The 114459-nt window shown below is 38.5% G+C and overlaps 1 protein-coding gene across 3 annotated transcripts; it reads right to left on the minus strand.

Annotated features, from left to right (window-relative positions):
• Positions 1-427: 427 nt before the first annotated feature.
• On the minus strand, positions 428-64579 carry frmd4a (FERM domain containing 4A). Of its 3 annotated transcripts, none has more exons than XM_087797598.1 (24): positions 64350-64579; positions 35047-35112; positions 28479-28573; positions 26868-26960; positions 24040-24124; positions 21756-21812; positions 21544-21566; positions 20253-20336; positions 20102-20167; positions 19080-19137; positions 18869-18955; positions 14237-14313; positions 13641-13782; positions 13418-13559; positions 11460-11593; positions 11260-11382; positions 9055-9286; positions 8914-8970; positions 7736-7973; positions 7506-7664; positions 6321-6662; positions 5667-6238; positions 4628-4730; positions 428-2604 (listed from the first exon to the last, which is right to left on the minus strand). In XM_087797598.1, exons 1-24 carry the CDS (start codon positions 64440-64442, stop codon positions 2502-2504), a joined length of 3231 nt encoding a protein of 1076 aa, XP_087653724.1. In that variant the 5' UTR covers positions 64443-64579; the 3' UTR covers positions 428-2501. The 3 variants fall into 3 exon arrangements, with proteins under 3 accessions (XP_087653724.1, XP_087653723.1, XP_087653722.1); XM_087797597.1 differs by lacking the exon at positions 64350-64579 and adding an exon at positions 53692-53874 and having other exon boundaries at positions 13641-13779; XM_087797596.1 differs by lacking the exon at positions 64350-64579 and adding an exon at positions 53692-53874.
• Positions 64580-114459: the final 49880 nt, after the last annotated feature.

Genomic DNA, 114459 nt, shown 5'->3' on the forward strand with positions numbered 1-114459 from the left:
TTACATTTGTTTTTTGATTTATTTCTGTTTCTCCAATCGGTCCATTCTTATCTGCTGCAACTTTGTTAACAAACGTTCCCTAATCAAGTCATTGATCCGCCTTTTATTTAGTATTTTTACTACATTAAGGCATTTTATTTACTTTCTTAATTTTTCCATTCTGTTCATGATAATATATTCATAAGATTTTATATAAAATAAAGCTAGTATATTCTGTGTAAAAATAGACCGTTTTTATAACAGGATATGACATTTTTTAATGAAGATTTGTATCTAATCGTAAATTAATTGACATTTTTTTCCTTCTTTTATTTCTAATCGATTACTTTTTTATGTTTATTTTGATCCCATTTCCTTCCTAATATTTTTCTGAACGAATTCCACTCGTCCCAGAACGATCATGAAAACACAACAGCACAGTCACAGGAACATTCATTAATAATTTATTTTCCTTAATCTCAAGAACCACCACAGCGTCTCTGAAAAATGTATCATCGGTTTCCAACAACACAGTTTTGAAAAATGTAAAGTTACTATACAAATTTTTATTAGAAAACAGAATAAATTAACTGTGTGGAATTAAGTTATGTTTTTTTTTTCTTCCTCAATTCAACTCCACATTTTTTTTTAAACCTACAACACGTTATTGTATTGTTACAGTTGAACAGAACCGATAGAAATCAAGTTACATGCTCTATCTTTTTGGTCGAGGGGAGTTGAAGGAGGCGGGATCTATGTTAAATCAAACTTTATTTGCACATCTGGATGATGACAATGACGATATTCTATGTGGAAAAAAAAGCAGTCACTGGTCATTTGGTAGCACCTGGAAGGGTTTGTTACTATGGAAATACTGGTTCATATAAAAAGGAGCCTCGTTAAATGTGAATGTTGAAATACACCAAAAAACCCACAGTGGTCCTGCGAACACACAGGAGAAGGCTGATAAAAGTTCTCGGAGTAGTTATATAAAAACGGCTTCATAAACTTCTATGGAGGGAGTCTGGTGTTAGAAATGCAGGGGGGAGGGGGCGGGAGGTTTAGGGGGGTCACACTTCATCACGTTGGGGGCTCAGAGGTCTGAAGATTAAATTCTGGGATACACTAGACGTGCGACTGTGAGAAAATGCTCTGGTAATTCGTCGTCGGACATGCGTGGGAGAGAGAAGCGGTTTAATTTGGGCCGTGCAGGAAGTCGACGTCACTGTTAAAAATGAAAAAACTATTTTTGTGCGTTTTGTTTTCTAAAAAAGGTTTGATTGTGAGGCAGCGGGAAAATATCGGGTGTGCTTTTCTAACCCTCTCCTGGCTCGAGACGCGTCTCTCTTCCATGATTGTGTGGAGATGGAACTTGAATTTGTTTCCGTGGTGGACGACGTTCTTGTTGTGCTTGTTTACAGAACTTAACGAAAAATTGTACCAGAGGAATGGAAGTGAAATGAATGTTTAGTCATTTGAAAGAAATGCTAGTAATTATCTTGACATTTTAATCCCATATTGACTTCAACTTAATTGTAAAATTTGATTTAATAAACTCGCAACTTCTACTTTTAAAAGCTTTCAACTCTGTCCTTCTATAACTGAAGTGTCAGTCAGAAATTCTTAATAATTATTTATTTTGATTTTTAGCTCCTGACTCTCTGTACATTATCTGCTGCCTCTTGTTAAAGAAGACATTCTATTTTTTTTTTTACTTATTAAGTGATTATGTGGCAACATGTTGTCCAGACAGGAAGTGATTAAACTTGGAAAAAAAGGGAAGTTTTCTGTCTATTTCAAATAAGACTGTTGACAATGATCTGATCTTCAGTCGACGCTCGTGATTAAATGGGTTCAAGGTTTGTCTGTGTTTTTGCTGAACCGTTGTTGAAACCGAGAGCATTTTTAACCTCCATGAGAGTCGCAGTAAGAAGGAGAGAAATGATGTTTTAAATGACATCGACCTCTTTTTTTCTCATTTAACATGTTATTGCTTCTGTGTGGATTATTTTCTGAAACTCGTCAATCCAGTGTTTTTTGTCTTTGGTTGTGGGTTTACAGAGAAGTATTTGTTTTGAGAGGGGGGCGAGGGGAATATGTTTTTTACATTTAAATATCGAGGGGGGGATACAAAAAAAAATCAAAACAAATCTGACAACATTAACTCACAGAAGTTCGTCACAATCCAAGCGACGTTTTGAACTGGAGGCTCAAATCCAGCAGGTGTGATGATGAAGGTTGATTTTTTTTTTTTTAGTTTGAAACTCCATCTTTGACCCACGTGTGTGCGGATGTGGAGGCCGGGTTGAGAGAGGGGGCTCTGTGGTGCCACAGGGTGGGGGGGGGGCAAAGTTCAACAGCTGACTTGGCACTTTTTTTCTTTTTTTGAGTTTATACCGAGAGGCCCTCGTCAGAGAGTCCGAGTGAAGACGTTGACGGCGGAGAGTTGTGGGGGTGAGAAAGTCAGGGTGGGGTGGAGGGTGGGGGGGAAATGTTCAAGGGGCATTTCTGGGGGCCTCGTCTCAGACCAGGGTTCCTGGTTTGGCCTTGTCGTGTCCGTACCACTGCACATCTGCCAGCTCAGAGCACAAGGAGCTGCTGAGGAAGCAGCTGTCACTGAAGGACCTGCAGGAGAAAAACACGCCTTGAGTCACGAGACATCATTCAAATACTTTAATCCATCCCAGCATTTAAACATCACTGCTCCACTGGTCGCTGCACTTCCATCACAAACACCTGCTCCTCTGTCACAAATCAAGCCCTCACAGTCGTCGTCCACCTGTTCCACCCTGTCTGCACTTGCCTCTTCGCCTCCCTTCATCTATGACTGGGATTAGAATAACTTCACGGTTCATCCACGCAGAGATCAGACTCAGGAATCTGTCAAGCATTTGTCAGTTTGTGTGGATGTGGTTGTGTCTACACATGGTGAAAGCAACCTCTCATAATGCACTGCAACGGTAAATTTTTGTGAAAGAGAAATTGATTTCCAAATCAATTAAACAATCTCTTGGGCTTTGACTTCATTTTTAATTTTTGTGAGTATCTTTTTTGGACTTAAGTGTTAAGTTTGATATTTAAGTAACAAAATTGAACAAATCAAGAAAACGCTAAAGGGAAATTAGCCAGTTAGCAACACAATCGCCTCGATGAGAGATTGAACATTTTTGTTTCTGGCGCTCCCTTGTGTTAAAACAATGTAATTGCAATGTCGCGAAAAAAAAACTATGGCACAGCTGCCATGGTCCGCAACATTTGTTTGTAAAAAAGAAGTCTTCTTTTTGTAAAATCTAAAAAGTCTTTCAGTACTAGGATTGAAATATTTGAGAGAAAAATCTAGTTACTTACTTACTATTTATCTTTTTAAATTTTTTTTTTTACCAACATTGTGATTCAGTCTGCAATTCTTTTTTGGTCCACAATACACAACTAGTTGTATGGTTTATTTGTTAGAATCAATATATATATTTATTTTATTCCTGCAAATTATGATCACATTGAATAAATTGATACATAATTTAATTTGAATTAAATATCTTTATTTACCTGTTTTAAATAAAAACGTAAAATAATTGCACTGCACAAGACATGATCTAAAAAATAATTATATATATCATAAGAACTACAGCACAAGAGTCTAAATAAAACTTGCTTCACTAAAGGAATTTGTTAACATGATATTTGCACTTTTGAAAGCCCTTCGACTCTGTCCACTTTTGTTTCTGCTGCCACCTACTGTAGTGTCAGCATATTTCTTATTCTTTTTTTTAATAGCACCCTTTGATTTGAAAAATGCATTTTATTAAATAGCGACGTCAATTTTGATCTAAAAAAATGGTTCAGTCCTACTTAATACTTTAGTCAATATGGAAATGAATGCAAACGTTGTTTAGGACAAACTGCCCTGAAGCAGTGTAGTTGTGTTTAATTAAAAATAACAGCTAGAGTTTTAGTGCATGACGGGTTTTTGTTATTTAACTCATCATTACATTTGAAAAAGAATTGTCAAAAAACGATGTAGTGCTACTTAAATGCATCGTCAAAAATTCAATGTTTAAAATGAGTTCAGTTGAAGTTAATGGTGAACAGTCGGCGACCCCCCCCCCCCCCCAACGTTGACTGAGTTTATTGACACAAAGTGGAGCATTTATCTGTGGTGAGGTGCTGTGAGGCAGTGAAAACAAGAGCGAGAGAGAACATGCAGAGATAAAAGCAAACTCAAGAGAGACGATCCTTCTTTTTCTGTTTAGCTCTTTCGGTCATAGTTTAGGACACAGACAGTAGTACCTCTATACACCAGAGCCGGGCTGAACAGGAGACTGACAGACGTCCTCAGTGGGAGAGCAGTCTGCTGTGCCTCTAAACCAGGAGACAGGACACACACAGACACACACACACACACACACACGGACAGGAGGGTTAGTACAGAAAGAAAAGAGTAACGTGAAGGAAGTGACAATATATGAAGCACAAGCAAAAAAAAAAACGGTGTGAGGAGGAAACCAGACGCAGAGAGAGTGCAGTGAGTTGACAAACATTGACTCGAATCAAGTCGTGACGGTGAGTGAAATTAGTTCAGTGCCAGTCAGACGATACACTGAAGTGTGTATGTGAGTGTGTGCGGGTTTTTTTTTTGTGTGCGTCTTACCCGCTCTGCCAGTTGAGGATGTGTTGTGGGCTGCAGGGGGGAGTAGGTGTGGCTGCCTGTTCACTAGAGGGCGTCATACTCCTCTGGCTGTGTGGAGATGCAACTGAAGAAGAAGAAGAAAAACCCCATCGTGAGCATCTTTGGGTTGACTGTCATGACAGATACTGGTTTCTGAAAAGTGTGTGTTGTGTTGTGTGGGTCCCAACAAAAGAAGGGAGAAAAGCAAACCCTCCTAATATGATGCGGAAACTTTGATGTAAAAATATGGGTTCAAAATCTTTTACTGGTAAAAGTCACAGGCCAACTAAATGTGTATTTATTTATCTAAACATGAATTTTGATGTTGACTTTGTATTCTTTGTGTATCAGTTAATATGAATTATATTTGAAAGTCTTTGTATAATTGTTAATATCCATCATTTTTAAAGGTCACCATAACAACATGAACATCAATTTACTTTGATTTCTCAGTCAAACATCCGACGCCAAAAAAAACAACTTCACAGGCTGGATTTGTCACCCAGGCCGAGAGTTTGACACACATGATGTAGAAGAAAAAATTCAAAATGTTGTAAGAAAGGATGCTTTTAAGTTATTTATGGACAAAATAAATGTTAAGTGCCAATGTTAATGGGCAAAAAAAAGACAAAACAGTTATTTCATTTAAGTTAAATAAGTAAAAAGCATAGAATTGTAAGCTGTCAATCACATTTATGAATTCTTATTCTACTTCAAAAGACAACTGAGTAATTTCCCTTCATGTAAGTAAGTAAGTAATTTTTATTTATATAGCGCTTTTCCAGACCAGGGTCACAAAGCGCTTAAACAATCAAAACAATATTCAATAGAGTATAAACTTTAAAGGTCAAGATAAAACTGATAACACAACAGGAGTTCCAGAAAATCAAGGAAAAGACTGAACAAAAGGAAACATCTTAAGATGTTTCTTAAAGGAGTCAGTATGTGTTATGATTCCCACTGATGGGAAACTTCTTATATCTTTTAAGAAACTATTTGACCCTGAGAAAGTTAAACTCACCCGGCGAGCCCTTGGCGAGTGTTCCGACCCTGCTCCCCCGACCGTGCCCCAAAGTTCCTTGCTGCGACCCAGTCTCAGAAGAGGTGGACCCCGAGTGGCTCCTCTCCTTTAGGCTCCCTGAAGACCTCTGGTACCAGCACCGCAGCTCTTCGGAAACCGCCGCCCTGCCCCCGCCTCCGCCTCCCTCGCGCCCCAACGATGGAGTCCGTACGATTTGGGAGCGAGACGGCGTCAGTCGGCCGCTGCCTTCGCCTCCCTCCTCGCCGCCCCACGCCTCCTTGTAAAGTCCTCCGGCCGTGTAGGAGCTGGAGGTCTTGAACTGGGCCTTGACGCTGTAGTGTCCCTCCTGGTCGCTCTCGAGGCTCCGCACCACCACGGGGTTGGGGCTTCCCTCCACGTAGAGGGGGTACTCCTTAATGCGGTACTGGGACGACGGCTGGCTCTGGCTAGAAAGGTAAACTCCGTGGTGTCCCCCTCCTATTCCGCCTCCTCCAGAACCTCCAACGGAGCCATTTTTAGCTGCCAGATTTGGCATCGACCCCGAGTTCGATGAGCCCAAGTGACCTGCAGACCTGTGTGGGTTCAAAGATACAAGTTGTCAGTTTTTTTTAAGGTAAGTCTAATGAATTATCCGTGGCACCACTTCCGCCTCACCTGTGCCTTTGCCGCTGTCGCTGCCGAGCCTTGGAGGGCGAGTCCTCTCCCAGGGTCGAGTAGTTGTGGTTGGTGTTCCCCGGGCCCAACGTTCCGCCGGAGGGGTAGTAATGCTCCGAGCTGCTGTGGCTGGTGCAGGAGGAGCAGTCGTCCAAGGGGTCGGAGCCGTTGGAGCCACGCACCGGACCCAGGAAGAAGTCGGGGCTGCCCAGTGTGCCGAGGTTGTGCGGTTGCGTGTCCGGGTCGGACGCCAGGAGTTTGCCCTGAGACTCGAGGCTGGAGCTGCGGTTTCTAAAGTGCTGAGCGAGGCTGTGCAGACGTGTGGGACTGATGTCAACGGACCTGTGAAATGTACCAGGAGAGCGACAGGAGGTGTCAGCCGGAGAACTGGGATTGTTAACCTGTTTCCTGGATTTATTTTAACAAGCCTAACATTAACGCTATGAAACTGTTAATGTCAAACAGGTGAGAAGAGATAAAATACACGAGTATATTTAAAATACAAAGAATACATGTCTGTAGTGATGTGTTGATGAGGCTTCATGAAACAGCTGATGAGGTGTCATGATACAGTGTCAGGCCACTAGATGGCACTCTGTGCTTGATAATCTTTGGCTCTGATTTACTAATTCAATGAAACCTGAAATCGATGTTAAACTTGTAAAATGTATCACGAAACCTCAATCAGTTGTTTCATGAAGCCTCATTACCAACCCATTTTTCTTATTCAAAGAATGTACATGACAGATAATTAATATTAACTTCATATCCCAACAAGTTTTAGCTCCTAGAGACAATGGATGGATGAATATATTAAGATAATTTGTTGAAGAAATACAATGTTTTAAACACTTTAATCTCCAAAGACCTTAATGGTTGAATTATCAGGCAGATTTTTATGGTGTTAGCTCCTGATATGTTGATGAGGCTTCATAAAACAGCTGATGACGTATCATGATACAGTGACTCTATTTTTAAAGACCACTAGATGGCACTCTCTGTTTAAAAATAATACAAGGTTTTGTTGAATCAGTAGATCAGAGCCAAAGATTATAAAGCAGGGAGTCTAAATCTAGTGGTCTTTCAAAATAAAGACACTGTCATGATACCTCATCCTCTCAATGAAGCCTCATCAACTTGTGAAAATGGTCGGTCCAAATGACAGCGATGAAATGGCAGACTTGCCTGGTGGAATGCACGTAATGAGGAGTCCTCGTCCTCATATCGGGGGTCGACGGCATGCTGGACTGGGAACTCCAGTGTGGGAGGTTTCGGATGGGGCTGCTCTGCAGTGAGTTACTCCCGCCGGCGTCTGTGCTGCCGGAGCTCGGGAATCGCCGGTGACTATAACGAAAAGAGAAGTAAACTTTTTAACATCGGTAACATTAAAGATGTCCTAACAAGAGAAACCCTACCTGGAGTGAGAAGACCTCTTCTTCACTCGCTCATACGGCTCATCCAGCGACGACTCGCTCCACATTTTGGGCTTGATGGGCGATTTGTCGTATTCCGAGCGGGAGTAGTGCAGGTGTCGCAGGCCGTCGAGGGATTGTGGCGGAGGGGGGCGACTGTGAGAGGGGGGTCGAGGAGGCAGGCCTTTGTGGGGAGACGCTATTGGAGAGAAGGTTGGTGTGCCCGTATTTTGTGGATCATCTAAAACAGAGAAAAAAAAATTCTGTTTAAAGAAATGCAGGTAACTTTCAACAGCTGTCATGGCGTTTGTAGTTCATTACCGGATTTTCATTATCATTTCCAGGATTAGATTTTGATTGTGTTCTACAGTTCTAGTCTGGATCCCCATTCACGTGAATAGCTTAAGAAACTGTTGCTAATGCAGCTAGCTAGCTCTTTTAAAGCTAGCAAAATATATATATATATATATATATATATATATTCACTTAAACAAAAAAGAATGAACTTTTCTGTTTCTTTTGTTATTCAACAACAAAAATTTGAGTGGAAGTTGCTTAATTTGTAAGCTGTTTATGAAGTCATGTGTGCTCCTTGGCAGAGGTATGTACTGTCTCAGTGCTTTTTCTACCCATCAATATTTTCCCCGATATTAATATTTATTATATTTTAACTTAAGTGCTTAGTAAACCTGGTGACTAGTGATGGGTCTATGAGGCTTCATGAAAAAGCTGATAGGTAGGTATCATGATACAGTGTCTTCATTTTGAAAGGCCACTAGATGTCACACTATGCTTTAAAATAGTTGGCTTCTATGTACTAATTTAATGAAACCTGGCATTATTTTTGAAACTAGAGTGCCATCTAGTGGTCTTTCAAAATGACGACACTGTATCATGATAGCTCATTAGCTGTTCCATGAAGCCTCATCGACCCATACTGGTTATGTCAGAATCGTTTTCCTTTCCACCATTTTTTTTGGTAAACAACTTTGCGTGTCATGTTCACGCTTGAGCAGGAAAAGTATGCTAAATATCTGACTGTAAGATATTTGCTGCAGGCTATATTTGAACCCCTGAAACGGCAACTCTTTTTTTAACCCTGACTCATCATGCAACACACAGACACGGATGTAAACTGAGAAAAGTTTTTGTAAGTGTTTATAATGGATGTTCAAACTCACCATCATCCAGGACGAGTGCATCAGATAATGAACTGTCTTCAGAGCCGATGTTGGCTTCTAGTTAAGAAGAGAATAAACGGTTAATTTAAGAACAAATGAAATTGATTTGATTATATTTGCGTAATAAACCATAAAAAACACCTTCTATAATAAGCGATGCCCTCTGCGTTGGCTTCTTGCCGGAGCGGACTCTGTGTTCATTGATGGAGTTTTCAATTTCTTGGAGCTTCTTCAGGGCGTTCAGGTAGGAGGTCTTCCTCTGTTTCTTCAGCCTCTTGCTGGTGACATGTGGGTCGCTGGCAAGACGCCTGGCCGCCTCGGTTATTTGGGACTGAATGGCAAACTCTCGCTCCAAACGCTCCAGCTCTTCTTCCTAGGAAACGCATAAACATACATGAGTGCTAGCAAAAACAAACGTAGCAGGGAACCAAAAAAATAGTCATAGTTCTAGAACCAGGTTTGCCGCACGTCGTCCAAAAACAACAGTTTGTCGGACATGCGTTCACAACTCTGCGACTCCCCCCCGTAATACCTATTTCGTTAGACACATACACAAAGCCGTGCCAGAAAAAGCAGTCGGAGGAAATCGTTTATCAGTGTTGGAGGCAGAGCCAGATTCTCTCGCCACCGGCTCTCTTTCGGGACTTTTCACTGCCATCCAATAATAACAGACATTTATCAGCGTCGTCGTCGTAACGTCTATTATAAGACGGCAACGACAGTAAAACATTGTTTGAAGGCCAAAGTTGATTTGAAAACCGATAAATCACAAACAAGACCATGACTTGAAATCAAGAGCGTTGTGGGACTCTTTTACATCTGCAGGTGAGGAGGGCTTTTGTTTTGAAATCCCTGGTCGCACACATGCAGACTCACACTCCTCCTACACACACTACTATCACCACTTCCTGTGGTAACAATCCTACCAGACTAAATTTAGACGCTCCCCTGCTCTGGAAAATATAACCGTGGCACCAAAAGAAAGCAACAAAAAAAAAGGAGCTACTTTTAGAAGGTTAAACATCTTGAAGATGGTGATTTACTGGTTTTCCAATGTTTATTGAATAAATGATGAAAATGATAAATATATAGTACGTGCCGAAAGCACAAAAATAATCCTTCCAAAAAACGCTCCACTGAGTAACTGACCATTTTAGGAACATGGTAACTGTGGGAAAGTGGTGATGTGTCTCGGAGCAAATCTCTCTGATAAATTGTGAAGCTGCGCTGTGGGAAGCTTGTCTGAAAAATTTAACACTGGAAATGTCTTTGTTTATTTGAAAAACGTCTTTCAGCACAAAGTTTTGAAGCGTAATTAAAGAGGGTTCCAAGAGGACAGTTACGGCCCAGATGGGGATAAATAATAAAAAAATGTTGGAGGTACCAAGTCAAATAAACGGAGGAAGACAATAAGGCTCATGGGTTCAGTAAATGAAGACAGGAAGAGGAAATAAGTGCAGGATGTTTGAGAAACGTCTACTGGCATTTATTAAACCTTAAGTTAGAAACACCTGTTTAAATAGGAAACATCTGGTAATAAGGTGTTGCACTAATAATATATGCACAGTAAAAAACTGTATGTGGAATCAAAATCTAATAGAAAGTGTTTTTGCTTTAATAAAGAGATTTATTTAGATGTTAGGAGGTAACATGTAGGAGTGTCAACGTCTACACGTGCGACGACTAACAAGTTTTTATAATTGGTTAATTAAATATATGACAAGTAAAACAATCTTGTTTCAATTTGATACTGTAAGTGTTTATTGTACTTATAGTTTATTTTAATAAACTTGTAACTTACAAAATCAATATAGTGTGGTTTTGTTTGGAGCCTTAGAGTAATACTACAGTGACTCAATGTTGATTTTTAAGATAATTATTTTAAGTGTGCCTTATAGTCCATAGAAATGCTTTAAATTAAGTAAAGTTAAAAATCTGTTATGTTTGCTATCATTTATTACCTATTTTAAGTGGGTCTAAAAGAAAAAATAATTTGTGTCTGATTATTACTGGAAGGGTTTCGCTGAAATGGGATTTGGAGGTGTTTGAATGGAGACGGAACCCTCTTTTGGTTACATAGCGAAACCGTGTGTAACCGGTTACACAACAGTAACATTCTTAACTACATGTGTAGAAAAAAAATGTAACATTAACACCCCTAGTTATGAGGCTTTCATCAGCCATGACACAAAGTGTGTGCATTTGTTTACAAACGAGCCTTTGTAAACAGGTACTTTCATGAACAAGTTTTGTTTTCTGGAAGCCAAAATAAAGATTGCCTTTACTGCAGCCATCCTTTAGATGGCACTGACGGTGAAGGGTTATCAAAGCAGAGTCAGGCATCACCTCTCCCTTGGGAAGAATTTTCTGCTCATCCAGTTTGAAGGCAGTCCCGATCTTCCGTCTCACAGTGGGGGCTTCCTCCCCAGGGTCCAGTGGGTATTCTTTGGGGAGCTTTCCTGTTAGCTCCTAGAAATTGAACAAAAAAACATCAAAAAGGGAAAACAGAAATCATAGAATATGGTTATTTTGTTTGCTTATTTTACCGCTTCTCGGATGCAGATGCTCTTGAGTTCTTCTAGTCTCAGTCGTAGCGTTTCCTCCAGAGCTTCCTGTCGGGCCCTCAGCGCTGCCAGCATGTCCTTCTTTGCCGTTTGAGAACTGTCTGATTCCTGAGAGCCTGCAAGCAACACAAACAACTGAGTAAAAGAGTCAAGACAGATTTGAAAGAATTGACCTTTAGCGAGAGCGGGAGACAGTCGCTGCACCTGCGACTCACTCAGGAAGTTTACGGGGAAGTGAGTGGGACTTTTCGATAAGGAAGTCATTTTGGCAAACTTGTATGTATGTGAGGAAGGGCCACTTTAGGACAGAGTGACGCACGAGCTCCGCTCCTGTGAGTCGATGCCAGGCTTGTGTGTTTGACGCGTGTTTGAAAACACATTGTTTCTATTTCTGCTCAAGAACAATCAGAAACAAACACAAGTCGTATTGTTGCTATGTTGTGTAATTACACAGAAATATGTTGTAATATCCGGTAAAGTTATTTGTCAGAAGGTTAAGGGGGTCTTACTCTCCACCGATCAAGAAGGGTTATTTCTAATTTTCTATCAATTGATATACATATATTATTTGTATTAATTGATGTGGAATTATCTGCCAAGGAGGTTAGTTTGTGTTTATTTTTGCCAGCAAAATAGCTCCAGTACTGATAGGTGAGGCATTGGTTATCGGGCCGCACAGAAAGAAAACATGTTTGTTGTTTCTTCTCTATTGATTTTTGCCATATGAAATATTTTTTGTTGTGAAGTAAAGATGGCTTATGTCTCTTGACGCATCAAGATTATCGTATTAGTCAAGCTGTTAACTAGTAAAAATGAGTGAAACACAAACAAATTATTATTAATTTTTACTGTTTTGTTCTGTCTGTGAATATAATGCCGACATTAAACCAGTCCATGGTGCAAAAAGGGTTGATGCCCAGGTTTTGAAATTGTCGCTAGTGATGGTCTGATGAAGCTTCATGAAGCAGTGTCATTATTTTCAGAATCCACTAGATGGTGTCTCTGCATTCATTTTCCTTTTGCTTTGAACAACTGTTCTAATGAAGCTTCACCAGCCCATCACTAGTTATCGTCAATCACTTGTATGGCCTCTAACTGCTGCTGTTCAAATAACTAGCTCTGTTCTGAAAAGGGAAAACCTTTTATAAAGAAATATTATTTAGTTTGACAATAGATTTTATAGATTGTTTGTTGGTAGCTGGTAATGGCAGAGCTAATGCCATCTGTGGCCTAGTGGTAAAAGTTCAACAATGGTTCTACTCCTGGATAGGGAACCTTTTTAAATGACGAAAGTTAATTTGCCAAATTTGATTGCATTATGGTTTTATGAGCTCCTTTGCAGAGGTATGTGCTGTGTTAGTGCTTTTCTAGTTGACTCTCTGACTTAATCCAAGATTTTCAGGTCAGTGTATTTTATTGCGGCTGTAGATGTCGCTAAAAAAAATGGCACAACCTGACAAAAGCGTGTTGAACGAGCTGTTGTGTTGAACAAGTAGTTGAAGACAGATGTAAGGAGAACTTTATCAGACTGGTATGAGAGCCTGGAGGACGCTAAGCCAGTCGGAGAATGACATTCTTCGATGACAGTAGATGACTCAGGGAGGTGGGCGACACTCGAAATAGATGACCTCACAGCCATGTGCGCTGAATGCCTTTCAGTCAGCTCGTTCCGTCTAAACTAACATGTCTTGGTACCTCATCAACTACTTGAGTTTCTGCCCACACTGACAGTACATTTAGATTTGTCATTATGAGTTATCCGGCTAGATATAAGAGGAGTGGATTTGAGGTGGTGAATCACTGGCGTCCCTCCAGAGGCAGCTGTTTCTTTCCCTCTACACAACAGCCCACGCTGCCACGGCACAGATGCACACATCAGTCACTCTTCCTCGGTATTCTCTGCCGTCTTCTATCGCACTCCCACGAGGTTCAGGACTGACCTGAGGACAGCAGACTTCCGCTGCTGCCGCTGATGATCTTCCCTTTGCTGCCCATGTTGGCGAGTTTGGACGTCTTCAAAGTTCCCGTTTCCGTCAAGTCGATGGCGATTTCGCTCAAACTCCGTGCCGCGTGGATCTTAGACTGGATTTAAGAGATAAAAAGATACAAAAAGTTGTGAATATCTTTGTCCAAAATTAAATGTTTGAGGGACGTTTGCCTGACCTTGCTCTGCTTCCGGTCCAGATAAAACTGATGTTGGCTGATGGCCATGGCCCATATTGACTTGATGAGAGCAGGACAGGCGTACCAGGTGTGCACCGCGATGCCACTGTGACCAAACGTCCTCCTTGTCACCGACGCCCTGCTGTGAGAGCAAGAGCTCCTTCAAAACTCCTGATAATATAACCATCACAGAGACTTCCCTGTGGAAGTTAATTCCTCTTACAGTAACGATTTATCTTCCACAACCACACAGGATGTTTGACTTATCTTCATTTAAACACTCAGTAGAAGCTGACCAGACCTCTAAGAGCAGCATCTGTTTAAGATAACAAAGCTTTTTTCTTGTATTAACTATCTCTAGAAAAACACTTGTGGAGGTTAAACAAACAAAAAAAGAGGTCAGATTTCAAACAGACTTACATCCTTTCGGTGATCCACTTTCAAGAAAGTGTGTTCTCATATCAGGAGAATTCCAAACTCTTATCAAGTCTTTAATCTTCGTGTAAATCCACTTTATTCTAACAAACATCTTCCCCTAAAACAAAAGGTCCAAACCTCTTTTGTCGTAATGGAATATTCTTGTAGTGTAAATTTACCTCCTGGGGTCATGAACTTCCACGGAAAACTTCTTCTCTCTGAAGTAGAGGTTCTCCAGCTGCCGCCATTGAAACACCTGAAGTTCAGAAGAAGCACAATGTTTCTCAGAGGGTCCGACCAGCTTCCATGCAGGTCCGGTGAAAACCAGGTGATCTTAGAAAGTCCACAGCAGATCTCACGGACTTCAATTTCTTTTTTTTTGCCGGCTGATTTTCCTTCTTTCCAGCTTCTTTGTCCCACTGTTTCATATAGGAAGCTCTTATGAGTCCAAGCCCCGACTGGAGCTACAGAGTCCCCCCCCCCCCCAGCCTCAAGATTAACTCCACAGCGTGTGTGTATCTTAAATCCTCCCTGGCGAAGGGGAACAAAATGTTTTGAGCTGGTGGGTGTTCACCATCTGCAGGCATGTGTGTTGGAGAAAGTGTGTAAAGTTAGGTTTCCCCAGCTCCAGTAATTTCACTGGGAGGGCTCAGAAGGGAGGGGAGGGGGCGCTCATGTCTCCCCTCCTCCTGACCCCTCCTCCCTCCCGGGGGACTGTGTTTCCTGCTCTGTGGTTGGAAGGTGTGCGAGTAAAGAGGAGCTGGGGAGGGAGTACCGAGCGAAGGAGGGGAAAAAGGGAGGAGGCGGGAGAAGGTTTTTTTTTTTTTTTGCGGCTCTTGGAATTGAAGTGCGGCCACTTTGTTTAGCCGGATCCCGGGTCTGGTTCTTGTTACAGTAAAAGGTAGTTCCATCAGCCGGCACGCACGCACACTAATCTGCGTCCTAAAGACAAGTTCATTCAACCTTTTTGTGAACAAAAGAAACAAACAGCTCGGCCATGACAGGATATGGAAGGGAGGAAGAGGGGGGGGGAGGATAGATGGTATGGAGGGAGGAAGAAGAAGTCACAGTCCAGGAATTTTAACAGCCTGGGAAAACAATGGATTGAGGTCTGAGCAGGGAAGAAAGTGAACGTGGAGAAGTATTTGTTTATGAACTGCGGGCAGAAACTTTTTTTCTCTCCTTCGCCGCGCTGAACGTTCTGGGGCGAGTGTTAAGTGCTAATGAAGCGTGGTGCTAAATATAACAGGTGGGGGAGATATTGAGCGTGTGTGGCTGCATCAGGACCACAGCGCTGCTGATAAGAAATAAGTTTGTCAACGCACGAGACCGGTGGAGCAGCACAAGTACAGACCCGATGCTGTTTACGGGAATAATGTGACTTGGAGACTTTTAGTCCTTGTGTTAGAAGTTGATTATTCTGATGATTGACAGTTGTATCCCCCCAAAAAACATCACTATAGCTACTAAAAATATAAAAGACAGTCCTTTAACACTCGTTTGACCTGAAGTTATCTTGCAAAGTGTATTTTATCAAGCAAACAAAATAATAAAATCTGATCATTTTTACTTACTTAATTGTAAAAATCAATGAGGGTCTCTGTCATATTTTCTTGGGAGGATGAAACCTTATTTCTCTTCTCAGTTCAATGTCATATGTACTCCACCCTCTACCAGATGTCACTATTAGTTTATTAGTCATACTGGACTTTACTGGAGCAGTATTACGTATTGTTGATCTTGTCTTAGTATCATGTTCTTTCAGTCTTTGGTTGACATAATGGCCCTGATGAAGGTACTACTTATTCAAACTTGAATGTTTTAATTTTGGTAGCCATTATGACCCTATGCAAAGTATCCATAACCAGCTCTGTACTGTTCAGTTAAACCTCTTATGAAGCAAATTTTCTAAGACTCGAACAAGATATGGTTAAACCATTTTTAATTTTGGTATTTTTTGATGCTCAATAGATATGATAGTAATTTCCCTTAACCATGATCTATTTACAGTGGCAAATGTGCACTTTACAAACTATTATTCCTAGCTGCGAAACTAATTTATTGTTTACAAAAACACGTGTTTGTATTGCAACAGATCTAAGTCGACAGTTTACAATTCAAACATAGCCTTGGCTCAGTATTAAAAACAACAGCGTGTGATGTAAATAGATTTGTCCTAATGACATAATAGCAGCAGTTAAGTAATTAGTCATGAACAATCGTGTGTGTCCAACCCTCACCTGTGACATTATCCTGTCAGCTCTGCCAACAAAAAGGTCAGAATAAAAAGGTCAGATCTGATAGGGTTGCTCCTGGGTGGCCTTAAGGGATTAATACCATCGGCTATTATTCCCCATAAAAACTGGACCTTTAAGTCTCAAAGCCCATTGTTCCGCTCATTTGCGAGGCGTCCAAATCTACTTCCTCCCGCGTCGCCATGGAGACGACACACACACACGATGGGAATTCTTCTCCGTTGCTTTAGTACTTGGGAGTTAATTTAAAGCTGTTTTATTTAAACCTGACAGAGGCTGTTTAATGTTTCGCTCCCTGGACGCACAGACCACAAGATCTGGGCCTAAATGACTCATAACATACTAATGAGGCATCAGCTCGGTGTGTGTGGCTCAGCTGATAAACGCAGGTTGTGTGAGCTGCACCGGCGTCTGCATGTGGTCTGAGGTTGGCAGAGGCAGGAAAGTATTTTCACTAAATTAACGCGCAGGGTGCGGTGTACAGTCTGTATTTAGAAACAACAGGATCTCCCCTCGTCAAAACAATACTCATTAAAAGCTGCTCCACTGCACGGCGGCGTAACTTGAAGTTAGTTTGAGGACAATTAATAAATGGAGAGACTTATTACCAGGGCTCTCCTTGCACCGGAGTGAGTCAGCATAAAGAGGAAGTGGTGACCAATCTGTGATTATGTGTGAGACAAGTTCCTGGACGATTCATCACAGAATGAACGTTCTCTTAATTTTTTTTAGACCCCAAAACATAATCTTCATTACGTTATGGGCGTACGAAACAATCCATACATTTATTATTGCAACATTTTTTCAGCAATCACTTGATTTTGTAGCTTTTTATATTTCAAATGTGTCAATAAAGCGTTTTAAAATTGTATTTAGATAGATGGATAGATAGAACGTTATTGATCCCTCAGGAGGTCTCTTTAGAGAAATTATTTTTCCCAAATAGAACACAGCAATACAGACGATTATTCATTAAAAAGAAAAGAAAAAAAGTGTTTTTGTTTACAATAAGTATTAGTATTAGTATTAGTATTAGACCTTCCACCACTAGATGGCAGCAGTCATTACGTACAACGCAGCCAAATGAACATTGAAATCTAGGCAATTACTGAGGACGAGAGGATACGATTGACTCCAGTATATTTTAAATCTGTTGTTCGGACATATTTTTGTTTCAAAAACTTCGTCAGGAGTCATAGCGTCTGTAAATTCCTGCAACAAATGTATCCTTGTTCCTACATTATCGCAAAATATTGTATAGTTTTGCCTGTATTGTGATGCATATCGTATTGCAAATATAATGCATATGTCAGTTACAAGTTTCTAAGCTGCTTTATTTAAATCAGGATTCTATTTATATTTTATTTGTAATCAAAATTTAAGCAAACGTAAGGTCTAAAGTTGCATGACTTGAGTGTTGCAACAGTGTTTTATTTGTATTAATAGTTTTTGCTGAGGAAAGAAAAGACATCTGCTGTTACTTTATTCTTCTTATTGTTCTCACCGTTTTTCACCAACTGACTGTCGAGCATGTGATCTATTCCCTATCGTGGGTTTTCACTATGCGTGTGGTCTTGCGACTTTCCATCATGTGGTTGCGACACATATTTCAAACATGGAGCTAAAAATAGCCTCTTTTCATTTCTTGAATTGAAAGCTTAACATAGAAGTGCTAATGCTTGCGATGCTGTGCGAACCGAGAAGTCTCTCGCTGCTTTAGGTTGCTCTCTGTTCAAAGAAAAAAAGGGCACGACCATGGGTATTAGGTCTGGCCTGATTCTTTTTATTCCGTAATGTCAGGATGGATTTTGCAGGGAGGGGCAAGAAGGACATAAAAAGAGCATGGAAGAGGTGAAGAGTTCAACACTTGACTACCAGTGACTCACAATGACTGTTGCTATGACAACTGAATGTTTCATCAGTCACTTCTATAGTTTAGAAATGGAGAATGATTATGAACCATGACCAAAAAGTCTGTCATCTTAAAGGATGGCTAATGTTTAAGCAGCACTATGTAACATATGTTTTTTTAGTAAGTTTTTACAGATCAGAGACTGATTGAAATTTAAAATGCTAAACATTTGTTCAAATGTTGTTCTTGTCTCTGTGGAGACATGTTTCTAATATCTATATTTAATGGTCTGCACATGTGATCGTTAAAATTCTGACGATGCAAAAATAAAGGCTACAAAGAGTTCATGACTACCGAGTGTGTAACTCAAGATTAGGAACAACAGGAAAGCTGACGCCGACAGGAAGTATTAGTAAGATGGTGCCTCAAAGAGCTCAGACTTGATCCGGAGACAGTGTTGTTTATTAGTCAGTGGATACACGGGGTCGCTGTTAATACGGTTAACACCCATCGACACGAGGAAGAATGCCAGAGATCAAGACCATGAACAGTGTTATGAGAGATGGAGTGGAAAGGTTTGATGGGAAAGGAAACGGGATGATAAAATTGCACGAATGTAAAAGGAATGTATTCATTTTCAAACAAGAAACATATGTGAGGTAATAAGTGACCATAAATAGTAGAGCAAAGAAAAATCCTCTCACCTTCCTGGGCTTGACTTTGTCCTGGTGGTCGTATTGGAAAATGCCTTTGTAGCTCAGACCCAGCCACCACGGGATCCCCTGCTTGTCCTGAAACATTGAGTTCGGGAATGAAGCAGCTAAAAAACACCCTCGAACCACAGTATATTTATACATCCACGATAAATTTGTGCGTGAACACTTGAAGGAGACAGGCGGAGTAGTGAAACTTTACCTTTACAGCATAGTAATGTACTCCATATGTGGGCAGGGACTCCACGATGCTCATATAACTGTGGGAAAAGATATAAAGAACAGGGTTAAAGAAATGATAACTGTTGGTCTTAACTTCAATTTTGTTCAAACTAGCTGCTCTCTTATGATGATGATAATCTAGTATTTAAAATAGTGACCCAAGATAGGTATGCGTCTGTCATTTTAGTTTTTAATCTGAGCATGTCAGCCTTATTTTAATTAGAATTTTCATTTTTGTCTAGTTTAAGTCACTCAAAACAAGTACTCTGCATTTACTTCATGCAAGGACTTTTATTTGATGTTAGTTGAAACGGCTGATGAGGTATCAAGATACAGTGTCTTCATTTTGAAAGACCACTAGATGTCACTCTCTGCTTTGTAATCTTGGCTCTGCTCTACTAATGAAACCAGGTATCATTTCCAAACAGAGCGCCATCTAGTGGTCTTTCATAATGAAGATACTGTATCGTGATACCTCATCAGCAGTTTCATGAAGCCTCATCAACACATCATTATACTACATTATATTATACTATTTTATATTATACCACACAAAAAAGCCCGGTAGAAAAGTTATATTCGTGTCTTAAGTTTAATTATAGAATTTTAAACAGTCTCCTGTTATTAAATTGTTTGTGATTAATGTATATATTTTTTTTGTTAAATTCATTATTACTACGCTATTAAAAGAACCGAAGCCATTCCTACGTTATTCCAGTCACCACATGTTTTTAAAGATGATGCAGTAAAGTGATCACGCTTGGTTAATGTCAGTTTAACACTAGCTTCTTAGGGTTTGTAGGGGGGAAAAGTGAGTAGTTTTGGTTGTTGTCTGTATGTTTCTTGGACCGTGGATGGAAACCAGATTTCCTTTTAGAAACCCAAACCAACTAGAGGACCATACAAGAATCTCAAGAATAAGTAAATAATTGGGATTTCTGATCGACCACGGAAAACCTAACATGTCTTCTAAGACTATCAATTGCATTGAATTTGACTCACTTCACGATAGCTTGGCCCCTGGACTGCCCACTGAGCTTTTTATAATGCTCTATCACCCGATCTTCACTGCAAATGACAATGTTTGAAATGGCATTAGCAGATAACACAAGAGAAGGAGAAATAACATGTTTTAAACCTAAACACCTCTTACCAGTAGGCCAATGATGGGTGGTCTTTGAGGGCCTGGGTGGGCAGAGCTGGTAGCTTTTTGAGGTCAGATCTGGTGGCATCATTACTACAAGAGACAAAGAGCAAACTGTAAAGACTATGTTATTATCCCTCTGGATTTCAACATGACTGTCAAATTGACATTGGGTCAAGAAAGATGGGAGACATGTTAAAAATGATTAAGAAGACAGAGCGAAAATATAGGAAATAAAAAAGAAGACATGTAATCATGAGCAGACACCAAAGAGACTTGGCCCCTCATTCAGTTTTCAGACCTTCAGCAGGTTTTAATATTCAACTCTAATCCCCCCCCGAAGTGTCAGTACACCCGCTGCCAAGGCCAGAGAGGATTGGGGGGAAAGCCTTGGGACTAGGGCGGACGATGAGCTATGTTGCTGGACGAGATCCCATCTTCTCTGTCTGTCAATGTGTGAACACAGCTGTACTCCAGGATTTGGCTTTACAAGTATCCATGGGAGTTACGCTTCCTAAGAGTTCCCCTTGTTGAACTTATGCCTCGTATACTTGGTCAGGAGTCATGACTTCACTGTGACGACTGTGTCATACATTAAATATTTATACGTCTTTTTGTAAAGCGTGTAACTTCCTTTTTACGTGGGAGGTAAATAAAAACTGTATGTTTGTGTAAATATACACAACTTCAGCTATACTTTACACTTGTTTTATTAAAAGTAATATAATGCTCAAACTGAATATTCATTAGAAATATATGTTTTTAAATAATTCATCAACAAAAGCACAAACTATGGACCAAACACTTCACTATCACAACCAAATAAATTAATATAATGCAATTTAATTTTGCTTTATACACATGTATCTGATAGTTTATGGACAAAAACAAAAGGTTAAAATGTTGTTATATTAGGTCACAATTCAAAGTAAAAGTTTAATCTTATCATGAGACGGAGCAGAATAATCGTTGACTAAGAAAAGCTAATAAAGGATAAGCTCTACTGGCTTGAGTTGTTGATAAAGGAGAAAGGAAGGGAAACGAGGAGGGGGTATGTGTGAAGGGAATGTCTCTGGAGTATGTGACATTCCGTCACCACTGGTCTTATGTTTATTTGCTTCTGTCTCTGGTGGAAGCGAGAGGAGGAAGACGCTGCAGTGGTCTGTTATCTTCTTGATATATTTAAGAAAACAATTAACTGTCTTTTAAGATGTTAGTATATGGCAATTAAACTTAAGGAATGTCAGTCGGTGTAATGAAGAAATAAGGCTTGGTAACATTTCAAAAGTTGAATTCTTACCTGGTAAAGTCACCTTTGGCCTCCTGAAAACACACAAGTATATGTATTAATACAAACACAATATTTAAGTTAAGGTTAAATGGTCACTTTTATCAACAATGTCATCCTCTTTTTATTATCACATCATTAACAAAACCTCTCAAACAATACAAAAACAATTTCTTCATTCAAATCAACAGCAGCTTCGCACACCCACAGAATGAAAATCTTACTTGAAGGATAAACGACGCCAGTTCAAATACGACGTCACAGTCCACTTCAATGAGCTCCTGTGAGAGATCAACGACATCAGATAACATGGTTGACAAATATAAAATGACATGTGGTTTTAATATCGTAATCTCATGTGGCCCATTTCTACAAGACGGCCTTCTCCCCCTTTTTTTCATCTGCCCCCAATCCCCCCCTCTTATTTGCCTACTCTTATTTCATGTGACCGGAGCTCACAGACTATCACTGCATTTAGGTCTAAGAGGAATACAGCTGCAGCTCATCAACCTACATATAGTTTTTGACAAATTTTCTTTTTGTTTGAGACAAAATAAAGGCATATTTTAGCTAAGCATAAGGTTTTAGCTTCTGATTGAGTGTAATGTATGTGAAAAGGGGTACAGAGGTTTCATGAGAAGTCAGTGGTGAGTAGTGGGTCAAGAATTCCTGGAATGTTCCCCTCTCAATCCACCTCTTAATTGGTTTGCAGATCAGACGGCCGGGATGAAACACTACACTACAACAAACCCACCCTGAGTGTACCACCCACTGTGGCTGCACATTGTCGCCCACTTTTCTGCTCCGCGAACCAGGGCGTAATTGTTTTTACTATGGATCGTAAATTGTAATAACCAATAGATCAGTGTCCTTTAGCTGCTCTGGCTTTTTTTTTAAGGGTCTGTTTTACTTTAAGTATGGTCTGGTTCTGACCTTTTTCTAACACGAAGATCACTGGCAGAGCTCTATGGAACATAAATCAACCTCTAATCATCAATTATTATCGTTTAAAAATGGACCCAACACTGCATATCTTTTCTCTGTACAACACATGTGACAAAGAGCAGCGGCGGACTTTCAAGATCATTAGACCATGTTGCTTTCCACCCAGTGCCTGCTGGTCAAGGTCTGACACTTGGTTATTTAAGATATAATATGTAAGGTAACGGACCACACAACCCAGCCTTCACTCTCCGCGGACATCAATCCATCTCACATTTGCGCCTCTACCTCCAGTTCTTAATCAATGAGGATCACCGTGGAACAGGATAAACACATGTATGTTATACATGTAGATATATACAATAGATGTAACTTGAGATCTACACAGGGTTTGGCAGGAATAGTGAACTTGAATCAATCGTATTTACTTCATAAAACAAGAGGAATAGTGCGGTTTTGTAACTTGAGGATATTATTACATTATTACTGTTAATAATATGATTATTGCAATGTTTTTTTTGTTTTTTTTTGACACATATATGGAAGTAATTTACTACTCTCTTATCTATATTTTTTCACAGCTTTATTATAAAACAAATGTATTTTCTGAAAAATAAGCGAAAGATGCATCAGAAATGTTGTTCAGTAGATTCAAATTATAAGTTAAGGATTTCAGATTGATTCAATTATATATTTTCATTTAAGATCATTTTGATTGTTTTACACATTTCTTTTATTCCGAGAAAAACAAAGGACGTACTCCTTTCCAACAGGAATTAGATCGACTACTGTGTTAAAACAAAAGTTGTTCAATATTTAATTTAATTTTTTTTGTATAGTTTGTTCATGAATTTTTTTGTGTTGACTTATATAGATCTTGAGTTTAACAGAACATAACAAAGAAAATAACAGATTTAGTACAGAACACGTTTTAGTACAGAACAAGTTTGTATATTTCTGTCAAACATTTATTCCAAAATTTCAGATTTCTATTCCGATAACTAAAAATACTGTGTTCACAATAGCAGATTTAATTGAAAGTTTAGATGTTTTACATGTCTTGAGCATGAAAGCTCAAGCAGCATTTTTACTTTAGTCAAATGTACTTCTTTCACCTCTGTTTAAATTAATATAGCTTATACTTTATTGAATATTGTTTTGATTGTTTAAGCGCTTTGTGACCCTGGTCTGGAAAAGTACAAATGACTTACTTACTTATTATTTATGATTAAACTCTGCCCCCTTCTGGCAATGTGAGATAACTACACCACACACCACCTTATGTGTAGAACCCAACGAAAAACACGTGCTTAAACGTTGCAGTCTTTTATTCTGTTTTGTGTTCTCAAAACATTAATAACAAAGGTCCTAGTGTTAGTATTAGAAGTTGTTATGGAAAAATAAATCCATCCGGTTGAGATGTGCCGCAGCTAACATCGAGCATAAACCCATTACTGGTAAACAAAAAGGGCCGGGCAAAACAAATATTGACACTTTAATGGACCATATGGGAACTGGCCCCTGCGGCGTATCATAGGAAAATACATTTGTACATAAAGAACGTACCTTGTAGATGATGGACTTGGCATTCAGGAAAAACAGCTCAATTGTAGCATTGTCCTTCAGGTAGGATATACTTTCTATGTAGAATCTGAAAGCAGAAACTCAAGTTAATTTCTAAAAAACCATAACAGAACCAGGAATAACCACCAAAGAAAAAAAAGCGTTGTCATGACTCAATGGATCAGCAGGGGGCGCGCTACACCTCATTTCGCATCGCTTGGACATGATGGTGATTTGTTTGCAAGTGTGCGCACATTCCAGAGAACACACTAAACGTGCACATCATGCACTTCACACATTGTCTGCCCTCTGCAACATCAGCAGTGTCCCTGCAACGACACACACACACACACACGTGCGGCCCCTGCAACACACACACACACACTCACACACACACACTGTGGCAGCACAGTAACCCACTTCTGGCAGAGAGCTACCATTATAATGCAGACTAAATTTAGCTCTTCGATGCATGCATGGCTACAGGGGGGGGATTCAGTGGTGCGCTGAAGCGGCACTCCGATGGGGATGCACGGAGAGATGATGCATTATAGAAGAGATCCTGTTTACCGCATCGGATACACAAACTACACCACTGTACCAGTGTAATTACTTCGACTAGCTGGCGCAAGTTTTGTTTGTATGACCCGACCACGTGAACATATGTATCAATTTGTCTGCACGCCCTGCCTGTGAACAACAGGGTCTCTAGGAGGATCGATACCAGAGGGTTTACACTCGTTGAGCCGGGGAGAGAGAATGAGAGAAGGCAAGTCGATGTTCAGCGCGAACATTTAATTAATCCCAAAGTCTTGCTAAGACACCGAAACAGAGCTGGCACGCGGGGCAAAGGTCATCGTGGAATCAGCAGCGTTTAAATGTATACACATGCAATTCATCACATGATGACGGCCAGTTTCCTAAATCAATTTCGATTTTGTATCATAAGGTTCTGAAGTGATTGTTTTTTTAGATTCAGAATCTGCTCTTCAATCATGAAATTGCTTAACTGTATTACATTGGTCTTTTTTATTTTTTTTCCCACCATTTTAAACAACAGTTCTGTGTCTTAAATCGCATACTAGCGTACTCAAGGTTAGTATTTTTAGTGCGTAAGTGCGTCTCAATTCTTAGTATGCGAAATTTAGTGCGCCATGCACACTAGCTTGGCGTACTAAAACGCCCACAAAACTGTATGGTTCGATGGACACTATCTACCCTAAACATATATATATATGCGTATATATTCACAGGTGTATTTTCTGCAGCAGTAGAAGGATGAGACGTCTTCGGTGCTGATACCAGCTTTAATATCTCGCGAATATTTAGTTTCTCATATTTTTTCTTTATTTCTTTTTCCAAACTTGCAAAACGTGCTGCCAGCAGGTGTCGGCGATAGCGTTCAAACATCTGGTTGCAACCATCGTTAAATAGAAGTAGAAGAAGAAGCTGTCACATCATTTCTGGTTAGTGTGTAGCAGCAGAGTTTGATTTGAGACATACTATCTGTGGAGAATTTGCGTACTAGTTAGTATGTACACTATTCTGATGCATACTAACTTCTAGTATACTAAGAGAAGTATGCGATTTGAGACAAAGCACAGGTCTACTACATGCATGTTCTGCCCTCTACAAGCTGTCGCAATGGGTTTCCTCGAGTTCATAGAACCACGGTTAAAACTCTCACGTTCAAACATCCTGGGAATAAATGTTGAAGTCGGATGTTTGCGTTGCACAATGGCCTCGTGTAATTCATGTAAATTGAAGGTCCGTTATTCTAATATTCCACGGAGAGTCAGCTGGTAAAGTCAGTGATTCTCAGAGTTCCATTTGTTTTGTTCAAGCTGGGTTTTTGTCGAGAGCTATTGTTAAGATCTCATGATACCTTGTCATGATGCCTTTTTGTTATGCAGGCTTGTACGCTTCAACATGATATAAAGCCGCCACTGCACGACGACATGCTAATAATCCATCTCAGACTCTATTCATTGATCGTTAAAAATTTGAATTAAACCTTTTTTTTTGTATTCAGCCTTAATCAGAACACGGAGAAACCAATATACTCAGATGAGGTAGTACAATCAGATTGACATTCAAACTCATTTGCATCAATATAATATAACCGGCGAAGACGGGAATCAAATAACGGCCGATCATCTTGTTTTTTTTTCTTTTTGTCGCACAAGCATTGTTCGGACTGAATGTAAATCGTCACCATCTATATTATTGTTCACTATTTATGGCAAACAATGAGCTGATTTGTTGTGAAAATGACTCATGTGTGTTCATGGGACGCCGGTGTGCCGTAAATGTCAACCTGGAAATTACTACACTGTGACATTGTTTAGTGGAGCTTGTGTGTCAGTGTGTGTTTGTGTGTGTGCGTGTCGTATTGTTTTGTAAAGGCTGCAAATGAAAGCGCCGTCAGCGTGGGTCATGTGGGAATCTATCAACAATGCAGGGAGGGGAGTGGCACGAGAACGGGCGCGCACTTTCACCGGTGTAAGAATAAATGAGTATTGTCCCATTTTAACTACTGTGAAATGCATTCAGTCCAGAGGAAGCAGCATCAATGATATATATATACGAGACTGAATCATCCTCATGGGGTCGCAGCCAAGAATCTTCTGCATTTATTCCTCCTTCCTCTTAAATCTTCGGGTAACAAAATCACCCTTGTACATCATCATAAAACCTATTTGGAGTTCTTGTTATTATAGTTGAAATATAATTAGTTAATATAACTAAACAAACATGGTTTAAATTAATCGATACAAAATAAATAAACAAGATTTTAACTGAATTCCAGTGACTATGGAGATGTTGCTCACCTGACACAGAAGTAAAGGACGATAGGACCAGACTTCTTGGGGAATTCATGTTCTAAAACTCTGCGGTCCAGCTGCAGCCAACTGAAATGACCCCTGAAAGTCAAAGACACAGAATGAATCACGAAAGAAACGCATATGTTTTTGTTGTAAGTAGACAGGGATAGTTTGGATCTGTAAATGTCACTGAGAAAAGTCCCAACTTCCCTACTGGTAAGATAAGAAGGAAAAACAAGAATGAGGCGAAAAGGCCACAGAGATATCTCGCTGTATGTAAGGGACTCGAAACATTTGCATGGCCGGTCGCGGTGTCACTGACACGACAACGCACATTTGAATGTCACTTTTTGCATTTCAAGCAGAGGTCTCAGGGAGTGCAGGTAGACTCGATGGAAAACTCATATCCCCGAACTTCATCACAGCATTCAAAGCTTGATGTAATAGTGATGAAGTTCAGAGCAAGTTGATGAAGTGTTGGCACATAATTATGTAACTTTCTGGGAAAAAAAAATCTGCTCATGAAATACTATTGGAAACTGTCGTAATAAAAAAGGGTTATAGGGACTTTGTGTCCGACTAAAGACATGTGGGTCAAATCAGGTAAAAAACATTCATTTATGGAGCCAAAAGAAAATGTTTTTCAAAAGAAATACAGTTTAAGTAAAGAAGGTTAAAGTAGTAGTCCACCCGAAATCAAAACTTCAATTATTTTCTACTTTTCAGATTATCTGTTCCTTTTTAGAGTTATAGACACAAATGTATGTTCATTTCAAAGAAGCGTCTCATGCTCATTTGTCTCCGTCTTTATCTTTCTCCAAAATAACACACATAAAAACATCAGAATACCTCTGTGGTGGCTTCTGTAATATCTTTTTTCAGAGCGCACACACTCTACTGTCTACACTGGAAGAGCTTGCGATATTTACCTGGAGTACTTCCTGTCTATATCCCTTGTTATTCTTTAAACTTCTGCTTCAAACTTGCTTAAAAAATATAGACTTGTTCTCATTTTCCAGGAACAATTCTTCTCGTCAAGGCTTCAATACAAGACGGATGTTAAAGACGAGCACCACGGAGATATTTGGAGGTTTTTTAAGTGTGACTTTTTGGAGAAAGATAAAGAAGAAGACAACTGAGCTCCAGTCGCTTCATTTAAATGTATATATTTTGTGTCCATAACTCCAAAAAGGAACAGATTACTCTGAAAAGAATCCCAACCCTTTAGTCAACATGGGGGCGAATAAAGTTGGTTTTGTAATAAATATCCTGTTTAAAAGGTCGACATTATGTCATGATTAAACACGGATACAAGTACCCTAAAAGTAGTCGTGAAGAAAATTTTGACTCAAAACATACATCTGACTAAATCCAAAACATTAACTAAAAAGCAAAAGAGTTACCAGATCTATACTAAGCAGCTCATATGCATTTATATTGGGATTTACAATAAATGATGGTACAGGATCCAGATAATAATCTAGAACGCCATTACCATCTATTGTCTGTTCCTTGTTTCATCATTAACATCAAGTATTTTAAACATTTCTGTTATTTTTCTAAAAGACAGGGTCACTGTTTCGACCGGCACTTGAAACTACTTCAAATGAGACTTACGTTTCATCTGTGTACGCGATGCCAAAGTACTCCTTCTCCTTAAGGTTGAAATGGGAGGCCACCAAGTCCAGTAAGTCCTTAGCCATCAGCTTGGGCTGTAAACAAAGAGAAGCATTGTTATAAATGAGTCCAATTACATTATTTCCTAATCCAAGAGAATTCAAATGACCAATAGCTCTCTGTTTCAGCAAGTTAGGAAGGACGAGTTGTCCATTGAATGAAACATGTTCTGTAAATGGGTCTTCTACTTTTGCAGTGAGTAAAAAAGTCAACTATCAACCAGAAATATTTAAACTAAGTTAGAGAGGGTTTGACAGAGACCGTCAGTTTCTTACAAACAGCAAATCTGCTTCGTCTAAAAGTAAAATATTTTCAAGTTCCTTCCAAACTATACCAACAATTGGACAAGCTTTGTACTAACAATATCCGTTTATAACAGTACAGAACAGATGGTAGATCTTTAATTATTACTTAATTTTCACATTCAATAATAATCTTTTAACAGCCCAAACAAGCTTCTGTTTTGGGCAAAAGTTGTATATGGAGGTTTTCATTTGAGGACAATGGGAACAAGAAAGGGTTGCTTTTTCATTTTACCTCGGCATGGTTTTTATTATTCTATAACTGTTATTGTTATTGTTGTTGTTTATTTGTCACCACAGTGGAAGCAGTTTTTGAGGTCTTTCCAGGACAGGGTTCCCTTTGCATGAAGAGTTTATTGAACACGTGAATTGTTTATGCGTCTACATTCAATCAATGACTTGAAAGTCCATATTCACTGAAGGCGTCCAAAGCAGACGACATCTGTTGATTTACTCTTTTGGTTCAGTCCAAAACAATCGTACGTGCTGAACGGTTTCTATTGCGCTGAACACATTTTAACTATATAATGGAAGTAAAAATGAGTAATTTGGGGAAGAAGCCATCATCATTTCTATTTTTGTTTGTCTTGCTAATAGGGTTGTCTAAAGTATCCAACCTTAAAAATTATTACTATTATTATATTATACTAAATTATTGTATTTTACCATTTTTTGTATTATACTAAACTATTGTATCCTGATATGATACTCCATTTATAAAGTATGAATACAACCATTCAGTTGATTGTTATGTATGTAAAACATAGCAAATGAAGGAAAACATAAGACAATATAGCTTTTTATCAGGTCTGTCCGCCCTATATTTAGACGTGCACAACAAAAACCTTAAAAATACTGTTCTAATTATTATCGTTTATTTTTTATTATTTATTTTTTTAACTACCTCAGACCAGAAATGTTTTACCATTGGAAATAAGTCATAAATATTTAACACATGGTTCTGGTAATTTGTATGTGTTACGTTCTTTTATTCATCATTATTTGTATTGTTTATAAAAGTATTTCTTTTAAATGTGGTAACAATTATAGTATATCAAGTATCAAATATTCTCCGGAGTATTGGTATCGAGTTCAAAAACCTTTTGTATCGTGACAACCCTATGTGCTAAAATTATCGAACGTGATAAATGAGCACAAGCTAATGCTAGCCCAAACATAACAATCCAAGTTGTATAATTCTGTTTCCGAGACTAGCGACAATATGGAAACCAGTACAACTGCTCAGGTAGAATTTCATGATCTCACGCTCCACTATGCAGTAAATCGATTGCTGCTGTGACTAAGCATTCTTAGACATGCATGCTTGCAGGAGAAGAGGGGATTAATAAGGGAGTTTAAAAAAAGATGGATGAAGTGTGAGGATGTTGCTGACAGTGCATCTGGACCCTTCCCCTTCCCCTTCCCCTTCCCCTTGCTCCCTCTCTCCCTCGAGCCTCTGACCCACGGCTCCACTGCAGAGTCATGGCTCTGCAGCGATGCCACTGTGTTGCAGAGGAAAGGGCTGCAGCTAGCGCCCCGCAAACCGGGTCGACGCCGTGCTACCCTGTCTTAGAAAGCAAGGGCTTTCTGTGACAGGCTCCATTCGTCACAACGCCACGAGCCTGCGGAGCCATTTTTTTTAAGCCGAGCTACGATCGGGGACTGCTGCCATATGCTGCTGGGCTGTGACATCCAGAGGAACAGCACGCCCCACCCTGAGGTTAACCATGGGTGTGCCTCGCTGCTGCTCACCATCTCAAAACACAAATCCACTCTCCATTTTCAACAAAACGCAAGTGCAAACGGCTATTTGAGGGTGATTAAAATTCTGTTATATTTAACACGCATTCCAACAAATCCTTCACCATTTATTCTTTACCCTCGCTTCAAGCCAAGGGGAGGCTATTTAGAGACGATGATGTCATCGCCATACACGCAAACGTACACACTCGTCCTGACCCAAATCACACATAAAAGCTTGAGTAATTAGGACAGACGGAAATGTGACGTACGTCTAATTATCGCGGGCATTATGCATCGTTTCTATATATGGAACCTGTTTCTTCCTATTTCCTGAAATGCCAAATGAAGGATTAAAATTTGCTTTCACTTTTATTCCTACATAAAATAAGAGCTATTTTTCAATTTTTTTCTGCTCTACACTTGTGTCAAGACCAATTTAACGTGTTGAAATCCAGGGTAGTAGAGCGCTGTTTAGGGAATAAGTGGCCCTCTTTCCAGTTGCAGTTTTTAAGGGGATTATTAGTGTGCTTTGCGACTTTCTGCCCTTATTAAATGGTGCTTTTTGGAAATAGCTGTCACTCCATCGGCTTTATTAGCTTCAATGTTTTTCCTTACAGTTCACTTAAGTGTGAAGACATAGTTAACTTCTCAAGAAGAAATATGGTTTATCCAAGTAGTCTCTTTCTAGATTCAATAAGTTTCAATGTTTGGTTTCTGTGTAGTCTCTTGGTAAAGGTTGCAGAAATCTTTTATCAGTAAACACCATGAAAGCAACGGTTTGGAGGAACAAGAATGTTACTAACTTGAGTTCTTCAGGTCAGTGGATGACATTTCATCTGAACTATTTTGCAGTTACCCATAGAGTCAAGTAAGGCTGTGAAGTTGGTTCCCTCTTCAAAACAACATGTCTCTACGAATATCCCGGTACCTGGAGGTGAATCAGCGCTTCACTTCAGCTTTAAGAAATATGTTCTTTACCCGGTACTTCCACAAATCTGTAGTACTCCTGCTGTCTTTGCACTTCGCGTTACACATGCTGCGGCAATTGTAGTCATACTGACGTCATTACGTCTTTACTAGGCCAGTGTATTGGTAAGAATCTGGCAATACGATACTATTCACAGTGCAAGGGTAGTGACACAATATATTACAATACTGTAGGAGCAAATGTATATTTGTAGGATTGCCTAAGTACTCTCCTCTGGTGTTTCAGAATTTACAGACCACATGACTCTCGACAAAGTTGTAGCTGCTTTCATTTGATTTGAAACCAAATATGTCCAGAGTGTATCCTCTCGTCCTCAGTCATACCCGGGATTACAAGGGATTACAATGTTCTTTTACAGAACGACTGCTCCAATCTCGCGTCCGAGATGTATTTGCAACAGAAAATGAAGTGAATATTTTCATGTTAATTAAAAAAAATTACACACATTTATTGAGCCATAACAAACTACGGAGACACATACAATATGATTTTCAAGCGAGTTTGCAAGGCACCATTTGAATTTAGATTAATTGATACTTGGTAGTACCGACATGATTGGGTCAGTACCAAAATAGTACCGAGATTCAATTCTTATTCCTAAATCCATTTATCTCTTTTATTCCAAAATACTTCTGTCAAGATCAATAGCTGCCAGTTTTCCTCATCATTCAGGTTGTTGTCATTATGCCAAGATGAGTCTGATCCAGCTATCTATCATCTCACCAAAGAAGCTGGGAATATAAGACATAAGGTTTGACAATTAAAATGTATCTTGTGTAATTTAGTTTACGATCGCTGTTGTTGGTAGTTGTGAAAATTATGATGTCAGCTGTTAAAATGTAAGATCTAGAAGCAGCTACTCAACACAATTAACCCCTTAAATCATGCATGGAAAGCCAAGGGCTGTGTACCAAACCGCAGACTTCTGGACTTAAACTTATTATTTTGAGTGCAAAAGTGTGTCCCAATAAGCAGGGTGCGAAAATGTTGTGCGCAATGAGCATTCAATTGGCCAGAAAATTGAGTGTGTATGGATGGACACTTTTCACCATAACAGTCGCCATCTTAGTGACGCAGATGACGCTAAACGGACGCCTCTTCGGAGCAGATACCAGCAAATATGTCTTGAGAAAACACAAATTTTTACCACAAAACAACACAACAACAGTAATAACACAACCAAACACAACTTAATTCAAACAATGACATGGTGGAAACTGCCAGATCTGATTACATCAGGAAACTGGTAGTAGCAAATAAGAAAAGTGTTGTTCAACATGATCAATTCTCTTGTGTCTCCTGTTCCTCAAATTACGCCTGTCTTCTGTGAAGTTAACAGCAATGCATTGTTGAGATTTTTAAATATAATTACTTCCTTACTTAATAACTTGTTTGAATTGGCTCCCAAAAAGTAGTAGAAGAAGAAGCTGTCGAGTCATTTCCGACAAGTTCGTAGCAGCAGTTTGAGACTACCCTGTCGAGATTTGCGCACTGGCCAAATACGTACACTGTCTTAACATGTCCTGCAAACTAGTGCACTTGGAGAAAAAGCGCGATTTGGGACACAGCAATAGTCTCTTATTACTACAAAACCTGCTATATGCTGCTCTAATTAAAAAGAGCTCCAACTATTAGCATAACAGATAAACATAAAATGTTAAAGTAGGTTAAAAAATAACTTGTCGCTGACAAAGATGTATCTGTCAAAAAGCTTGTACCTAACCGATAAAGAACATTCTTTCATAAACTGATTTTAAGTGTGAACGACAGGTAATATAGCAGGCGATGGCGAACACGGAGACGCACACTCAACCCAGACAAGTGCGAGATACTGTCGGAGACAGTCGGGCGCTGTAGCTTAGACAGCATTACTGCCAATAGATATTTAGCCCGTGCAGAACAGGTAATCAGGAGAACAATTACAGGGAAGGCAACGGGTCGGCCGGAGAAGCACAACACGTCTCTAGCTCGCTGTCAGCGACTGAGAATTCCATCTCGGCACACGTCAGGAACTCTCTGACGCTCAGATTTATGGGACACAAAGTGATTTATTATTGGCAGTCAAGGGTGAGTCAAGAAAAAGTGTTTGCCATTATGCCATACATCAACTTTATTCATCCAATAACTGGTTTTATTAGGAACAATTCCAGCTTTTTAGGTCCCACATCTCCGTAGTTATATATAATTTATCAGATGAATACATTATAATGCTTACTTGAAGGAAATTTCTTTCCTATAGATATTAAAAATAAATGTATTTCTTGATAGTTTATTTATTTATATGTTATTTTATGTTGCCACCACAAAACATTCCAGTGTTGGGTTTACAACACTGGCAATTAAACTTTTCTGATTCTAATTCAGAAAGGGGTTTATCTAGAATTAAAAATATAAATCTATCTCCTCTGCGCCTCCAAGAGTATGTTTACTGTCTCCGAGAGGTATTTTTTAAAGAACTCAACGGCATGTCCGCCTCTTGGATCGCCGTAAAAATAAGACTGCACATCTCTGTGGTCCGGCGGGTGATTTCTTAGCCTACTAAAATATGTTCAACGGATTGCAGTGGAGGGATGGAGAGGAAGGAAAATACGATCTGTGGATTTATATAGCCTCAGTTTCTCGATGGCATACTTCCCTCGCACACAAACTGTGTCATTTATTACCGTTTAATGTAATATGGATTGTCTCCTGTTATCACTCATCGTCTCGGTGAAGAACGAATAATAGGATTTCATTATAGCAGGGGAGATGGGGGTCAATCTATTCTGTTAAACAAAGGGAAATAGCCCAGGAAGTTTAGTATAAATACACTGAAGACTTGAATATGTCGGACTACATCCGCAGCAAGGATAACGGCTTTGGTCAATCAAACAAAGGGTCCAAAGCAAAAAATAGTATATGGGACCCTTTTTCATAGGCTCGCCCCCTTTGGGTCAGAGATAGATGGGGACCTTAGCAATCCGAACCTTGGCTGCAAAAGCTAGCTCAAGGGACATGGAAGGCTGAACTGAATTAGCTTCAATCTCTTGTTCATGTTACTGAAACACCTCATAGTTTAAAGTCAATACATTCTGCAGTGGCTCTTTTGTTTCTTTGATGTTTGGCTGTCTTGTGTTCCATAAGAGCTTTACATCACAAGGCAACAGCTCAACAACAAGCTTTAAACTAAAGACAAATCTTGTCTTTGTACATGTCTTGTCAATGCCAATAATAAAGTGGTCAAAGTAAGCCACGTTACAGTCAATGGAATGACCTAACTGTCTCGATGTCAAATGAGAAGCACAAAGTTTTCAATCCAACAGCAAAGCAAAACAAATCTATGTAAATAAAAGGTTCATGTTACTGGCAGAGTAGAAAGATAAACATCACGTATCTTTGCTTGTCAAACAGACAATCTTTGAAAAAGTACAGTGGCAAGATAAAAGAAATTAAGGTAATCCAGATTGTTAAGAAGCCGCTAAAAGCATAGACTCACCTGAACAAGGAGTTCCAACTTCCTATCGTCCAGGAGATGGACCTGACATCGCCTCCCTTCCGTCATCTGAAAGAGAAGAATGGGGAACTTGAGTGTGACAGTCTGGCAGAGTTGAAAGAGTATTAGGTCACCAAAAGAATTCTAAACACATTCCAATTAACGCATGAATACATTGACACTATTTCCTTTTGACGAGTCAAATTCATTTTATTTTAATTTACACCTATGAACACTGTTTTTCCAGTGCAAGCGTGGCATCACAGTGTGACCCTTGTTCTTGCCCAACAATGCCAGTTGATGTACCTCGAAAACAATGGCGCAACAGTAAGAACTCTGTGTCTCTTCCTGATGGACGTCCAGTTGCAGGATAAATATGTCACAGAAAAGGCTTTCTTTCGTTTGTATTAACTGTTTGTGGGAGGGTTTGCAGAATGAGGCTGAAAAGAATCAACACTGAAGCAGGTGCGGTCGTGATAAAGTCAACCATGGGAAATTTCCAGATATTACACAGAGCGTCGAGAAACACACAAAAGCGGCAGAAAATAATGGGTAAGACGAGCAAATCAAACTTCATAACTATAAAAGGGAGAGAAGGAAGTGATGAACGGGACATCCTCGGTTTTCTCCCTCCAAACAAAGGTCTTGTGTAACTCGTCCTCATCTCCCAATTGAAGAGGATCAGATGAGCCACCTCGGGCTCTGAGGGGTGTGTCCGCAGCATCAGCAAAACAAACAAACTTCCCACCGTCAAAAGCCGACCGGCATTCAACTGGCCACTGTTAGCACGGGAGAGTTTCGGCGCACACCTGTGCACACATTGCATGACACCAATGTTTTCATCTCCAACTTCTCAAACAGAAATTATGTCTACTGTATACAGTATTTTATTTTACTACCTCAGACAATAATATTTAACGAGTTTAATAATGACATAAAGAGGACCTGAGAGTGGATAATTATTAATGGAGGTTTGATACAGGTGTTTTTAATGCCTTAAAGTCAAGTTAAAACAAGAAGTAACACCAGTTTTCATTCTACTTATTGAAGGTGATTTTGAATTTCCACCAAAAAGCTATATAACTAAGATGTATTGTTAGAATTATTATTACAAATTTGAAGAATCATTTTTATTTCTTATTATTTCACCTAATTCTTGTGTTTAATATATATATATATATAAAAATTATATAGATACTATTCCTACTATTTAAAATTAATGTTTCTTTAACCTATACAATCAAAACAAAAGCTCTTGCGTGACACAGAAAGTCATGTGGCAAAGCTTCGACTTTGATGCATTATCCTTAGATTAACTTAATACTGCCGAGTTTGTAACATAGCTTCAGCTCAGGATGTTAAAGAGTCTAATAATCAATTGGTTGTCAAGTCATATTAAGCATACTGCTTTCAAAACTACCAAAAGTCTTGAGCGTATGCTCTAAAATCAAAAGAAAATCGGTACTTAAGTTATTATGACTTTAATTATTTGTTCTTCATCCAAACGGCAATCAATTTAAAACCGGCTAATGCTCAACAACCCTCTTAGATGCATTTGCAGAATAAATCATCACAACGAAGACAAGCTTTCAGTTTCAAGTTGGAACAGGAGCATGAGTTCATGTTGGGTAGAGAGGTTTGTGAAGTAATCGGAAAGGATGAAGGTACTGTATTTCCTGCGATCAAAACAACACGACATATGTCTTAAAAAAAGAAAAAACAGCTATGTTTTATTACTTTAAACTGCGATGCAGACGGTACAAACGCATCAGTAAGTACGCACACTGCTGCTGGATACACCTGGGAGTTACACAAAACCTCAACATCAATGTGACAAATCACTGCCTTCAGGCTAATTTTAGGCCGGCAGAAAAAACTATTATTGGTTTAAGGATGAAAATTCACTTTGTGGTGACGTTACTATGAATAGCTTTGCGCTAGTTTTTAAAGTTCTATAAAAAGACGGAGTCACATTCATCAAAATATTGGCAGAAACCGGGCCGGATTTGTCTTAAGACACACGTCAACAGTCGTTGACATAGAATTGCAGATTAAACATAATTGTTGTGCTTGAGTTTATATTTCCATATCAAAATGTTAAAGAAAAAAATAACTTGGAATTTTTTATAGAAATCTGAGGTTTTCATTAAGTCTTGCCTATTTTTATTTTTATTTTGAGCTTTTGCAAGTGTGATAGTAACCAAACCACTGATACTACCTACAGACTCTTGTACCAAATATTTAATATATACATACAGTGAAGTTCTGATATATTGCTTGTCAGGATAAATTGGGATATGTTTTTCTTAAGCCTCAAAAATAATAGAATTATTTGGTTGTTTTTTGTCTAAAGTGTGGACCTATTTTCTGCGATATTTGGTCATGGTACAAATAATTAGTAACATTCTGAAGTGAACACTTTTTATTTAGTTGTATGTGCTTGGATCAAGACTTGAGGTAGAAACTAGAATCAAACTATAGCCAAACTATAACAAGACAAAGACAAATATACAAGATTCTGGGACTAATTCTCAAGTTTAAATTGGAATTGAAGCAAAAAAAATACATCTCAGTGATAGATTCAACAGTATCTGTTCTCTTAATCTAATATTTCCAGCCCGACCACCCCTCCCCTCATCACAAGCATCCACGATTTCATCATTATATTGTGTTTTTTCCTCTTCTGTTCTCATGAATTATCAATGTTGAGCTCTGCTCCTCTCTTTACTAATGTTGTTGACACTGACGGGTGCATAGTCATGGTGCAAGAATGACAAAACCAACCATAATAATGATGTAACACAGACTTTTGTTGCACTATTACTATTTTAAAAAAAATAGTAAATCCAGACTAGTCTGAAACTCAAAGTCAAGTGATTCATACAGAATGTTTTCATATCATGCACATGATACTAGTCATGTTCCAGTTGGCTGGTCCTCCAGGGCCATGACTCACTGACAGCAGAAGGACCAGAGAATGAATGAAGATCATCTCCATCATGAACCTATACTATGACCGTTAAAAGACTCAAAAACGTTGTTACCTCTGGACGTCTCTTCTCCCGGCGATTATTTAAAAAATATAAAAGAAAAAAAAAGAGAAAGTCATTGATGTTAATCCCAGAGAGAAAAGCGAGTAGCGATTCATTCAAAAAAGAAACCTCCTGGTTCTCGAGCGAGCCGAGGGCGGATCCATGACCGCGGGTCTAACGTCGCTGCTCACCGCCGGCGACAGCGGCTCACGGACGGCGAGCGAGATGATGTCCGGACCCGGCGTCACTCGCATCTCCAGAGCGCTTCTCATTGGGAGCTTCTTCTTCACAGAAGAACCACCTCCCACCCAACCTCCTCCTCTTCTCCTCCTCCTCCTCGCCTTCAACCACGAGCAGGTAGATCCAGAGACAGCGAGGCTGGACCGGCGTGAGAAGCGGGAAAACACCGGCGCGAGTGCGGACTGACATCCGAGTAGAAAACACGGGAATAATGGAGGCGAGATGTGGGGGCGGGGAGAGGAGGGGGGAGGAGAGAGGGGGGGGGGGGTGATTTCTGCAGCAGCCATGAGAATCTGCAGAGTGTGTGTGTGTGCGCGTGTGTGTTTAGTCTACACACACACACACGTCCAGTCAACCGTTGATACAATAACTTCCAATACAATGTTTATTAGTATCTGTGTATTTGATCTCACGTATAGTTTCAACGTACGTTTGACTATTTCACTCATATTAGCCTCGTCATTTAATCACATTCCATGTATTTATTTTATTTTATTATTTATTTATTTACCTGTACATTTATATTTTATTGACCATTTAATATTCTAATGCAATTTTATGGTAATGGTCCGGGAGACTGTAGCCTATCCCAGTATCATAGGGTGAGGGGCAAGGGACACCCTGGACAGGACGCTAGTCTGTCTCAGGGCACACGAAGACAGACAACCATTCACACACACTCTCCTACCTAAGGATCAATTCCTTAAAGTTCTCAGTCAACCTCTGTATGTTTTTTGACTGTGGGAGGAAACTGGAGTTCCCGGAGTAAACCCAAGCAAAACGGGGAAAACATACAAACTCCTCACAGAAAGGTCACAAGTTTGCTCAGCCTGGAAGCGAACCAGCAACCTTCTTGCTGTGAGGCGACCGTGCTAACCACTTTATTTTAAATTATTGTATTATATTTTATTACGTACTGTATGATGAAAAATAAATATAGACAATCATTCATTACTCCTATGCAATTGTAAGGAAATGTCTGTTATTTTATTTTAATTAATTTAATTTAATTTGATCAATCTATTTAATTCCTATTATTGCATTTTTATATATTAAAAAAGCCACCACAAGAAAATCTTAAAGTTTTATAATTATGATCATTTAAGTGGTTATTAGTTATAGTTAGTGGCCAAGGGGCGAAATATGGCCCTGACATTAATTTAAAGTGGCTTTAAAGAGGTTGATATTTCATTCAAAATGAAGGTAATTTAAAAAGGTTTTATAATGCTTGTATCGTGCCCCACAAATATATCAGTGGTTAATATGTGTCACGTAGAATAAATGCTGTTAAGTACTAACATCTTTTACAAACTGAAGAAAAAAAAAATGATTCAAAAAGAAGGGAAATTAATGTAAAAGGGAAAAGGCTGGTGTGTTTGTGCTTTAGAAGTAGGTATTCCTGAGGGACAACAACAAAGCAACTCTGACATCACAGATCAAAGCGGAATGACATCACATAACATTTAAATGTGGTCGAGTAGAGCATTGAACGAAGCCTTTACACTTGTTAAATAACCATCACCGTCATAACGTAGCTCGGCTGCACAAGAAGGTCTTTGATGAGGTCCCGGCGAGTCACTTCCTGTGTTCTGTTTAAACACAAATCTACGGAAATCATTTTTTTTGGCCCGACATCTACAGCGGCCGTTGGATGTGGACTGTTGCTCAGTGGCTTTATTTGAATTTTGACATAAACTGGGCACTTGTGTTCACCTGACGCCGTTTTAGCCGTTGAGACCGCAAAATGTTAACAAAACAAATATACAGCCAGAAACCAAAAATAGTTGCGAATGCGAGGCATGTACGCTGATCTGAGAAAGTACACATGTCTACTGTAAATAAAGACTTATTTGGCAAGAATGAAAGTATTTAAATGAATAGGTCGAGTGTTATGAAAACAAAGCGGCGCACGTGTCGTCGTACCTTTAATTAAAGGTTGTATATTAAAGCCTGGAAAAGTGGAGAAGCAAATAAAACAGTGCAGTCTCTGCTTGAATTGAAGAACATTGGCGACATGAAGAACTTGGTGTATCCTTTGCACTTTCCTGTCGGATTCTTTTTTTTTTACAGGATATTTTTGGCTTGTCCCAGACACCGGATACTGTCCTGTCCAGCTTAAACATATCCAGATGTCATGTTCCTCAGCTATAATCTATACAGCCATCTTTCATTTTTGCTCTTCAGTCAAACACATATCTGCTTTTATTGGTTGCTTCCTCAGTTTTGCTATCACAAGGATCCTGTTGTTTGAGCAGTGCAGAGGGCAAGGGGGGGGGATAAGTGGAAGGATTGTGGCTAAATCTGACGATGTCAGATGGAGGGAGCAGTAAGTATTACTGAAGGAAGATCCAGAACACTTAGGCGTCATTGTTTCGGATTCAGAAGGAATAAAAATAACTGCACAAAAGTCAAGCTGAGTCAAACCAAAAAAGACATAATTGCCCTCTACACTGCAAGAGCATGTTAACCGAGTTCTCTGCTGATTTTAGATTCGACCGTCGTCTCAGTCATCGTATACTGGACTTTAAATTGACCAGATTTTAAAAGTATACCTTGACTAAGTATTTTAAAACCATGTTGCTTAACCAACTTTTTCTCTTCAAAATAAATGTTCACATCTGCCAAGGAGGTGTCCGATCATCATGTTTCTTAAATAAAAGGGAAATCTTCGGGTTAATGTTGATGAGGAAATAAACAACAAATTTGCAGATGGAGTGCCACGAATTTCGTAAGGTCTTGAAAGTCCTGTTAACCCTACTGTATATGTTTAGCACCCTCTGCCCCATTGAGTTCATTGCTTTTAATGACTTTATATCTTGAATCCAGTTATGAGAAAAAGAAGGGAAATAATGGTATGTAAAACATAAAGTCAAAATGTAGGGGTATCCAGGAAACAGGCAGAGATTTGCACTTTCAGAGTGCTTTACAAGAAAACAAACACAACCTAAAGCTTTCTGAAAACTAAAGAATAACCTTTTACTCACGCTTATTTTTAACTGTCAGTTTTATTAAATTATTTATTTCAGACTCTATTTAAACTTAAATTATTTTTTTTTTAGAAAAGACTGACTCAAAGGGTCCTCTCTAGTGATGGGTTGATAAGGCTTCATGAAACAGCTGAAGAGGTATCATGATACAGTGTGTTTATTCTGGAAGCCCACTAGATGTCACTGTAAGTTTATAAATGATTCTAGGATTCATTGAATTAGTAGATCAGAGGCAAAGACTATAAAGCACAGAGTAAAATAAAGTGTATTTTCAAAATGAAGACACTGTATCACGATACCTCATCAGCTGTTTCATGAAGCCTCGTAAACCCATTACTAGTCACTCGACCTTACCATGAAATGAACGTGTTGTGAGGTGAAGAACATTTCACAAGAAGTGAACCGAATTTCCCCTCGCGGGACAAATAAAGGTTTCTGATTCTGATTCTGAAGAAGTCTGAGTCAGTGCCACACCTACACCCTGAGCCTGTGTGGCTCAAGGGTTGGTCATAATAAGAAGTTGTAATATTTGAAGAAGTCGACTAAATGTTGTTTTACCAGAGATGGGTGTTTGGTTGTAAGGGTGATTTGGACAACGGGGGTTGAAAGGGAGCTTGTACTCACTGCCATATAAACAGGACTGAATTATAATGGGAGCAAGCTGGAGAATCTTTTGTAACCCGGAGTCTGTGGGAGGTGCTTGAAACACACACCCACAGACACTGTCATCCTGGTGTTTATCAGCATGCCCGCTTTATTCTTGGAGACTAAACAAACACTGGCGCTGGGAATGCGGGATGACTATTGATATGGTGCGCCATGCTTAGTCACGAGAATGATGACTTCAAGATGCAATATTTGATGTCTTTCAAGATACAAGGATGACGGTCCAACCAAAGAATGATAAGCACACGATTTTAAAGGTGCATGTAGTTACGCAGAATCACTACCTGCACTATAAACAACCCTTCCCTTAAAGCAGCTCCAAAAAAAAAGTGAATCTTTTTGATTTCGACAGTAGATCTCCATAGGTATTATTTTAACATTGCTTTTCAAGAGGCAACGTTACCTACCTAACTCAAAAGTGATGGCGGTTGCATTCATTGCCATTGTAGCAGAAGTACCAAGACTACTACTAAGAGGAAAGGGGGAAACAACATTACCAGAACCATTCTCTTGTTTTGTTCACAAACCCACATGTGAACTATATCGCTTCAGATGCTCCTGTTATTTTGCAATGTTGCAACTACACTATTCAAACAGATGGGGTCGCCAGAAACGAATTTGCTCAATCCTCCATAGTGCTGCTTTTATGTCATGATATCTATTATGAATGATCCTCAGCTAAACTACAGGGGATATATGAAGTGTTTGGATCTTATCAACTTTTGAGAACTACTGCCACACAAAGTCATAATGCTATAAACATATATTAGACCTGGAGTCTCCAAAGACTGACCTAATACACAGTCCACGTTTGTAGCATGTGTGTGTGGTAAAAAATCACAAGTCGAGTTTCCTTAAAGTCTACAATTATCACCCTTTCAGTCTCTCAACACGTGAGTCATTGAGGCGGTCACTTTGGAAAATAAATGTAATTGTGGAACCACTTGTTTTGTCTTCTCCTTGAACCCCGATTAAGATTTAAGATCTGTTTGTGGGTCACAAAACTCCCCCTGCTGTTGGACATAATGACATTCTTTTGCTTCCCAAATCTGGGATGAGCTTCTCTGTGAGAAACCCTAAAGTTTTCTTTTCTACAGAAGAATCCATCTATCATTTTAACAAGCACACTATGACTTTGATAAGATGAGCGTTAAAGCGTTGAAGGAAGTCTGAAGTGTAGATTTAAGTGGCGGTGAAGTGAGAGTGAAGCAAGGGAGGGTCGTGGAAGGGAAGCCAGGAATGTCTCGAGAAACTACTGACCGGCAGAGATCCGTTATGTTTGCTCAAGTGTGTGTGAGTGTGTGTTTCCATGAGTGTCTGTGAGCTCCACCCGGGCCCGCCTGGGACGGCAATGTGGTTTCAGTTAGGGCACGCTTATTTTTTTTTTTTCTCCTCAAAATCAGAAACATACTGCCACTTCAAACAGACTGGAGATATTTTTGTAGCCGACTTTCTTTGTTCTCTTTTTTTTTTGCTTCAAAGCTGGGCTACCCAAAAAAAAACCTTTATTGTGTATTCAAGCGACAATCTCTTACAATTATCTTTAGAAATCACAGACAAAAGCTGCTTTACTTTGGAAATAAACTCTATGTCACTGAAAGGGTTGTAAAATGAATCTAAAAATACACTTAAGTAATGACAATTATGACCATCTAAATTGAATATTCTTTTCAAAGACAATGACTTTGCAGTTGCATTTTGACCTAAGGACATCATTTCATCTGTCTGTTGTGATTGATTGTTACACCTGTAGAAATAATCTTACATTTATCTCACATTTATTAATCCTTTTTTTATATGCCGGGGTCACAATCTTCGTCCCATTATTACCTCAGCCAAGGAGGTTATTTGATAATTTACAATTTCCCTTTATTTGAACTGAAAAAAAACAGATTTTTCAAGAAAAAAATGGCATAAATAGTTCTGGTTAATCTGTTTAGCTATTTTACAGTTTAAATAGTAAACAAACAAACAAAAAACTAACATACTGCTTTTGTGTAGCTGCAAATGAAAGAAAAACAATCCTTATTCAACAAGGACTGGAGTCGGAATTAGGAGATTAAATTGACGTCACATCTGCAAATAGATGATAAATGTGAACGATATAAATATCTCATATTTACCCTCGAAAAAAGGCAGCACTGGTTACACAATTAATTAAAATGGAAACAAACATTTGCTCGCAGTCGTTGCTCTTTTCTGCCTCGTTGCATTGTGTACTCTGGTTATCTGAGTCGTCACGAGTGGAGATTTTCGAATGACGGAACAAGCTAATTACTTTTACTGTTACTTCCAAGGATTCGGAAAGATTTCAAAGAGTAAATATTATTCATTTGCTGATTGCAAGACTATTCTCAATCCTAACTTTTTTCTTTTTTTAAATGATTCTAGCTTGTTTGAATCTTTGTTAAACTAAAGAGGTAGAAAGAAAATGAATAGAATTTGTAGTTTAGTTGTTGTTGTATGGTAAAATATTCCTAAATAATTGAATTAAATGTTTTAAAAACTCTGGTCTCTAGTACAGATGTTGCGTCCCGTGCTCGGGCTAACTGGGTCATGAAGATGTACAGGAATACACTCTCAGGCTGGACCTTGGAGTGAATCTATATTTACCACAAAAGCTCTTAAAAAGAGGGCACCACATGTCTTCATGACACTTGACAACAGTTTATTGACATAGCGCCACAGTGTGTCGGAATTGGAGCAAGTCATCCGCTTATATGATACGTTTTTTAACAGGCTGTTGAGGCGCCATATCTTCACCTGCGTTCAGTGTGTCTCTTTATGAGGTGACCCTTAAATGCAACAGGGATTATACCTCTTATCTTTTTTTTTTCCCCAAAGGAAACAGGCTTTCTTCTGTGTTTTCTCCACCTTCTCACATGACGACTTTCCGGGTCATTTTCGCCCTTCACTGACATTCAGCCAAATATATTTCTGCGGCCCAGAGGGTGACCATGAATTCAAAAGCCTGAAGAAAACATTTTCTTACATGTCTTTTTGTGTTTCTGAGATGTTGAGATGCTCCCGGGTATTGACAGGCGAACATTTGCTGGTTCAGGATGAATTGGAAGGTGTGATGTCACCTTTTATCTCAATGAAACACAGTCTGTGGGATCATGGGGGTTGAACTGTTGGTGTCAGTGAGCTCGTGTGAGACTCATTCACTGGGGAAGGATCTTTTACCTCAATGCCTTCGCTGGTCATTAATAATTTACAACGAGAGAAAATCACGGTGGAACTGAGTGACCCCGTGTCCAGTGATACTGCTGCCAACAGAGTAGACCGATGCCAGTAGCACGAGATAGAATATTTCTAGAGTACAATTATAGTTTTATTTGTTTAGTTAACTGTGTTGTTTTTTTTCTTTAAAAAAAAGGTCCTTGGCAGAGGTATGTGCCATCTAAGTGTTTTTTCGTGTTTGAGCCAGGAGGCTGTTATTTTGTAGCCGAGTTGACAACTGTATATCAACTCAACCTTGGCCTGTCTTAACTTCTTGAATGACCCTTTTAGCTTCATATTAGAGGATCAACAAGCACACGGAGGCCTGCGGAGAGGAGAGGCATCACGGTGTCCTGCAAGGTTGAACTTCTGCTTCCCAATGTCCTGTGACCGACTGGAATACCAAATACTTTAATCTGTCTGCAGGCTGAATATTAAGCAGTTGTCTGTGGGCTGTTGAATGTGTCATGTAACAGTCCATTGCCCTAGTTAATGTGCTGTATGCTAAACCAACAGTGAAGTCTAGACAAGGAAATAAAAAGTACACCATTTTTCGTTCAATAAATCCAATGCATTTTAAGTCTTGTTCACTTTAATAAGAACCAAATATCATTAATTTTATTAGTAATATACTGATTCACGAATATATATGTTAAAATCATGCTTTATGCCCCTTTTACAAAGAACCTTTTCCTTCAAGTCGTATCAATCAAACCCGTGCGGGAGCCAAGGCATTAAGCAGGTTTGCTTCCCGCACAGTTGGATACGGTTTATCTGCTATTTTAGGCTTAGCACTGCCATCATGTAGCAAATAGGGATATTAGGGAATTAGTGTTTTCAGCTGTAATGTAAAGTTGAGTAAACGTTAAATCAAAGTCAGGCCAGGGGGCCATTTGTGGCCCATAAGCAAATTTTATGTGGCCCGAGAGGGTAATTAAAAACTGTATTATGTAACCAGAGACATTTAAAACAATTTAAAAATTAACAACTAGTATGAAAAAAACATAGAGTCAATGCTAATTCCTAAATTTTATTTACATGGAGAATATTGGAATGTTGTGTTGAATAGGTTGATGATAGCTTTTAATTTTAATTTCAAATTTCCTGGTTCATATTCGGCCCCCGAATATCACTTCATCAAATGTGGCACTCCTCGGAAAATGTTTGGACATCCCTGAATTAAATTATACACTTGTTAGCTAGCAAGCTAGTGGGTATCATTGCTAGCCTTAGTTTCTTTGAGGTAAAACTGACGTCCTTGTTACACTTATTATTTGTTTATGTTAAGATTATTTTGTCTGAATTATGTGGATATTTAGTTTAATAACCACATTTATTAAAATTTGAGGAAAACATTGAATGTATAGATATCGGTAATGTGTAAATCTTCTACAGTATGTTAGGTGGAAATATGAAAAAATCTACTCAATGGAAAAGGACGCGAGACAATTAAAAAGGATAATAATAGCAGGTATCGGTGGTAGAATATTTTTGGCAGGTCATATGTTTCTTACATAATTTCAATGTCTCGTCCTAGATGATTTTAAAAGCGGAGTTTGTCCCTCAGGCTCTCTGGAACGTTCAAAGACTCACAGGAGCTCTGTCAGCTTCCGCCACTGTAATTCTTCCTCCGGTCCACTTAGTCCTCCAGCGGGACGGCAATGATGTCTTCCACACTGTCTCACTCGCCCCCACAACACAAATGTACATGAATGTTTGACCACTTTCAATCCCACCTCCTCGCTTTGCACGAAAGACGCAAACAACAGTAGCCATGACGACTTTCTGCGAGATCAGGCTGCGAGAAAGCCTGTCAGAAATGTAGGCCACTTATAGGAGGAGGCAGCTGAGGCATTATAACATCCAGGGAAAGATGAGCACAAAACACACATCCCAAAAAAAGGTTTCCCTCACAAAGCATGCGTAGTATGGTCGACGCCTCAATAGTGATCCCTGGATTGTAGAGACAAGAGAGCTGTTGTCTGGAAGAATCAAACCCACCTACACTCATCTGACAACCTTCCCACCTATTCAACCCCTCAGGAGATCCTGGCTTAGGTGATGCACGAGAGCTTAGAGACGAGTGTGCAGAAAATAAGGCAACAAAAACATGTTTTTAAAGAAGCAAAATGTTCTTCCAATGACTCATATTTTACCCTAGAGGTTTTCTAGCAGGGTGATGATGCTGTTTATGTAACTCGCATAAGACTTTGAGAAAATACAACTATAGTTTTGGAAGCAAATATATCAATTATTTAGTATACGGTACTTTAAAGTATTAAATATAGTTTGAAAAATATTGTGAGGTGAAAAGTGTTATAAATAAATTTCCAAAACGTATCTCCTCCAAAAAGGAATTCTTTGTCTTTTTTAACCCTTGTCTTATTTCTGGGTCAAGGTGACCCGGAGGCTCGAAAACAAATGGGTTTGTGGTATCCCTTGTGTTGTCTCTGGGTCAAGGTGAACAACCTCCATGGCTTCTAGAAAGCAGTGACTCGAGATTCAACTTCATCATACTTTTATATCTCATTGAAATCAATGTCACTGATGATTCAAAGCCAACACTTTGCTCTTGTTGTAAAGATATATATATATATATATATATATATATATGTATATGTATATATATGTGTGTGTGTCCTTGTAGCCTGGATTTATCCTTCCATAACGTTGGCTCAACGTGTCCGCCCTCCATTACGACACACTTGGTTTCTCTGAGCTGGAGTAATGAAAACTGACCCAACTCATCTGTCGAGAGAACCCTGCAGCAAAGTGTGTGTGGCCTTTGTGTGTGTAGAAGCGTGTCCTTAAGAAAGAGAATCAAATCCTGTTGAGCTGTATCTAATAGCAAAGGGTCTTATAGAATAGAATTAAATAAATACACGTTTAGATAAAGCTGAGGCATTCTGAAACCCCAGTTAAACTTTTCAAATCAATTCATTCTGATGCTGAAATGACAAGAAATAACCTCCCAAGACTCTGCATTCTCATATGAGGATTTCACATTAAGTGAAAACTGCAGGAATGTTAGCAAAAGACTTCTACAGCAGCTGCCAAATGAAAGGTTTGACAGAAAAAATAGCCTTCAAATGTAGAATTAAGTCTCTATTTTCAAATGACAGCATCATTTGAGCTCAGGAAAAAGTAGCAACAAATAAATGGCCATTCTTATTCTAAATTTCCAGTGAAAAATAAACCCAGACAAACACACGGAAACAAAGAAACGAATGCTGTTTTTGTTAAGCAGAAACATGTTCAAAATAATTGACAGTTGACCATCATAAATATGTAAATTTTGATATAATATTAAACAAAAATTGAGCATTAGCCCATGACAGATAACCTTACAAACATCTTAAATTCAATTTAATAACAAATGGATATTCACAAACTAACCACAAGCTATTCTGTTATGATGATTTTAAAGCCAAATCCAGGCTCCTTGCTCCTGGTTTTATGCGCTGCATTTATTAAATAATGTTCACACGTTTACAAAAGTAAGCCTGTGGTCTGTAAACACATGTGGACACACTGGCCGAGGATATTATAGCCACACAAACACTGGATCTAAGGGTCTCTGAGAGGGATTTCCTCAGATATTCACCAGATTCTCTTAGTAATCCTTAGGATTACCAGTCTACATCGAGACTCTAACCCTTGAACCTAAAACATTATAAGCCCTTATATCCCCGTCACTAATGCCACCGTCAGACCTATCGCTTCACTCAAAAAGCAAGACCACCTCTCGACCCCCAACATCCCAATGTTGTGGTCCTCTGAGGCCATTAGGAAGTGCTTGGGCCAGGAATCAGACTCACTTAGAGGGTTTACACGGATACACGTCTGATTTATTAGCCAGGCTGTTGAAATGGGTGCTAATGGCAGCGCCAGACATTTCTTCCTGGTTTCTTAATGACATCAGAGAACGTGTTGATATGTCGTTTCAGACTCTGAGTAGACGGGCTGTGTGTACCGAAGCAGTGGCGACCAGAACGATTATGATGTTTACACGTGTGGTTTATTGGGTCACTTGGTAATCCTTGTTAGCATGTTGTGGGACAGTTTTATCTTAATGCCTCTAAGGTTAACCAAAGGTTTGCAAATTGATACATTTACAAGCATAAGCACAATAACATTTTCAGGTGTTTAAATATTAATTATTACAAATAATGATCATTTAAATCTTTAAAATGATCCAAGTATATATTTATTTTATACTTTTCCCTTGTAAATATTCCTCTTTGTCTCAAAGCTTTCTCTTAAAAGTGATACAATTTTGCTAGAGTTCAATCTAGAGTATGATTAAGTGTTCTAAAGATTTCGCTTTTTACTTGTTTGGCTTCTCATTGCTTATGCCCAGCCTTAACCCTGTAATTGTCTTATTTTCACTACAATCATGCTTTAAAACCTGTTGTTTTATCAGTGTTTTATTTTTTGCCTTCAGGCAAACGATTCCTGATTATAGTTCTGTTTTGATTGCATAAAATCTTTTTGTGACATTATCTCCTTGGAGGTATGCACTGTTTCAGGGCTTTTCTTTTTTCCAGTCCTTTTTTTCTTCCTACGTAAAAAACGGTTTATTGTTGGCTTTATTTTCACAGACCTTCAAAAACCTACTGGTACATTAAAATACAACACTCCATATACAATACGCTACACCTTGATATAGAAGAAAAAACATCTTGAGACATTAATAATCGATACAAAATAAATTAAACAATTTATTCTCTAATAAACTCTTTGTCTACGGCCTGGTAACGAATGCCTTGTGCACCATTCTCAAGTGTTTTGAAGAGAATAACCTTTTTCTTATTCAGGTTGTGACATTTAAGCTCACGGTAACAGTGCGAACCAACTGTCAGTCAATGACAAATTCAAGTTCGATTTCCCATTAATAACCAAGAAACCATTTGAGTATCTTGGGTGGATTTTTAGCTCTTTAAATGTTGAGCCTCCTTCTCTTGTCACTCACGTGCAGAAGCACTTAACTGTGTATTTGATAAACCTGGCAACGAAGCAGTAAAAGTGTTTAGCAAGCAAACTATGCAAATAAGATAATTCCCCCGGAGAGTCCTTGTGAATTCCTTGTACCACCTAAAGTCTCCACAGAGTTTTTCTCTGTGTACCTATTCTGGAGTAACAAACCCAAACACGCCGCAGGCTTGTTGTAATAAAATAAAGGAAACAAAGCCAGTGTAAATGTGGGAATTTCGATAGTGTCCACTCTGGCATCTCTTTAACTTTGGCAGAAGGAACAAAGATTTATTTCTGACGGGAGCGTTTGGAATTCTTCAGTAGGAAGTCACAAGTTCATCTTCTATCCAATGATTACTTGGCTGCCAAACAGGCGGATCTGGGAAAAGGCCTGGGAATATGTTACGGACACTCCGGTTCCCCCTTTTTTGGAAATGTGCCTGCATGTCCTGAGAAGTATTGAAAAAAAACAAGAGGAAGTGAGAGGACGAACCGAGGATAAACAGAGACTGGACGAAACCAGGGGCTTACACGAGGTCTTGATTAACAACACCATCTGCTAAAAAGAGGAGGAAACAACTTCTAATAAATAACTTGCTTCAACTGACCATGGTCTGAGTGTGACGCTGACAAAAAACGGTCTGGTTCCTTCGACATTCAGCTGATTTAGTGACTGGATTTGAGCCTCGGTGTCTCTGTTTTATTTCTGGGATTCTAGCCGTTGATAGAATGATTATCTCAGTAAAGGAATTGGCTGAGCTCCAATTGCGAATGTTGAAGCAAAAGACATGATTTTGCTCTGAATTTATATTAAAACTATGAAATAATGACTTTCAAAGGGATCTGAGAAATAAGTTGTGCTTTTTGTTTTATTGTGAAAAATTTAGCGATAAACAACCTTATTTTGTTCGAGTTGAATTTGCTACAAAAATAAATGATAGACGAAAAGATAGTACCCTTGTGTCTAAACCAGGATATCCTGCCTTTAAGAAAAGGGTGGAGGCTAGAAGTGTTCTGAGAGGAAGAGGAGATGGCTGGTACTCAGCTGAAATCCATTTAAAAGTGGGGCGATGTGAGAAATGACGGACAATTACCCAGGGACGTCGCCCAACACGGAGCAGCAGAGCGCTGACCTCAGACGCCTGTCGTTGCTAACCTTACTTAAAGGGTCAGTCCACCCGAGGAAACATGTGACTGGAGGCTGTTGACTCAATATTACACGGAATGATGTTTGAAAGTGTAAACATGCTTTTTGGTTTCCCAGAGCGAATGAGAGACAATGCTTGCTTTCGTAAGCAATTAAAAAATGATACGCTTCCTATCATGTCGGTGGTGAGGTTATAGTGGGGGTTGATTGAGTAGATTATTATTTTTTAAATCTACAAATATAGTCTGATCCTTTTACATCTTGTGATTCCAAGTTTGCGTCTCTTGGTTCTGCTTAAGCAGGGAAAAAATGAGTAAAGGCAAATATATAAAAAGAGAAGGAAACAAAGAGGAATATCTTTGAAACTGTGATAAAAGCTGTGTTTCCTTCATTCTTGAAAAAATTCTAACAAAATATACATGATACAAAAATGTTTTTATGCTTGTATTAAGAGGGGTGTTAGAAAATATTGATACAGCAACATATTCCTTTTTTACGATATTGAATGGATATACGACAGTTCTGTACTGTTAACATAGTTCTCTAATGGTTTACAGTTCAATAAAGTATGTTGAAAATAAAACAAATAGATTTTTTTGTTAGCAATTGCCATGTTAATATTCATATCATTTGTTTCTTTTTGTCTGTTGCTATTATACCCCCGGCGATGACTGAGGATGAGAAGATACAGTCGACTACAGTAGCTGCAAATTTTAGTTTCAAAACAAACGAAAGCACTATCGACTTTGTCAAGAGTTATGTGGTCTGTAGATTCTGCAACGTCAGAGTCAAGTATTCCAACAATACTACAAATATATCCTTGCTCCAACAGAATCACAATATAACGCAATATATCGTACTGTTGTCCCTGTATTGTGATATGCATCGTTTTGGTATCATGAGTTGACTAGAAAATGTGCTATATGTGGACAAAAATATATCTTAGCATTGACTCTTGACAAATGACATATTAAACGCAAACATGTTTAGCTTTAACAAGGCTCCTGGACAAAACCACCTTCAATGGAAACGCATTGTCAGGCGATGCTTGTAGAAATAATAGAAACATCGCTTCTATTGTACAAGAAAAATAAATGGAAACCAAGCTAATGACACAAACAACGAGCTACTTCACTTTGTGCTTGTGTTGTACTTTAAAATTCAGATTAAGGCATTGAAAAGAAGTAGCAGGCAACTGACTTAAGCTTTAGAAACTTGTGTTTGAGAGAAATGGTTTGCAGTTATATTCGCTATTATTATTTGATAATCTGTAGCAACACTCTTTCAGTAGCCATCCAGAGTCAACGGCATCATTGAATATTGTCAACATTTCCTGAATATTGTATTTCAATTTGTACACAGTTTTTTTTACTTTCAAATACCTTATACTCATTTTATGCTCGTATAAATTGTCATTATTTTAGGTTAATAAATCAAAATAACTGATATTAAAACAACATACAATTACTTTTTCCATCTATATATCAACCATTTATGAAGATATTAAAAAAAACAATCAGTAATTGTTGTTCAACAATTGACCTCCATAAACCTCTATGATTAAATGTCTCTCAATAATACAGCCCAGTCAGCCAGGGATATCCCCATCTCCCCTCGCACTCCTCCACTAACTTGTTGTTTATTATTCATCACATCATGGCTCAACAGAGTTGTGGAATGTTCTCTGGCAGACGTGTGTACGTCTTAAAACCAGCAGGTGGTGTGAAAGAAATACTTGTTTTAGAAACATTCTCTCAGTTTCCTCTGATTGTGTTGTCCTTCCTCGGGGGTTCCTAAAAACAAATCCAAACACCGAGCAACAGAGAAAAAAACCATCATAGATCGGTGATTAGGGGAAGAGTAAAGCCGACGTCCGTGGAGAGATGAAGTTAGTGAAACTCCAAATAATTTATTTTAGCTTTTATGTTGGGGTTTTTTGGAGCCGCTTGGGTTTGTTCTGCCGGTGCCAACGGCGTACAGAAATGCCGGAGGAATACTAATGCCTCAGTGAAAGCCTTCAGTACAGACTCTGATGGGACGATTTGAATACTGATGAGCCATTTTGCTGAATCACAAAGACAAACACTTTCAAATGGGATCTTTTAGCAGAATAAAGAGTCCAGGAAGAGTAACCATAAAAAAAGAAATACAAGGACTGCACTTTCCATTCACTTCCAAACATGCATGCTGATATATATCCATAGCAACACTTAGCAGATAATAAGCTTAGTAACTAGGTTCTTTATGGAGCCTTAGCAACAACTCTAGACTAGCAATGACTTTATAAGCTCAGGGAAGACAAACTCCAACCAATCCATGGTCACTATTAGCGAACACAGTTTTAACTCTCAATATCTCTCAACAAAAGTTCCAAGCCTACCTGGTACACTGGTCTGGGCACACACCTGTGAGTGTGTAACAGGTGCAGTGAACCTGGGAAATTCCTGGCGTGCACACTGAGGCGTCGGAGTGCAGTGGAGGTGAGAGTCCACATGAGACCTTGTCTGGCACTGACGGCATCATCGAGAGTGAGCAAAACAGCCTCCATCACCTCACCGTCCACATCAGAATAAGTTTGATTCAGAGCCTCTTGTCCGGTCTACAGCTCAGCAGCTCAAGGTTAAAGTCCCGGTCGTGCACAGTCCCCCCCCAACACCGAACCCCCGTGACTCTCCCTCCTCACGTCCACTCGCTTTTCTGTTGACCGGGGACAGCAGCGAGTGCTCTGGTCAGTTCGCCACAAAAACAAACATTCCCTCTAAGGAAGTGGTGCATTCTCCTCGTCTCCCTTTATAGCCATTCTTTTTTTTAAAGTGACACACACTCTCATGCTGCAGCTCTCTGGTCCACGCACAGCAGATCAAAGCCCTCGACTCGGTTTTCACGGATCAATGGGTGTGCAGAGTTTAGCACACCTGGACAAACTCAAGCAGCCATGATGTCAGATTAGAATGATATACTCTCGCCAGGAAAACAATAGTCTTTTTTTGTGGTTTCTTTGTCTCTTTAAAGTGGGGTTGCATCATCAGGGCTTGTGCTATTTTCAATTATGAAGGGGAAAAACCCTTGAAGAAAGTGTTTTATAAGTCAATCCCATTGTGCAAGACTAAAAAAATATATTCTCCCGCCTTTTTATTTGATCAAGGTGTGATTTTAAATTGAGAAGAATACATTTTAACATGAGTAACTGACAATATGAACTTTCTAATTAGCCTCTTTTTCAAAAACCCATGTTTTTCTATCATAAAATAGTGAGTAAGTGAAGGTTTACAGATTTAAATAGGTGAAGTGATATGTGCTGGTGAATTTCACCTCCGAATGATGATATGGTTATCAAGTAGCTAAGCTAGCAAGTTTAGTTTGACGATTCTTTCACTTTACATCACAAAAAAACATACTTTTGGTGTTGTTATGTTCAGTTTGAGGAATCCAATCAAAAAAATAATAAACTGTGATCTATGGGCTAAACTTAAATCCACAAAATCATATATAGATAGTGCACTATCAATGGGATGATTAAAATAATTAAATCAATAAATAAAATAAAAATAATTTTCAGTGAATGCTACAGTATATGCTACGCTAATTTTATATCGTACTTCCTTGGCATGGGGGATTTGTCCATCATAAAATAAGTAGATTAAAATGAAATTGATAAATACATTTTTTTGAGCTGACAGAGCTGCCAGACCACTAACACAATTTCTTCTAACATGATTTTACTGTTAATATTATTATTTGAATCGTGTTTTTTCTTGTCTTTGCTATTCTATCCTATTTTCCTTTTTTCAAATGTGCACAATATTGTTTTTTGGGTATTTTTCCCCACTATGTCTCTCTGCAATCTCTCTGCAATAAAGTATCTATCTTTCTGGTAATGTTGAGAAGATTGTGAGAAGACAACTTATAAACTTATTGAAACCTGCTCAAAACAACTAGAACTAGTGATGGGCTGATGAAGCTTCATGAAACAGTGTCATGTTGTTTAGAGGTCAGTAGGTGGCGCCAACAGTTTAAAAATCATCTTGTGTTTCATTATAATGTTGTTCAAAAGAACAGAAAATAGTGCAGAGACTGCAATCTAGTGGGCTCTGAAAATAATGATACTACTTCATGAAGCTTCATCAAACCATCACTAACTAGAACCACAGGATTTCCTCGAGACTGCAGCAGTAGCTTCAAAACCAGTAGGATAAATAAATAATACAGAAGTAGAATCACACATGCATACTTTAAAATGTTTGCACTGCTACAATTTCATGTCTTCGTTGAATCATAATGATCGTTCCTATATGGGTCAAATAATGAAACCCTTACATTGAATAAAAAATAACTCTCGGGAGTTTCGTTAAAATCTATATTTACATGGAAAATATTTTTGGTCAAAGTAGACTATTTCAGTTCCTGTTCAATTCCCCTGAAAGCCTTGATCAATAAAGAATGAAATAACCCTGAACTGTACAATAATTCTTTCCAGTCCAACGTTCCTAATACATTCCTCGTCCTGGTCAACCGTGATTTATAACAGCACCTATCAATACTCCGGGTCCAGCTTGTACAGCTGAGTAAGTTGAAGCTTTATCATGAGAATATTTTTATGGTCTTCTAATGAACCTGCTTTAGTACCAGCTGAGATTTTCCCATTGTTTACAGGTTGTTTTGCACAGATGTCTGGACCGTAAAAGGCTCAAACATTCCCAGTTCCCCCCTTAAAAATAATTCACCAGATCGTTTGTGCGGTAATAATCTTTTAATGGGATTTATATTTACCAGCATTATTCAGTAGACATTGTTCTCAGGGCCTTGTGTGGCCTCAGAGTGCTCTCTTGAGAAACACATGTGGAATGTGCAGCATTCCTGCCTGTAAGTTTTCCAGAACGCATCTGTGAAAGTCGTGCGCTGAGAACTGTCTGAATGCCTGTAATTTAGCAGCAGAGTAAATATTTGTTGTGGTGTATCAGGGAAGTTCTCTGCACAGTCTCTCGGTTTCTCGGTGTGTGAAATGTCGTGCTTCATTCTGGGAAAGGTCAAGTAGACCCTGCGATGTAAATAGACCTCGCCGGGGCATCAGCTGGTCAACTGTAACTATGGCGATAGAGTTGTTGATGATGAAGTTTAACATAGATTGTGGCGACTTGTTTGTCACTGTGACCTTTCTTTACTAATTCTCATTTAATTTTGTATATCCACGTTCCCGTTACTTCCACCAAGTAGTTGATACTATTGTCCACGTCTGTCTCCATTTAATCAGATGAATAAAGTCAGTGATGTTCGAAATTACAATCTGGATCCATAAACAATTTGAAGAATGTGTCACTGTGTGGTGAGAGACAGAGGAGTGACAAAGTTTTAGCGTCAGCTTCCTTTTTTCCTCAAGCTTATTACTAGGAGTGTAAGAAAATAGCGATAACGAAAGTGTGTTGAATAAAATAATTTGCATAATATATATTTTTAAATTTATTATTAACGTGCACATATTGACAGTTGCAATTTAACTTCTGGTCGTTAGATGGCAGCAGTTATAATGTCCTTCGCCGGTTAAAGAAAATTGAAATCCTAGGATGACTGAGGACAAGAGGATACAGTTTTTAGAGCTGAAGTTTGGACAATTTTTTGCGATCTATAAATACTGCAAGACCAGAGGAAATTATTCGTAAAATACTAAAAATATATCCCTTTCCTACAGTACAGAAATATATCGAAATATATCCTGTATCGCTAGATTCTTGCCAAATACACACCCTTACTTACTGCTAAAAGTTCAGAAACGCCACCTGCTGTCCCATCTAGCTCATTACTATATTATTTCACATGCTAAAAAATAATAATATGATTTTAAATAATTTTATAATTGGCTGATCTTGATCTTTTATGAGTAGTTTATATCAATACATTATGAAGTAGTTTTACAGAGAGTTCATTTTATTGAACATCTTTTATTAACTTTATTGAGAAAGCTGTTTTGTTTTTTACAAACCAACATTGTATCAATGTTTTTGTCTGCTTTCTCACACATTTATCCCCCTGTATTTCTTCTCCTGACACAGATAAAGAAGAGCAAATTTGGGATTAAACGCCACATCTTCTTCGACTGCGTTCCGTTATTTTTTTCGTCAAGAGCCATTACTTCCTGTGTCTCACTCTTGCTTTCATCCCCCTTCACATTTGCATCTATCTCTCCATCTTCCTCGTGCTCTCTGATCTTCACTCAGGCGTGTGATGCTAGAGTGCAGGCAAGTTAAATAGAAAAGAGAGAGAGAGAGAGAGAGAGATGGTGGCAGAGCGATGGAGGGAAGTGGGTCACAGAGAGCAAACTCTTGATGTACACGGAGCCTCGGCAAAAGAAGTCGGTGTTTACCGTGCACAGGTGTCGTCGCTTCTTCCACCAGACAATCATCTGTAGCTTTAACATGCTGGTGGCAAGCATCTGTGTCGCCGTGACGGAGATTGCAAGTGACACGCATGTATAGACCCGGCGCCCAAATTCAATTCAGATCAGTCTGGTTTAATGTGATTGTGTTAGAGGTGCGAGCAGGAGAATCAATAACATAACGTAATGTGGCCACAGCGAGAAGAGACGGTCGGGGAACGAGTGCCGGTGCCCTGTGTCGTGAGCCCAGAATAATTAAAACTACTATAAAGCAAACATGGTGACACAGAACCTTTGAAGTAGTAGTAGGCCCTGTGTCCCCCAGGAGGACGGAAGTTGACCTAGTTCGTGGGGCTTGATGCCGTAATAAGTGAAACACAAACGTTCAGTTAGCGCGCGAAAAAATGTGCGCTCACTCGAGGAGAAAGAAACACTCCAAAGCTAATCATTCCCTCCACTTTGCCTCGCCGGATAAATATTAATGAGGATTACCGTGCTACTGCAGCACACCCACGGGAAAACAAGAGACTGGAACTGCACCTTTTCTCGTTCTCCCTCCAGCGTTTCTTTGTCGTACACTCGCACACGTGCAAACACAAGAGCTCCCACCCACCGCTGCCGCAGCCTAATTTTATTAGTCCATTAGTCATTAATTAGTCTATTAATCTGACAATAAACTGTGTTTGTCTTTTGTTGCATGTGTGTTCAGCCTCTAGCTCTTGTTTTCTACATCAGATATAGTTAAAATATATATATATATATATATATATATATATATAATAAACTATTAAATGAAACATGGATATTGATTATTATCTGAGAAATGACAGTTTGATCCAATGACGTCATAATTTCTGACAATTTTACTTATTGTTTTTTTTTTTGTCTTGAAAAAAAGAGGGGAAACCCTGAAAAGTGTAGACCGTGGGTTTCAAACTCATGGCTCAAAGGCCAAAATCTGGACCCTAAGTCATTTCATGTGGCCCGCTGGATGGTTTGCTCAAAATAGAAGTAGATTTGTGTTCACGTTGATAAAGTCACCTATAAAGACGTTGGTGATGAAGATAAGATAAGAGACAGAGATCATGGATGTCAATAATTAGAAAGAGAAAAAACGTAAAATTGATGTTGATGGGAATTTGAAACTAGCGTCTAAAGACAGTTACAATTGTTCGGCCCACGACCCCCCCCCCCCCAAAAAAAATGCATTTGGACCCTTGTCTGATTGAGTTTAACACCATCACACATTAGACTAAATAATGAATAAACCTTGTGCTGTAAACTTGTCACATTATTTAGCAGCGTAATGACGCCTTCAATATTTTAAGAGGTGTCTGGCTAATGTTTAACACCGTGCTTTAAAAATTTAAGCCACAATTTTTGTGAAAAGTCTTCTGACACGACCAATAAATCGTGACTAGAAAAGCACTCAAGGGAGCGCAGACCTCTGCCAAGCAGCTAATTCCCACACATATTGAGACAGTTTGAACAGTTTATTATTCCCCCTACATTTTATCAATTGATTTATTGTTCATAGTGAGAAGATAAATAGGAAAATTGGCAGCAAAAGCGTTCAAGAACAGTTCAAAACACTGCAAGTAAAAGAACTGACTTGTGCGTAAATATAACATGGTACTTTTTTTGAGTTTCTCTGGGAAAATAAAGACGTTGATTGTCGGTCACTAGGGAGAAACTTGTTATCCTCAAGAGTTCCCACAAGAAATACCATAAAAATATTCATAATAAGGGGAAAAATAATGATATATCTACATGTTAAAATCATAGATATGAACACCAGTCACTCAAGTACTTTTTTTCCACCCATACTGCCTTGTTCGAAGAGTAAAGCGTGGGCTGAGATACTTTAGGGATATTTCAGGGTCTCCACATCCTGTTGTGTTGAGAAGGAATGTAAGACTTCTTCCCATCAACAGCCATTGTCAAGCCCTTTTTTTTTTTTTTTTCTAAAATAATCAGGACTCTGTTCGGCGGGGGCTGAGAACGGGAGCACACAAACGCCTACATTCATCCTCTGTGGATGTTTTGGCAGCGGGACACAGAAGTGCACTTTCACCACAGCGAGACAATATCAGCCGTGGAAACGCACCAACGCTGGAGATCAAATCTTCTGTGGTGTCGTTTGATGTCGACGGTGACACTGATCTGTGCCATATGTCGAAATAACCGAGCGATGAAAGACATAAGGTGGGGATTTGGGACTGAGCGCTCTCGTTCTCTCTTCTTTTTTCTTTTTTTTTCACCAAAACATTCTTCTTCTGGAGCTGCCTTGGGGGAGAAAAGAGGGGGTGGTATCCTTTCATGCCGGTCAGGACGAGGTGTAAAAAAAAAGGGGGGAGACTCCAGTTTTCTCTTCCCCTTTTGTCTGCCTAATTGGGCCGACTGACCACAGCGTTCTCACCTACAGTCCTGGGGGCTCGATGGGAATCAATACTGTTGCAAAGAAGCCGCTCCTCCGGGCTGAGAAGAAGCTAGTTAACTGACAGTTGCTAATGTTTTTTCGCCGTCAATTTTTTTCCGAGGTAAATGAACCTCGACTTTAATGTTTGAGATAATGACATCTCCAGACGAGCGTTTGCGTCCACCTGAGTCTGGTGCTGACCTTCTCTCCGATTGGTTTTAAACCAGACTTTTTTTTAAAGGTTTGAATTGATTAGTATTCCTGTCTCGCCTGGCTTCCACGCTCGTCGTGGTAAATTACACTTAGCTATTGTCTTTTCGCTATTCAGCTCATGTGTGTGTAAAGTTCACATCGTCAAAGATCCCCCCCTCCTCTACTTGCTTCCCCACTCGCCCCCCTGCGGTGAGGCTGACAACATGTTTGTGCGGGTAAGAAAAAGCTCCGACCTTCCCCCCCCCCGACGCTGGCAGACACACTATCTCTGTTATTGTTTTTGATGCCGAGAAAGCATGATGAGATTAACCTGATGCTGAGATAACTGAACGTAATCTTAATTCAAAGCAGACACAGAGGTAATCTAAACAGAAAACATCCTTCATAAGAAGCTTCTTAAACTGTGAGCACCAACTGGGAGATTAATCCTGAAATTATACTGAAGGTTTTTTTTGTTTTCATTTTATTGATTGTCGAGGCGTCTTCGCGAAAATGTTTCTAAGGCTGTTTCATGAAGATGTTCTACTCATCCATCTGGAAAGTGCAGAAAACACAATTCATCTCTATTACATGAGCGACAAGACAAAGCGAAACAGAAGTGGTTAATCACTTCCACACGAGAACGTGGAACACAATCAATCTATAATCTGATTTGTCGCTCTCTGCAAAAGATTGAAGCTGATTTTTTGTATTTAAAGCTCAAGCGTCACGAACATGTGTTTGTAAATATGTCACAGAGATATATCTTTGATTAAAACCAACATGTGTATCGACACATGTTTGTGTGTTTCTGATTTTTTAACAAAAAAAGGATAATTTTTGCTAATATTATTAAACATTGAAATCACTAATAATCAATATATTAAACTGCTTTGTATCATTATTAGTTTTAAAATCTAAGCTTGAAGCTTTCTAAGCAAAACTAACAAGAAGGTCATTAGCTTCAATCAGTATTTTTATAAAATAACTCAAAAACAGAATGGATTTCAATGAGATTCACAGGAACCGTCACATATCTTTTGAAGATGTCTTACAACGTGGTGTAGAAGAAGGCGTTGGCGAGTGGTCTACAATGAAATTTCAAATGCTAAACAAAGCCGTCAAATGTTAGATCAACAAAATGTTGAGCAAATATATGACTTAAAGAACAAGAATCAAAGTCAGGAATATATGTTGCTAACCTTGCTTAAGGTGGTAGTGCTGACTCCTGCCTCTTAGCAAGGTTTATTTCTAGTGCAAGGCAACCTTCAGCCTTTCTGTGTAGTTTGAATGCTGACCTTTTCAAGATGTCCCCCTTAGCATCTGGGATTGACCCTGACAAGTGAATAAACACCAGGAAATAAAAGAATATGGGCATAAATAAGCTACTTTGAGGAGGTCTTTGCTCTCTTCAGTACTTTTCTAGTATTACAAATTGTTTATTATTGTTTGCTGTTTTATCAATCCTGCTTTTTTTCTGCATGTTTACCTTACTTTACTCACTTTAAAATACAGATTTCCTGGAATAAATGACATTTGTTCGCAGAATGAATTCCTATAAACCAGCTGACTTTAAAATTCTGGTCACAGTTTCGGAATAGAGACGATAACAAGTCAGAGCAGGACAAGGCTGTGCATGAAAGTATTAAAGGCCTACAGAAAATCATAAAAGAAGCCTCAAGGGAACGTTTAATTTTTTACTTTTCACCCGTGTGAAGATTGAAGTGTTAGCTTATATGCATTTATTTTTCAAGGATCTGACAAATTCTCCCTCCTCATAAGAAGACACTTCAGCAGGTTTTTGCTTAAAGCTCTCCGACGTTGCGACTCAAATCAGCTCTACTTGATGATCTGGCACACCGCCGGCTCCAGGAAGAACCGCTCACAAAGAGAAAGAAAATGCAATCAGAGGAGAGACCTCCTCCCGCTTCTGAAAGTGAAATTCAGCTTTTCTTAATTAATGAAAATGTGTGCACTTCGCGTGAAGCCAATCATCTCTCCATCAGCCGTCGCACTGAGAAATTGTCTCTCATTTTTTTTTTTGCCATTTTCCTCATCAATAACGTGGCTACTGTCCACTGCACAACACCGGTGGAAAACATACTTAGATGATCCATGAACTGCTGGAGTAATTGAAATGTTTACCAGAGGAGATGTATATCTGTCCTTGTTGTTGGTTTCTGAACCTTCATGACGGTTTCATGATGCGTTTGATTAACTTTTCATGAATCGACTGGAACAGTTTTTTTTTCCTCTATGAACGACGCAATGAGGTCAAAAACTTAGCAGGCGGTCCGCTCATGTGTCAACTCCGTGTTGATATGTAATAACCTCGGTAAATCTCAAGTCAGTTTCCGGAGAGAAGCCACCCACAAACTAGCAAAATCGACAATGAATCAATGAAGATTAGTGTAGAGGATAGACAAGATTGACTTCATAGCTTCGGTAAAGCATTTCAAGCTTAGTTAAGAGTGAGTGTTAATCCAAGGACGCTCAACACTTGCAGACCGGCTCCTTAAGTCTGACGCACCTAATGCAAGTGTCTTTAGGACTTGAAAGAGAGCTGACAATCAGGAGATTTATATAATAACCAGTAGCATCTCGCAGCTGCAAACTGGAGCGTGCCTTTCGGTTTTGTTTTCCAGTAAACGACTTTGGAAGAGAGGCAGGTATGAATCAAATGGCAGGTTTCAGCGTGTCCTGCCAACAGCATGGCAGGTGAACATTCCACGTTCAGGTTCTACTGGACAAGAATCCCACTCCTTCAGAATGATGACAAGTTACATGAAATGTATGCACTAATGTGTTGAATTAATTAAAAATAGAGGCGTGTATTACCAAGTATCGATAAGTAACACAAAAGGGATATCAATATATCGTAATATTTCGTAGCGTTGATACGATATATCATGATGTATTGGAATATTTTGCGATACTGTAAGAAGAGTATTATTTTTGTAGTATTGTCCGAGCACTTGCCTCTGGTGTGACCACATGACTATTAAAAAAGTCGTAACTTCTTTCATTTGTTTTAAAAATAAAATATGTCCAAAACATCAGTCGTAAAAGCCGAGTGGACCGTATCCTCTCGTCCACAGTATTCATTGGAATCTTGCTGGATTTCAATGTTCTTTTAGCGGAAAGTTGAATTGCTACACAAAAATGAATGTTAATATTTGCGTTGTGATTATAAAAATATTTATATATATATATATATAATTTTATTTTAGACACTGTATTGAACTAATGACCATAAAATAAATTGTATAAAATATCATTTGCAAGCCAAAAATGAAACAGAAAAACCACAAAAAGAGTGCTGTTGAATATCAATACTGTATCCTGGAGAAGAATACCACGATATATACCCCATATCGATATTATCAAACACCCCTAGTAAAAACGAGCAACTTGAAATGCTAACTAAGTTCGTCAGCATTACTTTGGTACATTTTCTTTTATATAAGCAACAAACAGATTGAAAGGTCACTATCAGACCTAGGGAAAAAGTATGGTTTGGGTGCCATTTGCGGCCCTTTGAATGTACGTAGGAGGCCCTCGTGATAAAACCAATTAAATTAATCTCGCAGCTAATTTGGACTTTGCTTTTCTCCCGTATTTTATTTTTTTTTAATTTATAGATGTATACATGTATATAAAACAAAATCCAGCATAATAAAACATTTTATTTTTTAAAGAAAAAAAAAAAGGATTTTTAAGCCGAGCGTGTGTGAGGTTTTTTTCTTCTTTCGTCTCTCTTTAATTGCGAGCGACGCTCCGGAGCCCACAGCGAGACCTCCCTCTCGCCTCGAAGGCTAAGGATGGCAGAGGAATACATTAGCAGTGACAGAGACAGACGGAGAGCCGGGAAGGACTCAGGCGGACCAACACGGTACAAAGTATTGTCCGGCGTGGAGATTAAAAGCTTTTGCCTTTGACCTCACGTCCACCAACTTTTCCAACCTAATACAGATAATCCAAGGAACGTATGCTAAATCCCCACTCACAGGAGGGGGAGAAGGTGGGTTGGGGAAAGTGAGATCCAGGAGAGTCTTACCCTCTCGCCGCTGTTCCTCCGTAGAGTCCCGACCGGCAGCTTGAGCATCATCCGGCGGGTCCTCCCGGGCGTCACAGCTTCCTGGACCACCATGGTACGATCCAAAGTGAGAGCATGTGAGGGTGTCGTGGGTGTCCCGTCCAGCCTTGCAGCTGGAAATCCACGCCAGCCCCGGGGCGTGGGTGTGTTTTTTGTGAGGAACAACAAGAAGAGTAGCTGAGTCGTCCCAACACCAGTCACTACTCTCCGTCCCTCTCAGCCCAAGAACTCTCCATTCCCGCTCGGCTCCACTCTGCCGCTCATGAGCTTGAATGAGTGTGTTAGTGGGAGTGTGCTTTGTCTCTCTCCTCTCTCTTCCTCCCTCCTCCTCCTCCTCCTCCTCCTCCTTCAGTTGGGGGCTTAACCAGGTCAGATTAAAGTGACGTCACCTCCGTTATTAGCATTCAAGCGCTTGTCACGTGACTCACAAAAATGATTGTGTGCGTTTTTCCTCACACAAATACACATCCCTTACAGGGTGTGTGTGTGTTCGGGGGGGGGGGGAGAACCTCAAAAGGAATATGGGATGTTTTTTGCCATCTGGTAGTGAGATTATCTTTAAAATCCCAGCTCTGGCTCAAGAGATGGAGAATATAGTCGCTCCCATCACGTTTTTACTTTCCTCGAAAATATCTCTTGTTAAACCGTTTATGTGTAAGAAATTGGATGGATATTATTTTTTCCTGCGTTGCAGTTCATCATCACGGAGGCGGCGGCCGGTCTTCACCATTAAAGCTAGTGGTCTCATGAGTTACAGCTGCATCCACTGACTTACTGTCATATTCACATCATCACTCAATGACGGCTCATTTTGCCCGTCGATGCTGCTGTCAGCTGATTAACTAAAGTGGATCTGCAAATTTTCGGCAGATGTGTGAGGAGGTCACGGACAGAGAGTTGGACTCAACTCACCACTGGACGTAAAACTACAACTCTGCCAATTAAAATTGGCAATTAAGTTAATTAAAAATTCAGTTTTTCTTTAAACCGGCCACAGCTTCTCAGCTGCAAGTGACGCATGTAACATCTGAAGTCCACTATAGCAGCACATAGATGGAAGAGAAAATCTTTAGTGATCCTAGCGAGCATTATTTATTCAATACGCTGGCTTGCATCCAGATATGTGGCTGTGGCCTACATCAGTACATTAAGTGTCTATTTATAGGCTTGGGGTCTAATGTTGGAGGCCAGTGTTCAATAATGTGACACGTTCGGGTGCATCAGGTCTGTTTGGGTTTCATTTTGAGAAAAGAAAACAAAGAAATAGCAAAAGTCAATGTGAAGATTTATACTTTTATATATTTAACATTCTTATTGAAGGCTTCTAAAGTAAGTGAGATATGAAAGGGTGTATTTATTCATCAATTCTGCTCCAAAAGATGCCTCATAATACTTATCTCTATTACATTAAGTGTTACTTGAATTTACAGTTTTGGTATGTAGATTAACAGTTTTGGTACTTGCATTTACGGTTTTGTACTTAAATTAATATTTTTTTGTACTTAAATTAACAGTTTTGGTTCTTAAAATGACAATTTTGATACTTAAATATACTGCTTTGGTACTTAGATTGATAGTTTTGGTACTTAAATGTACAGTTTTGTTACTTCAATGTACAGTTTTGGTACTTAAATTTATAGTTTTGGTACTTATATTTACAGTTTTGGTTCTTAAAATTACAGTTTTGGTACTTAAATGTACAGTTTTGGTACTTAAATGTAAGTTTTTGGTTCTTAAAATTACAGTTTTGGTACTTAAATGTACAGTTTTGGTTCTTAAAATTGCATTTTTGTTCTTAAAATTACAGTTTTGGTTCTTAAAATTACAGTTTTGGTACCTAAATGTACAGTTTTGGTACTTAAATTTACAGTTTTGGTTCTTAAAATTACAGTTTTGGTACCTAAATTTATAGTTTTGGTACCTATAAATACAATTTTAACATTTTTGTGAAAACATTTCACTTACAAGGCACCTGTTTTGTGGAATGACCGCTGTATTGTTTCTCAGTTGTACCTCACTAATGACTAAAACCAAAAAACACAATTATATTAATTTAAAGGTGTAAAGACTATGCTGTAAGATAAGCAACAATCTGTCAAAACCTTTGACCTTAAGATGCAGTATTTCAATAAGGTGATAGAAAAAACCTCATAGCAAGTCTCTCTATCAGTTTTTAATATAAAACAATCTTTCCAACTCAATGATGAACGGGATTTTCTTCCTCGTTTTCGCGCTGCCAAACAAACAAAATCTGCACGTTTCTACCGCCACGGGCGAGACGCACGTTGACCCATTTCAGTCAACACGAGATTTTCAGTCGGCGATAAAAACCAAACTAACAAATCCAATATACAGTAGGAGCTGAAATCATGAAATAGAAATGAGCAGCGAAGATTTGTTGTTTCCTCACACCTGGTGTTTGTCGGGATGGAACTGACGAGACACACTTCCACACAGGGATCATTACAGATGCTAATGAGGAGGATCAAAGTAAACATCTGGAGGATTTTTTTTTTTTTTTTTACTTCTCCGTGTTTTTCCCCGAGTGTTTCAAGTCAAGTTGTTGGCTTTAATTTATTGTGATAACTCGGTCCGTCTCGGCCCTCGGCTGCCTGATTCATCCTGATCCTGTTCATGCTGACGCCCTCCGGCCTGAGGGTCTCTGTGTGCGTCCACTGATGCACAAACAACAAAATCTGCTGCTTTTTTTTTATCTTAACAGGTTAGTAAAGTGATTTTAGTCGACTATCAAGTGATCTGGATGATGTCATCGTCTCTCAGGAGACATTCAGATAAGTGTGCTTCCCGCCTCAGCCAATCATGATGACTTCTCTGCAGGGGGCTGGTTCCTCGCTGCGCTGCAATAAGACCAATGGAGGAGCAGCAGATTGCTTCTGATATTAGCGCCTTTGTGTGGCTTTCTTGTGATCCACTTGTAGTTTGGGAAGTAATTGGCAGAACATATGGACGGGCTGTGCTGGTCTTACTGTGACTCTCACATGTTCAACATCTGCGAGGTGATGTGTCATACAACCTAGTATCAGCACATTCTTGTGATTAAGAAAGTATATTTTTTCCCTCCATATGCCAGTGTGTTATTTCTGACTTTAATCATTGCATATAAAACACATTTATATTTATATTCAAATAAAAGCTTTTTAAACATCACGTCTGCTGATTCAGACCTTTATCATTATCATCATCATCGTTATCATGACCTTCATCATTATCATGACCTTCATCATTATGACCATCATCATTATCATCGCCTCCAATATTAACATTATCATCATCATCATCATTATCATTATCGTTACCTTCATCCTCATCATTATCATTATCATCATTATCATCAAAATTATCATTATCACCTTCATAATTATCATCTTCATCATCATCATCATCATCATGATTGCCCCTATCATCATCATCATCATCATGATTGCCCCTATCATCATCATTACACCATCATTATCATCACCATCATCATCACCTTCAACATCATCTTTATCATCATGACCTTCATCATTTTCATTATCATTATCATCTTCATCTTCATCTTCATCATTATCATTATCAATATCATCATCATCATCATTATCATCACCTTCATCATTATCATTATCATTATTATCATCATCATCATTATCATCACCTTCATCATTATCATCACCATCATCCTATCATCTTCATCATCATCATTGTCACCATCATCATCATCACCTTAATCATTATCATCATCATCTTCATTATCATCATTATTATCATCACCTTCATCATTATCATCATCATCATTATCATCATCATCTTCATCATCACCTTCATCATTATCATCATCATCATCATTATCATTATCATCACCTTCATCATCATTATCATCACCTTCATCATTATCATCATCATCATCATTATCTTTATCATCACCTTCGTCATTATCTTTATCATCACCTTCATCATTATCATCATCATCATCATCATCATTATCTTTATCATCACCTTCATCATCATCATCATCATCCTTATCTTTATCATCACCTTCATTATTATCATTATCATCACCTTCATCATTATCATAAACATCATCACCTTCATCATTATCATCACCCTCATCATCATCATCATTATCTTTATCATCACGTTCATCATTATCATCACCTTCATCATTATAATTAACTCCATCATCATCATCAATTTTGTAATTAAATTGTTTAGTACTTAGGGTTCAGATAGAGGGTATTATTCTCTTGTTGTTTGGGGGGAGTAACGGAGAGTCAACTGCTACAGTATGTTCTACTTAAACATGAATATTTAGTACACCAGAAAGCCTCTCAACTACACTTGATAAATGAAATGTCCTACTCGTCCCCTCTTGATGTAAGATGTTGGTCCCACTCATTAAATTAAAGTAAGACTTGAAGAGACGTTTACGTCACGTCTCCAGTCACTTAATACAGCCATCCGTGCCGTAATGTAGCAAGAATACATCAGTGAAATGTGCCAATCATGGCTCTATTATGGAGCCGCGGCTGACGTGAATGGCACTAGACGAGCAATTTGACTCGCTGAATACCAAATGTGCTTTGAATTATACAATCCTGTCGACTAAAAGCTTGCCAGTGTGAGGTGGACCAGATGAAATCACAGTGTGAAAATGAAATAAAAAAGGATCATCCCATATTTCATGAACATGGACATTCAGATTTATGATAATGGCCTGCTTGAAATAGTCTTGAAATATTAAACCCAGATTACAATTCAATAGATTAACGATGAAGATGACGGAGCATGAAAAGTGCCCAGTCCTAGACCAAATAACCTGGACTGATTTGTATTGTTCAAATATTTTAATCTGGGATATTGAAACGGAAAGGAATTCCTTAAATTTCAGCGCTAAGATCTTCTAATTCCAGGATTGCCAGACTAAACCTCTCCCAGAGGGTCGACAGCTAAACGCTCTGATTGCTTCATTAACCTCTGCTGCACATGACAGCTTGAGCTGGTTTTTTTGCTCGTTGTTTCAGCTCGCTGTAGATCTGACTCTTGCTTGTAAGTATTTCCACATCACCTCTGTTAGCAGGTCATATTGTCCTTACCACTGCTTCCGGTTTATTCATTTATGAGATTTTGAAAACCCTCTTAACCTAAGTAGGATCACCATGTGCTGGAGCAAATGTTTAAAGTTGTCTGCACTGGGGTCCAGCCTACAGACGACTTGCCTGCAGCTCATTAGCAACTTTTTTCTAAATTCATTTTTCACCCAAATATTATTACCATACATTTGTTTATCAATACAGTTGGACTTGACTAGATTTTCAAATGTTGTCTAAAGCAATGAGCATAATGGAAGACAATGACAGTAGAGTTCTGTAAAACACTGTATTCTGCAATATAAAGACAAAAATGTAATCACTCATAATACAATTGTCATTGTTTTTTGAGGGGTAAATATCAGAAATTCTCAACCCCTCAACCAATCCTAACCCTAACCCTAATGATAATACTTACCATATCCTTAACCTTAACCTTAACTGACCCTTATCTATAAACTCTAGTCCTAACCCAACCCAACCCTAACCCTAACCCAAACTATAACTCTAGACCTAACCCAAACCCAAACCCTAGCCCTAGCCCTAGCCCTAACCCTAACCCTAACTCTATCCCTATCCATACCCAAACCATAACACTAATCATAACCCTAACCCTAACTCTATTCCTAACCCTAACCCTAACTCTTACTTTATCCCTAACCCTAAACATAACCCTAACACTTACCTTAACTTTAACCCTAACCCTAACTTTAACACTAACACTAATCCTTATCTCTAATCCTAACCCAACCCTAACCTAAACAATAACCCTAACCATAACTTTATCCCTATAATTATCCCTAACCCTAACCCCAACCCTAACCCTAACCCCAACCCTAACCCTAAACCCAACCCTAACCCTAACCCCAACCCTAAACCTAACCCTAATCTAAGCCTTACCCTTTCACTATCCCAAACCCTATCATTGAAAAATATTTGACAAAAACCATACAACAAAAATGTCTGAATGAAAGTGTCTTGTCATTGTGTTAAAAAAAATAAAAATAAAAGGATCTCAAAATGACATCTTTATGATTCAAATAATTTAAAAAAAAATTAAATGATGGCCTCCAAAACTCGATGAATTGCTGTATTCCTAATGCTTCATGTGACCGAAATGATGAAGTACTCTTAACCTATTTAAAAACTTTGAAGGTGTCAAGTAGATCTTTTTTTTAAACCTGTAAAAGTCTTTCTTGATTCGGAGTGATATTCTTAACAAACAGGGATCAGGACGTGACAACACGATTTGTAATTGGACATTTTGAATGATGTACTTCTTTATAACACCAACACGATCTCTGTTTTCTGCACTATCCAATATGATTGGATCGAGATAATCCATCAAGAGGTTTCAGTGGGTGTCTTCCACTCCTTCCACTGGTAATGAAAAAGGCATACGACAAAATACCCGAGCATCTTCCTTGAGAAACCCTGCAGAGACCGAATGATTGGCTAGTCCTGACAGACTGTCGGGCGTCTTCCATCATGTCAGCATCCACCTGGTGGAAGGCGAAATAGGCTGGCACAAAGATTCATTTAGATATGTAAATAGTTGTTTGCAGTCGGTGAAAGAAGCATTTTTGGAGGGAGCGTAAATTGCATAAAATAACTGTATCACCCACTAATACATTCAAGAACCTGGATCTCAGTTTGAAGCAACAGACTTTTTTATTTCCCAACAGTACACCACAGTCTTGCTCTCAGAAACCACAGAGGCTTCTGTGGTCAACCCCCCTCTCGTGATACCAGCCGTTTGGCTTCTGGGGAAAGACGGCAAAGTGCTGAAAAGGACAGTGCGAGCACATCTGTGATGGAGGCAATCACATCCAGCTGAGGCCTGAGATAGACGCCAGCGAAGACGAGGGGGTGGGATGTTTCGCTGAGGGGCTTGCATTAAGAAAGGAATGAGGATATATTGGGGGGGGGAGAAACTGGGGGAGGAGAACACTCGTGTGGTGCAGCGGGAGGAGATTCAATTAAACTACACAAGGAACGAATGCATTTTTAATCACGGCTTCGTTTCCTGATGCCACTGTCGGCCTTTGTGAGATGTTTTCAAGGCGTCTTGTGAAAAAGGAGCTGCCAGCTCTCCGTGTGTCCACCCCTCACCACGAACGCACACCGCTGGACAGCAACACAATGCACGGCGGCGTTTGCTCCAGCTGATATGTTACCATAAGCCTTTGTTTGACAAGCGAGCCAGGAAGAAAGCCAATTAGTAGATAGCCATCGTGCCCTATTTTACTCATGGTGAGAGCTCTTGTCTGTGTGCTGTGTTACTGTGTACGTTGATAGGGGAACAAGATGGGTTCGACCCAGGTGCCATAAAATGACAGATAATGAATATAATACTGTCAACATGTGTGGAATAAATCTATGCTACGATGTTGATACTTTTTGCTTAATTTATCTATTGATTTGTCTTAGTAATACAGTTCATTTTTATAGGTCTTTATGTCTCGTTTTTATGCATTTTAATTTATTGTCATGATTTATATTATACACTAAATACATTTTGTATCTTAATATATAAACCCTGTAACCCTGTTTTTTTGTGTGACATCACAGACAGCAATTGACAAATGAAATACAGGAGCCAAGGTCAAAAGCAGGCAAGGTTAATTTGATATTATGTATACTTTTGGTTTTAAGTTATGATTGGTTGGGCCTCACTTTATCACCCCGTAATGCATGATAAATCATGGAATCGTGCAAGTTGTTTTTTTACCTAAACCTTAATTAAAAATAAAGTAAATTTAAATGCTATACTTGCTAGCTTAGCTATTCAATAACGGTGCTAGCTTCCGTCATTCAGTGATGAAATTTACTACCTAGTAACAGTTTTTAAAATATATATCTTTGATTTTTAAACTTTTTTTTTAGTTAGGAATGGTTGAGCATGATTTTATCACCCCATTTCGCATAATAGATAATAAAATCATTAAACTTAAGTATTCTTTTTACCACCCTTAATTTAGAGAAAACATTTCTTTTACTGAATACTATTCTTGCCTGATTAAAAATATATATCTATGATTTTTAACCTATAATTTCTAGGACATCTTAATGAAAAGGAAAAGTGCACATTCTCTATAATGATCTATTCATGTGTTCTGTGATGAATCACACCAGGGTAACAATATAAAGCAGAATATTAATAGTTTTTTGTTTTTTTTTTGCCTGAGGCAGGAGCATAATTCTTTGCAGTCTTACGTCATGTGACTGGTTTTTTAAAAAATGGCAGGATATTTCTTCATCTTTTAATGCAGCTTAGAGTCACGTTGATTTCTACTAAATAAAAACAATTACATTTGCAACCACAAGATCCTTGTAATAATATTCATTACACACAAAAACACGGAATGTCTTAATAGTTCATATTTTGACACAGTTTAATTTGCTCCACACACATATAATTGTTTAATATTTTAAGTGTTTTACTCACTCCAGTCCAGGAGCAGCCCAGAAAACAAGTTTAGTCGCAGGGTTGAAGGCTGCTTGAAAGGTACACAATACAAGTAATTACAGCTTGTTTTCTATTGGCTCAGAGAGAGAAAAAAAAAAAAAACGCCTCTTCAGTGTCTGCTCAGCGAAAGCAACCAGGGTGAAAAGGAGTACTTGCAATTTGAATATTTCTCATTTGAGTGTACAAAATGGCCAGATAACCTTCCTTCTATCCCAGCCCCCAGCGCCGAGGAATAAATAGGCCTGGTGGCAGTAAATGAAGAGTATCCCATTTCTCCATCCCACATGCAGTGAGTAATCTAAATTGTGTTCCAGCCTAATCTTTATTGTCAGCTCCAACTCACAAATCATCTATTTAATGTATGAAAATGGATAAATGTGCAAAATAGGTCAGCAAATTCTGGTATGAAATCTCATATATTCCAGTGACACAGATGTCCTGCAGAGGAGGAAATGGGTGCTGATCGCGGCCGTTAGGAATCTCTAAGCAAGAAGAGATTACTGTTTGTACCAACAGATGCCTGAGCCGACAAACAATGTTAAAGGGAAACAGAAGCTTAATGACCAAACTCATTACAAACAAGCCTGCAGATCAAACCGATTGTTTTTTTTTCCGGTCATGTGCATGTCTGGGGATCTAGAAGGGAAAATGTGGCTTCTTAAATGTAGCGTGAGCAGATATTTTTCATCTACCAAAGCCTGCATTTGCGTCACAGCAGGATAATCTAGCACAAAACAGGCGCCGCACACCTGACAATCACATCCGTCACTTCTATTCACCGCCTTTTACCAACGTGTTCGATGCAAATGACTGCAAACCAAGGGATGTGAATTACTATTTCATAAACACATCATTAATGCAGAAGCAGTTTTGACACCAGTACGCTTGATTATATCTTTCATTTAATCACCTCGGCTATGAAATCCATTAAAAACTTCAGAGATTTGAGAGCGAAGGCTTAAGACTCAATCACAAAAGGAACCAAAATAAAAATGCAGGCTGCAAACTAGATTAAGATTCAATGAGTTTTCTGTAACTGAACATGATTAATCAAGATTGCAAAGTTTATTTCATTTAGGTTAAGATTCAATGAGTTTTCTTTAACTGAACGTGATTAAGCAAGATTGCAAAGTTTATTTCTAACCCTTGGCCCTTATTTCTTTAACTGCTTTGAGAGCTGAACTGTTGCTGCAATGGACTTGCGGTGGGATTGCGTTACACCAGCAGGCCATTGAGAATAAACATGAATTTTTATAGCCGGCTGTATAACACTCTCTGGATCCAGCCTGTGGGCCTTGATTTTGTTTTTTGTGTTTTTTTAAGTTAAATATACATTTAGCACTAACTTCGCATGGGTTCATAGCAGCTCAGTAAATAAATAAAAATACATTAATTTAAAAAATGGTTTAAAAAAAAAATATATATATATATAATAAAACAATTCATAGATTTTTTATTTTTTTTAAATATTAATAAAAAAATAAAACCCACACATCAGTCCAAAAGACTTAAAGTAAAAAACTGATCTTGGAGTAAGTGTTGTTTACTCATTTTATTCTATTTGTATTAAGGACTTCATTTCCTCTTTTCATAATTATTTGTTAACCCTTGATTTATCTCATGGTCAAGGTGTTGTCAGGCCTTTGGTTCACCTTGACCCCGAGAAAACACAAGGGTTATAATGTGCATTCATCCATTTACTCAGGAGTTAAGCGATAAAAATAATTTGATAAAACAAATATATGTATTTATTACATCAAAACTATTTTGTAAATGAATGCATTTGTACCTTACTTACAGATATTCGTCTAAAACACATCAAATATTACACTAATCTCTGTTATTCATGTAATATCGTCGCTATAATTGCATACTTTTTTTGGCATTTGAAAATTATCAATGTTTAAGCGGACTGGTGACAGTAGTGTCCGAAAATTACTTACGCAATAAACAGAGTAAGTGCCAAGGAGAAGAGACTTTTCTGCACCACAGAGAGTTGTCATGTCCGAACTATAACCATTCCTGAAATATTCCTTGAACTATTTTCATCTTTTGAGTTATTTTTCTGACAGTCAGACAAACACATTACCTTCTCAACATTCCCGTGGATATCTGAACTGGTGCTATGATGGTAAATACGATATCGTTTACATCAAAAATAGCATATATTTGTCATGAAAATGCTTTATTTAGTAAAGTCAGATGTTGTTTTTTTTTGTCATTAACTTGCAAGTTAATGAATGATAAACTGACATAGATTGACGACCAGCGACGGGAGAGGGAATCATCAATGACGTTACTAATTCATCATTTACCAGAGTAGCTTCAATGGTACACAGTGGACCGGTGGTACTCGGCAAAGGTAAGCTCAATTACTTCCCCTATCGTAACTGGTCTGTAAAGTTTACGCACACAATCCAGCACTTATTAATGAGGGAGCATCTGGAGGAGATGCGAACATATGCTGGCCTCTGTAATGATGCACTAGAGAGGTCAATTTTTCATTTTAAGAGGCAAGAAAAGTGATAAATGATCAAAATATTGAGGATTTGAATAAAGAGAGGACTTACAAAGACGTCCATGAGCATGTGTTCCAGCGACACTTCCATGTCTTCTAGGCGTGCGGCAAGCGTCATCGTTCACTCCGAGGCAGATATTCCAGCATCAACACAACGTTAAAGACGCTTTCATGTCATTCCATGAGGAGTTGTAACACAATGTATCTGCTCTGGATGAGAGTTATATAATTCCTCACTCCTCGCTGGAGAAGAGAAGGAACTGATTTATCTTTCGCATCATTTCATATTTGGATATCTTTCCAGCATTCTCAAAAGTTGTGAGGACAGGAAATCTCCTCCTCTTCCCCCCTTTTCCGTCACTGCCCTTTTAGCTACACAGTTAACGCCTTTGTATGGGGAGACACCCCGGGGCAGCCGTTGCCCAGTTCTGGGTGCTCTTGGCCGGGGTCATCCTATTTTCACTTGGCCTCTCATCAATGGGTCTTTGTCGCGGCCTCATTACACGCCAGTCTGGGACGCAGCGATGCCCTGTGTCTCCCGGATACCCGACAGGAAAACAACAACAATAAAGTGGCTGAAGTCTTACGTAACCCTGACAGAGACTTTTTTTTTTTTTTGAGCTGGCATTTTGGGGGTAGAAAAGAGGATAAAGGGAAATGATGGTAAGGGGGCGATAATTCAGTGAGAAGTGAAAAGCAGGATGCTAGTGGGACGCCACATGGAGCGGGATTGTTTTTTGTTTTGCTTGGCATTTGAGCGAGGAATGCGCCCGCAAGTTCCGCATCACTTGGTTAACAAGATTTCCTCACGTCAAATAAAGGAGTAGAGAACAAGTGAGCTGAAATACAAGAACTAAACACACTGCGAGGACACTTGCTATCATGCAATGAGGTTTCATGAGGAAAGAATATGTTTCCCGCAGGAAACCGGAGAAGCCATTGATGTGCGTAATTGCAATAATGTCATCATATCGTTGCCGGGGGCGGTTCAGTCATTCAAAGGGAAAAAAAAGAATTAATTTGATGTCGGTTGGAGAAATTCAACTCAAGGCTGTCAGTGCAACTGGAAAAAGAAAATTTGCACGTCAATGTTCACCTGCAACTTTACTGTCTGTCAATCCAACACGCCAGGTTTGTACCGGCTAATTTAGTAACTAGGGATATATCCTGTAGTAGCTAAAGTGGGCATCTACCACCTAAAAACAGTTTCATTTACTCAATATTAAGAAAATAAATAGAATTAATGTTTCGCTGCAAAGAAAAAAATCAGAAAAAGGACATTTTTAGTCAGTTCTTAACTTGTCTTTTTTCGTCCCATCATTTAAAAAAATAATTTCTTCCATTTTTTTTCTGATTCTATAAAATCAGAATAGGTTTACCTAAAAGTAATGTGATGTTAGCCTTTAGTAACTCAGAGACAAGTATAATAACACATTCTTCAAAGTTTCAGATGGTATGAAAATGTTTGTTTAGATAAAAAGTGACCACGAGAATTTTCAATTAAAACTCAAGAATCTACCCTTTAGTGCCCATGACCTTTGACCTCACTCCCATCTTAGTTTTCCGAATCATCGGTCTCTAACCTCAGAGCGCTGTCGTGTAACCGAATCCATCAAATTCTTCTGCTCTGCCAGGACACACACACACCGAGCACACACACACACCCTAAAAAGCCACAGTGGTGAGCATTAAAGACAGAGAGCCATCATGTCTGTTTTGTTCTCGGGGGGGTAATCTCTAGTGCTTCCTGCTGTGAATATGTAACATTAAAATGGGATTCTTCTAATTCTCCTCTGTGCATTATGAACAGCCCTCTTGTGTGTGGAGGTCTTACACTATTAGTACGACGGCGTGGCTGAGCAGGTGGCGTGCTGCACTTTAAGTGCAGAATAAAGTTAAGATAGCAGCAGCAGGTCGTCTCTCTTGGCCTGCATTTGTCAATTAGCCAAGAGCTTAGTGTCGAGCCGAGGAATCACAGGACAGTGTGTCCCAGTGTTCTGGAACTGAGAGGTTCAAACGTGTGACAAAGAAGGTAGAAGAAGGTGATTCAACGGAGGATAAACGAAGTATAAAAGGGACAAGGACGATATACGTTTGTTTATCTCTGTCTAATTGCCATTTAACTATATTTTAATGCATTATTTTTCATTTTATTTAGGAAGGGTTTAATGTTTCTTTATTCACTAGCATGTTTTAAAGCCACTGCTGAAACACACAACACATCCGGGTCACTGAAATAAACCAATCCTCCACTAACCCTTGTTAAGAAATATCTCATTACATTATATTATATTCTGTTTTGGTTTGGGTTAGGGTTAGTGGTTAGGGTTAGGGTTAGGGTTAGGGTTAAGTTTGTGATTGCTATTTGATATTGTTGTAGCTGGGATCGCTAAGACGCGTTTACCATGGTGGCTGCGGTTCAATAGGGTACTGTCCGTACATGATCCGGAAAATCTACGCGATCCTTGGATGCATTCACAACGGCTTTTTTCCGATCCACCATGTTTTACTGCAACTAGATTCGAGCATTAACGTACTGTAGAACACGATATGGAAAATCAGCGATCTATGAGGGTTGCATTCAACACAAATGTATTTATATCGCCGATTAGCGCCTGTTCCAATCTTAAAGCATCGATTTCATGAAAGAGGAAGAGAAACGCGATTCATGTGTTTACCATCAAGCGGTAACCAAGTGGTATCAAGGTAACTACTACTGAGATGCTCACGGGAAAGTTTATTGTTGGCACACCTTGTCTTGTTGTTTACGTTTTGAGGAAAATATGACGTAAGCTTGGCAGTTGTTTGTTCGTGTCGATGATCGTAAATAAAAGAGTATATCCCAGGTCATCAAGAATAATTGTGTCACGTTTTAATTTGTTGTACATAGTAGTAGAAGTCCTGATGTTTGGAGTAAATGTATACAGGCACCATTATACGTTTTGCTCTTCATTTTTCATGGAATCGATTTGATACCTAAAGAGACGATACATTCTCGGCTACATGAATTAATGTTTATTTTTGAATGCAACATGGTGAATTAAAACAGGTCATTGCGCTTGTAATCTTAGTGTCTTCTAGTGCAACAAAAGTCTAGGATCATTTTTTTGATAAAACATTGAGCAGCGATTTTAATACTAAGAGCCATAATTTAGTAAGCTTTGTAGTTCTACTTACTTATTAAGCTATGTTTATGGAATCTCAAGTATTTGTTCTCAGGTATTGTATGTAAAATCAGCACGATACCTTCAACCTGCTGAAGAGTTCCAACACTTCTTCTCCGATGAGAATCCCATCCTGGAAGCTGAGCGTTTTGTTAATCCAGGAATTATCCATGACCAAAGGGACCTCAGCATGTAACGCACGCTTTAAATCACATATCACGACTTTGAATACCAACAAATTCTGAGCGACAGTAAACTACTTTCTGATTCGTTCTTCGGAGGCATTTGTCGCGGCCAACCCGGTTGATCTGGATTTGGATCTACGGTAGTGTGGTAATCAAAGTCTGGGCGATTCTCCAAGCTCAAAATGGAATCTACACTAGACAGGTTGATCGAGCTTCTTAAGCTGCCATTCAGCTAAGTGTCGAAAATGGTTTAAAAAACTTCTACGCTGAACAAGAAGGAGTTAATTCCACTTATCTGCATGCAAGGTACCAGCTTACGCTTTAAAATATTTTCTTCCGTCTGACATCGCATTTCCAGCTAGACTTCATATTTTTATAAATGCAATAAATTCCCTTTTTTTCTAACACGATTCAACCTTTATTTAAAGGACAGTATGAGAGCGATACTGCCAAGTCATTCTCTGCAGCAGTTTTTGCTATCCAAATTTGGCTGTGTCATCCAGCACCCCAGTTCTGTCACTCCACATCATGTCTCTGTTATCTGACTCCAGGATGTGAATCACGAGCTGCTGTGGTGAGACATTTATTGTAGTGGCTCAAGGAAAAGAAAAGGCTTTCTTTTAAGAAGCTCCTTTTATCTGAGCTGAGATGATCTATTTTTTCCCAATGATTCCATAAATGAAGTTTAATATTAGATTAATATTGTTTATTTTTAAAACAGCTAACATTAATATAATAAATATTTTAATTAACGACAGAATTATCGATCAATTTGGACATTGCATGAAGCTGTGACTGTGTTCCGGTTAATTGAAGCGTTGCCACACAAAAAGATAGAAGCCAATAGAGACCGCTTCCTTATTCCCAAATGAATTTTGATTGCAGATTTCAGGGGAAATACTCTGATATTTAAGCATCTGTCTGCCCATATGGGGCAAGCAAATTGTATTAATGCCCATCAGAGGCTCAAACTGCAAGATTGTGACATGATTATGACAAGAAATATTTAGAATCTTCTGCCAGCTCACGACTGGGTTTGTGATTGCATTAGAATCAACTTCACAAGATCAGCCCAGAACTGCGTCACAATAGAACTACGTTATATAATGACTTCCTTTTTCAAAGTCATCTTTAGCTATTATTATAACCATGCTCAGCCCTATGTAAGTTTGTCGACCCACGAGTGTCACCACCAAATGCTTGACTTCAGTGGGTCAGAGTTACAAGTAAAGATGAAACAAGCAACTGACATAACAGAAGCCTTTTGATTTTGATTTGAATGGAAAAGCACATGCAGTTTGTGGCGACGGAGGTTCCACGACAGTAACCTGTCTGTGAGGGACTAAAAAATCTGACTTAATCACTCATCCACATCATTCAGAGCACCTGGAGATGCCAGAAATACATTAAACAAATGAAGATTATAGACAAGTAAGAAATCTGTAAAAGGTATTTAAAATCTGTTTTCGGTACCAAAAGTATAAAGCATCAAATTACAATTTTACTAAAAAGTTTAGAATCACAATAAAGCTTCATTTTTTTTTCTATGTTGCCTGTTTTTTTCTCCACCTACTCATCTTTTCTTATGAGATTTTTCCCTTGTTTTTTTAAATTTTGGCTTGTTTTTGTGCCTCTTTTTTCCCCACTTTACCACACAAGGGGTATCCTGTTTTATTTTTACATTACTGGCAATAATGCACATGATTCTGATCTGATTCTGAAGCTCCAGTTTAAGTGCTGTCCTCTATCAGGCCCCTTTCTAAGTAATGGAAAGCAGGCTGACCGCTGTCAAAATAATCACTCCCAATCCGATTAGAAACCACCATTTATAGTCCAATTTAAAGACAGATACGAAAATAGTGACTCTTAAGAAATGTGAATAATGTAGTATTAATGTAGAAAAGACAGCCTTTTGGTATTTGCTTTTTCTGTTTCCAGTCTCTGACTCACGTCCATGGTTTTAGACGACAATCGATTTCATGATGATTGGTTTCGTTCAGTTACTTTTAATTTACAATTAAATGAAGTCGTTATAGGATGAAAACAACATGAAAATATTCGAGCTTAAATTGACAGAGAAGGAAATATGGTGGCAATTGATGTTCCATTTTTAATTTCCATATTAATAAGCCAGTGTCCTTCAAATATGTTAATGACAAGTGGTTGTAGTATTCATGTAAATTTTAGGTATGTAATGGCAGACTTACATTTAAAAAAAAAAAAAATAACATGGGTTAGCTTCGTACGTCTGCAGCCAAATACTTCTACCTATTTTGGTTGAACCCTTGTCTTATCTCTGGGTCAGTGTGACCCGAAGGTCCAAAAACAAATGTGTTTGCGGTACCCCTTGTGTTGTCTCTGGGTCGAGATGAACGACCTTATGGCTTCCATAAATACATATGCAGTGGTGGAGGTCGTTCACCTTGACACAGAGACATCACAAGGGATACCTCTAACACATTTTTTTTTTTTCAGGCCACCAGGTCACCTTTACCTTAAGGGTTAAAAAACTGATAGAACGATGTCAAGTTCTACAACTTGCACATTTTCATTGCGAGCCTGATCAACTTCAGAAGCACTGAGCATACAGAATGCGACAGAGGCATATTTTCCAAGCCTGGATTGAATCCCTGTGCATTTTCTGCCCCAGTAAACTTAGCCCACTTCAACCCAGTGGCAAAGAGGTTTCCCAGCATGGCTGCACACGGAAACAGACATACAGAGACGCACATGTATTTACACAAGTCTGCGAGATATTGTTCGCCTGACACAGATTTCATTAACACTCGGGCGAGCAAATGTACGTTTGCTGTACAGAAATGAGTGGAGCAGAGAAAACACTCGTATCTACTCAGGATCAACATGGGCACGTGAGCCCACACACGATTAGGAACCTTGATTTGCAACAGTGTGAGCGTTAAATCTTTGATGATACGGCTACATATTTAACTCTTACAGGCCTGATCATGGGAGGAAATGGGTTAGACATGATTCTTCTCTCAAGGGAAAACATTTGGGTTAATACATGCATGTTACAAACCACTATCCTCTCATTACATGAACTTTTCTCCATTTATTTTTTTGACATTTTCACTCAGTGAATGATGGATTCAGTTCAAGAGCTCATGCAGGACTCAAGCTTGAAGTAGTTTCATGTCGGATGATCTGAACCTAAACAATGTTGTTTTCAACCACTAAGCTTTACATCTATTCAGGATTTGTATGTACTAGAAGTAATTAAACTTTAACTTTATTGTTGACTGGTGAGAAGACTTTTCAAGTGACAAAATCCAATTTTATATTTTATTAAGGCCTCATGGGAAATTACTTTATTAGCACTTACTATGTACCTGAAAATGTTTTAATTACCCCTGCCATGGAGGTAACATGATTGTCTGTCTTTTAGCAAAAGAAATATAATAAACTTAATATGTATTTAATGAGACAAGGATCAAATGAATACATTTTTAGTGGTGGGAGAGTAATTTATATCTCCCTCATGGTAGTAACATCTTCTAAATTGTATGAAAGTTATACTTTAAAACACATAATTTGAAAATACTTTTATTGCATTTCTTATTTCTTTATATATTTATTTTAATTCATCATTACTTGTTCAAATTATATTACCAAAACATTTTTTCATTTAAATTTTTATTTAGAAGAATCTACATAATATTTACTTGAAAAAGCGCTATTGTTTTTAATATTTCTAAATTAAAATAGATTTGAATGTATGATGTATTATACTTTAGTAGAATTTTACATTATTCACTATTATTTATATGTTTTGGCATTCCCATGGCCTTTAGCATTGTTTTTTTTATTTATTTATTTATTATGTTGTCCCTTCTTTCCTCTGGCTTGACAGCCCCTCACAACAGTCACAAAAAATAATCTTGAGGAAGTTAATCCACCCATGATTTACATGCAAAAATCAGTTTTCTCACCCTTTTTAATGGCGATCTGCAGAGCAACTCTTCTTTGCCTACTATATGTTTGAGCAAATCCAGTTAATCTACAGCCACCAACCATCTTATTGACATCACTGAAAAAAAGGTTTTGGATTTTTTTGGATTTTTTTCAAACATGCAACAAACAATGTATTTATCAAAAGTCCAGCTGACGCAAATACATTCTGTATATCTCCCCGTCATGTCAAACATGTTCCACGGGTCGAACACAGGATGCAGCTGCACCTCTTCATGGACAATGAATCATCTCTCAGTCACCAGCAGAAAATGCACACAAACACAGCAACACTGTAAAGGAGGGGGGGGGGGGGTGCACCTGTGGCCCCCACAGGATCCAACTTCCTTGTTCTCTTAATGAGCCAACACAACCTGCAGGGTTTTAGAGCCACAACATGCATGTGTCCTCCCGGGAGGATTGTAATCCCCCGGACCAGACTTTTGTACAAGCGCCGCCCCCCTGAAGCAGGCAGTGGACTGAGACCACAGATGGGCCCCGTACCTTTGACAGGTGCTTCAGCTAAAGCTTCTCGAAAAAAAATACCCAAATAACATACCAGATTGTCTTTGTTGGGGGGCCCTAAAAGCCCTCTGGGTTCAGTGAACAAGATGTAATGGGAGACCTCATGACGTCACCTGAGGCATCACGAGTAAACGAGGGATACAAGATAAAAGTGAACTCAAGGCTCGGACAACAAATCCCGCCCCTTTTGTGTCCCGTCCATTTCATTAAACGTTGTTCTAAATAACATGTTTAATAATGACTATTACAATGGCGCTGTTTCTTAAAGTGAGATCGAAGACAAACCCTTGGCAGGAATCAAGATCTCAAGTAGACAAATTTGCTTATTAAAAAAGTGTCTTTGTTTTCAGTACACACTAGATGGTGCTCACTTCTTGATTACTTTGAACTTTTTTTTTTATTGAAACCTTGAATAATTCTTTAACATAGGGCGCCACCTACTGAGTTCTAAAAAATAATAAGAGTACTTCATGAAGCTTCATCAGCCAGTCACTACGTGCAAGACTTGTCAAAAGAGAAATAGTCAAAATTATGTTTTTTTTAACTGTAATATAAAATAATAGAAGGTTGAAATAATATTCAAGTCATGATGTGTTGATGAGGCTTCATGAAACAGCTGATGAGGTATCATGATACAGCGACTTCATTTTCAAAGACCACTAGATGGCACTCTCGGCTTTATGATATTTAGCTCTGATCTACTGATTAAATGAAAATCTGGCATCATTTTCAAACTTACAGTGCCATCTAGTGGTCCTTCAAAATGAAGACACTGTATCATGATATCTCATCAGCTGGACACTGTATCATGGTACAATGTATAAAGTGTGCAATGTACTGCTCAGCTGTTTCCTGAGGCCTCATTAACTAGTGATGGGCTGATGAAGCTTCATGAAACAGTGTCATGTTGTTTAGAGGTCAGTAGGTGGCGCCATCAGTTTGAAAATGATCTGGTGTTTCATTATAATGTTGTTCGAAACAAAAGAAAACAGCGCAGAGACTGCCATCTAGTGGGCTCTGAAAATAATGACACTGCTTCATGAAGCTGCATCAGACCATCACTATCATTAACCCATCACTAGTAAATGCTATATATGCTTATCTAGTCAATCCTGAGATGAAAGCTTCCACCCCCAAAATGCTTTGTATTTTTTTATATTTATTCTGTAATTCTTGTATTTTTGTTGATTTATCCTGTAATCATTGTGTCAAATAACAAATCTAAGATATGTCAGATGAACATTAAGAGCATTTTTATGACAGGTAAACATGTTTGTTGAGATATCCTTGCTCGTTCCGGAGTGATTAGGATATATTTATCCGCTCAATAAACACTTGGGTCATAATGAGGACCTTTTGCCTGAGGTGTTTGTTGTGGGTCATCAACGCCTCAATTACTGTGATATCGAGGTATAAACTGCAGATAAACCCGTAAATTATTATTGATTGAAACTCATTTTCTGTGATAGTTTCTCTGTTTCCATCATCACCTGAAGACACAATGAGACACAAGAGGATCGTTTGAAGAAGAGGGTCTTCTGAGTAATCACCCCTCAAGCAGAAAATAGTACTAATGGGACGAACACTCAGTCACTGACATGACTCATAACTATTAATCACACAGCCTTTTTAAAATATGCTTTTGTCCCACACAGAAGCCTCCATTCCATTTCTTCTGCTTCCCCCGGTTTCACTCGTGTCACTCGTCTTTTGTCCGGGGCCCCGGTTCCCCGGCCAGCAGGAGCAGCCGGATGAGATCATTAATAATACATAGATCAGCTCCTTGGTCATCACAGACAGACTCCCCGAGGTCCCCACCTGGTCCCGTCTCTGAGAAGAATGTGATAGGGGGGCTGTTAGGAGTCCATGACAGGCCGTGTTTACCGGAGTCAAGCCGTGAGGGATCACGCTTTGGCAGGCGAGCTGCAGACCTGCGCTCATTAGACCTGAAGGTTCACGCTTACGCCCGTCATACATCAGACAGTGAAGGGAAGGAACTTTCATGCTCACTTTCTCCAACACACACTGGGAGTAGTTCCGACTCTTGCCAGCACAATGACGTGGGCAGGGAATCCCATCACAGATCGCCATCTAGTGGTCTGAGCCTGAACTTCCGCTCTAGTTTGGTGTTGAAACGTTCACGTTTGAACATGTTGTGGTTTAATAACTGTTTCTGGAGAAGAACTTACATAAGACTAGTTATTTAGATGTTCTGTTGACAGGACTGACAATAAAAGGAATGTTCTTTGCACCCCTTTAATCATACGGGTTATTAGATGAATAATGGGAAAGTTGATTTATGACTTGTTCGACAAAATTGTGTATGTGAACCAAAGAAGCAAAACTCTCGCACTGGCTTGTTCTTCAAAATGAAGGTCATTAAAGCAAGCCCACGCATTTATCCCTGACATCTCTTTCTTTAGATAGACAGCAAAAACAGTCTGTGTACATGTTTTTCAGACTTTATCAGGGTAAAAAAATAATTTTATGTATGGGAGCCCATCGTGAACCTTGATAAAATAGAATGCGGCCCTGAGATTGTCCTACGATCAATAAAAACCGAAATGTAAATATCATTTTTTAATAAAATCCCTGGTGCTGTTCAACAAACTCTATAATACAATATGTAAAATTACGTCTCACTTTTACGACAACGTCCTGTAAAAATTAAGTTCATCCAGCTAGTAAAGTAGTCATAAAGTTAGTTCAGTTTGGGTAATTAGCTTTTCTTTTACATCTAAATTAATTTTTATTTGACAATTATTCAAAATATTTTCTTTTTTATTGTTGACTTAAAAAAATACCAACCAAATATATATCTACTAATACTATAAACGGTGCCAAAGCCCAAAGAACCAGAAATTAAATCAAGCCTATTTTAACTCCAACCTTAGTGGCAATTTAAACTTAAATCTCCTTTGTATTGTTGTTAAAACTCTAGCTGTGATTGTTCATAGTCATGTGTGGACTATAGTAGATACGCTCCCATAAGTTGGAGGCCATAGTTCTCCGTTATTAAACCATTATTTTAAAGATTGTTCCTGCATTTAGAATTGAATAGTGATGGGTTAGCAGGGCTTCATGAAACAGTTGATGAGGTATCATGATACAGTGTCTTCATTTTGAAAGACCACTAGTTGTCACTTTAAGTTTGAAAACTATTCCAGGTTTTATTGAATTAGTAGATCAGAGCCAAAGATTTTAAATCAGAGTGGTCTTTCAAAATAAAGCCACTGTATCATGATACCTCATCAACTGTTTCATGAAGCCTCATCAACACATCATAACTAGCAGTCAACTTTCCTTTACAGTTTAAAAATATATATTTTTTAAACAATTTCTCTTTTTATTAAGTCAAATAACTCCCTACAAGCTATTCCAGGCCTGTCTGATTTAAAAAATATATAGATAATTCCTTTTTTTATTCAATGAATACTTAATTTAATTTAATTTTCGAAATGGTGAAAATGGAGTTGATTAAAAAAAATGAACATGAGACTTCAAACGAGCACAGTGCAGAAAACAGCAGCTGTTCCGAAAAAAAAGGCAGAAACTTCCACTCGCAAACACCTCTAGACGTGAATTAATGGTCTTATCTGCGCCGGCAGATGCTCACATCTGCTCGGAATAAAATGAACACGCATGCATGCAGACAGTTACCCGACTCCCTTTTAATTGTTTTAACAAGCAGTAAAGGCAGCGTGGAGGGTCAGAGAGACGCTCAGGATGATGTATGTATTCCACTGAGCCACCTTCGTGTTTAGAGACCCAGTGTCATCAGTCTACACGAGAGCTGTGATAATGCAATCCAGTCTGAGTCAAAGAGAGTTGGATGATTTTTAATAAATTTACTGTCGATTTTATGCACTTGTTCAACCTCAAAGGCAGTCAGACTGTCTGGTGGTCTTCTTGTATTTAGGGATCAAGCTTTAGGGCGTTCACTTAAGGGCCATGTACGTCCGTGCGGGACATATTGTGTGCACTGGTGAAGCCTTTGAGCAGCCATATGTGTGAATAATCAAATACGCATTTGTGCACTCAGGGAGCTAATTTGTTCGTCTAAAATCTGCACAGGCCATTTTAGCTGAAGACTTTTTAAAAGCCCAATACATAATATTTAATAACGCGTTCTTGAGCATGAAGTTAAATTAACACTTACATTTCCTTTTATAAAAAAAAAATCATTATTTAGAGTTTGTTTTCCTGCTGTTCCTTTGTCATCTGCTTTCAAAGCCATCACAAAATCTCTTTCTCCTACATTAAAGATATTTTTAAGACACTAAAAATGTAAACAAACAACGGCGTGCATGACGTACCATTATGACACTCCCGAAAAATGCCTTTCATTTGCTCTTTTGTGTAGTACTTCTGCATTCATGCATATATACAGTACATTGTTCTGATGCTCTAACCTGAAGCCGTGTCCTGAGCCCCCTCCTTTTCACCCTGCTGCCATATCAGTGGAATTCCATCTTCAATATTGCGAAGTTTGTCGTCAACACATCAGTAATTGGATGTGTCACTGGGCTTCGGGAACAAATCCGTCCCCATCCCTCATGAATGTAATGATAATAAAAATCTTTGAATTCAAGTCATACATACAAGAACGAGGGTCAGAAACATTTTCGATCAGGATGTCAACAGCTACCTGGAGGGTTGTGTTTAATAATATTGTTTTCATATCACATCCATGAATTAAATACTGACAGACAGACAATATGACTTTTTTGGAAAAGGGTCACACATTTACGCATGTGTACTAAAGAAGACATGAAAATGTTGTGACTTTTTATTTTCAACACAATGAATCTTGAGGTTCGAAATGATAAATGTTGCTCAACATTGATCCATTATGTGATAAGAGGGAGGGATTCGAAACACCAGCACACAGCAGTGTCTGTAAGGGTTTATATTTGTTATAATATTTTTCACCACCTAGTAAGCCAGGGTCACGGGGGTTAGAGACCGTTTTAATGAAATACCCTACAGCAAGGGGTTGTAGTTCATTTCCCTCTGGCAAATGTGATATTGCAGCTGTTATGAGGGCAAAGCCAATTCTGCAAAAACTATGTTTTGACACCAAGAAATAAGCTGATGTAGGCTCTAAGGTTTATTTCTCGCTAGTATTAATGGAAATACTGAAATGTAAAGACATTGAGAAAAGAGGAGGAACATTTCATAAAATACAATATTGTAAAATAAAAAAATAAAAACTGTATTTTTAATTTGATTTTAATGTGAATCTGCGGGAAAAACAGTTGCATTATATTAAATGCCCTAATACATAAAATCAAAGGAGTGTTTATGCCTCTAGTGTTGGGAGCATGAAACTGCAACCTCCCTTTTGAACTGTTATCACTGTTTCAAATTTTTTTTAACTTGAAAAAGTCACTCAGTAAATCAAAACACTGGCTCATGGTGGTTCTACATTAAAGTGAAAGAAGAAAATATGAGACATAATAATGTCCAAACGTTATACATATATTGTTCTTAAAGGAACAATAATTTGAAAACCCTACTCTCCTGACTCACTCACATGTTTCAAACATTGAAGTCTTTCTCTCCAAGATGCAGTAAGTCTCTCATCAGGACCATGTTTTAAAGTTATTACTTTATAAAGTGCACCCCCATCTGAATTATCAGCGAACGAGAGGTTACGAGAGCAGAATCTATTAATACAAAATAATGTCTTGATGTAATCACAACCCGCTTTGTTTATACAACGAGTCCCTTGGAGGTGGGGACTTCCGGGACTGATGACATGCAGTGACAAACCATGATGGTTGGCCAATCACAGCATAGTGGGTGTGGTTATGGTAAACCAAATTTCTTCTTCAGAAAACAAAGCGTTTTCACTGGTAATGTCTTAAGAATATTTTCTAATGTACATATTTAGATGAAAAGAGAGTTTTTTACAAACAGACACATACTGATGAGTACAATAGAGTCCAACATATATTTAAGAGACTTAAATCAACACATTATTTACATATTGAAGAAAACCAACGAGTAAAAACCGAATTGATTTGATTGAACCTATAAATTTGACTTGAATAACAAGGTAAATAAAGTATTCATCAAAAATATATGGAAAACAAAATAAAGGTAAGGGAAGCAAAAAAGGCACATTTTTAATGTTTTAATGTTTTTCAGACTTTCCCCTGAAGCCACTGTTCAAAACATCGTGACATAAATCCTTACACTAAGTTTTATTTATCAGTATATTTCATTAGAAGCTGGAATTTTCTTCAGTTGTTTCAACATGTTCTGACAAATCAAAGGCTTGCGAGATCAGCTGATTGCAGAGAGACTGAGAGCCTCGAGAGGCGATGTCGGCGCGACAAATAACAGACTGACAGCGTTTCACATCATCATCCGGCGCTGTGTCTTACTGGCGCCAGAATATATTCTAGTTTGATCCATGTTTCCTCGTCAGTGTTGTGCTATTACCCACAACCACACTCTCTCCCCCTCGGGATGTGTTGACCTCAGTCCACTTCACGGCTAGCCAATCTCGTCTCCACCATCGTCCTCCCTGCATCTGTGAGGGGGGTCATAGTTCGTCGCCTGAGGGAGGACATACGAGCGTCCGGGCGAGATGTGTTGTACGGAGGAGAAAATAGGGGCTTAATGGCCGTGGTTTGGACGTAATTGCGAAACACGTTATAGCTTCCTGTGGTTGGGAAGCTAATACGGTGTAATAACCGATGCGATGGACATCGTGAGTATCTGGCGTGAAGATCTGATGTGAGGGGTGATGTACGACACCGTTCAGCGCCGGGGGTCAGCGTTGCTAGCAGAGGTGACACCGCTAATCCTCGGCTCGTTCATCAAAGATGTCCCCGCGTAGATGTGTGTGCATGTGATTATATCGTGATACAGCCAAGAGGAATTGCTCTCCGGTTTGCCCTGAAGGGTAAAATGTTTTTGGGAAAGGACGCGGCTTTAAATGCATGGACGCGTCAGGCTAATGTACGTGTGCCGATAAGATCCGTCACTGGATGTTCAGATGCATTTCTCTGCCAGTAATCTCTTGGACTTTTTTTTTTTTTTTTTTTTTTATGTGCGTAACCCGACAGAAGCCAGTGAAGCAGGAAATCAGCTCCCTTTTGTTTCCATGACAACGTCAAACATTAGGTGCACCGCTGGTTTTTCCTTTTAAGCTTCTCAATTGATCTCATTGCTCTGCCTCTTCAGAGGGACAAGAGCACATTTGACATGGTTGACACAGTCGGACGTAATCCCGGGTGCACACCGAGCTTGTCTGACATCATCAAACAGGAAAAGTGAAGCTCAGAAGCAGACTAGGAACTGCAGAAACGTCTTAGTTTCCATGTGGATTCCACTTCAACTTCCTCCGCACAGCTCTCGAGTTGCCTTTTTGTTGTTTCTACTGTGATAAAAGTCACAAATACTAGTTTGATGCAACTCCAGATTGATGTTTTGGATGTGGTTTAAGATGAGCACGGGTCCACGCAAAGATGGTGTCCACTGAATCACTAATTCTCTTATGTCTTATCTGTGTTCGCCACGTGTTTGGACAGCGGACCTTTTAATTAAAACATTATCTTGGCAAATGTTCTATATCTTTTTAGTTTTTGAATGTTTTGAAACAGACTGGAAATGTGTGAGTTTTTATCTGCCCTTGCAGTACTGTTTAAGTTGTTAGTTTTAATTGACACAAGAAAAGATTGTCCTGAAGAAAGTGAACCTATTTGGTGCTTCTTGTACTACTAGGGACAAAAATACTAGTACTAATATCAGATTATCTTTAACTATTTTCTATGATTTGTGGCTAGTAATTCGCCAAAAGAAAAGTTACATATTTTAGTAACAATATGTAAATTATATTATACATTTAATTTGATATTTGGTTTGTAATTTAGCACTAAATAGACCATTATTGTGCAACCCCTCATTTACAAACAGACATATAAAACTTAATTTTACTATAGTTATAAATAAAAAAAAATTAAACAGGAATGACAACTTTATACGTTAAAATCCACTTAAAAATATAATTACAAAACAATATATTAAGAATAAATTAACCCTAAACCCCCAAAAATTCAAAGTTAAATAGTATCTTACTTTTTTTTATAATATTTATCTTTCTTTAACTATTTTTTGTGCAAGGAAATCTTATTTAAACCCCCAAAAATTCAAAGTTAAATAGTATCTTACTTTTTAAAATAATATTGATCTTTCTTTAACTATTTTTTGTGACAGGAAATCTTATTTAATTTAAGTTAATTTTGTTAGTTCACCTCCAGTCTATTACCTCCTTGAAATAAGCCTGTCGTGACGACTATATAGTTGTGCTCCATGCGTGACCAGATTCCAGACTCTTCTTCTCTGACATTTAAACACTGCTGGACCACCTGCTGTGCTCTGAATGTGTCTGGAGGACAGAATCATCTTCGCCCTCCCGCTTTAACTATCTTCACACTTGACCTTGTTGGAATCATGGCTAAGATTCAACCTCTTCTCCTCTTGATAAACATTCAAAAGAGGATTTTTGGTTAGTTCACATACGACATCTTTATTGGTCGAGGACAAGACAGATTACGACACTATTTGACCTGAATTACAAAAGAAACACAACCTTGACACAAACTCGGAAACTTTTTTTTGGGTTTGTTTGAACTGGCTGTTCCTCACCAAATGTTTTTTTTTTTCGTGAAAGTGTACGAGTGTTTAAGCCTTTGGCCATTTTCAGTAATGAGTCCATCTGTTACGGGCAGCTGGGCGTACAAGCATCGTGTGCACTGACGTGAGACGAGGAAGCGTAGACAAGGGAGGCGATGACTCTTTGAGAGTGAACGAGGGAGCGGGGAAGACAGTGTTGGTCCTCAGGAGAGGTCTGATGGGACTGATAGCAGGATTGACAGGGTTAATCTACTGCTCCCCGTTGATCCACTAACATGCCGGAGAGGTTGTCGTGGAAGTGATACACAGTGGAACACACCGAAATAGTGCTGGTGGTGTCTCTCCGGGTGGAACGGTGAAGTAAGAACTCTGTGTTCTACTGACCTACATGCATAAATTACTCACATCTGGGAATATCAATGGGCCACTTGGGTTTCCCATTTTTAGAGTCTCTCTGAGCTTCTGGCCTGTCCTCCAATTATTTTGATGAACTGACAAGAGATCGGTCGCACCACAGGATCTCGAACACTTTAGAAGAGCGAGGCAGAGAGGACACTTAAAAATATGGATTACCTCGTGTGCACATTTTCTTGAAGCAGAAACCTTAGGATAACCAGACACAATGAGCTATTTCTAAATGTAAGTAGTGAATAAAAGTATTTAACAGATACAAGTTGGCAATAAAACAAATATTATAACACCTCATACCAGAGAATTGTTGAGCTACTTTCTGGTATTCAACCCTTCAACTGAAACCTAATATAGTCCTGCTTTAATCTATTATTAATCAACATAATTGATGCATTAATCAAAGCATAATATTTCAGTCTTATTTTAAATAACTCAATAGAACAGCTGGTGGCAGTAGTGCTTCAAAACTCGCTGGCACAACCCAGTAGAAAGCAAGAAGTTGTTGAAAAAGCATGGTATTACTGTGAGGGGAAAAGAGAATAAAATAGTTACAAAGTAAAGAAGCAATCTGTAAATGACATAAAATTCAAATTAACAATTTCTAATGTTGTAAATATGGAGATCAAAAAGGGCGATCATGTAATTACATTATGAAATTAGATTCAATATAACTGTAAATGTATCATTATAAATCAGTTCAAAATATTATCCTTTAAAATCATACAATTTTGGATTAAAGAGTAAAAAGGTGAAATAGTTGTTTGAAAAACATTTTTCTTAGATATGTCAAATGTCTTATGATGAAACATATACAGTTTGTCGAATTAAAACTGTAAATATAAATAAAGTACTATTTTAATTTTGAAAATATAGCCAGCTTTTGGCTCGCCATTAGAATTTTATTTTTTAGCTAAGATAAAAAACAACAACTGAGCAATTAAAATAGATAATTATTAATAGCAGGCTTTTTGTTTGCTGGCAAACCTTATGCTAGTTTTTAAGTTTCTCTCTACATTCATGGTCAAATAAATAATATTATATTAGGTAAATAGGGATCACATGCGGCCTTGCCCTACTGCTGTTTACTAAAAATATTCAAAGAAAAATTGAAATTTTGTTGCCTAAAAAGTAAAATAAAATAATAACTAATTCCATGAAAAATTAGCGGAAGCTCTGGGCAGATTCTTCTGATATAAGTTCCTCAGTTTACAGGACTTTTTTCTTTTTTTAGTTCTCTAGGTTTCTATTGGAGTAAACGTGACTGAAACAAGTCAGGCATCACAGGCATATTTTACTTTGGAAAAACATCCTCTGTTTTATTTCAAAATAAAACTCCTTTAAGACAATATTAACGACAGTGATCTTTTATTGTCTCTTTTTTCTTTTTCCTTTTTACCTCTCTGTCGTCTCTGGTAACAAAAACCTCACAAACCCTTGTGTTATCTCAGGGTCAAGGTGACCCAATGGCCTGAAAACAAAGGTGTTGGTAGTATCCCTTGTGTCGTCTCTAGGTCAAGGTGAACCACCTCCCTGGCTCTCATAAATACATAAACAGTGGTGGAGGTTGTTCAACTTGACCCAGAGATAACACAATTATATGTTCCTTTTCGCAAAATGATCATTTTCTGTTTTTATTTTAATAACTTTTGAGTTATTTGACTTCCTTGGAGGAGGTAATTGTGTCTCCACACCTACTCCATCTTCTACCTCCACCGCGGGCGCTCGTGAACCGTGTGTGTCGACCTACTTCTCCGTCAACTCCAGCAGGCAAGCTGGTTCACCGATGCCTGTTTTATTTCACTTTCCTGCATCGATGCCCATTACTGTCACCCTAAATAGAGAGGCAACGATCTAAGTGGGCAGAGGGCAAAAATAGATCGTATGACGAGTCAATCCGAGTCAAGCAGAGGAAAGCGAGCTTTGAGGTGAATCAAGAACAGCTTGTGTTAAATCCACCAGGACGCCTGCAGCCATCTCAGCTCAGTGTTGTACGAAACAATGAGCTGTCCTGGTCTGTGGCTGTTCTTCGTCTGACTGCCTTACTGAAGGTCACCTTTTCAGAGGCGCACGCCTAGAAATACACATTAGCTCAGTAACAGCATTCGATTTCATGTCGTACAGCAAATAGAGCCTCACTTTTAACAGTTCATGACCAAAAGAGACATATGAGCTCAGTCATCCACCTGAGACTTGGAGCAGGTCTGTATCTCTGCGTACATGATTGAGTCGAGACTTTATTCTGGGTCGATGAGTGTGACAGGCTACTATAATGTCACATGAGTGAGGAGCTGTTGTGTAATATACATGTGTGTGATATACAGGAAATCTGTCCAGAGTGTCTCTAGCCTCTCTAACCTATGTTGGTGGTTGTGTGACGCCAAAATGGGAATTATAAGGAAACAGATATTGTGTCTTTAAAAACTATCCATACCATACGTCCCATAAAAAGCAGCTTAAGTTCCAGATTGATATACCACAGAAATCATGTATTTTAATAAAAAAATATAATCTTTTTAAATAGTTATTTTCTCCCCTTTTCTGTACTTACAGTATGTAGTGTGTGCATTAAAAATATAGTATCAGTAGTAATCATGTTATACGTATTATTATTTTATGAATTTAGCATTTTTATAATGTGTGTATTCGTTCATTTTACGTTAATATTTTTGTTTTATTTATAACTATCAATATTATTTTTGTGATTTTATTATCATATGTCTTTATTTATTTGTGTTATAATGTATAATGTAAGATTCGGATTTGAGGGACAATAACAATATCTACAATATCTAACTAAAAAATGCTTAATAAATAAAATCTAATTTTGTGGGATATTCTTCTGCCAGGTTCGGAGTCATCAGCGGTCATTACAAGACAGATTTAAATCATGATTTTTTCGAAATAAATTATATTTTAAAAAGGTATTGTAACAAAAAAACGAAACGAAATAACCATGGTAAATTTTAGATTCTATGTTTGACTTTTTTAAAACATGGTTCTATTGTCCTTTAGTTAATTACATTTTAAACACATTTGATCACAAACATTTTGACTTTTTTTCACAAGGACCCTCTAGCAAACCTACCTGTGAATAACTCAGTTTAATGTTAGGGATTTGATGACTTCGGATTCAACAAAAAATAAACCTAACTGAATCATTGATTAATGCTCAAACTTTTTAAATGAATATATTCCCACTTTAAGTCGAGTTATTTCTCAGAGGACTGACTCATAAAAGTGGAGGTGTGGATGTCGAGCGGTTGCTGTGCTGGCTCAGCATGCTGAAACCCACACTTGCAAATGAACCAAAGTGACTTTGATGAGGGAGTGAACATCTGAACCGTGGGGCATGGACTCAATGTGGCTGATGAAGATAAACTTAAAAGTCATTTAGTCAACATAAAAAAATCCGTTCCAAGCGGCTCTCGGGCAAAAACTAGCCGCTGCTGCAGCCAGCGCTCTCTTCTTTGAAGCCAAGTATCAGTCCCAACAGCCTGCAAACCTTCTTCTCTTGGACGATATCGCGTGGCTGATCGACTAAAAAAAACAACCCAATCACGGCCAAAATCCCAGCGTGAGGCAGACAGACGGACAGGTGGGCAGACAAAAGAGAAGGCATGAGGCTGATGGAAACCGGCTGGACGCGACGCGAAGTGACACAATTCAGATGAAATAAATTGGAAGATCCTTCTGGAGCCGCGGTGAAACATCAACAGCCGTGTTGAAACAGCATCGGTGCGAGTCAAGACTCGAGTGGGAGTCGCAGAACCATAATGAAGTCACTGGTCTCAGAAATGCATGCTAACTGTCAAACGCGAAGCTGCTCTTGGTCGTATGTTGGATTTATTTTGGGTACCGGTGGGTGAGTAGGAAGATAAGGGGTGGGGGAGGGAGGGAGGTAGGAATAATCTATAAGGCGCTGAAATTCATTTTCAGTCCTCGGAGGACGGCTGGTCTGGAGGATGAGTGATATCGCTAAGTACCACTGAAAGTATGTCGATGGTTAAAGGTCAGTTCGTCCTCAGCTCTTTTGATTGGAAATATCATAGGAACACAATTTGCAAATGATTTTTATCTTTTTTTCCATATTGTTGGGTCAACCTAGAGAACTAACAAAAAATGTGACGAAGAAATACCTTAAAACATTGAACTTCAACCCCTTTAAAAATGCATGTTTTCTTAAGTGACAGCTCGGCGTTTTTTAACCTACTTTTTATGGAACCTTCAGAATTCATGCATGAGTGAAACTCTGCGTCTACCTTCTCTTCATCCTATTTTGAAGTAGAAATTGAAACAGAAAAAAATGTTGTTTTTCAATGTGTGTGTAGCAGGGTTTTTTGAAATTAAACTAAATACAACTATTTTTATTAAAATTCATCCATAAAAGAGATTTTGTGGTGTTTTTCTATAATTGATTTTTTTACTCCCAGAAAAAAGGAGAATTTGAAACGTAAGAATGCAGGTATATGGTATTTAATTTTAATGATTTTTCGTTGGCCGAAGTTTGACGCCTGGCTGAGATGATTTTGTCCCTCGAGTCTTATGGAAATTTAATGAGAGAATGATGAATCAAAATCTGACACCGTTGAAAACATTCTTCTTCCAGTTCACCTTATAATCACACAGATGTTTCAATAGTCGCAACATTTTTTGCATTTTAGATCAACAAACATTGGCTTCAGGAGTACACATCTTAAACACCATAAATTATATTTTCTATCAATGTATTTTAAGGAAAAAAAGTCACTGTTTGGTTTTTAAAAACACCATTCTTATCGTTCTCCCATTTTAAAAGAATGAACTAAAGGTATGTTGACCTACTTTCTAGTCAATATTACAAAGTAAATATAAATATATATTGTATTTGTAGAATTCAGCTTTAAATTAAGGTAAGGTAAGGTAAAACTTTATTGATCCTGAAATTAGCAAATGTCCGTCTCCTTTCTAGCAGTATGTCTCCAAGATCACGTCCGTGTGAAACTGCTTTCCATCTCAATTATCTCCTGGAAGTCGGACAGCCATCAGGGTCCATTAATGTCCACACCATGACACTGGGTGTCACATGCAGGCACACGACTGTAGCCCCTTCCAACTCTAGTCCTGACACAAACCCACACATTCATCCCTTTTCTTTTACACAACACAAAAAAATCCCTCTTTCAGAGTCCGCCGCACAAATCAGAGCTTTGTCTTTCATTGCACTTTTTGGGGTGGTACTGGTCGGAGACCGGCACCTACTGAACCCCCATAGACTTGGGGTTTTGAATAGACTGAGACATTTTTTTTCCAAATGAAGACTTCACTTGAGAACTTAATTCGGCAATAAAAAGCACAGGATCCGAGGGACTCCCATGGTTACGTACCCTGGTCCTCATTGGTGAAAGTAGACCCTCCATGACCGATCGACTTGGTTCCGCTGTGTCACAGTATAATCCCAGTCCACGAATAGATCCTGTTAGAAACGCTGCCTCATCCTCGGAGCGAACATCTTCAGCATCCTCCCGGAGCTCCCGAAACCCACACAGTGCACTGGCAGCAACACACAGACTTTTGGTGTGTCAGCGTGACACGCACATCTATATACGAGGCAGGAGGGAAGAGAAGGGCAGAGCCAAACTCCTGGAGCTTCTCCTCCCTCGGGCGGACCCTGTCAGCGGCTTTACCCTCACGATGATGCACTTTGGAAAATAAATCTGGAGTGTCCGAAGGAAGGTCTCGCTCTCTCCCTCCCTCCGCCTCCAGTTACTTCCCTTCAACGAGTCTCCTTCCACTCCTGCCTCCTCTCTCACCGTCTCTCCTCTCTCAGCTTCCAATTATGCTTCCCTTTTCTATTCCAATGTGAAACTCCTGATTCCCGCCCCGAGCTGAGGGAGGGGAAGGAAGGCAGGGGGGGCAAAACAAATGTACATTTAGCTCGGGTGCGTGAGAAAGAAAAGGAAAGGGACCGAGACAGTGAGAAAAGGAGGAGAGGGCATGCTCAGGGCTACTATTGTCCCTCCAGACAATAGTGGCTCTTAATCGCCTAGCAACCTGATCACCCTCCATTCTCTTAATAGACAAGACCGTGAGTCACTCCCTCAAAGACACACAAGTGCACGCAAGAGATTTTTTTTTTTCTTTTCACTAGTGTCTGCAAGAGCCGCCACCGCTCACCTGCTTCACAGGTGACGCCGTTTGATGTCGTGCGGCTTGAAAAACAGGCGAGGATCAGTGTGTTTTGTGTGGCTCCTCTTGAGAGAAAAAAAGCTTTTCACACACACACGGGGAAAAAATGCGGACAAATCATCACCTCTGCTTCAAGCCGCATCTTGTAGTTGCCGTGGCAACCCTGTGTTTTATGGGCGAGAACAGCGAAGCGAGTGGGTCATAAAAACTGGAATAAAAAAAACCTGCAGTTACACATTAGTTTGTTCCACGAAAACAGAAATGACAGTTTTCTAAACTCCTTCCGGAAGCCACGACTGTTCCACGGGCTGCTGTTCCCGCTCAGCTGCTCCATTTCCCTCAATTATTTTTAGCATCACTCGTTTGTTATGACCCAGATAAAGTGGGGGGAAAAAAAAAAGCTGCAAATTAACAACCAGTGACATCACCCGTGAGGGTCCCTGATTAGATTTGCTGCTACTCATGCAAGCTAATCTCCCGTGTTGTGTGGAAGTCAGACGACGGCAGGAGAATTGAAAAAGGGGTCAAATATCTCGACGGAAACATCGATTTTTAATGTACTTTTTCATTCAAATAATTAAATTTCATCTTCTCTAAGTAAAAAAAAAAAGCATGGACAAACAATGCTAATGCTTTTTCTGATGTGCCGTGCTCTAGGGGCCCTTAGGTAGACCCTAACTGGACCAGCACAATGTTTTCAAAGGTTTATCATCCACTAATCAGCATTAAACTTTAATTATTTTAACTCTTTTTCAGCATCTTTTACATCGTGCGACTCAAAAATGTAAATTCAAGCCTGAGCCTGAACATGAATAGTTCTAAGAACCAGAATTTAAAAGTTGATCCTGAAAGAAACTGGCAGCCAGTGAAGAGTTTTAAGGATCGGAGAAATGTGAGTTCTTCTACTAGAGCGGGTCAGAATACTCACTGCAGAGTTTTGTATTAACTGCAGGCGAGACAGCTCCTTCTTGTTAAGACATGAAAACAAACTGTTGCAATAATCGATACGAGAAGACACAAACGCATGGATTACAGGCTCCAGATCATGCTATCACAACATTTTCCTAATGTCATAGATTCTGTGCGTAAAAGGTATGTATTCAAATTGAGCTCTATACAAACTGTTGGATGATATTGCTCAGTGTCCTGGTCACTGATTGGCTCAGCAAAGTAGCATTAACTGACTTGACTTTTTAAGCATTCGTGCCTTGTTCTTTTCACATGGCATTGAGAGGTTCTTGTTGTGTTTTTCAAAGGGTTATAGTTCTGAACCCTTAGCTCCAGAGGAAAAGAGGTGATGTCAATATAACTCTTAAAGGGATAGATCTCTTAAAAGATTGATGCGAAAGGGAGGAGGCTCTTTAAAGGGTTCAACGTTAAAAAAAATAAAAAGAGTAAAATAACAAGATTCTTTTCCATAATGGGTAATTGATTTTCCTGTACTTTTGATCTATTATTTCCGATCATACCAGTGCTATTCAAGCACTTCCAATCACAGGAAGAAAGCATCGTTCAAACATCCTGACAGATAATTTTTAAAGGTTCAGGTCAGATTTAACTTGGATGTTTTTGTTCTACTGTTTACTTTAGGACCATTGAGTAAATAATCAACAATGTGTATTTGAGAGGAAAGAGCATTTTCTACATGAAGAATGAAGACACTTCTTCATTGTTAGTAGTTTCATTTTGGATAACAAGAGATTAAAACAAAGCAGATAGAAAAATTAAAGTGAAAATTGATCGAAATAAAATACCTCAAATATCCATTAAATTGGGCAGAAACAGCAGATAATAAGCAGAACATATGGTTTCTTTAAAATGTCCTCGGATATAAAGAAGTTAATGGACTATGATGTTGATCTAATGTGTCTCCTCTCTGAGCTGATCAAAACCATAATGAACCTCCAACAACATAATAGGAGAACATATTTATACATATTTCCCAGAGGAGAACATTCCCACCTAATTGTCCTCTCCACGCAAACATTGCCACCAGACCATGTGATTGAATCATTACACACACTCACACAAACACACTCACAGGCGACACCAATCATACGGCCACGATGAGGGCGAAAGCAGCCGATATATTAACTCCTAATTCTCACATCCGCTCACTGATGTAGGAAGAATTGGATGAAGTGCAGCCGAGGTGTCGATATGGAAACAGTCCGAGGAGCCGGAATCTCATTATTAAGCTGAACTATGACCCCTGGCAGGTCATAGATCCATATTACTCGGGGAAATGTCTGCTTACAAATCAAAACCCAAACCAGTTTCTAAAATTCCAGTGGCGGGCCGTGCATTTCACACATAGGCCTTCAGTGGCGCACATTTGAATGAATCCACCTCTCAATAACTACTTTAAGGTTCTTTATACACAACAGGGATCTGAGCGTGTAATGTTATAAGTCAATAAGACGTTTATCATCAAATGAACATCAGTGCATTATAAGAAATTGAATCAAAATATCACTCCCACTAGTCTGTGTGGTTTCCATGGCCACGACACACAGCCTCTGCATCGCCAGTACCCCCCTACCCCACCCAAAACATACACACACACACACACTCTTCGCGCTTCAGCGACAAACACACACATACACACACACACACAAGCACCACTATTGATCTCATAAAGCGCAACATTATTAAGAAAAAAAAATGCATTTACTCACGTAGTTCATGGAGGAAATAAATAAATCCTTTTAAACTTGTGAAAGACTCGTCTCGGAGTTAGCATAACTTTCTTAACAACGTCCAGCTTTTCTTGGGGTCTCAGTGCTATCCAATCAGAGGTCGTGAACGTGTCACCTGTTCATGTGGAAGTTGTGACGCGTGTAGCTTCCTAAGCGCTGACGTTGTGTCGTTAACTCGAATCTGATTGGTTAACACAATCCTTCGGCTGCCGTTGATTTCAATGGGCAAGGGCCAGCTCTGAAGCGACTGAAGGCTTCGGGTAACACATGACCGGCTGCTCAAATATGATTGGATGAAAGCTCTCACATGAAGGTACAATCCTGGAAGCAGTGCACAACTTGCGCAAGCAAGAGGAAAGAAATGAAATGAAGAGAAAAGACTATGAGGAATCATTTAATACATATGTATGAAAAATAAACAATAAAAAATGTATTAATTATTTATTTAAAATTTAAATTTATCTTCTAATTATGTGTAGGGCAACAGAGAAGGCCTTGCTGGCCCTGATGAGCAAATCTTTGGTTCTGTTTGGGGCGATCCTCCCGCATTTATTCTTAAACTACACATTTTACTATTGGGTTAGAAGTGTGTCCTTTTTTCCACAAGACTACATGTTCATCCGCCTGGCAAACCACTGTGACCTACAGAGGAACATACTGCCATGGACAGAAAATGTTAACCTGTCAGCGAGTCTCGCCACTCTCACTCCCCTGTACGTGAACCGACAGTGACCGACTTCACCCCCCAAGGCCCCCCATACATCCCAGCCACCATAAAGCACATGTCGGACATTACAACTGAAGACACACTGCACTGCACACGGCAATTGAATGCACTTTCTCTCGTCGAACCCATCCCCCCCCGTACTCCCTTCACCTCTAGTTCCTTATTAAAGGTGCAGAAAATCATCACAATAAACAATGACACTCCAGGAATCTGACATTTAAAGGGGTGCCCGCTCAAGCCCGACAACAGGTCGTTAAAAGACCATCTACGCTCTGATAACCTAGACTGCTCTGGGCAACTTGATATTCAGGTGGTCACTTAGCAACCGACAAAGTAGACCATTGCTCTCTGGTATTAGTGGAACCCCTTTTTTATTTCCTTTGATGGTTCAGATGGAGAGCAACTATGACGCCTGGTCAGAAATATTTACTGACTGCTTTAACGTAGTTCAGCAGATGAAAAGAAAGGAATTCGAAGAGAAATTGTTGCTGTAAAATAAACGGCAAATTTCATAAAGTCTTTGATTGTCAGAAAATGTCAAAGTACAAAAAAGTGTAAGATGCATTGATTTAATTTCAATTATCCTCTCTTATATAGTATATTTGATTAAAACATATTATAACGTTTTATATCCAAGGCTGCCATTCATCCATTTAAAAAAAAAAAAAAAATCTTTTTTGACTGTCGGGGAGAGGAAAAAGAAAAACCTTGAATTCACTTTCCGACATTTCTATATTGACTGACTTCTATATTCAATGATAACATTACAGGAAAAAGAAAATATATTCAAAAATGTCTGTCTTTTTGTGTCTTTTATACCTGGGCAAAACTTAAACGACTTTGAACTGGAGTTTTTTTCTATTTTGTATCAACTATTAACAAGGCTTCAGTCTCGTTGGAAGCCAAAGGTTTCAATCAAGAAATATGAGAGAGAAAACACACAATGAGAGTTTTGTCGTACGATTTACTTTTATAGCGGTGCAATGAAATGATGTGGAGAACAAGATGCATGGAGTCTTTATGCATGTTCATGAAGTCAATCAAGTCTTTTTTAAGAACAAATAATGTTTTGACTTTAGATTATAAAGGCTGTAACGTTGGTAGAGCATCCAAGTCTGTTTCTATGTTTGTTATTATTGTATGTTTTTTAATAGCATGTACTATATTTGTAATAGGAATGAACCAACACTGCGGTGTGTGATTATATTTGGTTGTTTTTAATCTCTATACTTGGGGACTGCAATTAAATGGGAAAACACACTTCCAAGGGATTGGACTGATTATCCGGCTCTAAACACCCTGGAATTTCATGAGGGAAAACAAGAGACTTAATCACAATGATTCCCAATTATCACATCGCAATTAGAGAAAGAGGGGATTAGTAGTTCCTTTCACTAGTTCAGAGACGGCACAACTCGGTGTTTGGATTAAAAAAAAAAAAAAATGCTGGTCCATCTGTCTTTAAAGTATTCCATGTGGATGACATTGTTTACTAACAGTGTCGGATATGGATATTTAGAAAATGTTATTCAGAGCCAATTAATACAAATGAAACTTAAAATGAATCAATTTTCTTCTGGCTAATTCACATACTGTAGGAATGGAGTCAATCCCAGTTACATAGGGTCAGATGCAGGTGACGGTCTAGACAAACTTTCTAGCCGATCACAGTCTTTAGATTTGGACACTTCATGGACATCATTATTTCTTTCCCCTTATTCCTTAATGGGTAATTAAAAAAAAAAACCTGAGCCGTTTAATATTTGCATTTTTTTTTAATAATCAAGGACAATAAACGTTTATAAACGTTTCCCCCTCATATTTCCCCATAAAAATGTCCTCAATGTTGCTTTTTAGAAATTAAGGTGTTGTGTTTTTCAATATTTATTTTACTTTTTTAATTATACATCATTCTTATGGAGTGATACATTTATGTCAATTAGCTAAGCTATCAAGTTTATAATTTAGTTGAATAAAGAAAAAGGAAGATTATTATTATTATTATCATCATTAATATTAATATATAGTAGTCGTAGCAGTTATAGTGGTAGTAGTTGTAGTAGAAGTAGTAGGGGTATTATTATTATTATTATTATTATGAGTTGACGTAGTATAAGTTATAGTATTAGTTGTATTATTATTATTATTATTATTATTATTATTATTATTATTAATATTACTCTTATTATTATTAGTAGGGGTATTATTATTATTATTAGTAGTAGTAATAGTATTAGTTGTATTTTTATTATTATTATTATTATTATTCTCATTTTAATTATTAGTAGTAGTATTAGTAGTAGTATTCCTATTATTAAAATATTGTGCCAGTTACCATCTATGTGTAAAAATAGAAATAAAAATAGATCTAATTGCTTGCTTGAGATCTTGGCTCCGCCGAGAGAATTAATCAGTCAACAGTGGTTTGGTATTAGCCAGATGTTACACATGTAACATGTTTAGGCGTGTATGCAATACTACAGGTCTGGACACTGGTTGTGTGTTTAAAAGGTTGTTTGGTGGACTCACAAATAACACGCATACAAAAGCAAAAAAAAAAACAGACGGAGAAAAGCGGGATTGGTCTTGACTCGCGGTGAGCACTGATGCAGCTAGTTTGGCACAGAGGGAGCCATAAGTCAATGTGCAATACTGTCACCGCGTTACAGCTAAATCAATGTCAGTGGAGAGGGAACTGCTGCTGACGGCAGCACGCTCGACTGGGACTTCTTCAGCGCACGAGGCCAATCGCATCGACCAGAGACACACCATGTGCCTGTTAACAATCAGCGTCAATATTCCAGGAGGTCTGATGAAAAAGCAGATATCCAGCAACCTGCAGCTTCTGAGGTGACAAATGTCGACAGATTCTTGTCACACAAATGTGTCGATTGCAGACGGAATTAGGTTCTTTAAGCCTCTAGTTTAGGGGTTGCTCATGTGAATTTAGGCAGATCTGCGGGCTATATCTCAGGGATTAACGTAAAAAGACAAACGAGCGTTAATTACCCTTTAAATCAATTAACCGTGTTAAATATTTAAAATCCTCTTCCCCGGTGATGACTTGAGGTAAGCTGCTGCACGCTGGATGGGTTAATCTTGGACTTACGGTGCGAACAGCCAGTTTGATGATGCAGGATTTGAACCACGGCACAGTGGCTTTCTGTTTCTAAGATGACACCATACATTTGCATGCAGACACTTCATCCTTTAATTACCAGCTCAGGTCTGGACAACTAAGTAAGTCGCCCTTTACTTATGAACTTAGTTAAGATTGAAAATTAATACTTGATAGTATCTTAACAGAATTACAATGTCATTTTTTTCACAACAAATTAAACATATAAAACTATACTACTGTGATTTAAACATTTATGTATAATCATAGTTATTAAACATATAAAAATATGGATGCTTTTGTCTTTTATGTAAAAATATGAGACGTAAAAAGTGAAACTCGGTTGGCTAATGATTAAAATGTATTTTATTGTTGAAGTTATTATTATTATTATTTTTTTGAATTTCTTTGAAGATTTTTTTCTTTTTTCTGTGGTCCCAAATTATTTTATAACTTAAACATCACTATTTATTCAGAGTTGATCACGATTAAGTCGATATTTCCTGTGAAATTTAAGTACCATTAAAGTGTTGAATAAGGATAAAACACAAATATTTAAAACACAATGAAGTGCTATTAATGTCGTCAACTTTAATTTGGTGTTTATCTTTTTCCCTTTTTTAAACATTTAATAAAGTATGATTTAAATTCAGAATTGTAACCTGTTCAAAAACTCCTTATTCAATCTTTTTTTTTCTTTCATTTCCCCTTCCTTTCACAGGCATTAACATTTTCAATTATTATTATTTATTATTACTAACTTTATTTACTTAGGTTTCTCGATCATTTAAATGAATCTTTGCCAACATATTCACAACTTAAATTTGTTTGAATGAAATGTATATTTTTTTAACGTATTAATATCCTTTTTATATCTTTTTTTTATACTATTTGGTCAGCATCTTTTCAAAAAGGTTCTCGACTTTATATTTTGGTCCTCTGACTTGGCCTCAGAGCCCTTACAACAGTACCAGTATATTTTGTGGACCTTTTGAAAATGTAATTGCTATCTTTTCACAATGTTTTAAGTGAGAATGTTAACCGAGAGGTAGAAAATGTTTGTTGCTAGCATGCTATCGAGGCATACAGAACTGGTAAAGAAGAGAGTGAAGGCAGAGTGGAGGATACTTAATGATGAGCTCAAATGTGAGACCAATCACCACTGCCTCTGATACTAGGACCATGAATAGATCTGAAAGTAAGAACCAGAATTTTAAAATTGATCCTGAAAGAAACTGGCAGCCAGTGAAGAGTTTTAAGGATCAGGGAAATGTGAGTTCTCCTACTAGAGCGGATCAGAATTCTCGTTGCAAATTTCTGAATCAACTGCAGGCAAGACAGCTCCTTCTTGTTTAGACATGTGTAACATCACTATAAAACTCTCACCTCGAGTGTTTGTCACATCTCCTGTTGTGTCATGAGAAACTACAAACATGTCGCACCCCCTGCTTCCATTGAGTAAATACAATAAAAAAAAAAATCAATAATTCTAGTAATGAATTTTGGTTTTCATAGTTAAACACCAAAAAAACAATATACTTTACTATTTATACATCGTATTCCTCCTCAAATCAATAAAGGTAGGGTAGGTTTTCTTCACAACATGGAAAATCATACGTCCAACCTGCTTTGTTTTGAGGAGGTCATTGGAAATGAATGGAGGAGGTTTATTCCATTAATTATTATTAACTACTGTTGGCTGATAATGGAATTAGTCGGCAGAGAGAGTCTTACAAGATGACCCTCAATATGTCTGACTCCGGGCCAAATCCTGGAGTGGAAGCGAGGAATGACCTCGACACATTTTCCAGGCGCAGAGGTCGCTGGAAGGAGCTGGTGCTGATGTGTTGCTGGAGGGGATTTGTCAGACATCCAATTTAAAGTTCATTAAAAAAACAGCAATCTATGTAAATGAGGCGCCAGCCCCCTTCGCTCGCTGACGCACACGGAAACGTCCTTCACTGAAATTCCACTTCTAGGTGTCACCGCGAGTAGTTAAAGGTGGAGGAAAAGCCCACTCTTCTCTCACACCTCCAGCTCAGAGGGAGGAACATCTTATCTCGCCACCGCAGAGGGACCGAATCACAGAGGAGGGAAGACGGATGGGAGAGAGAAATGTAAGCAGGATATTTCAGAAGAGGCAGAAAAAAAAGGAGATATTTGATCAAACTCATTTCCATAAGTTTCATCATCTGAGAAAAAAAACACTTGATTCTGGTGGTTGAAGGAGATCCCCAACAGAGCGATGACATTCACACTTCCTTCTCACCCATGAACCATCTCCACGACTTCCCTCCCACACGAGAGAATAAATAAGTATTCGTGTGACTTGGTTCTATTTTTTTTTTTTTTTTTTTTTTGTGTAAGCACGCTATGAAGTCACTCCGAGATGGTTCCCTAGCAACCGTCGTCAGGGGCAACCAGGATTCTCAGCAGAGCTCGTGCAGAGAGATGGAGGGAGAGTGACAGCGCAGTCGAGAGTTGACCAGTGGTCGAATTACCTCTCGCCGGCTCTCTGGCCCGAGATCTCGTGTTGGTTTCACAAACAACTGTTATTATCATCCATCATGTGTCATTACCGAGTGTTATGATCGTGTCAGGTGAATTTGAATCCGGTGCTATCAGACACGTTTTGGACACCTCGTCGATTTCACCTCAAATAAGTTTTCTGTTTATCTAGTTACAGTAAACACACAGAAAAAAACAAACAACAAACAATATAAAAATCGACTTTTAGCGCCGCACCACGCGAGGACACTGACCTCTAGTGGCCAACAAAGTATGCGCAGCCTCAAATTAAAACTTTAAAATGAATAATTGTGAATAATTAATAGAATTCACATTTAAAGTATGTTTATTGGAATACGATAAAAAATAATTTAGTGTTTAAGGTGAATTAAAGTGAACACAAAACAACATTATAAATAAAACAACTGGAGCATCACAGTCAAACCACAACTAAAAAGTAATCGATTTTATGGATTACGACCCCAAATTCATGTCCAATGGGAAAGTCTTCTGCCAATGAGTATCGTTCATATGGCGCGCAGGCGTCTGTCATAAAATATATTATTTGTGGCTCTTAACAATGCCAGCTTTAATTGGTTATTGAGAAAAACATCGGCTGAAAAAATAATTGAAAATTAAAATTGGCATCGAAGAATAAACAGCAATAGAAACAACTCGTCATAGACTTGTTATAATAAATAATACATTTTTTAATAGTATTTTTTTACATTTATTGTACACTCTTTCGCCTTTTATATAACTCTATATCTTTGAATATTGAAACATCGCAAAGAAAATGGCAGACATTTATTTCTAACAAATATACATACAGTATACGTCATGTGTTTTTACTTTTTGTTGAGCAATTTTTAATGCCAATTTAAATATATTTTTTCCTCTAATTATTTTATATATATTTTTCTATTGCCATTTAAAGCTGGGACTATTTTATCCACACATTAATAATAATAATGCATTTTACTTCAGCAGGCTAATTGTGATTTTAACACTAAGAACCAACATCATAAGTACACAAATTATGTCTACATAAGATCTATTAAACAAGACTACATGTTTAGGTACTAAATATAAATGGGAATATTATATTTTAAACATGTAAATAAACTTAATAATTTTCCTTCCCAATTCTCTGTTGAGTCACAAAAGCTGCATTTTGTTGTTATTATAATTAACTACATTTTGTACATCAAACATTAAACACAAGGAAGATATAAATAGTTACTTATTTGTTTATCTTTATATCTGTCATTCTAGTGTATGACAAGATACACTGCCAGTGTTTCTGTGCGCGTGCGTGCGCGTGTGTGTGGATGACAACCTTTGGCAATGACATTTACAAAGACATGCTGGGCCTCATCCGTCCTGATCCTTGACTGGGTCTTTCCTTCAGGGGGTTCATGTTAGGAGCTCACCCTGGGTTCTCACACCACGTTGGTAAATGTCATTAGAGCAACTGCTCGCTACACACACTTGAACCTCTTTATATCCCACAAGTCCCAAAGCTCATGACACGTGACCCTGGGTTTCATACACTAGATGCGATTCTGTAGCTTGTAGCTCCCTCTAGTGGCAGAAACGCAAATGTCCTCCAACATGTCTTCTGCTTTGTGACCACAAACGTAATGAGTGACCACATGCTTTCAATACTGTCTGGTCAATATATAGTTTAGAGCAGCATGCATTTGATTAACCTTTGGTTGGTACTGACCACTGCGCACAGGAGGGACTACAGTGAGGTTCAGACCCGGTTCTATTTTAAAAGTGATAATGCTGTTGTTGACACAGTGCGTCTTCTCAAAAGTCAATTTTTCTGATAAAGGAAATGTGCTGTTGCTTAGGCGACCAAGGACACACTGATCGGTGACTCAGATCAAGTTTTTAACGTCACAACGGAGCAGAAAATTAAACAAAATGTTGCAGACATTTTTAATGTTATTAGACACAGAAACTAACTGTTGCAGTCTTTGTCGCTTTAGTGTTCATAATATTGTTAACAGGAATTATATCAAATGTTTTTTTTTATTCACGAAATTGGGACCGTCATACATTCTTGTTTTTTATGAAGCATATTGCCTTCATTCAAAATCTGAATACGATTTGTATTCTATCATAAACTACTTACAATATATGTCGGATTCCACACATCTACAGGTGAATCTATTCCCAAATATTTACTGTAACATTATCAAAATAATTTCTTTTTTTTTTTTACCAAGAAATGGAGACAAACAAATATTTGACAGTCATCTGAAAAGCTGATGATACCATACCAGTGCAGAGACGCAGATCGTTAGCATGAATGCTCCGACCCAGATGCAACACTAATAGACTCAGGGACTCATAATTCCTCATCCTATTGGGATGTTTGATTCTGAATTTGAGGGCAGGAGCGAAGTGAAAAGAGGATGTTATACATATCTATTCTCCTTTTGATCTATGTTATTTATTTTGATTTATGTTCCTTATTCTTGCACTTTGTTCTTTTGTATATATATATATTTATATATTTCACATATATTTTGAAAGATTATACAACATATTCTTAAAAAACAAATCAATTGGATCTCTTGAAATACAATTGTTTATTAAGAAAAACATGATATACGTGACATTAGAGATTAAGTCTTGTACATCATGTATTTTGTAAATATAACTGATTAATAATAATAAAATATTGGATTTCTCGAGTGTTATTTGTAGAATCAGACCATTGAGTAAACAGGCGCCCAGGTCTTTTGTATGCTATGCTAACAAGACAGCTCTTCATTATGTGGAGGGCTTCATTGTTAACTCAATCCATACGGAGGACGCCGGGTCCGGTGGGACCGGAGTCAAGCTGAGTGTGAAGCATCAACACAAACACATCCACGCAAATGGTTAATGAAGGAAAGTGAACTTGGAGCCCGAACAGAGATCGTCCTTCCCACTCAGACATCTGCTGCGTCCCAGAGACAGATGGTGAGCCAATCAGGCCTTCCTGGTTCCCCTTGCCACCCACAGCCCCTCCCTGAACCTGGGCCCCGTGACAGGTGGCACCTTGTTAATGTGGCTCCAGCAGAGGCCGAAGAATATCATGTGAATGGATGAGGAAGAATCCTGACTAACTTACATCTTTTAGCATTTATTTAGCATCTTTTACCATAATTTTTTCTGTTATTAGTTTCACCTTTACGACAAATGAAGGGTTTTCTTATCTTATATTACATTAGCTACCTTATTAAATTCTTTTAATAATCTTTAGAATGGTACAAGTTCTTAAACAATACCTAGAATGTGCCAGTGTTTAAGATAAGATAAGGAACAGATTATATAAACACTACCAATAACAGTCAAACTGTTAGGAAAGGAATTTATTTGGAAAATAATTTATTTGGTAAAGGAGGACAAAAATTGAGATAATTATGATGAAAACTCCAACAATAATTACAATTGGTCATAATTATAATATTTATATATACTGTCATAAGCAGTTTGGTAAGTATACATATTAAATAGTTTGGCCCGTTGTGTGACATCACTGTTGTAGAACATTGTTTAAACTTTTCTATTGTCTACCAAAATAAAAAAATGTTTCCATTTAATTACAGATCAGTTTGTTCTGTCAGTTTTATTTTGGAGCACAAATGTTTTACATTGTAAAGGGCTTTGTTATATTAAGTTGAGGTATAAATACGGTAATATTATTTAGTCCTGATGTGTCATGTTGTATTGTGTTGGATGAAGAGGTTGTCAATTAAGTTGCTGGATATAGAAGACACAAAACTGAGCCTCACTACATTCTGTCACGGAAGGATTCCGCTGCTGTAACCTTAACATTATTTTAATTATTTTAATTTTTAGTTATATGTTATATGTTAAATAGTTTTTTTTAAATATATATATTTCTGCCAGATAAAAATATGAATAGGAATAAACACACTTAAATTGAGGCTTCAGAGATATTGGTGCATTTCTTTTGGTTTTTGTTTCAATGTCAAGGTAAAACAAATATTAAATACAAACATGAATCGTTAAAATATATTCATCAGAACTCGTCAGACAAAGACCCTCATGTATGCATCACGCGTACACCATTTAGCTCCTAATATATACTGACAGAACACTACTCAGAAAAAGTCTATTACAACAAAAGTTTTCAGTTTTATTTACATCTTTTTAAAAGGTTGTGTTCATTGTTTTCAATTTCAAAAGTACTGATCGAGCACATGCATCAGACAAAAGCCAACAACACCCATTTCTAGTCGCCAGCATTTTCTTTCTGATCTTCTTAGCAAAAAAAGGAAGACACAATATTGTCGACGCTGAGACACCGAGCAAAAGAGCTTCATTTATCTTACTTGAAGAGTTCATTTCTGGCAATAACCTGACCTTCTGCAGAGGACAGCCGTCAGATAAATGTCTCCAGATATTTCCTGCACAATAACATGGAACTAAAAGTGGGATCTCTCTGAATTCATGGTGTAAGACTGGGTCAAGTCTGTAGGAGTGTGTGCGGGGGCGACAAGGAAATAAAAAAACAACAACCGTGTAGTAAATTCAAATATAAGCTGAACTCTCAGGGCCAGTTGAGGGACAATACTGGTTTAGAAGATGTGCATCTAGCTTGAACATCTGGAGAGCGTGAGCGGAGAGAACCAATGGCACACTTTTGGTGAACATCTGCCAGGATACAAACACACACACTTGGCTTGTTAACATTGGATTTCTCAAACACTTTTCCTCCACATGTCACCTGCTCTGCACCAGAGCTGCAGAGGGAGGAACGTCGCCCCGCCGGGAGTCTGTCGCCGCATACATTAGCATGCGGACGAGACTGTGCGCACACCTATCACACACTGCAAACACAATCACACCTGTGACCGAACACACGTGTACATACACACACAGAGATGGACGCACACATGACCAGAGCTGCGAGAGCAGATAGTCAATTGCTTTTAATGAGACACCTTCACCTCCAAAAGCTCATCAATAGTCCTGCGGTTCAAACTGTGCATTTTAATGGGAAGCTCACTTACTCTTCTACACACACACACACGATCGACACACTAACCCGGTTATAACAACCCTTATACATATATGCATGTGAGGAGAGGTGAGACTCTCCAGGGATGCTGATATTTAGCGCCTGTGTTTTGGGTTTTTTCACACCATTTTCCAATGCTTTTTATCCTTATTTATTATTCTTTTAATACCAAATAATATGAGAGGAAATACAGGCCGTAAGTCCCTATTTTCTTTTATTTGTGCACAAGCACACTTTAAGAAGTTAAAGTCGCGAGCCAGACTAAATTAATATTTGCCTAACAGGACATAAGAGTGTGATTTTGACATTTTCTTTTCATTCTTTGAAGCTCAATTTATCTTAAATAACTATGTTTGTTCAAAAGATTAACTTGTATCGTTGTCATCCAAATAATCTATGTCCCTTATCTTATCTTTAACAAGCTATTTCTTAATTGGTCACAATAACAACATGAATATTGATCTACTTTGATTTTAAGCTAACCATCCAGCGAGCCATATAAAATGATTTGAGTTAACGCATGCAAGTGAATGAATGAATGAAATCAAATTCTTTACTTAGCATATGTGTGCACACATGGTGTATGTGTAATTGTGCCTGCAATAGGATGTCATTAGGAGTCAGGACTTCTTATTTTTGTTTGTTTTACCTGATTTTCTATTGTTTTCTTCATCAATAACACATTGTGCTTTAGTGATGATTATGCACTTCCTCCTGTTCTAGCTGTCAGGACCAACCAATCAAAAATCTGTGGAAAAGTATTCAGAAAAAAACCCTCTAAATACAGTGTACACAAACACTGCTCCTAAATCAGCTACTAAGTTCGTTTTACACCTAATAAAGAAACTAATCATTTACCAAATGTGATTCCTGTTCTCCTCCTTCCTCAACAGGAATGGTCAATGGTGTTCCTCAAGGCTATATTGTAGATCCTGTTTTTTTTTTACCCAAAGACCCTCAGACTTGTTTAATCGATTTTTCCAATGATTATACAAATATTTAATTTGGCATTTTTAAGCACAGTCATTTAAATCCATAGGAAATTCATTTGTCTTGCAATTCTTAAGTCTGTGTTTTGGAGTTACTTAAACTTTACCTATTTAGTGCCTATTGCACAACTTTAAAATATTAGTTTTTTTTTTCCAGAATCAAATAAAGCAATCAAATAAATCAGTGAAACAACGAGCTTCAGCAGGTCTACAAAAGACAGCACATTCCCATTGATCGACTGAATATTTTAGTCAATCGGTGATCATTATCAACCGCCAGAGACAACTCCTGCTGATCAATATCATTTTGACTTTGACGTTTGTATCCTGCTATTCTAGAACCTGCAGTTTTCTCTCTTACTTCAAATTAGAAAAAAAAAAATCTTAATTAAAACTGAAATTGACCTATTGAACTCTGTAATAATGGATTCAACTATTTCCCCATTGATTTTAATTGACTTAAGCAGCAGCAGGGGACACTAACATATGGACTCTTACTGTCCACTGCAGCAACTCAAAACCATGGAGCGAGCTGACTTCAGCAGAACCAGACCCCAATATCAGTCAGCCATGACTGTTCTGCAGTGGCACTGCAGCCTGAGGAGAATTATGGACGTAAAGTTATGGCTGTAATATATTTTATTATCGGAGGAAAACAAAGTGACAAATAATGATTACCTCTCTGGTCTGTGGACATAATTTAAAAAACGTCCGCAGGATTTGCTTCTGCGCAAGAAATCCTCGACGTATGGCTCGTCGTGACTCTTTAAATCAAGGTTTTGAAAGAACCGTTTCATTTTTAGCTCGTGAGGAAGATGAAGGTTTGGAGCAAACATTTGTG

This window comes from Callionymus lyra, chromosome 8 (assembly GCF_982586985.1).
Source record: "Callionymus lyra chromosome 8, fCalLyr1.hap1.1, whole genome shotgun sequence".
NCBI classification, from domain to species: Eukaryota; Metazoa; Chordata; class Actinopteri; order Syngnathiformes; family Callionymidae; genus Callionymus; species Callionymus lyra.

Coding starts and splice junctions, on each gene's coding strand:
- frmd4a (XM_087797596.1), bottom strand. CDS start 53,859: ATGGAGGCTGTTTTGCTCACTCTCGATGATGCCGTCAGTGCCAGACAA. Junction 14,314..18,868: donor ACAAAGTCAAGCCCAGGAAG/GTGAGAGGATTT, acceptor TCTGAACTTCAG/GTGTTTCAATGGCGGCAGCT. Junction 8,971..9,054: donor GGCATCGCTTATTATAGAAG/GTGTTTTTTATG, acceptor CTTCTTAACTAG/AAGCCAACATCGGCTCTGAA.